We start from the raw sequence: 144179 nt of genomic DNA on the forward strand, positions 1-144179 counted from the left end.
ATATTGTTGTTGTTTACAATTTATACAAAATGAATCACCGTTGAATGTTTTATCTATTAGATTTGACCCTAATTATTTTGTTTGTTTCGGTAACAGTCATTTATTTACCAAAATACACAATGGTGATTGATTCTACATCTGTTGTTTACTATTATATGAGTACATAATGGACGTTTTGATTGACATGTTTTGAAATTGCTTCGAACATTTTAAAATACTTGTAAACATGTTATTGCGTTGTAGTGCGTAAAAAAGGTATAAATACTCAGAGAATTAAGAGAAGATAGGAGAATGGGGAGAGGAGGACTGAGTCAAGAAAAGAGAGGACTGAGTTAAGAATCAGGAAGTTAGAAATGTTTTACAAAAATGGGATCGGATAATTGGCAGTTCGGATCGGTTCAGATCAGCTCGGTTAAGTTCGATTTTTGGGCTCGGGTTTAAGAGCGGGTTAAAATTAACTGTGGAAGTTTTAGAACTGACTATTATGTTATAGAACTTTTGGACTTAAGAATAAAAATTAATTAAAAGTTTGACGCGGGAAAATACTATTCAAAAAGCTGATGTACTTATACCTGAATTGACTGTTAGTATAGTTGACGTCTGTATAACCTTGTAAATAAAACCGAGTGTGAAAAAAACTGCTGACTTTCTCAATCTATGCAACCAGTGGTGGTGTTACACTTAAGTGTGACTAGGGCTTTACACTTTATAAAAGTCTAACAATTTAATACCGTGCCCGTTATGTGTCCCTAGCAGGGATGTTAAATGGATTGCAAACTCAACTATTAAGGTCCCCCAGGAGATAAACAATACATATATGCAAACGTTATCCTTTTCTAAGGTTTCAAAACGTTTAAGAAAAAAAAACCATAAAGAAACAAATCTTAATTTGATATGCACTGCGCATCTTCTAGTAATAAAAACCTATGTAAAACCTTTCATTTATAAAACGGGACAAAACAATGGCAATATGTAGGCTAAGGATACATTGAAATACCTATCTCTTGATAACTGACAGCGTGACTGGAGCTTTGAAAATGTCTAACAATTTAATACCGTGACTGTTATGTATACAATCAGATGTGTCTCTCACATGGTTAAGAAAAGGATTGCATACTCAACTATTAAGGTCCCCTAAAAGATACACAATACCCCAATTATCATATTATGCAAAGGTTATCACTTTCTAAGGTTTAGAAACCTTTCAGAAAAATTCATAGTGAAAAAGATATCGCCTAATAATATAAGAATGCGTCAAATAATTTTTTTCTATCTAATGTTGCTTAACCTGCCTTGATAGCGTTTTACTGACATGTGGATGTAGTTTCAGTATCAAAAATCATTCACTGGCAATGTAAGCCTCATTCATTTTACCAGCTAAAACCGCTGAAGCCTCGTTTTCAGATTTTGATTTTTCCTCAATACCGCTATCGAGCGAGAAATCTTTCAGTGATATTTTAACTTTGTCGCCAATATCAGATTCTTTGGTGTTACTGGATTTTTGAGTTCCAGACGTCTTCCTGTGCACGCGCATGAAGTGCAGGCAGCAACAGAACAGGTTGACGTATGTTTCGAAGAAGTTACGATTCAGAACCATGTAAGTAATGAAGTTAACTGAGGAGTTGATCATCTCAAAGAGCAGGCAAATATCGCTGAGGACCAGAAAAAGGTTGTGGTAAGTGCCGAAGAACTCGAACCCATCAATAGCCGTAGAACACAGAAGGAGCAGATCCCCCGGCAGCAGACAGATAAGAAAGATAATCGCCACAGACAAAAGCATGCGAGTTATCTTCCTTTGCTCTTCTTTGCGTTTAGGATCCAGCGAGGTGACGCTTTTCTGAAACCTTTGGCTTTGGCTGATGATAGCGATGATAATGATGTTCACAATGAGGACAACCAAAACTGGGATATAGCGAAATACGATCGGCAAGAAGTACTCGTTGTAGACTTCTAGAGGCGCTTTGTTGTCTAAAGCGAATTTGGTCTGGGAGATGTAGGGTTTCCCACGAATGTATATGTAGGTGTACTGTGGAGGCAAGGCAGCTAGTGATCCGAACACTAGCACATACAGGAAGAGGACAGCGGCTTTCATCCTCAGTCTAGTAACAATCTGTTTCACTTTCAACGGAAAGGCCACGGCAATCAGACGTTCCACTGATATCAGGACAACTATGAGAGTTGAAACACGACTGAAAGCTGTCTTGAGGTAGAATATGTAGTAAAATGTAGTTGCGTTGATTTTGTCGGCTAGTGCTTCGTCGTAATCTCGTATGATGCATGTGGATTTTCGTACAAAGTTTGTTACTAAAAATAGCATATCCGAAAAAGCCAATCCGATAAGTACAACAGTTGTTGTAGAGCTCCGAAGTTTCTTCTGGCATAGTACAATCAAGCTGAGGATACTTCCAATTATACCAACTATTGTAACTACCGGAAATACGTAGCATTGAAGAATGGATGTAATGTCGTCTGACATCTTCTTTGTCATAATATTCTGCGGGTTGTCCCAAGGAAAATATCTTACGGCAGGTCCACCTCCTGCACCACTTGGTATTGACGTTGTTGTGCCATTTATGTCGCCGAAAGATGCGTTTGGAAAATGGTTTTCCGACGCATTCAAAAAGATCGAAAACGCTGTGAAATTCTCTTGTCCAAACAAGTAATCATCAAGATCACGTTCTGCTGTCATCATGGATAATATCTGAAATAAGGCGTTTACTGTTAAACAGGGTACGTATCTACTTATCTAAGGTAGTGGATCAGTAATGATACGATAACTGTGTATTATCGTATATGTTATTTCGGCTTCCATCGGTCATAACAGAAAACGTTCCCATATCCTAGTATCCTATTTTCCTACTCCACTATCACCATCTCTCCCCACAAGATCTTCAATTTAATTATTCTAACGATACAGGTATAAAACAGCTTTACTACAAGATGACAGTTGAACCTGTCTTAGAGGCCACCTGTATTAAGCAACCACTTGTCTTAACATGTCCTTAACATTTATTATCATAAATGTCATCTTTATATTGACTGGCACACGTTGGTTCGATTCCCCAATGTTTCATTTTCTATGTTGAGCAATACAGATAAACGGAATCAAAGTTGGAAAATTGAAGCTGACAACGAAACTTGCCGAAAACTATCGGATGTTAAACAAAGACAGAAGAGAGGAGGAGAGGTGTGAGAGTGGGGGTGTATGTAGAGCTATTTTAATGTGAAATATGTTATTGATTGGGCTGGTTGAATAGGAAACAATACTGAAAAACACAATAAACTTAAAATTTGAATTTGAATATCTCATGTGAAGTAAAGAAAAGAAAGAGAGATAGAAATGGTGTACACAAGAAACTGAAAGGGTTTTACGGTTTGTGTAAGTATGGAGGCGGTTGGGGTTGGTAATGTTGGCGAGAGGAGTGTTGACGGGACGCTAATTACAATATTTAGTAGGGGCGGGTAATGCAGGGTGGGTTGACGGAATACTAAAATACAGTAAAAATCTAATGAGGAGCGTTGGTGCGGAAAGGTAATGTGGGCATGGGAATGACCGGATGCTAACATTAAAAAACAAAATAAACTAAAGTTTAAACAGGAGCTGTCACTAATGGTGACAAATGCTCCCGCAGCGCCTTGACCTTTGACCTGGTGACCTTGACCTTTGACCTGGTGACCCCAAAGTCAGTAGGGGTCGCGTACTCAATAAGTACTATCAGCATGTGAAGATTGAAGGTCCTGGGTGCAGTGGTCCGCGAGTAAAGTGCCTTCATGCAAAAAGTTAACGTTGTGACGAAAGAACGAACACACTAACGAACGGACGGAGAGTTGAAAACTAATATGCCTCCCTTCGGGGGCATAAAAATAACCTCGGTGGTGGAACGGTAATTTAGGCGGAGATGTTAATATGGACAGGATTGCAGAATACTGAGAGAAAATTTCAAGAAACACAAGAAAGTTTAATTTTATTTGTGTGTGTATGAGGGGTGAGGGCGGGCTTAAAGTGAGATAATTCATAACGTTAGCAAAGATGAATTATGGGTTCGCTGCACTTAATGCACTCTGTCATTGCGTGAAGATATAATAGAATCCCTTTCATAGAGTCCAGTTGCAAATTAAATTGTTATCAGTTCTTGTACACTGCATTCCCTCAGTATCATCCACCTTCAGAAACAGCTCGAGTTATATCCCTCAAATCTTTTCATGATCTATGCTTGAGACATGTATTTTGAATAAAGAGAGATAATTAAAAAGAATAAGCAAAGAAAGTGTAACGATTCTTCTATTTTGCACTGATTAGTTTCTGCTTTTGTGTGAAGCTTTAACAAAATTCCCCCAGTAGCTTATGAGTTATGCTCCGAAAAAAAAGTTTAATAAATAAGAAAAATATAATATGAAAAAGGAGATAATTTAGAAAGAACAAAAAGCGATACTGATGCACAGACGGACGAACAAACAGACGGACGGACGGACATAGATCATTACCATATCTCGTTTGCTGCGGGACAGATAAAAGTAAAAAACCCACACATTTGTTTGCTTATTGGATGATGGGTTTGTGAAGGGTTTGCAGAATGATGAACAGACAGACAGATGTATGAACAGAAACATTTTAATAGCTCTCATCGGCTAGTATGATTTGTGTCTTGCTTCTTATTTAAACCGGGGTAGGGGGAGGAATGCGGATTTAGAAAGAAAAACATTATTCGCTCCGTATACAGCTCTTCTCCCTTTGAGAGTGATTAGGAGAGCCTTTTGTGGTTTCGCACAGTTGGCGACTTAGCATTTCAATTCCGCCGCAACTACCAACATTTAGATAATATTATTTGTGCTAGAATTCATTTTATACATGTACAATATTCAGGTTGTACGATAGTCTTTTTATATAGTTTCTTTTAAATTAGAGTGACATGGTGACTTCTTTTGAGCCTTGCCACAAGAAAACCAACATAGTGGCTTTGCGACCAGCATAGATCCAGACCAGCCTGCGCATCCGCCCTGTCTGGTCAGGATCCATGCTGTTCGCTTTCAAAGCGTATTGCAATTATAGAAACTGTTAGCGAACAGCATGGATCCTGACCAGACTGAGTGGATGCGCAGGCTGGTCTGGATCCATGCTGGTCGCAAAGCCACTATGTTAGTTTTCTCATGGCGCGGTTCTTTTTTTTTTCTTACTCTTCGAAGTGTTCTACAGGGATAAGCTGACATTTAGCTAAATAACTGTTAAAGGTCACAGGTCAGATTGGAAAATAAATGATATTTTGCTAGAATCGTGGCCCTGCTTACAGGTGTTGTTTTGATATTAAAATCTATTCTAGTCAGAACCACTTGGGAGTAATGTAGTTCAAGTTCATCATTTTGAGTACATTCGTTTTAACTATTCAGCTATTCTTAGAATATAAGTCGAACATAAATAACATGGATTTGTCCAAATATTGAATCAACGGCAACTTTTGTTTTAAAAGGATCTAGTTATAACCTATGTCAACGTTCATATATACTTAGGTAAGAACTTAGGACTGGACTTCAAAACTTTTGTGAAACGGGCTCCAGTTTCTAAAGCATGTATGAAATATTGAGACAATGTGACTGGGGCTTGATGGAAGATGAATTACCACTAATATGCATAGTACCCATTTGCCCAACTGCACGTTTTAGCTGAGAAATGCGCAATTGAAATGGGTTAGTATATTTTCACGTTCATGACCATGGTTCTTATAGTATATCTAGGGGTGGGGTATAACATGTACAATATCCTTTTCTTTCTGGTCTGGTGCCAGTGTCTCATACTCTCGTGGTGGCAGATTCCATTAGGAATGAGGAATCGAAAGTAGTTAATATCAGTTGTAGAACTTGCTTCACAATCGACCAAAAATATAAATTAGTATAAACCAATAAAATATTGTACTTTTGTATAGTGCTATCGTTCTATAGTATATTTGCACTTGCACCGTATTATCGAGGATTCGCATCTTGATTTCGAGCCATTGCACCGTGTTCTCGCATCAACACATTATATATCGAACTGACGAAACAGCGATGGTCCGATTGGAACACCATAGTTATAATCAGTAATAAAATGTTCATGAGGAAATAGGATATTCCGTATATTAACCTTTACCCTGCTAAGTTTCTAAAATGGACTGGTCCATCATTCATCTTGGGCAGTGCCACTTATCATTCAAGTGGGTGTTCACTGAATATTAACCGACTTAATAGCGAACGGTGCAGACCATTATAAGCCTACACGGATTTGCAGCCTAAAATGATTTTGAATAGCTCTGCTTGAGGCGTAGGCGTATAATGATTCTAACAGTGTGTAATCAGGACTCTCAACAGAAATGTCTAGTATTAGTGGCTGACTATTAATTATTTGCTAGTAAGATATTTCTTTAATTTGACTAAACTGTATGAAAGTCATTCTGACGAGGATAGAAACTCATTATTCTTGACTGAAAGACATCTTTTACTAAAAAAGTACAATATGCAATGTAATACACGAAAATCAATCTATGTGCACGGCGGTATATAAACACTGATTCAAGTAGTTGGCGATACAGTAAGTATACTAATAACATTACTGTAGTGGAACGGGCAAAATTTGAGTACAACTAATCAAAGAAGTGTATATTTAAAGCTTTATATGAAATTTTTGCATTATCCCAGTTCAAGTATTTGGAAATGGTTTCGTATTGCCCCTGTGTTTCGAACAGTATATTTGATTTAAGAAAAAAAAAACAGCAGAGAAACTCTCCTACAGGCCAAACTGAAATAGGCTTTAGGTATAAAAAGCAAGACATTATTACAAAAAAACTTTACGCCCAAAATTAAATCGACTTCTGTAGTTAGAGCACGGAAAGAAAACAAATAAACAAATAAAATATACAAATGCACATTTTTTTCTAATAATTTTTCGCTTTCCGCTACAAATGTATAGCTCTCTAAAATAACATTCGGCTAACTGCTTTAAAATCTTTTATCATTTGAATACAATATTACGCGAATGAGTCATTATTTTTGAAAACGGATCCCTTCTTTTTAACACAAATCACTTCTTTTTGGTATGCATATATAAATTCCTGTCTAAATGAATATAAAGTTTGAGTCACACTGGTACCATTTTATTATACTGCTTGTTAAATGTCCAATTTTTATTTCAATGCTCACGTTTCAAGATAGTAGCTTTTAAATACAGGTCTATGCATTTGTCTGGGATTATATTAGATGCATATTAAAGTAATGAACAACATTAAAATTTGTCTTACCTGCAAAACAAGCACGCGTCACGAGAAGACTTTCTGCCAAGAAGATCAAAGCCTGTGCGCGCATTTTAAGTTTTATACTTATTGGAAAGTTTCCCAATTAGCAGAATTTGTAATAAAATTGTTCTGAAAAAGCAAATGAACAAAAATGTGCAACCTAATTAGCACTGATCTGTCTACGTTCGTATTCAGCATCAACTGACTGTGTGAAACAATTATTTGATTTGACATCACTAAACATTCATAAAAAATTGACAGTTATATCACTATGTGTTTAATTAGTCATGTTCGCTAATGATTTGTTCACAGTAAGGTTTATAATTAGATGAAGCTGTGGATACATTTTGCGTAGGTTTTGCATTAGTGCGATATTTTTTATTCTAAAGGTTAATGTACCGGCACATTAAAAAATTCAGGGTGTCTTCAAGTTCAAGTTCAAATGCTTCAGTAGATACCAGACCATCTTTATAAAGTATTAGTACTATGTAACCTCAATTCTTAACACTAAATTTAAAAGGCGGGTCATATACTTGACGCATTAATATCTAGTTCTTAAAACAAAAGGACAGCAAGATCAGCTCAGAATATAAGGCCGCAAGTTATAGTGGCCACGGATGTACGACTCCAAAGAACACTTTTACAGTTCATTTATTTTCTTGATGAACATGCCACAGATATATCAAGCAGAGACCTGTAATCTTGATTACATGAAGTAATAATTATACTGACATGAAAATGCGTTAAAATCCAAGAAAAACTGAGATTTTAAAAGGCACTTACCTCTAGATTTTGGCTAAAATGATCTGTCTTAAAATTGAAGTTTGATCATAATACAAATACTAGAACACGCGTTTTTGTGTCTAAACTATCTTTAAAAAATGCAAAATTAGGAATAACATTATGCCCAAATCGGAAATCGAACCCGGGCTGCCGCGACAATAAAACATTTCCTTCGTACTTGACCAATATACCACAGAAAAATCGTACTTAACGGCCATTAAATATAATAAGCTTGATCTGGGATGCTAAATTAGGAAATTATGGAAAAAAAGAGAAAATTAAAATTTCGTATCTTTCCAAAATATATAATCTGTCTATCACCCGTTTGAAGCCGCGAGGGTGAAATAAAGCCATTACATATATATATGATGATACACTGGTGTAATAAAGCTTTGACGTTGACGTCGTTTTAAGTAAAGAAGACGTTGGTCAAGCTTTACTTAACAAATAATCAAGGCCTTCGAGTGGTTTATCGTCTGATTTACCACGGTTCAGAGTTCAGATGCGTGGTTAAATACTGAAGCATCTGGACGATGAACCGTGGTAAATTAGACGATAAATCACAAGAAGGCATTGATTGTTTTCATTCTGACATGCTCATTGACATATTTGAATAAAAATTATGCTGGACTTCTTTTACCCGAGGAGTAATGTATCGGACGTCATGCGGCAATTTGACGTCATAATGCTCTCTTACCAGTCCGCGCGTCAACCGTTGTTTATCGCAGAATATACAGAGCTTGAATTCCTTCTTTGTTTAACTGGACATCAAACCGAGTCATGTTAGAATTGTTTATAACAGTTGAAAAATTAAAAAAAAAAAAAAAACCCAAAAAACAATATGTTTCAGCAGGAAAAACTAACATTGATAAAATGAATATTAGGCCTACATTTGTAACTTTCCATATTAAATTTATTAAACTCGTTGAGTAAAATTGATAAAATGCTCGACAGAGGCTCGCATTTTATTACTTCATTAAACTCGTGTAATAAATTCAGTATGAAAAGACACTCATGTAATACCCTCTATGTAACTAAGTTTAAACCCCTTCTTAAGAAATAAAGCAATTATTTTCTGAAAATCCTTTTTCTCTGTTGTTGTTGTCGCATGATCTGAAGGTCAGTGCCTTTAATATCTGTAACGCTATGGAATATGGAGGGTAATTGGCGACGAAAAGGTCACTGGCTGTGTGATTTTGTCCAAGTTTGAGCATGAATAACCTCTCCCAATTGACAAGCTTGTACAATGGTAAAGTACTTTAATTTGTTTGCAGAAATCAAGATAATTGAAAAGCAGTATTAAAAGAAGACCAAAGTCCAACCAGTGATCGCAACGATAAAACATCGGAAGGAAATTAATTGATTAATCTTGTTTTGTAAGGATTTGAAGAGATCGTCATCATTGTTCATGATTTTAAAAAGAAAACATTCAAAACAAAATAATCTGAATATATTTTACAGCGGAGACTGAACTTTATTCATTACAGTCATGCGGCCAACTGCCACGTGCATTTTACATGGTCTTTCACTGTTCTGTCATGCGAGTAATTCAAAGACGCAAAATCAGTATTTGATGCTCTATTTAACTTAAATGCCGTTTGATGAAACACATAAATGGTTATGCTTATAAGATATAAGGACCTGTAATTACAATCGGCAAATTGCGTATTTTCCGTTTGCCATTTCGGCATTCTCCGCCTTTTATAGAGTGTGTATTTCGTCCGAAGAATGCCGAACTGCCTAACGAGAAAACGTAATCTCACGGAACTTGCCGAGTGTCATTATGGAGACACTACCTTTAAGTTATTGAATTGATTCAAAAGATTTTGCAATCATCATAGACAGTATGTGTGTTGTTGTGTGTGCCTTTATGATTTTTGTTTTAACATATACATGTGGAAAGAAATTCTTTTGAAATTTCAAGGAAAACTTTCAAGCAAGATCTAATGAAATATTGAATCGGTCGCTTAGTGTTAAGTATAAAAAATACACTGAAGAGATCGTCGGAAAATCAAGAAACACCACATTTCAGAAATCTCAAGTATTTATAAACATATAATTTAGAAATTTACAAGTCCAAGTAAAAATCGTACAACAGTGAGATATGATAATAAGACTCTGACCGAAGAAAAGTAACTATTAGATTTGAATTCTATAACTCATTTACAGACAGATTTTCGTTCAGACAGGGTGAATTATAACCCAGTAAATACCCAGAGTATAAACCTTTAAAATTTTGCTAGCATGCATCGATATAGGTCTACAGGCAAGGAACTAACCTCTGATATTGTGCAGCAGCACAAGAAGTTAACTACAGGTCAATCAGAATTTATCAATTACTATAGGGTGGATATCTGTATGTTTTCTTTATTCTCAAACATTTTGTTTTGAAAACTGAGAAGGTCCCGTTGAAAGGCTTTTTCATTTTTAACCCTCTGACGGTGGTTAAGCCGAACCATTTGAACCGTGAATCTTTCCAGAATCGGATGTTGCAGAGCAAATTTAAAGAAAATCAAAACAGCGATTCATTGATTCCTTTCAAGAAGTCGTTTAAAAGTATTCGTTTTCTACTTTCAGCACCGGTAACTCCTGAACCATTTATTATATAATAATAATCAAACTTGAGAGAGGACCATACATGGATACTTCACACCAAGTTTGGCGTAGATTCATCCTGTGATTCATGAGGAGAAGTCCTTGAAAAGTTGTTTCTACATCTAGCTTGAGCAGCCCCTAAAAGGATAAAGTGGAATCATTTGAAAAACGCTTGACAGGAAACCATGTCAGGTTGCTACAGACCATGTTTGGTTTTATTCTTGATAGTAGTTTCAAACGAAAAGATGTGTTAGATTAAACTGTTGAAAACTGAGGCCGTATCATTAACTTTAACTTACCACTTGCCCTGAACGACTGAAAATTACGGCTCTGACAAGAACTTATATATGAGCTTTTGCCCCCACTCTTTGATGCGACTTCGACCTTTGATACAGGGACCGGGGATATTTTTTGTGTGATACATAACGTCTCACTTCGGCGAACATTTCGACATAATTAATGTAGTGTGGCCATCTTGTACTAAGTAAACCAGCCACTAACTGCAAGTGCGGAAAATGTCAAGCTTGCGGGCAACTGTTTAGACTGGACAAAGCTCTTTTAAGTCGCCATCTAAGTTGCCCAGAGTTGGAAATTCCCAAAAGATACCACTACCAATGATAGATTAAATATTCTTGAACACTGTATTACACAGATGATAGCAAAATAAGAAACAATTTCTTTTGAGCATGTTTTCTTCGTAGCAGCGTATGAATTTGCGCATCAATTCGTAAATGTACACAGACTGTAAAAACAACTCCATACATATATACAGCGAGACGTGTGTTGCCAATGACGGGTATAACCAGCGGAAACGTACAAAATGTTATTTGATAATTGGACAAACCCCTAAATCAAATTCAGTTGCTTTCTCGAAACAAATCACATGCATTCCCTAGTAAATAACTGTAAAAACGATTAAAATGATTTTAATGAAGAAGCCAAATACAAGAAAAAGTAAAAGAAAATTAAAAACATTTCTCTGAAGCCATTCAGCTGTACTTTTATCTTTTTTCCATAGTCTTGAAAAGTAGTCCTATAATTATGATCATTGATATTTCATCCATGTACTTGGCTAACTTGAAATCAATGTACATTAGAAGGCGTGTCCTTAAAAACTTAAATCTCAACAATTTGAAAACAACGAATAAAACAAAACCATTTCAACATATAACATTGCACTGAACATGTATTTCAACATATATACATTTTAAATACAACTCATGTTAAACCAATGAATAAGCGTGCATCTTAACAGAAAGCAACAAGAGAAAAATAAAGCATGAAACTTGAAGACAATCTAAAATTTCTTATTTTATGCTTCATTGAACGAAAGAACGAAAGCATAAAGTTAACAACACAACCTCTAAACACTTGAACCAATACGCATGTATGGAAGGCCAACGTGTCATGTAAGGAAGGCCAATGCGCCATGTTAACTGCTAAATATTGGCAAATAGTTAGTGCGAAATACTATTTGCCAAATGCTTGATATTAAATATTGACAGTCAAACGGCAATTGTCAAATAGTAAATGCTAACTGATATTTGAGGAATCCGAAACAATAATCGCCAATTGCTTATTGTAACGTGCTTTGTAAATTGCTTATTCAAACAAAGATTAAATATATCAGTAGATGAATGTATTCCTTGGAAAAAGTCATTGGCTTTCTTTACATAACTTTGCTTCTGTTAAAAATATTTTTTTTCTAAAGATTTTAGAGTAACTAGTTTCGGTCCCATGTTACCATCACCGTGACGGCCTTCCATAATGATATGCACTATTCTTATTAAATCAGTTTATATGTAGACTCCATGGACTAGCATACAGTAAATAAATCATATTAATATATAAACTCCCAAATAGCAATAAAGCAAACTTTTATATTGAATAAACGACGACCGCTTTAATGCACCAAAGTTGTTCTGCCAATGGAACTGCTCCATTTCGTTCACATCTGGCCATTCTATTTTACATACAGTTGTCACATTAACTGTATGTAATAAATTTCGTTCACATCTGGCCATTCTATGTAACATACAGTTGTCACATTTACTGTATGTATTAAAATTAATGGCTAACTGTAAGACGGTTATAAATTGAATAAAGCAGTTTTAAGATATTAATTTCTCGCTTCGCTATAGCTCGCTCGAAATTAATATCTTCAAGCTGCTGTATTCAACTTATAACCTACACAAACAGACTATATTGCAGCACATGGCTTTGTGAAAATATTGGATATAACTGAATCCATCTCTTTAATTAACATTTCAGTGTAAAATATTCCTCCATCGGTAACTTCCGAAATATTTTAACGTTTTCATTACAATGACTTTCGTGGCATTTATATTTTAATAACTTAAGTACCTATTTCTGAAAAGCGCTGGTTTTATATAAGACCTTTATGTCACGGAAAACAAGACATACAAATCTGCTTAATAGTATTATAAACTCGGTGATGTAGGCTCTATTTTAGTTTCCGTGGGACCCGCGGTTATTTTATATGATAATACGTATAACCTAATCAAAACAAGTATTCCAACAAATAACATTTTCAACAGAAGCTACGAAAATAAATACATGACTATGTAATTGTTTTCCGCATGCTTCACAACGCACAGGTTAGGGCTACTTAAATATACTGAAGTATCAACACAGGTGTATCATTAGAAATAGCAACTTTTAACACCACCGACTTCACCAATTGACTCAAAGAAATTATGAACATTTCTAATGCCCACTTGATTCATATTTGGTGACTTTGTATATGATTACATGTATACAGCTTTCACCATGGCACAGTGCTACAATATACATTGCCTATATCTATACTTGTAACAAAGCACTTTCACGCAACGTATATTCTATTAATTATAAGAAGAGTTCCTCCCCCTTTTCCTCATCCGCGTCTTCGTTATCAGATACATCAGCATCTTTTGTGACGTCATTTCCGGGTACCATGCTCCATTCACTATCTGTTAGACTAGTTTTGTTGATAGACACTTTAAAATTGTCTCCACTGTCTTTCCTGCGGAATGAAATTTCATGGACATGTAAAACAACGGCAAATTTCAAACTTCTGAGTTCTTAACGGCCAAATCATCCCGGACAAAAAGTCACTTAATCACCCGGCTACACAGGCCTCTTTAATACAGTATGAAGATTTTCGTATATAATACGGGACATTAGTCAACTGTGGTTCTTCACTTAGGATGCGACTATCCTTGCATTTGAGTAAATATTCATATTAAGGAAATATCAACAAAATATTTTATTCTGTTTTTTTTTATTTCGATTTCAAACTATTTTGATAGAGAGATCAAACCGTGTTTATCTGTGATTCGTTAAAAAAGTCATCACAATACATTATATACCACATGATTAGGCAAATTAACTAAAACAGTACAAAAACTTGGGACTGATAGACAGACAGTACTTTGTATGCAACTTAGCAGTTAGATTAAGCGGTGAAGCTTGTACTAACATCAAAGATTTAAAGGAAACATTTTACATACCGTGCAGCTTGCGACTCCCTAACTTCGTCTCTACCCTCATCATCGTCTTGATCTTCGTCAACGTCTTCGTTTCTTTTATCATCTTCTTCCGTATCATGTGACTTCACAACCGGCTGTAAATCTTCATTCTTTTCATTTTCATGCTTGTGTTCCTCCTCATACACTTTATTACCATCTACATTTTCAACGTCACTTTTACTTTCATTATCACTTTCATCTTTATCTACATGTTCTAAGTCCAGATTTTCAGTAAATGAAGACTTAAGACTACTCTTTCCGGGCTCTCCTTCTGCTATTTTTGCACTTACGTAAGGATTAAAGTCCTTTTCCTTATCTTTAACCACATGTTCCATATGGTCATCACTATTGTCATCATCTTTGTCAATATTTTTCAATTCCAATTTTTCCGAAAATGACGTCCCTTTTGCAACCTGTCCAGGTTTTCCCATTGCAATGCTTGCATTTACGTACGGAATAACTATTTCCTTCTTTTCACTGTCCGAGTCACTTAAATCATCAGACCTTTCCACCTTTTCCTTATGCTTCATACTTTCTTCTTTCTCTTTTTCTCTAGTTTTCTCGCCATCAGCACCAGTTACGTCACCCTTTATGTCATCATCCTCTTTGTCTGACTCGTCGGTATCAGCCTTTTGCTCATTTCGCTTTCCAAAGTTCTCCGCTTGAAAATTGTATTTAGACGACCGCATCCAGTATCTAAGAAATATGCATCAAATCCAAATGCTGTGAAATCTGATTACTGCTTGAACTGTCTTGAAATATATTAACATTTACATGTGTGAAGGATTTTGTCTAGTGTTATATATTTATTATTTTTTCTGATTTTTGTAAACTATCTCAGACTCTGTTAAGATACCTATAATATTGACCCTCAAAATGGCTGCAATTTTATTCAAGGGAGATAATTATTGCAATTTACGGGAACTATCTGTGAAACATACCTATCAGTAGCAGCTACAGCCGACTGGGCGTTATCACAATCGAGTAAAGACTTCACAATCATGATGGTAGCCATGGCGGAATCCTGGTCAAAACACACGAGGTGTATTTCCTTCAGATGGCGCTTTGTCGTAGTACGGGTACAGAACAGTAACAGAGCATCGTAGAAAGCTCCTATACACACGTCCAGCGGGAATCCAAATGCCCCTGTAAATTTTAAAATACACCTGATTTAGAAATGGAAAACCTTGACATTTGCAACGTTCCTAGTTAAGGGTTACACACTCTTACTAATGCTAGATACAGCAGCTGGCTTTAAAAACCTCTACTTCAAATTTTAGTCCAAGTACAATATATCAGTGTCTTATGTACATCTTTCAGTTTCGATTTCCCAAACTTGCTATTTTACACACAGGATTTAATGTATAATTTCAAGCGTTATTCTATATCCCAAATCAAAGTATTATTCCAACATTAGAAATGGTGTCTCGTTGTCGCAAGCGACATACGCGTCACTACGTAAAATCAAATTTAAATAGATGGCATTGGTTTGCCTTCAACAGTACAAAGTTATACGAATTTGACCAAAATATTAAACACTTAATACAAAGCCCCGACAAGTCCCTGCTAACGAGAAAAATGCCGAAATTAATTCCATGTTCATGTACAAAAAAATATGCGTAAAGGGTATTTTGAAAAAAAAAAAGTTGGCTTTACTTTTACACGTTTTTTTTTCATGTACAAACACAGCAAGAAAAACATGTGACAGAAAATTCTATAAATAATCAAGAGAATGAAAGTTAAAGTGAGGATGATATCCAAGACTTAAAAGATTTAAAGCGAAACATAATCCGCCGTGCCATTTCATCTTCGAAGGTGCAATTTAAGGTCGGTCTGCACGTTTGAATCAAAATGTTTTCTACAAACTGCCAATGTATATTCTAGTTTAATATTAAATTTTCAATGATGCTTCATTAAGGCAATTACACAGACAGAGCTATTTTCTTAAATGTTTGTCTGGACTGATTTGAAGAAAATATAACTAAAACTAAAACTACGTTTTCATATATAGGAAGTATGTATGGGGATATGCAACTGTGATGACATGTCCGTACATAAACTCCTTCAAAGGTATGTAGATTCGAATATAACCTCTAACAGTTGTAAAGTTACTTTCTATAAAGTTCCATAAAACATAGAAGCCCATCTGCTCAATTACAAGACATCTGACCACGATCAAAGATTATTAAATTTATCAAGCTTTTTTGTGTCATTTGGGAATATTTCACGCGCATTTTTTTTCTTTTTATTACTCCTCTTAGTTCGTGGCATGTTATCTTTTCCGTATGCTGAATTACCTTAAAACTAGCTGAAAAAAAACCCAACCATTTCAGAAGTGACTTTTTCAGTTTATGCGAAATGAACGATTTGAAACTACGAATTAAAATAGAACAGGAAATAGCCATAATACATAACAAAATAGAACAACACAGGCAAAAATGGTCAGTTTTTGATAGTATTGGAGAAATAATATGAGCTGTCTTAATAACATCTTGTAGGAGCTAAAAATGCATTTTTCCATCAATAACAGTATATAAATTCTATCGAGAACATCCAAATCTTCATTTTCTTTATTTTTATTTTTTTCATTCTTTTCCTTTCTCTCCTTTAATTATTTGTTGTTTTTTTTACCCTCCTCCTTTTTTATCACATTTTTCCAATAATATAGACATATATAATAAAAATAAAATGAATACTGAAGATTAATTAAGAAAGCACTTTGTTTAGCAATACTGAAAAGAAATAAACTATCACTGATGTATTTGTTGTAAATGTGCTGTATTTATTGGAAATAAAAATATATTACAAAAAAAGAAAGAAATGAACGACAGAATCAAATCCATGAATTGCGCTAGCGGTTCATGTTTAATTTGCCAATAATATGCATGTGTCATTTCTCAAGAACTGTGAAAAAAATCTTATTTCTTAATATTCACATATTTCCTCTTCATTCTCTCCGACCTCATGTTGTTGTTGTTGTTTCGTCATTGGCATTTTACTGCTGCCTATAACATTCTGTGCTGTATGAACTAATGCCCATCATTGTGCCGTACCCTTCTGCACTAAAACACTTTATTTAACAGCAGTCATTGTCCAAACAGCGGTACGATATTACTAAGCGACGTTATCGTGACTTTCGCTCTCTGGACGTCTTAATTTTTAGTGCTAAGAAAAAGGACTATTTAAATGAGAAGTAAACAAATATTGCCACATCCTTACCGGCACTGATCAGAGGAGTGGCCAAAGACTGAACCCACAATTTCTCGTCTGCATACTGGAAACAGTTGATATAGGTACACACAAGCATATGTGTACAGTTCTCGCTTTCCTCTTCCCGCCAATGCGGTCCAGCTGTGTGTAACACGAATCCGACTTTCTGACTCAACCCTCCTGCAAATATATAGCATCTGATATACATGTAGACTTATCTTTAACTCTTTAACTGGGGGAAAATCGTGGTCGGAAATTTTTTAAAGCAGTAATACATTAATATCCTTCTTTCATTTTTTCAAGTGTACAACTCTCAAATCAAGGAAAATATTTCAAAATGTAATCCACTTGTACATTATTTGCGTAATTAGTGAAAAACTTGTCTTTTATCTTCCGCTTGCTCTGAAAGTGTGCGATGGATAAAGGCATTTGACACAGATTGTGATACCCTTTTTAAATTCAACTGAAAGTGAGTTCCCTTAAACCATAGTGACAATTGTGAAACTGTATGCTTATAAGTCCGACATTAAAACTGTTGGCTTAACATAGAACTTTTAGGATAAAATCAAATATTTTCAGCTAAGCATCAAAACATTTCGGCTCAACATCAAATTGTTTCGGCTTAACATCAAAACTTTTCGGCTTAACATCATTTTTTCAGATGAGTAGCAAAACTTCTCGCCTCAACATGAAAACGTTACGGCTAACTTCAAAACTTTTCGACTCAACATCAAATCTCTTCAGCTAAGAATCAAAACTTCTAGGCTTAACATCACAACGTTTCGGCTAATCATTCTTTTTACTACTAGTATTCGAAGACACTAAAGTTTACATCGGAAGGCCTCACAGTTTTTCTGGCGAAAAATGTTCTAAACTTTTGCGCAGAATATGACTGGCCACTAAATTAATAATTGAAAAATATTTCTTTTCACAGAGTTAAATTACCTTTTTCAGATTTCGTGTACTAGGTTTATAGTAAGAAAAAACATGACATCTTAAGTAAACTTACAGTATGATACACATTATCTTTAAAAAGAGGGTATTTTACGTAATATTCATACACTACTTTCTTATTACTGCGGCACAAAATGAAAGGGGATGCATAACTCAGACCCGGGCTTTTTGATATACACCGACCTCATCTGACATATCAACATAAAAATAATTAGGGTTTACATAAAAACAGTTAGGGTTTAAATAAGAACAATTAGGGTTTAAATAAAAACAATTAGGGTTTACAGTGGTATTAACTTGGTATGGGAAAAAAAACTATTGTGTGAACGACAGCAATACTCGTTATCATTAGTTTGATCTTGACTCTATGCCATCTAAATAACTCTTTTTAGTACAAAAAAGTAAGGCCCAGACCAGGATTTTAACCGTAACTCCTTCATTCCACATTATTAAAGTACACTAGACCAACGCTTTAACCAACCGGACCACCTACATACCTCCTGCTGCGGTGTGCGTAACACCTGCAAAATTCATTGGTCCGTTTTCTTCAACATAACGTCGACATTCCATCTGCATTTCAAATCCGGCTGCGGCCGTTATGGCTCGGGAAACTCCGTAAACATTCGACATTTCCGGAGTTGTTGGATTTATGATCGTGTCTGTCGTCTGCTTCGTGATGTCATCCATAGCAACGTGCACTTTCATGTTACCAGGAAGTTCGAACGTGAACGTAAGTGGTGCTTCGCCAAAATCCGTCCTAGCAACATCTATGCCTTTGGTCATCCTGGGGACGGCTCGTTGAGGCCTTTAAAATGAGAAGTTATAATTAATCAATCAGAACAATTCATCGATATGCTTCCAGTTTATTAAGATAGGCTTATAGTTTAAACAACAATTATATTCTCATTGTTAAAAGTTATCTAAACCGCTCATAGCTTTTAAGACTCAATGACACAAAAAATGAAATCGAAAACAACATGTTTTTTTTATAACTCCTGTAGTTAAAATTGTTTTTGTTTGTTTTAATTGCAAGAAAACAACGACTGCAGCAAAAAGAGAAACAAGGTGTTATAAATACAACCTTCCTATGTTTTCATCAAAGTTCGTGTCACTTGAAAAACCAACTCGTCTGTCGTATGCCGCAGCCAAAGTTGCTTCGTTTTCACTGTCAGAGTCAGCTTCTCTGTCAAAGGCATTCTTGTACGCCGGATAAGCATCACGACTACGTCTTCCTGTGTTCCAATCCTCCTCCTCATCAGTATATTTCTGAGCCCCGCGAGCCTGGTACCGTTCTTGTTTCTCGTCATTAAGATTTGAACGTAAAGTTACTCCGTACAGTTTGCTCTCCACAGAACTCGGTGCCGTGATTCCTCCCGCCGCACCTCCAGCCGGCATGACGTTTTTGTTCTTAGTTGGCCTCTGAATTAAATCTTCTGTTTCTCTAGACTGTTTACCAGTCAACCTACGGAAATTAGACAAGGGAGTACCAGTCGAAACCGGGAGAGATTTGGGCGGCTCATTTTCCTGTGGACGCTTTACAACCGGTATATTCGGACGCTTGATCTCATGACTGCGAGGCGGGCTTTCGTCTCGGAACGCGTCCTGACTTCTTGGCTCTCTTGCTCTTGACTGCCCTTGTGTATTTGAAACAGGCCCTGGTAGCTCAAAATCTGAATTTGGATCAAACTGGAATGCGTCTAGCATCGTGTCTAGATAATGTAGTGCCCATTCGATCTAAAAATTTAATATAAATGTAGGGATAATACACGTTTTTTTTGTGTATTAACACCTGCAGAAGCCCGCGGGGTTGTTTGTGACCGAGACCGAAGGTCGAGGTCACAAACCTATCCCAAGGGCTTCTGCAGGCGTTAATACACAAAACAAACGTGTATTGTCGCTATTCTTGCATAAAAAACATTTCACGACGACTAAATGGATTGTTTTCATGTGTGATGACTTGACGATTCCGGTACATTTTTTATTTACCATTCTTGTTGTTCTTGGAAACGGTAAACATGTTTTAAATATCCATAACCGGGGCACACATAACAACAACACTACTAAAAGCGTGATTTGAAGGTTTTTGAGCATCTTATTTTTATTTTTAGTTATTACAAACGTTACATTACATATAATTTTGCATATAACTTAAAAATTTGATACACAGGAACTTAATTATTTTAAGAATAACAACTTTACATTTGAATTATTTTGAGTACGTACAAACAGAGTACGGATGAGTACGAAGCTTGTGACTAGCATTCGAGGTTTTTTATATGAATTCTGCGAAAAATCAGGTAAAAACAAACCGACTGATACTAACAAAAATCATTAATATAATACCTAAAAAAAGGCAATAGCACAAGTTACACGCGATACTTATTTATTCACAGTTATTTACAATAACTGAACAGACGCTTTGAAAAGGGAGTAAACTCTAAGAGAAGCTAGTGCGTACATTGATGGGGGCAGTACGTTTGGGGTTGGAAACTGATACAGCTAAACATACTATGGATTACATTGTATCTATAATGCTACAAGAAGAGGTTATTATGGGAGAAACAAATGCTGATGCCAAATATCAGTCTGCGCAGAAATACATACATACGTCCCTGGCAAAGCATTTCAAAAATAAAAATCATGTATTAACAGCACGTGAATTGCCTTGTTTGCACACGTTTTTTCTCTCGTTTATACATTGGCGGATCCAGTGAAAAAAGTAGTTTTTATGCAAGAATATATATAAACAACAGCCGCTTACTGGCTCGTTCCTATACAGGTCTTAACATTAAAATGAAGCTCTACCTGTGAGTAGTACATTTTTCAAAGTAAGAAAAATGTTCACAAAATCAGTGGTCCGATGTCCCTGTCTACCTATGAATTCGATATTATTCTTATAGGCAAGTAAGCTGAGAAAATCGTACTAGAAATTCCAATAATGTAATTGTATCGAACACCACAGATTTCAGCTTTCAGACAGCTAAATATTACAGACGAGAATACCAGATGTTCGAACAATACAAGGGGATACACATATTTAACATTTTTTTTCAAATTCTAATTGACAATAATTAATCTTTTTAAAGAATTTACTCATTTATACTCTCTGACAAATAAAATTAATATTGACAATAAATTTTGAAATAAGAATACCTGATACCACGACCCGTCAAGAAGATATCTTTCCTTCTCATACTGAAAGTTTACGTTGACTTCCCCAATGAACTGTAGCTCGTCCACAAGTTGGGGGTTGATACTAAGAAAGTTAGAGACGGTTTTTTCTATCTCAGCAACAGCTCGCCGGAACACCTGAATAATTATAAGAAATAATAACAGCTTTTCCGGGCACTTTTGGAGTGCTGGTACGGTGGAGGTGAGGGGGAGGGGTGAGGGGGAGGGAGAGGGGGGGTCTCCGAGGTCGCTGATTTTGAATCACTTGCCCCTTGACGATATTGATTCAAGCCTACGGGAGTATACTGATTCGTGTAAGGAAGTGATCCAGCTAATGTACGGAAGCTCAGTGATTCTACCCAGGTGCCCACTCGTGTTGAAATAATGCCCAGAGAGGTGCTTGGGGGTCTTCCTCCACCCACCAGGAGAGCTGTAATGTCACTGTATGACCTGTAACTGTGTCGATGTGGCCCACAGATTGAAACGAAACTATCTGATCCATAACTGCGTGAACATTTCGCGTGATACAACTTTTACAACTTTCTTTAACTGTCTGACTGATTCCGTAGATCATTTTTCTAAATGGTTCTTGCATAGATGCGATAATAGAGACTGACCTCTGTCGATTCAAACTGGTCAGGCAGTAAATATTGCTTTTTCCATCTGATTTGATGTTAAAGTGACTTTCAAGTTTTTGAATGAAGAGGAAGGACTCGGGTGCTCCTAATGACTTTATTTCAGGCATTGATGGGCATCCATGTTGAATCACCAGACTTTCCATAAGCCGACTAGATGGATTCCTCAAATGAAAGAATGTAAGTAAACCTAGAGGAGAAAACAATCGAACAACGTCGCTAAAGGGTTAAAGACCCACCACGACCTAGTGGCCTACTATTTCCTCTCATATGAACATCGGGAAATTCATTCTTATAGTACTGTCATAATAAAGAGCTCTATACTACAGGGTGACAGGTGAAAATTTAGACCCCTCCTAAATTAATGTATCGTCTCAACTTCATCAGTATACTAACTCAGGTCATCTCTTTTCAATTTAGATTAAAAACCATTAAGAGGTTAATATACGGCTTGGTTGTGCCTTCTTGCCATAATGGCCAGTTTTTCAACTCTAGCACTAAGAAAGGCTCAAACCAGTATTAGTTAAGCCATCGCTCAACCTTGTTTTCTAACGGATTTTTACTAATACTCGTCGGGTATATTTGCGATGTATTAGTTAAGCCGTGGTCACACACTATGAACACGTAGATACAGTCATCGGACCGTTTCGCTTATTTTTTTCATATATAAAACGTTTTACTTTGGTGATTTACTACTTTCGAAAAAGAAATTCTTATAGAAATCATAGAAAAATACAAAGACACATTAAAACACACAAGCACTAGCGCCCGTATAATGAATGAAAAAAAAATTGCTGGGAAAAAAGGTGAATTTATTTCAAGGTAAGACTACAAGCATTCCTATGTTTGCTCATTGCCTTATTGTTTTCATTATTCCTAAATGTTCCACCTTCCATGTACATAACACGTGCAATATGCATTTGTAATTAAGAATGCATTTGTAAATTTGAATTTATAGTATAGGTACCCAAATTGCACTTGCAAACGCATGAATTTCAAAATCCACACGTCATTGAAAGGAGAGGTATATACACAGACGTGCGTATCTATATATATATGTTCAACTACATATTTGTTCGTTACATGTACTTATTATTAAATACATGCACCTATATATTTATCTTGCACGTATATTTTGAAACGTGTACAAACGTAGCGAATTTAGTAAAGTTAAAACTGAAGAGTTGAATCTGTTACATTTTTAGCTCGACTTTTCGAATAAAAAATGAGCTTTTGCACTCGCCCCAGCGTCGGCGTCGCTGTTGGTTTCAGTCTTTTTTTTTATAAAGCAAAACATCTGTAATACTAGCTTTACTGAGACGAAATCTATCCAAAAGTCCAAATCGTCGTACATAACGATAGGGTTTGCTCAGTCCCGTATCATTCCCTCCCTCCTCAACATTTCTGCTTTAACTTCATACTGGAAATTTAAATCCATGTCTAAATATTCCGCCTCCATCTTTTCTTAAACCACCTATGCCCCAGGTTTAAAATAAGAATAGAAAGATAACCGCTCAAAGTAGAAAAATCCAATCGAAGGTTCAACTTTTGTCGAGCCCCGTTATTCACGTGCTGACTAAATCGTTGTAAATATATCCGACACGGCTTAAGTCAGAGCTTAAGTCATTACTTAATAGTTGAAAAACTGGCCATTAGTGTCATTATTGCCCGAGGGCTTAAGCCCGAGGGCCATTATGAAACTAGGTGTGTCATTATGGCTAGAAGGCACAACCAGCCGTTTATTGACCTTTTTATTATATACCTTCACTTAATATTCATCTTGTAATTTTATTTTACATATTTTTTCTACAAACTTATGGGGCCTAAGCATCATTTGGTTTTTATTTTTTTCATCAACAGTGCCATCACTATTTGACAATCGATTTGAAAAGAATTCAGCATCCTTTCACCCGCCATAATAACGTTGCTACATGACATCATCGTCAGAACGCGCTGACGTTCCGGTTACCCGGGGCCATTATGATTATGGCGCGTGAGGCGCACTGCGCCATTATGGATTCGCCAACAGAGGCCGTAATGACCGTTTTTAACGTTTTTTTTTGTTGCTATTTATAGTAAGGTATAGTGGACGCAACTTGACCCCGATGGTTGACCTTTGCATTATAATACATAAGGAGGCACAACCTATTATTGAAAAGGAGTGTACATAAAACTCGAGCTGCACGGGAAAAAGGAAATATAAATCTATGTAAATATAAATTAGTGTATTGGAAAGTTTTAACTGATCAAATGTAAGTATATATACTTTCATACTGCAATGTATACAAACTAATTCAATATAAATATACACGGCTATCCTAAGCACCCTAGAATACTATAAGGAAATAATCGATATGAATAATCAGCCTAAGGTCAACCATCGCGGTCAAGTTGCGACTACTATATATAATAATTATTATGATAAATAACACATTTTCTCACAACATCACAAAAAGGAACCGAAAAAGTGGCTTTTTTAATGCAAGTTTTCTATTAATAAATGTGGTCTGTCGAGCAAGTTTTCCTGTACAAAAGAAGACAGTGGCGCAACATGTATGAGAAGTCATGGACTTAACAAGGAAGCCGTTTGATGCGCTCTCGAATCAGTCCTGCATGGTAGTATATATGTGAATTCTAGTATGTTAATATACCTGAATATAACGCTGGACTAATTAAAACTATATAATACTGATTCATATCTTTCATTACCAAATGAAAACAAATTTGACACAGTGCTATAACCACCATACCTGTTTAGGCGTTGCTGATATGTCAACAGGCTTTCCTGAAAACTGATGATCTCTTTTCAGAATTTCTTGCACAACTGAAAAAGAAAACAAAAGTTTACTCCATATCCCTTCTCCACATGTAACGTAGGTCTAAGCGTACAACAGACTGATGTCCCTTTCATGCTTCCTTAGAATTAACATTTTTTAATCCAAAGTCAATCAGCAACTTTCAAATACAGAAATATCTGACATCTGAAGGATAAACTAACAATTCTAGGCAACATGATAATGGCTTAACGAAAAATCTGACTAGGTTTCAAAAACGCCATACCCTAGTTCCGTTCACAGAGTGAGACAATGGTTTATCTTTTTCATAATCTTCAGCATATAAGATTTAAAATATTCATTTGATTTTCCACTGAACATTGTTTTTATATGTAATAAAAACTAGTCAACATACAGTACCAAGGGGATCGTAGGGTAATGTTGAATATTATAGACTTTCAGATCTAAGTTAGTTCTGCAGTGGAAATACTGGTTGATAATGAATGATGGTGACTTTTATTACATTTTTTTCAGTGAATTATTGATTTATTTGAGTGCAATATATTTGGTATTTTCACAATGAAAAATGTCAAATATATATTTCGCATGTAAGAAATTATAAAAAGAGTAAATCTGGTCAAAACATGAAGTCGAAAGAAATGTGTTTGTTTTACATTTAAGTCTCTCCTAGACACCATAATTATCTAACATTTTCACGAGTGGCTACGTTGAAAATAATGCATCTGGTGTTCACTCGTAAAACATACTTAAATCTTACAATCACAGACACAAACAAATATCCTCAGTAATAATAATGATAATACTAATGATTATAATGGCGAGTGATATTAATTATGATGATGGTTACTGACGATATAGCAGATGATCATGAATAAATGATGATGATAAATAACTGATGATGACAAAAGAGTTATAATAATGATGAGGAATACTAATGAAGAATGATTATGATAACGTTGAATTAATGACGTTATGATGATGTATGAATGGCGACGACGATGATGAATCAAACATGATGAGAAATTGATAAATTATGATGATGAAGATGAAGATTTTTCATGAGGAAGATCAAACACACCTCTTTTATCGTCGAACAGCACCACAGCAGACGCATGGGGTAGGGGATGGTATATTTTCAGGATACGCCCTCCGCCATTTCTTGGGTTGCTGAAGTATACTTTGAGGTGTTTGTCTGAGACGTTTGCTGGTAACCCGGACACTCGTATCCCAGACATGACTGTATTTTAAACTGCAAATGTAAGAGTGGTGTAAATTTTATAGTTTAATACAAACGTGGCAACTTTCTTAGCTCGAAAAGTAAATAACTTTTGATTTATATTTCGAACGTAAAGTGATGTTGTGGGAGTCTTATGTGAGGAGCTGTTGTTGTGAGAGTCAAAATGGCGGAAAATGACGTATTTTTGTCGGAAATTTTCTAAAAACTTGGTAAGTGTAACTTTGTTTGTAGTTTTCTTTTAATTTCAATATGGCCAGTCCAGAGAGCTATGTTTTAGCTTTAATCGGCATCAATCTCTGGCTAAATAGATTTAAGAACAAAAAAGTTATTGAATGCACCAGTTGGCTGACTGGATTTTTTTTTTGAAATACCTTCATTTTTTCTCAATTTTAACGTATCTAAACACTACCCAGGTATTTATGTTGTTAAATACAATTAAAGGTCCATTACTAAAACCCGAACGAGTATTATATGAAAACCAGAGTTTGTAGCTCAGACTTCCTATTTACTAAAAATATGGCCCACTGCATCGGTTCTGACCAAATAGTCATGAATATGTTCAAGAATAACTAACAAATAATCAAAAAATGTTGCCTATGTCAAACCGAAAGTATGCTTTCCGACTGCTTACGAACCCGTCGAGCATCTTCGAACTTTTTCGGAAGAATCCTCCGAAACGAGGCTATAATTTATAAATAGATGCAAAATATATCATATGCCCAAACATAACGTGATTTTTACAAACTTAGCACATGGAATTCAACAATTTTGTAACTCACAAAAACTTCATGAAAATCATTTTTATAATACAGGTAATATACAGCTATACTACAACATTTCATAAGGACAATTCAGGCCCTTCCCGAATAAAAGTGTTTTTACAACTTCGTCTGTAAACTTTTTCAGTTAATCTCTTTTCAGTATAATTTTAAGAATATAAATGAGTAACTGTCTTACACTGCAGAAACAAAGAATGATTGAAATTTACCTAAATACACTTATTTATGTACACATGGCTACATTAATTTAATAAGATTTTAGACATTAAACACATTGTCTTGGCCTAATATATGTCACTGTCAATTTTAAATTTAAATTTTGTACATCTCATATTTTTCGTGCAAGTCGTGCATAATTACCATCATGTAAATACTGGTTCGAGTGGTAAATTCGGTCATTTTTTGCGTTTTTTCATAAATATTTCTTTCCTTATACGATTGATTTGTACAAAATTTCTACCATATATGCTTTAATACAAGCAACATTGATTGTTATCATTAACGGCCGTTTACAGTATGGTAAACAATAAAACCGCGCCTAAAATAACGGACAGGTTTAGCCTCCACATTTTACCTTCTAGAGGTTGTAAATATTCGGCCACTTTTTAAATATAAAGTTGGTTATATTTTCAACATTGTCTTGGAAATAAATCGATGCTACAGCCAAATTGTTCATTTTTCAACAAACTGCAATCATTTTTCAATAGCATACCTCGAGGGAAATATTTGCCAACAGAGATTTCAAAAGCGCCTGTCATCCTTCTCACTCCAGCATGACGTAGTTTAATTTTTACGTCACTGTTTATCACACATTCTAGCATAAAACTGCTGTTTTTGTCACTTTTCGGGGGTGTTTTAACAGGAGATTAAAGAGATTCTCGCGCTCACGTGGTGTTATAACACCTTTTTATATATGCGCGTTCCGTGGCAAAGCATAAACGTTTTACGGCCCCGAAAAGGATAATTCAAAAGGATATGACGTCAACATGAAAAAACAACGAAGACATGGAAATTCAATGACGTCGAGGGACAATATATTCGTTTTCTTGGTAATAACGCGTTTTATGCTAGTTAGCGTATGTTCTTTTCGTGTTATAAAAGTTTAGATCTGAATCAACCCTTGCCGGGCCTCAGCAGAAACGAGCGCGTGCGATGACGTCACGCAAACCGCCAGACTAAATAATTGCTACTTAGAGTACACAACTTTATGGAATGAAACTTTTTCTCTAGTCACCTCAACGTGTTGTTTTTTGCCGACTTTGTTGCTAACGCAAGTGCTTGTGATGACACATATGCGTTCTCAAGCATCTGGCTCGAAAAAATGCTTTAAAGTGGGTGGCCGAATATTTACGACCTGGCCGAATTTACGACTCGAACCAGTACAGTTATTTTGTTGCGCGTCTTAAAGGTTATTCGTTTAAAACAATTTTAAAATCACGTGATCCCGAAGAATTTCCGACCGATTACGGAAAAGCGATAAACACGAAAGTAGAACAAAATGACCCCCCATGTCAGTCTAAGAAAATACAGAAACAATCATTTGTTTCTCTGTACATGTGTTGATTTCAAGGGAATATTGCACGGCTATCGTAATGTTTAGTACTATATTTCAAAATGTGTAGTCTTTTTTTAAGATTTATGTCTATTCATTTGTCTTTATTTTGCGCCTTTAACCACTCGCCTATTAAGAAATTCATCCAATTTTCACGTTCATAAACACATTTATCGCCGATGTTTTCACTTTATGCATGTTTTGTTGTTGTGGGTATGACTTTATGACAATTTTTTGTTGTGGGTAAACATGGATGGGAAAGTCCTGGGTTCAGGTCCGGCGAGAATGAGTCTGGGTTTAATTGAAAAGTGTAAGCTGATTTAAAATTAAGCAGGGTTAGGCACATATTTGTTAAAGTAAATATGTCTATGAATAAAAGTATTTCTACTTTACCACCGAACCCATTTTATGGCCCCCATTTGAAACAAGAGCTGTCACAGGAGACAGCGCGCTCTACTATTTCGATGCTGGATAGTGAAACTGGGCACATCTGAGAAAATTAGAGCTGTCACTGGAGTGTTTAATGACTCACATTATGGATGAAGATATTGCACAATAGCCTGAACAACTATTTTAAGTTTGAATCAAATCCATTCAGTAATAACAGAGACAGAGTGAAAGTGCATCAAACCTTTAACCTAAAATTCTAAGTAAAAAAGGGGGAATAATTAATGAAAAATTGGTGCCAGAGTTATGCACTTTGCATCATATGGTGTGGGTGATGATGTTGAACAACTATTTTAAGCTTGAATCAAATCCATTCATTAATAACAGAGACAGAGTGAAAGTGCATAACAATTTTAATCTAAAATTCTAAGTAACAAGAGGTTCCGAGATGGCCCTAGGTCGCTCACCTAAGAAACACACCATAACAGTGTAAAACATGTTTGACCTAGTGATTTCATGGAAACAAATACAAAAAATTGGTCTCTTGCGATAAAACAAGCATTTTCTTAGATAAGACCTAGTTTTTGACCCAAGATGACCCATGTTCAAACTCGACCTAGATTTTATCAAGGCAATCATTCTGACCAAAATTCATGAAGATCAATTGAAAAATACAGCCTCTATCACATACACAAGTTTTTTCTTTGATTTGACCAAGTGACCTAGTTTTTGGCCTCAGATGACCCATATTCAAATTCGACCTAGATTTCATTAAGGCAATCATCCTGACCAAATTTCATAAAAATCAATTGAAAAAAACAGTCTCTATCGCATACACAAGATGTTTCTTTAATTTGACCTAGTGACCTAGTTTTTGACCTCATATAACCCATATTCAAACTCGACCTAGATTTCATCAAGGCAATCACTCTGACCAAATTTCATGAAGATCAATTGAAAAATACATCCTCTATTGCATACACAATGTTTTTCTTTGATTTGACCTAGTGACCTAGGTTTTGACCCCAGATGACACATTTTCAAACAAGGCCTAGATTTTATCGAGGTAATCATTCTGGCTAAATTTCATGAAAATCAGTTGAAAAATACAGCCTCTACTGCATACACAAGGTTTTTCTTTGATTTGACCTAGTGACCTAGTTTTTGACCCCAGATGACCCATTTTCAAACCAACCTGGTCTAAATTTCATCAAGGTCATCATTCTGACCAAAATTCATGAAGATCAATTGAAATACAGCCTCTATCGCATACACAAGGTTTTTCTTGGATTTGACCTAGTGACCTAGTTTTTGACCCCAGATGATCCATTTTCGAACTCAGCCTAGATTTCATCAAGGTAATCATTCTGACAAAAATTCATGAAGATCAATTGAAAAATACCGCCTCTATCGCATACACAAGGTTTTTCTTTGATTTGACTTAGTGACCTAGTTTTTGACCAGAGATGACCCATTTTCGAACTCGGCCTAGATTTCATCAAGGTTATCATTCTGACCAATATTCATGAAGAATAATTGAAAAATACAGCCTCTATCGCATACACAAGGTTTTTCTTTGATTTGACCTAGTGACCTAGTTTTTGACCCGAGATGAAACATTTTCGAACTCTGTTTAGATTTCATCAGGACAATCATTCTGACCAATATTCATGAAGATCAATTGAAAAATACAGCCTCTATCGCATACACAAGGTTTTTCTTTGATTTGACCTAGTGACCTAGTTTTTGATCCGAGATGACCCATTTTCGAACTCGGCCTAGATTTCATCAAGGTTATCATTCTGACCAACATTCATGAAGATTAATTGAAAAATACAGCCTCTATCGCATACACAAGCTAAATGTTGACAGACGACAGACGACGGACGCCGGACATCGAGCGATCAGAAAAACTCACCTGAGCATTGCTCAGGTGAGCTAAAAAGGGGAAATTATTCATGAAAAATTGGACCCAGAGTTATGCACCTTGTGTCATATGATAAGGGTTATGATGTTGAACAATTTTTAAGTTTGAATCTGATCCATTCAGTAATAACAAAGAAAGAGTGAAAGTGCATAAAACTTTAACCTGAAATTCTAAGTAAAAAGTGGAATAATTCACGAAAAATTGTGCCAGAGTTATGCATCTTGTGTTATATGATGTGGGTGATGATGCTGAACAACTATTTTAAGTTTGAATCAAATCCATTCAGTAATAATAGGGGTAGAGTGAAAGTGCACTAAAACTTTAACCTGAAATTCTAAGTAAAAAGGGGGAATAATTCATGAAAAAATGGTGCCAGATCAGGCCTCGATCTTGACGGTAGCCCGGTAGCCCGAGGTTACCAGTTTTTCAGACGGACTACCGAATTTCCCAAGCTGGGTAGTCTGTCGGGCTACTAAGTTTTCAAACATGTTAATAATAAAAGCGTGAAATTTCACCGATTTATCTGATGTTTCCTTTTAAATGACAACGATATTTTTGGTCCGCATAACACCGGTCGGCCATTTTTCCGAAATTTAAATCCCTTAATTTTCACAATAATTACAAAAAGAACTTCATGAATCTGAAATGTACATCCTAAATACTAGCTTTCGTATATTTATGCATGAATTGATGACTTCAGATTTGCAATATATAAAGTAACTTTACAAAATTCAGAAATTACATCCCTAAAAATAACCTGGATTGACTAAAATTTACCCGCGAATCGTAAAGATATCAAAACGTCATGCCAGTAATTTTCCATTCCACGAGCACGTGCGACCTATCGTATCGCCGTTACTTAAATGTTTATCGACACGTACACAAAAAACGCTTGTAGTGCATTCATTTTTTAATATAATCGCTTCTCATTTTCAGCACCGCTTTAGAAATAATACAGTTTGAATTCTATAACGATTTTAATAAGATGTCGACAGAAATGTAGGCAAAATTCTAAAAAAACGATCGACGTTTCATACATTTATTTGTAAAATTCAAACAGCGCGATCTTAATTATTTATTTATTTCTAAAAGTAAATAAATAATACATACTATGGTCATAAAATTCAGACTTTTGACAAGAAAGTACAAAAAACAGAATTAAAAAATCTTAAATAATGAAAAAGCGGCAGCAATTTAAATACATCGAGTAAAACGATTTTTGGCAAACAGATTTCTGCAAGTGCGGATGAATAGGTTACGGGACCTCGTGAACGTAAATAAAAACAATGATTGTTTTAAAATAAAGCGGTATGATGTCGCTGTGGTTTTTAATAAGTAAATGAATCTTTGTACATGTCTTTTTGGACTCGACACTATGTCAGATATTCTTTTCAAACAATAATGTAAATTCCTTGAGGGCAAATAGGTCACAGAGGTAGGATATCTACTATTATCGTTTGACACATTTACCTGTCAGTTTATACGGGATATTGCGCATTCGCTTTTAAAAACAAGAGGACCATGATGGTCCTGAATCGCTCACCTATCCCCACATGACCCAGTGTTGAACTGAGTATGACGTCATTATTTCTATTATTTGACATAGTGACCTAGTTTTTGAGCACATGTGACCCAGATATCATCAAGATAAAAAATTCTGACCAATTTTCATGAAGATCCATTGAAAAATATGGCCTCTAGAGAGGTCACAAGGTTTTTCTATTATTTGACCTAACGGCCTAGTTTTTGAAGGCACGTGACCCACTTTTAAACTTGACCTAGATATCATCAAGGTGAACATTCTCACCAATTTTCATGAAGATCTCATGAAAAATATGGCCTCAAGAGAGGTCACAAGGTTTTTCTATTTTTCGACCTACTGACCTAGTTTTTGACCGCACATGACCCAGTTACAAACCTGACCTAGATATCATCAAGCTGAACATTCTCACCAATTTTCATGAAGATCCGTTGAGAAATATGGCCTCTAGAGAGGTCACAAGGTTTTTTCTATTTTTAGACCTACTGACCTAGTTTCTAATCCCACGTGACCCAGTTTCGAACTTGACCTAGATATCATCAAGGTGAACATTCTGACCAATAATCATGAAGATCTCATGAAAAATATGGCCTCTAGAGAGGTCACAAGGTTTTTCTATTTTTAGATCTACTGACCTAGTTTTTAACCCCACGTGACCCAGTTTCGAACTTGACCTAGATATCATCAAGGTAAACACTCTGACCAATTTTCATGAAGATCCATTGAAAAATGTCGCCTCTAGAGAGGTCACAAGGTTTTTCTATTTTTAGACCTACTGACCTAGTTTCTAACCCCACGTGACCCAGTTTCGAACTTGACCTAGATATCATCAAGGTGAACATTCTGACCAATAATCATGAAGATCTCATGAAAAATATGGCCTCTAGAGAGGTCACAAGGTTTTTCTATTTTTAGATCTACTGACCTAGTTTTTAACCCCACGTGACCCAGTTTCGAACTTGACCTAGATATCATCAACGTAAATATTCTGACCAATTTTCATGAAGATCCATTGAAAAATGTCGCCTCTAGAGAGGTCACAAGGTTTTCCTATTTTTAGACCTACTGACCTAGTTTTTGACCCCACATGACCCGGTTTCAAACTTGACCTAGATATCATCAAGGTGAACATTCTGACCAATATTCATGAAGATCTCAGGAAAAATATGGCCTCTAGAGGGGTCACAAGGTTTTTCTATTTTTAGATCTACTGACCTAGTTTTTAACCCCACGTGACCCAGTTTCAAACTTGACCTAGATATCATCAAGCTGAACATTCTCACCAATTTTCATGAAGATCCATTGAGAAATATGGCCTCTAGAGAGGTCACAAGGTTTTTCTATTTTTAGACCTAATGACCTAGTTTTTGACCCTACGTGACCCCGTTTCGAACTTGACCTAGATATCATCAAGGTAAATATTCTGACCAATATTCATGAATATCTCATGAAAAATATGGCCTCTAGAGAGGTCACAAGGTTTTTCTATTTTTAGACCAACTGACCTAGTTTTTGAACCCACATGATTCAGTTTCGAACTTGACCTAGATATCTTCAAGGTAAACACTCTGACCAATTTTCATGAAGATCCATTGAAAAATGTCGCCTCTAGAGAGGTCACAAGGTTTTCCTATTTTTAGACCTACTGACCTAGTTTTTGACCCCACATGACCCGGTTTCAAACTTATCCTAGATATCATCAAGATGAACGTTCTGACCAATATTCATGAAGATCTCAGGAAAAATATGGCCTCTAGAGGGGTCACAAGGTTTTTCTATTTTTAGATCTACTGACCTAGTTTTTAACCCCACGTGACCCAGTTTCAAACTTGACCTAGATATCATCAAGCTGAACATTCTCACCAATTTTCATGAAGATCCATTGAGAAATATGGCCTCTAGAGAGGTCACAAGGTTTTTCTATTTTTAGACCTAATGACCTAGTTTTTGACCCTACGTGACCCCGTTTCGAACTTGACCTAGATATCATCAAGGTAAATATTCTGACCAATATTCATGAATATCTCATGAAAAATATGGCCTCTAGAGAGGTCACAAGGTTTTTCTATTTTTAGACCAACTGACCTAGTTTTTGAACCCACGTGACCCAGTTTCGAACTTGACCTATATCATCAAGATGAACATTCTGACCAAATTTCATAAAGATCCCATGAAAAATATGACCTCTAGAGTGGTCACAAGCAAAAGTTTACGGAGGCACGGACGGACGACGGACGACGGACACCGCGCGATCACAAAAGCTCACCTTGTCACTTTGTGACAGGTGAGCTAAAAATTAAAGAAGATACTATTTTACTGATTTCTTCTCAGCAATTTAAAGAACCGAGGCCGTACGATCAGACAGTGATGTGTCACATGGCGCGAAAAGATGACGTAATGCCATGACAATCTCGGGCAACTAAACCCCTTTGATCTCCACTTTAGATGCCATGATACCGACACACTTCTTTTAGCTCTTTGAGGGGGTTTTAGTTGATGATGAAAACAAGGCCAATTACTTTTTTATCAACAGAAAAATTACCGATAATTGTTAATGTTTTTTTTTCGCTTTAAACACGGGTGGGTTGATGATGATTATTGTGTCCACGTCGCCCCGGACTGTGATAATAGGCTACATTTACCTGATCATAATGCAAAAAAAAATAAAAAAATACCGACCTACCGACCCTACTTTTTTTGGCCATGCCACCAGAAACACAACATTTTTTGGGGGTTGGGGGCAGGGCTAACCAAACTGATCCATTATTGCAGTTAAATTTGAACAGCTACACTATATTTTAAAGGCCCTGGCTAAAAAAGTAAGTTTTAGAAGAGTAGTGCAAATTTGAACCCCACGCCTGGCATATAACTAGATACTGGTAAAGGTCTTACTTTTTTCTACAGTTTTCTCCCATAATTTCTGTCTGCTAGTTACTTGAATATTGTAACATGGTTATCCACTTACATTGGCTTAGCCTGCCCATGGATAGTGTGGGTAGGTTAGTTGACTACCATTTAAATAACTGAATGTTGAATCAAGCATAAACTAAAATACATCATATTTATAAACAAAATGATTTCGGGCAATTAAAAATGTTTTCTGGCAAATGGTTTTCTTAACTTACTTGCCCGAAAGGACAATTGCTGAAAAGAAATAAGGTGAAGACTGTAATATATTTTTCTCTTTTCCAAAACCGGACTACCAGAAACCTGGTCGGGCTACTTGATTTCACAAGTTGGTAGCCCTGCTGGCTACCAGCAAAAGTAGGTTAAGATCGAGGCCTGCAGATTTATGCACTCATATGATGTGGGTGATGATGTTGAGAGAGGTTTATAAAATAATGCATTATGTGTGACGTTTGTACAATAAAGCTACACTCTTTATTCTAAATTCCTTGTTTAACAGAAAAGAAATACTGGACACGTGATAGGTTCTGTAAGTTGCCTGCAAGGACTGCAATAAAATTGCGCGAATGCCGATAATAGGGTAAAGTATGCGGCCTGTACTTTCACGTGCGTCTATGATCAACTGGTAGAGGGAATAATCAACGAAATTCACGTGACCGTATCATATAACTGCGCCAATCGTTAGTTCCATGAAATTCACGAGGAACTGATGATTTCATTGGCCAAGTAACATTATACTATGCCCCAACGATAACTTGATATTTACAAACATGACTATAAATAGATTAAAATGGAACATAGGGAATTCAACATTTTTTTTACATGTTACAATCTATATACTTCTAGATCTTGTACCAATTGCAAATCAGCTCAGTGGTAAAGCATACAGTCCATGATAAACAGATCTTTTTGCCGTGTGGGTTCGAAACTCAGCATCGACATTAAATTTTTATTTCATTTTCTCATAAACATTTAGATTCCTTCATGAACTATGTGACAACACGACAGAGAAGTATCTTAAGCCGATATGGCAGATCTGAAAAGTTTAGCATTATATCAAAGATGATATTGACTAAATGCATGCATTTAAGCCATGCAAATCATAAACATACTGTTGTGTTATATAAAGGCATACATACAAATACAAACCACCAAAGAAAGAAACAAAAATACGGGAACAAAAATGAAACCGAAAAGAAAAAAAAACACAAAAAGACAAAACATGAAAAAACCCTCACGAGGATTCGAACCCACAAAATGATTTGCTGATATCCAATTGTTATCTGCGTTTTACCCAACTGAGCTATGCTGCTATATAATCATAGGATATTTAAGATGAAAGAAATACTAATATTTACTTAGCAGGTAATGTGTAAGCATTATGGATTGATATTTCATCGGTTATCATGAAATAGAATCGTCCTCGCGTTTCGGCGGGAATCTCGTTATCGTTGGGGATTAGTATACGTATTATTTGCCTAAGCCTGGTTAATTTTGAAACAGCTTACACTTTTCAATGATATCCAGACTCATTCTCGCCGGACCTGAACCCAGGACCTTCCCATCCATGTTTACCCACAACAAAAAATTGTCATAAAGTCATCCCCACAACAACAAAACATGCATAAAGTGAAAAAATCGGCAATAAATGTGTTATTGAGAGTGAAAATTTGATGAATTTCTTAATAGGCGAGTGGTTAATTGTATTTAACAACATAAAGACCTGGGTAGTGTTTAGATATGTTAAAATTGAGAAAATAATGAAGGTATTTCAAAAAATAATTCCAGTCAGCCAACTGGTGCATTCAATAACTTTTTTGTTCTTAAATCTATTTAGCCAGCGATTGATGCCGATTAAAGCTAAAACATAGCTCTCTGGACTGGCCATATTGAAATTAAAAGAAATCTACAAAAAAAAAAAAAAAAGTTACACTTACCAAGTTTTTAGAAAATTTCCGACAAAAATACGTCATTTTCCGCCATTTTGACTCCCACAACAACAGCTCCTCACATAAAGACTCCCACAACATCACTTTACGTTCGACCCTCTGCTATATTTCAAATGTTACAATTCTTAAAAATCGCTCACCCTCGCTACACCCCTGGCTTTTTAACATCGGTTCAACTGTTTTGTCAATGTTAGCCTATATGCTAAAATATACTGTTTGCCAGTTCTAATACCATTCGGCTCATTAAAATTGGTAGAACTATACAATTGCACAGTTGAACTCAGCATTCTTTCGTAACACTGGTTTTTATACCGACACCTGTTCATGCAAGGACAGGTAAATTTTGAAAAATGAAAACATTCAACTTTCGGTTTCTAAATTATATTCACTTTACCATCATGTTTAACTTACATCTGCATAATTTGAAACTGTTTTACATCCATAATAATAGTTTCCTGATATATAACACATGAAGAGAATTAGTTATCATTTGCATATATACATTCTGATTATCTTTCTGACTAAATGCTAACCTACTTTCATTTTACAATTTTTATTTTAAAACGGAAATTAATCGGTTTTCTTAGCTCCGTTCTACTTGAACCCTCACAAGATTAGAGCAAAAAAATATGTGAATGTTGTGAAAAGACAGAAGTAGAACAAAACATAGTTCTTCTACTCACCTTCTGATCCAATTTTATAAAAATATCAAGTTCGTCAGCAATAAACTAACAAGCTACTAAAACCGAAAGCGGGATTTCCAATATACTATTTTTAGAATTTATTTGCGTACCGCTTGAGTTATTGATAAAGTTTAAAACAAACTCCAAACTCAAACACAGAGTTACTTCTCCTTTATCGGTACATTTAATTTGGGTCTGGGTAGTGATCTGGTTAAACATTTTTAAGTCACAGGACGACTTGTTTATTCCGTGCATGACTCATACAAAAATAGTAGCTATAGATATGGAAAGCCGGAGCTGTCTATAATATTACACTTTATGTGCTCTCTAATTATATACGTTATTATCCTTTATGATCGAAAGTGACTGCCAACTTTTCCACATAAATCAGAGGTGAAGTGAACTCACGACCTCGCGATCCATTGATCTGTTGAACTTAGCGGGCGGTAAGATAAGGTAAGATAAGATAATATTTATTTAGCGTCGGTTATAACAAACATGTATACATTAGCTAATACAAGCCAGTTTCCGACATAACATGATTATCCTATAACAATACAAACAAGCAGTCTAAAACATACATGCTACGAAAGAGGGATAAAACCATCATATTCAGTGGTTAAGACAAAATAAAATAATTGGGAAGCTAAACATAAACACAAGTGAGTGCTTTCTAACAGAGATATAATTGTTACACCCTATTATATCTAAGTTTTTAGAGTTTAGAGTTTATTTTATTTATTCCATAAGGCTATTAGCCCATCATGGCATAACAAGCATACATACAGACAGATATGACGAACAGTGAATATATAATTACATACACTTCAATGTGGAGAAGGTCTGACAAATATTTTTTACAACCTTTTCATTTAACATAAATGATATAGATTATGTTAATAAAATATTTCTTTTAATGTATCAACTACACTTGTATATAAAATATTGATATAGTAGACACATTCATTCTAATAAAATTTAATGAATTATACATCTATAAATTCTGCATTTCTTAGTGAAAATTGACAGTTATACAGTTGCATAACATTTATATTGTCAAACGATAAACACATTAATATTCATATGGACACACAAAAACAATTAACTGTGACTAAGCGACCGATCTTACCGAAACGAAACGTAAGAAAGGCTACTTATCTTAACATCAATATACTATATCCACAAATATATCAATCTTACAAAAACATACATGCAAGACAGATAACATGGATAAATTTCTTCAAAAAAACACATAAAGTAAAGATAATGAAATAGCCTCAGAATGATTGACTTAAAGATAGTTATTTTCTTTTATACAAACACGTGAATGTAGTGAAATCTTATTTATGTCTAAAAATTTTATTCACGTGTACCATATAACATGTCGTTTCTTCTTTGAAATGCTTTATATACATAAATTCCTAGTTTTCTTATATATGTGGTATTCTCTAGCGTTAACAACTCAATAAATTTGAACATATTTGGATGTTTCCAATACATTTTATGTATGTAATTTTTCTTAAATCAGAGTATATTGAACATTCAAGTATGAAATAATATTCATCTTCTAGCTTATTACATATTACACATTTTCTATCATTCACTGGGATTCTTACTGGTCTTGCCCATCGACCTGCTTCTATTTGTAACCAATGAGATGACAACACTCTTAATCTTACAAAAGACTGACAAAGTTTATTACCCGTGAAATAATCTAAATAATCTTGAAATTTAAAATTTGCAATAGTTCTATAAAATAATGCTCGAGTCGATTCTTGTAACCTTTCATGCCAATTCTGTACAAAATTATCTTTTAGACTTTGCTTAACTATTTCTAAAAACATATCTGCATTACCTACGCTTTGTTGCAGCCAAAACTTCGTAAAAGCCAAGCGAACATAAAAATTCTTTTAATTGAGAACACCAGTTATGTCTTCCTGGGTTAGTTTCAAAGTCATTTTTCAATAGCTGATAGATTCTACTTATACACTTGTTCTCTTTACTACCTAAGATTTTTATCCAGTATTTAATAACATTAAATAAGTGTCTACAGTGAAAGGATATTCTACCTAGTTCCCCATATATGAAATCATTCTGTGTTGTTTTTTTTTTTTTACACCTAAGACCTTTTTACAATATTCCACATGTACACGTTCCATGGATTGACTAGAACTAAAACCCATAACTTCACTTCCATAATTCAGTATTGGGGCAATTAAAGTATCAAATAAATCCATCTTATGTCTAGGTTTAACGTACGTAAATTTATATAGGTATTTCTCTAAACTAAAAATTGCTTTCTGCGCTTGTCCTGCTAATGTTGTTTGCGCAGTGCTAAAAGAGCCTCCACATGTAAAAACAATACCTAGATATGTAAATTTCGTAACAATTTCAATTAAGTTTCCGTTATAATAAAACGCCAGATCCCTGGTCAATCTTCCACCCCTTTTGAATATCATCACTTTAGTTTTCGATACATTTACCTTTAATTTCCAGGTATTACAATGATCATTTAACAAATGTATACATTGTTGCAATTCTTCAGCAGAATTGGCGAAAATGACAATGTCATCGGCGTACAAAAGCAGAAAAAGTTTAAACATATGAATATCAAGACCCTCAATACCACTATATATAAAATGTTTCTTCCAGATCATTCAACAGCATAGAAAAAAGAAAGGGAGATAAGCACTCCCCCTGTTTGACACCGAGTGAACATGTAAACTCTTCGCTCGAGTTGTTCAAGTATTTTACCTTTGATTTCATACAATCATACATCGATTGAATTATATCCACGTTTCCACGTAATCCTAATCTAATAAGTGTGTACCAGAGATTTTCTCTAACCACATAATCAAATGCTTTACTATAATCAACAAATAGACAGAAATGTTGCTTCCCTTGATTTAAAAAATTGGAAATTAAACCATTTAATACAAACACATTATCTATAGTACTCATGTTTGACCTAAAGCCAGCTTGAGCCTCAACATATACATTATAGGACTCAGCCCAGTTTTTCAATCTAGTATTTATGACACTTATGAATAATTTACCTAGACTACTCAATAGTGTAATTCCTCTGTAGTTTTCAACATTATTAATACTTCCTTTCTTATTTAAAGGAATGACGTAACCTTCTGACCATCTGTCAGGGAAGTATCCTATTTCAAAAAATTTTGTTAAACATAATATACAATAACGGTACAAAAATGTCCTTTCCTGCAATGAAAAATTCATAAAGTAACAAATCCGGACCTGCAGAACGATTGTGTTTTAATTGGTTTATGACTATTCTAATTTCATTTTCAGATATAACAGTATTCAACTCTTCAAACATAACTTTAAAATCTTCTGGGTTATTCACTGCTCTAAAATATTGCTCAAACGTTGATAGAGGAATACTTGCTGGTTTAACGCCAGCAGCTTCTTTTAACATTTTCCAGTATCTACGTGCATTTTTAAACCTACAGTATTCAAGTTGAGAAGTTTTCTGCTTATCGTATTCATATCTACACTTTCTCAATAAACTCTTATATTCTGATCTAGCCTTTACCATATTTACTCTATTTTCATCACTTGGATTATTGCGATATCTATTTAACAGTCGAAAAAATACTTTCCTTTTCTCATAACACTCGTCATTATACCAGGGATTTTCATTTTTTACAAAATATTCACCAGTTGTATTAATACCTGACTTGATAGACTTCTTAAAAAATGGTGACGCCACACTATCTATTGTATCTTCGAAACTTTTCAAACATTCATTAATACTATCACTATCTGTACACAATGAAATGTTGTTTCCTTTACTGTTAAAATTTTCCGTAATATCATCACATTTCAGGCGGTCTACAAACTCTGAGCATAAGTCATTTTTCCATACATATTTAGTGTTGACAAAATTTGTTTCATCATTACTTGCAGTTGTTTGATTAACTGTATCAAATGCCAGAGAAAATTCAATCAGACAATGGTCAGACAATATGTTCGGCTCATTAACATGAAAATTATTATACATGTTCAAATAATTCTGGCCTACCTAGAACGTAATCAATAACGCTAGCCCCACGATTATTTACAATAGTAACTAAAAGTAAGGTATATGTCTGCATCATCAGTAGCTATTCTGATGCAAGCACATACACATAGTGAATTCACAAAAAGAACTATTAACATCTTTCTAGCAAATAGGATGTATGCATAAGAAAACAAAAAAGAAAAATGCAGCAGCAACAAAAAGGAAATCAACTGAAAAATTAAAGCGCTTAGATATGCAAAACATATGCACAAAGTAAAACAACAGTCTGGATTGATATTTCAGTAAAAAGCGGTTAATTAATATGCGGCTGTGGCGTGCCTTCGGTCATAATTGCGTATCTCGTGCCACTGTAATTTTAAAAACTAAGTAGGTCATTATAATGGTTTTGTTATATAAAACCTTCGGCCCAAAATATATTCAACATGGCTTCCAAATAGTGTACTTGTATGTAAAGTAGAGTTGTTTCGATTTCAATTAGGTAAACCTATTTGATATATATATTTGTAATGAACTGATTGTTTTGCTTCACAATCAAGATCAAATTTTAATGCAAAACAATCAAGGTATTTTTCATAGTCGAAACCATTACTGTCGTCCCATAATTTCCAGGCGAAACACCCTTCCAAAACTTGAAAAGAATCAGTCAGCATTTCGGGATAAATTATCTTAATGTTGCTATCTATTTTAAACATTTTTCTTTTTATTCTTTTTTATTCTATCTTTCGTTCTCATGCATAGACTTGAAAAAATATTTTAACACAATTTTAAAAGGATAAATAAACTAGCGTGTGTCATTATCAGCCAATATTTCACTGTGATTGACCATTCCAAAAGTTTCCTGCATTTTTAATCGAATGATTCATGAATTTGATGAAATGGTGAGGTATATCTATTTTATCTATATTTTACTATATATTAGGTGCTTTTATGCAACTTTAATGCAACTTGCCATGACGTAGGGTATGTAACCCAGGGAAGTGCCTACGTCTCTATATAGATTAGATATGTCCTAAACAAAGGAATGGGTCCAGTCGCTATATATTGTGACTAGCCGGAATGTTTTTTGTTAAGAGAAAGAGATTATATGACCTTATTATCCCCTATACAATTTTCCTCTGCATACCTAGCCGCAAATATTCGTATACCAGTGATATTCAAATGACTTTAACTGTAAGCTTAATAATTTCAGGAGCCAGGAAAATCATTTATCTAATATTTTAAACTAATAACATACAAGTAATTTCTGGTTTTCATCTTAACCTCATGTAGGCCAGAACTTATACTTGACTTGTCTTTTTGTTGAAGTATCTTTGAAACTACAACATAAGATACCTATTGTAGCCCCCCCCCCCCCCCCCCCCACCCACGACCCCCTATGGCTGTTTAGCCACAGCACAAAGCTGAAAATCATGTATTTGTCCTGATTTCTTGATGCCCAGTCAACACAATTATACTTTTATTAAAGCAATCAAAACTATGAATGTATGTCAACGATGCCTTGGCTGTACTTCGCTAATAATATTTAACCTACATCTATTATTGTTAATCTACCAGTGCGTTAATGTTGTCGTTCCGGCGTGTTGACTTGTTAACGCACTGTAGACGCGCCAATCCACCAGAACGAAATGCTTCAAATCAGTCACCATAGTTATTTGTTTGAGAAACGGGCATGAACTGTGTAAAAGTCTAAAGTAAAACGGCTCTCAAGTAATGTCCCTTCGTTAAAGCTGTGTATGCAGCGAACGTGTATTGAAAATATGATTCACTGGAGTGAAAAAGAGCAACAATACAACAAAAATATATTAGTATAATTATTTAAGCAATATTTCTCAATACCAGTATTTCACGAATAAATATATAATGAATAATATATTTATATCGACCTACTAATCTGACAATCATCTAAAATGATAACTACCATGACAGTATTGTTCGAAACGTATTGAGAATTTAACAAAAAAATCTGGCTAATATTGATTCAACCAGATCGCTTATTATACATGTTTAAAATCTGTATTGCGTGCTTATTTCTCATTATAATACGAATTAATGTGCAAGTACAAACTTTTGCTTCTCAATGGAACACGTGTTATATTACATTTTCATAAATTACAGCTATTACACATTTTTTACTAGTATAGCTGTTCAACAAGTGTAAAATCAATAGATATAAATCCTTTCTCTGTTTACTGATACAGAAATCTTTCTACGACGTTAAATCATTTTATTTCAAATCGACCTTCCCTGTAATTTAGTCCAAAAATGTGTGCATTGATCACAGAAAATTATGCAGCTAAATGCTTGCATTCAGTACAAGGTGTTTTGTCGTTTCTGTTTGAAAGCCAAAATAAAGTGTATATGGGTTCAATAACATTTAAAAATGTTACTGTTAGTAGGTTAAACTCTTTCAAAACATATTGTATGTATTCCGATAAAATATTTTTGTCTTCTCTCGGGATATTCATCTTTACAGGTACAGATTTAGATAAACGAGAGCTTTAAATGGATCACAGAATTAGATGGATCATAATTATAATCAAATAGGTCATATATTTAGATAGACCATGGAATTATATGAACCATTTCTGACCACTTTTCAGAACTAAGATCACGTATAATTTCCACTGTATTCGTGAAAACATTGCAAAAAGTACTGTACACTATATATCAATTTCAGGGGCTGGCATTAACATTTCTATCAAAGTCGCATTTCTCTCGGCGGCTGCTTTGAATTCATTATAAGTTATTTCACCATCTCCATTAACATCTATTTCATCAAACAATCTGTCAGCAAATTTATTCGGTGATTCTTTATTTTCTAACGCATCTTCTGGTAAAACTGACACATCTGCAACTGCCTGAAAAAAAATAACAATATTCAATGTATGTATGTTTGATTAATTATAAACTGACAAATTCAGTTCTTGAGTAGATGTATATGTTAGATAGATTTCTTTCATTTGATGCAGGTCCTTTTTCCATACTGTTTTTAAAAGAAACTAACAAAAAAAATATATCAGGAGGTAGCCTATTGAAGTTTTGCTCGACCGTTACATGATTTCAGACACAGGAGTCTATGGAAACATCTCATTTTCTCAACATGCATTTTCATAAAAAAATCGGTGTATTTTGCGTATTTTGCTAACTTGTACATGTTTGTATCAAGTGATCGGTATATTTGATCAAAAATAAATCTATTCTTACTTACGATCGATTTATTTCAATTTTTCTCAGGTAAACACAAGTTCATAAGGCTTAACATAAAACGTTGAAGAAATGAAAATAAAATCATTTTCTTACCTTCACTGTTTGTCTCATCTCTCTTTTATCAATGGTACCACTGCCGTCTTTATCATACACGTTAAAAGCCCATCTTATTCTTTTCATTTTCCCTTCTCTGTCTGTGTTTGCTGACATTTCAGCTATGCTAAGTCCGACAAGAAATTCCTCAAAATCAACGGTTCCATTCCCATCTTCATCGAAAGCGTCAAAAATGCTGTTTGCCAAAGATCCAACTTTCTCTCCAAACGCGTTTTTATAAACACGTATAAAGTCATCCCGCTTGAGTGCATCCTTTCCTTTTGTTTCTCGTCTGAAGTCTAAATAAATTTCTTGAATTTCTTCTATCTTCATTCCCGGGACTTTCTTTTGCAATTTCTTCAGAAGGGGTCCTTTCAGTTTCTGCTGTCGGTCCTTGCCCTGCTGTTGTCCCATTTTCAGATGTCTTTAGCGTTATATCTCGTTTCTTTTTTTTGTTAACCGAAAATGTTAGATCGTATCAATGATTTCAAAAATAGCCTCGACTAATATAATTATACCCATTTATTTCGATTAAACTTGTAAAAAACGGAAATAATTGCATTTATCTATATTTACGTTATATAAAGAGAACAAAAAAAGGTATTCAAAAATTACCTTTATATTGCGTGTGAAGTTTAGACCTGGGTTTTAAATGAATACATAATGTTAAAAAGTCGCTATGATATTTAATTAAAAAAGCAAAATCTTAGTTAGAACAGTTCAAGAACTTCGTATAACCAGCTATTTTTTTCCATGTTAAAACAGTTTCTCGAAAGATCACTCACTTCTTTTTATATTACATATGAAGTTACATAGTTAGAACAATGAATTCAATATTATTTTCCTTGCTATGTTAACATTTAGTAATTTTATGAGAAAACAATTATCGAAATTCATAACAAAAAATGTAGCTGCCACATTATGTACAAAGGCATTACCATTTTTGTGTGAAGATTTTATTTTATTTTGTAAACGGCCTGGATAAAATAGTTCATCAGCATAATATGTTAAAGTGGTCGATGAAGTACAGGAATTTTAGCATCAATTATTATGTCCTACAAGAATAGTAAATGTTATTTTTCTATATGGAAAACAGTTCAATAGCGTTCAACAAATTATGTACATGTTTTCTACGTACAAAATTTCGGCATACTCCGTATCTTTCATCGTTGAAATACACTTACGCCCGAAGATTGCCGATTTGCCTATTAAACTAACTAAATACGTAATCACACGGAAATTGCCGAGTGTCATCACGGGTCCACTGCCTTACGGTAAAGTAGTACTAAATAAGTAATCAAGCAGCACTTCCGGGCTATTCGGATAACGGTGGAAAGAAAAAAATCCTCATTTTTTTCTCCGTTAAAGTTTCATTTTCATTATTTAAGTAAGCCAGTTTCTGTTTTTTATTTCATTGTGGACCTACATTTAACATTCTGGTTGCATTTTCAAGGAGTTTTTTTTTTTTTTGCATTTATAGAAATGTAAACAAATCTCATTACACACGTGTTCATACCCGCATTTTAGCTGTCTGTTTTGAAGATATTCCATTGTGTTGACCTGTCAGTCTCTTATACGATTCATGATTCCTACTTTTCTTGGTGTTTTATGGTTTATAGGTCATTTAAGAACATAAGGCTAGTAATTTGTTTTTAAATGGGCCTGGCTATGTGTTACAGCTCTCAGAGGATTGTTAATTTTGTTTTTATAAAACATATAATTTAATAAAATCAAATGGTAATATCATTTTTTTTGCGTCCAAAAATGCGTCGCTTCTGTCTCTTAACTATCTGTGTGTGTGTGTATGTGTGTTTAACGTCTTTTTCAACATTTTTTCAGTCATATAAACGACGGTGTCTACTTGTAGCAGTGAGCACAATGCCCAACTTTAGTTTACTTTTAGTGCTGCCTCACTGGAATATCACGCCGTAGACATGTGACATGATACCCCACCCAGTCTCATTATACTGACACCGGGCTGACCAGTGTTAGCACTACCCTCTTAATGCTTAGCGCCAAGCGAGGAAGCTACTAGTACCATTTTTTACGTCTTTGGTATGACGCGGCCGAGGATCGAATCCACGCACTCGAAGCGGACGCTCTACCACTAGGCTACCGTGGCGGTCTTAACTATCTAACATACTTATAATTATATCACTGTATAAAACAATTTAAAAAGTGAAGAATGCGTACGACCTTTTCTGCCCTCTCTTCTTTCCTATATAAATCAATGTAAGTTTAGGAACAGGATTTATCAGTTGCGCTGTCTGGTGGCTTATCAGAATATGTGCCGTAGATATACTGATAAGATCGCCAAAGAGGAGAATTGTTCAACATGCTTAAAACAATAGACAATTTATTAGTAAAATTGTGAAACAAATAATTTGGAATTTTGCATATCTTTCAATGTAATCATTGATAAAGATATAAAGTTTTATTGAAATTAAAGTTTCTTAAATTACAAACAGATCAATTCATGGTAAGAAAAAATCATTGGTCTTTATTTATTGTATGACAAGGAAGTAATAGGTTGATTGAATGGTTTACAATGACACGTCGAACAATTTTATCAATTTAAATATCAAGTGCTTAAAAACCAGTCTTTGTGCTAAACGTAAAACATGACTTAAATTGTGCCGGTGTAACTCTTAACTCAAGTAATAATCCGCAATGTCGTAAAGCTGGGGGAGCAGTCATTTTGTTAATATATATTATCCTAAGGTACGCCAGGTTTACGTAACAAAAGCTCCTTGTTCTCTGTTGGAAACTGATAACTTCCTCGGTTGAATCAGCTGGGAAGAACCTGTTATCGTCTATTATTACGTAACGGAGACGACTGTCTCGCTCGGGGCTTACTGCCAGCTGAGCCGACCGGGCGTTCTGTCTAATATACTTTGTTTCTAATAAGCCAACGACATTTTTCCTTTATTCTTAAAGGCTACGAACATTGCAGTACAGGCCTTTAACTCGATTGAAACAACTTTTATTTTTTTTTTTGTGTGTGCTTTTAGTTCATTGATATTTGTTTTCAGGTCAATGTACCCGTTCACTGTAGTGGTAGTTATGAATTCAGTTTGGCACCATGATTTTTTGTAATAGTATATCACAATCATCAGTGGCACGGGAGTGTTTTCAAAATTTAATTTGGGCTCTCGGGCAGAATTATATTTCTACATAAACATTTTAGTGAGTTTCATGTCTATCGAAAGGTCACTGGTTCTAATCAGGGGCCCTCCCACGATTGCAGTTATGCACACATAGTGCCCTGTACGGTCTTCCTCCACTATCAAAACCTGGAAAGTCGCCATATAGCCTGTATCGGTGGTACGTTAACCCACTTCCAACAAAGAAGCATAGTTTGGAAATAAATACAATGGCAATCTTATTACCATAAATCAATTATGTTTGAATACTATACGAAAAACATACTAAAACAAAATGCGGGAATATAACATGTCAGTACGTACTCTGCATTTTTAATTAGAGCATTTTTATTTGTTTACAAAAAGAAGTTTTATACACACGCCGGCTGTCTTTATTGAATAAAATCTATAGACGTAATCACCTTTACCATATCTTTCTTTTACATTAGAAATGCAATACAGAAACGCTATATTCAACTGACAAATTATTTTGAATGATAGCTACCATTGCATTATTGTTCCAAACTTACTGAGAAATAAACAAACAAACAAATCTGGCTATTATAAATTTAGCTATAGATCGCTAATTTTACTATTTGAGGTCTGCGCATGCCTGTATCTCATTATGGTACGAAATAACGTTCAAGTACAAACGTTTGCTTATCAATTGAACATGCTTTTATATTTCATAAATTACGGCTATTTAATTATAGCTAGTTATTCAGCAAGAGACAAATCAATATATCAACTGATATTGAAATTTTTCTACGAAGCTAAATAATTTTATTTCAAAAGCGACCTTCCCTGAAAAATATAAATGTGTGCATTGATTACAGAAAATTATGCAGCTAAAAGCTTGCATTCAGTACAAGGTGTTTTGTCATACTAAAAAGGTGTATTAGATATATATGGGTTCAAGGTCAACATGTTTAATTATAGAATATGTAAGTTTAAAAAAATGATATTCAATATAATGTTATCTATAAGTACGTGTAGTAAGACATTTCAATGTAACCCTTGCATTGATGTTTTGCTGATATCAATCTAACTAATATCATAATTTGAAATGACACAAGTGTGTGTGCATATATATTATGATAATATGAACCGGATTCTTTTATATTAAGTACTAATATGATGTATTGCTAATATGAATTTATAACTGGAAGTAATGTAATCTAGCATTATCATACTATTACAAAAACCGTCATATTTTGTATGTCATGTTATGTTAACTATTGCTGAAAATAAAATTTAAAAAATGATATTGTTTGTAGATTAATGTCTTTCAAAACATATTTGAGCCTCACCATGAGAAAACCAACATAGTGCGTTTGCGACCAGCATGGATCCAGACCATCCGCGCAGTCTGGTCAGGAACCATGCTGGTCGCAAAGCCACTATGTTGGTTTTCTCATGGCGCGGCTCATTTTATGTACTCTGATATACTATTTTTGTCTTCTCTCGTGATACATGTATTCGTCTTTACAGCTACAGATTTAGATAGACGATAGCTTTAGATTGATCACGGAATAAGGTGGATCACATCTTCAGATAGGTCATATATTTAGATGGAATTATATGGGTCATTTCTGACCACTCTTCAGAACTAATGTTATTGTTATTATTATTATAATTATTATTATTATATCAGATTTATATAACATGTAATTTCCAATGTATTCGTGAAAACAGTGCAGAAAGTACTATAAACTATAGATCACTTTCAGGGGCTGGCATTAACATTTCTATCAAAGTCGCATTTCTCTCAGCTGCTGCTGCAAATTCTTGATAAGTTATTTCACCATCTCCATTAACATCTATTTCATCAAACAATCTGTCAGCAAACTTGTTCGGTGATTCCTTATTTTCTAAATCCTTTGCTGGTAAAACTGACACATCTGCAACTGCCTGAAAAATGACAATATTCAAAGTATGTCTGTTTGATTAAACTGACAAATACAGTTTTAACTTGTTTTATCTAAACTATTCTTGAGTAGATGAATATGTTAGATAAATTCCTTTTATTAGATGCTTTTTTTCCCCATACTGTTTTGAAAAGATACTAAGAAAATTTCGGAAATATTATTATCTGGAGATAGCGTATTGAAGTTTTGCTCGACCGGTACGTCATGATTTAGAACATCCGATTTTCAAAACAGGAGTATATGGGGAAAATCAACTTCTTTTTCATAAAATAATCGGTGTATTTTGCGTAATTTTGCCAATTTGCACATGTTTGCATAAAGTTATCGGTATATTTGATCAAGAATAAATCTATTCTTACTTACGATCGATTTATTTCATTTTTTTCTCAGGTTAACACACTTTCATAAGGCTTAACATAAAACGTTGCAGATGTTATAGAAAAGTGAAAATTAAACCCTTTACTTACCTTCACTATTTGTCTCATCTCTCTTTTGTCAATGGTACCACTGCCGTCTTTATCATACACGTTAAAAGCCCATCTTATTCTTTTCATTTTCCCTTCTCTGTCTGTGTTTGCTGACATTTCAGCTATGCTAAGTCCAATAAGAAATTCCTCAAAATCAACGGTTCCATTCCCATCTTCGTCAAAAGCGTCAAAAATACTGTTTGCCAAAGATCCAACTTTCTCTCCAAACGCGTTTTTATAAACACGTATAAAGTCATCCCGCTTGAGTGCATCCTTTCCTTTTGTTTCTCGTCTGAAATCTAAATAAATTTCTTGAATTTCTTCTATCTTCATTCCCGGGACTTTTTTTTGCAATTTCTTCAGAAGGGGTCCTTTCAGTTTCTGCTGTCGGTCCTTGCCCTGCTGTTGTCCCATTTCCAGATGTCTTTAGTGTTATATCTCCTTTCGTTCTTTTGTTAACCGAAAATGCTAGATCGTTTAAATGACTTCAAAAATAGCCTTGACTAAAATCTACCCATTTATTCCGATTAAACTTGTAACAAATGGAAATAATTGCATTTCACTATTAGGTTATATAAAGCATAAAGGTATTCAAAAATTACGTTTATTATTGCGTGTGAAGTTTAGAACTGACTTTTAAATAAATACATAAGTATAGGATATTGACCGAGTACGAGGCCTTTCTTTGTAGGAAAAACCTGCGCACGGCGCTCGAGGTGTTTTCGAGAAGCCCGTGCGCAGGTCTTTCCTACAGAGAAAGGCCGATGTACGAGGTCGATATCCGACTTACATACCGTAATCCTTCTTAAATGTCCAGCGGCGATTACGCTTCTGTTGAAATTTTTTAGATTTATGTAATAAACATGAATTGACACAGAATATATACAGGTAAGGAATAAATGCTATTTTTAGACAATTACGTTAAAAATGAGCAATGGGGCTCAGGAAAGTCATCGTCATCATAATCATCATCATCATCATCATCATCATCATCATAATTTCTTTATTCATCCTTCATCATCATTTATTATCACTATTATTTTCATCATTATCATCACCGTTATCATCATCATTATCATTATCATCATCAACAACACCGTCATACTAGTGTACCGTTTATTCGTAGAAGTTATGACGTGATAATTGTTCTCCTACTTTAGTTTATATAGATGTAGGAAGTGGTAATAGTGTATATGTAAGGCCGGGAAGGTATGCCATAACCCATCAAATACCTGAAAGGTACATGTACGATAATAATGGTCTTCCTACCATATTTTTAGGCAATTTGAAACCTCAGAAAAGTAAACATTAGTTTCATTTTTGTAGTATTTTCATGTCCTTGCTAGAAGTTGGTCATTTATGGCTGGATTGAACTAACGTGCCGAGCGTAAGACCTAGGCCCGTTCTTCGAAGATCAATATCACACGTGTATGTCAAAGGTCCTGAGGTCCTGACATGTATGCACATATATGTTGATGGTCTAAGTGAAAGAACAACGTTTTATTCTCTCTTCGTATAACGCCTTTTCTACATGTCCGGGCAAGAAGGTTGTAGAAAAGCTTGTCCGGTACCTATACTTTGAAAGAAGTGAAGTTTTAAAGAACATGACTCTAAGTTTTGAAATATATCCCCTTAGTGTAAAAGACCGTCGTGGTCATAACTAGAAAACTATATAAATGGTTGATACTACACACATTTAAAGAAGTAAATGAGAGGGTGTGCAGTGACAACGTATCATAAATGCAGCTGACATTTTTTAAAGATATATCCCTAGATGATTAAAAATTTTATGGAGCATTATGTATGCAGTATAAGAGATGCTCATAATTGTAAACACACCGAGGACAAGTGAAAAGGCACAAACCGCAACCATCCCTTGCCTATATCATTAAAATCTGTGTTGCTTAATATTCAATTTTTCAAATATATTCAGCTTAAAATATTGTTATGGGTAGAATATGCTGAAAAATGGTGAATTGTAAAACCTTTTGTCTGCTTCAGTGATAGGGCGGTTATTCTATATTTTCACTTATTATTTTGATTGCACATTCATATGTTTTTCCTCTCACCTTTTACGGCTTTATCTGGAAATTAGGATTTCTTTCTAATTTTAATTATGCATACATGTAAGGTGCATTTAATAACAAGAAATGCTACACAATTATGCAGGTTTTTTCTTGAAAATCCGTTTATTTACTACTGACGATTTTATTAGGTAATCATGATCAGTCATGATAAAATCACCATAAAATGCATGTTATTGAAACACATTTAAGCGTTTAACAGATGTTTTCCCATCACTTTTTCACTTTTCACGTGCTCAGGGCTTGGTCAGAACAGCTAGACCACTGCACGAGAATTCTTTTGTTCAAGGAGGTCTTTCAGAAAAATATAGACCTCTGTCTAACAAAGGAATAGGTATGTAATGTTAAAAAGTCGCTATGATATTTAATTAAAAAAGCAAAATCTTACTAGTTAGAACAGTTCTTGAAGTTCATATAACCAGCTATTTGATTTCATGTTAAAACAGTTTCTCGAAAGATGTTAGGCACAATAATATGGTTAGGAACTCACTTCTTTTGATATTACATATGAAGTTATATAGTTAGAAATGGGTATTCATAAACAATGAATTCAATATTATTTTCCTTGCTATGTTAACATTTAGTAATTTTATGAGAAAACAATTATCGAAATTCATAACAAAAAAAAATGTAGCTGGCACATTCTGTACTAAGGCATTAACATTTTTGTGTGAATATTTTATTTTATTTTGTAAACGGCCTGGATAAAATAGTTCATCAGCATAATATTATAAAGTGGTCGATGAAGTACAGGAATTTTAGCATCAATTTTTATGTCCTACAAGAATAGTAAATGTTATTTTTCTATATGGAAAACAGTTCAATGGCGTTCAACAAATTATGTACATGTTTTCTACGTACAGAATTTCGGCATTCTCCATATCTTTGATCGTTGAAATACACTTACGCCCGAAGATTGCCGATTTGCCTATCTAACAAAATACGTAATCACACGGAAATTGCCGAGTGTCATTACGGGTCCACTGCCTTACGGTAAAATAGTACTAAATGGGTAACCAAGCAGCACTTCCGGGTTATTCGGATAATGGTGGAAAGAAAAAAAAATCCTCATTTTTTTCTCCGTTAAAGTTTCATTTTCATGATTAAAGTAAGCCAGTTTCAGTTTTTTATTTCATTGTGGACCTACATTTAACATTCTGGTTGCATTTTTAAGGAGTTTTTTTTTTGCATTTATAGAAATGTAAACAAATCTCATTACACACGTGTTCATACCCGCATTTTAGCTGTCAGTTTGGAAGATATTCCATTGTGTTGACCTGTCAGTCTCTTAGAAGATTCATGATTCCTACTTTTCTTGGTGTTTTATGGTTTATAGGTCATTTAAGAACATAATGCTAGTAATTTGTTTTTAAATGGGCCCGGCTATGTGTTACAGCTCTCAGAGGATTGTTAATTCTGTTTTTATAAAACATATAGTTTAATAAAATTAAATGGTAATATCATATTTTTGCGTCCAAAAATACGTCGCTTCTGTCTCTTCACTATCTGTGTGTGTATGTGTGTGTGTGTGTGTGTGTGTGTGTTCGGGTTTAACGTCTTTTTCCACATTTTTTTCAGTCATATAAACGACGTTGTCTACATGTAGGAGTGAGCACAATGCCCAACTTTATAGTGCTGCCTCACTGGAATATCACGCCGTAGATACGTGACATGATACCCCACCCAGTCACATTATACTGACACCGGGCTGATCAATCCTAGCACTACCCTCTTAATGCTGAGCGCCAAGCGAGGAAGCTACTAGTACCATTTTTGTTCGTTTTTGGTATGACGCGGCCGGGGATCGAACCCACGCACTCGAAGCGGACGCTCTACCACTAGGCTACCGAGGCGGTCTTAACTATCTGACATACTTATAATTATATCACTGTATAAAACAATTTAAAAGTGAAGAATGCGTACGGCCTTCTCTCCCTTAAAACAATAGATAATTCATTAGTAAAATTGTGAAACAAATAATTTGGAATTTTGCATATCTTTCAATGTAATCATTGATAAAGATATGAAGTTTTATTGAAATTAAAGTTTCTTAAATTACAAAACAGATCAATTCATGGTACAATGCGTGAGAAAAAAAGATTGGTCTTTATTTATTGTATGACAAGGAAGTATAATAGATTGATTGAATGGTTTACAATGACACGTGGAACAATTTTATCAATTTAAATATCAAGTACTTAAAAACCAGTCTTTGTGCTAAACGTAAAACATGACTTAAATTGTGCCGGTGTAACTCTTAACTCAAGTAATAATCCGCAATGTCGTAAAGCTGGGGGAGCAGTCATTTTGTTAATATATATTATCCTAAGGTATACCAGGTTTACGTAAAAAAAGCTCCTTGTTCTCTGTCGGTAACTGATAACTTCCTCGGTTGAATCAGCTGGGAAGAACCTGTTATCGTCTATTATTACGTAAGGGAGACGACTGTCTCGCCTGGGGCTCACTGCCAGCTGAGCCGACCGGGCGTTCTGTCTAATATACTTTGTTTCTAATTTCTCCTTTATTATTAAAGGCTACGAACATTACAGTAAAGGCTTTTAACTCGACTGAAACAACTTTTGTGTTGTTTTTTTGTGTGTGCTTTTAGTTCATTGATATTTGTTTTCAGGCCAATGTACCCGTTCACTCTAGTGGTATTGATGAATTCAGTTTGGCACCATAATTTATTGCTACAGTAATACACAATCATCAGTGGCACGGGAGTGTTTTTAAAATTTAATTTGTGTTCTCGGGCAGAATTATATTTTTACGTTAACATTTTAGTGAGTTTCATGTCTATCGAAAGGTCATTGGTTCTAATCAGGGGCCCTCCCACGATTGCAGTTATGCACACATAGTGCCCTGTAGGGTCTTCCTCCACTATCAAAACCTGGAAAGTCGCCATATAGCCTGTATCGGTGGGACGTTAACCCACTCCCAACAAAGAAGCATATTTTGGAAATAAATACAATGACAATCTTATTACCATAAATCAACTATGTTTGAATACAATACGAAAAACATACGAAAACAAAATGCGGGAATATAACATGTCAGTACATACTCTGCATTTTTAATTAGAGCATTTTTATTTGTTTACAAAAAGAAGTTTTAAAGACATGCCGGCTGTCTTTATTGAATAAAATCTATAGACGTAATCACCTTTACCATATCTTCCTTTTTCATTAGAAATGCAATACATAAACGCTATATTCAACTGACAAATTATTTTGAATGATAACTACCATGGCAGTAGTGTTCCAGACTTACTGAGAAATAAAAAAACAAAAAATCTGGCTATTATAAATTTAGCTATAGATCGCTAATTATACTATTTGAGGTCTGCGCATGCCTGTATCTCATTATGATACGAAATAACGTTCAAGTACAAAAACGTTTGCTTATCAATTGAACATGCTTTTATATTTCATAAATTACGGCTATTATAGCTAGTTATTCAACAAGAGACAAATCAATATATCAACTGATATTGAAATCTTTCTACGAAGCTTAATAATTTTATTTCAAAAGCGACCTTCCCGGAAAAATATAAATGTGTGCATTGATTACAGAAAATTATGCAGCTAAAAGCTTGCATTCAGTACAAGGTGTTTTGTCATACTAAAATGGTGTATTAGATATATATGTGTTCAAGGTCAACATGTTTAATTATAGAATATGTAAGTTTAAAAAAATGATATTCAATATAATGTTATCTATAAGTACGTGTAGTAAGACATTTCAATGTAACCCTTGCATTGATGTTTTGCTGATATCAATCCAATTGATATCATAATTTTAAATGACACATGTGTGCGTGCATATATATATGATAATATGAACCGGGTTCTTTTATATTAAGTACTAATATGATGTATTGCTGATATGAATTTATAACTGGATGTAATCTAGCATTATCATACTATTACAAAAACCTTCATATTTTGTATGTCATGTTATGTTAACTATTGCTGAAAATGAAATTTAAAAAATGATATTGTTTGTAGATTAATTTTTTTCAAAACAGATTTGAGCCTCACCATGAGAAAACCAACATAGTCCGTTTGCGACCAGCATGGATCCAGACCATCCGCGCAGTCTGGTCAGGAACCATGCTGGTCGCAAAGCCACTATGTTGGTTTTCTCATGGCGCGGCTCATTTTATGTACTCTGATATGATATTTTTGTCTTCTCTCGTGATACATGTATTCGTCTTTACAAGTACAGATTTAGATAGACGATAGCTTTAGATTGATCACGGAATTAGGTGGATCACATGTTCAGATAGGTCATATATTTAGATGGAATTATATGGGTCATTTCTGACCACTCTTCAGAACTAATGTTATTATTATTATTATTATTATTATTATTATTATTATTATATCAGATTTATATAACATATAATTTCCAATGTATTCGTGAAAACAGTGCAGAAAGTACTATAAACTATAGATCACTTTCAGGGGCTGGCATTAACATTTCTATCAAAGTCGCATTTCTCTCAGCTGCTGCTGCAAATTCTTCAAAAGTTATTTCACCATCTCCATTAACATCTATTTCATCAAACAATCTGTCAGCAAATTTGTTCGGTGATTCCTTATTTTCTAAATCCTTTGCTGGTAAAACTGAAACATCTGCAACTGCCTGAAAAATGACAATATTCAAAGTATGTCTGTTTGATTAAACTGACAAATACAGTTTTAACTTGTTTTAACTAAACTATTCTTGAGTAGATGAATAAGATAGATAAATTCCTTTTATTAGATGCTTTTTTCCCCATACTGTTTTGAAAAGATACTAAGAAAATTTCGGAAATATTATTGTCTGGAGATAGCGTATTGAAGTTTTGCTCGACCGGTACGTCATGATTTAGAACATCCGATTTTCAAAACAGGAGTATATGGGGAAAATCAACTTCTTTTTCATAAAATAATCGGTGTATTTTGCGTAATTTTGCCAATTTGCACATGTTTGCATAAAGTTATCGGTATATTTGATCTTACTTACGATCGATTTATTTCATTTTTTCTCAGGTTAACACACTTTCATAAGGCTTAACATAAAACGTTGCAGATGTTATAGAAAAGTGAAAATTAAACCGTTTACTTACCTTCACTATTTGCCTCATCTCTCTTTTATCAATGGTACCACTGCGGTCCTTGTCATACACGTTAAAAGCCCATCTTATTCTTTTCATTTTGCTCACTTTGTCTGTGTTTGCTGACATTTCAGCTATGCTAAGTCCAACAAGAAATTCCTCAAAATCAACGGTTCCATTCCCATCTTCATCAAAAGCGTCAAAAATGCTGTTTGCCAAAGACCCAACTTTCTCTCCGAACGAGTTTTTATAAACACGTATAAAGTCATCCCGCTTGAGTGCATCCTTTCCTTTTGTTTCTCGTCTGAAGTCTAAATAAATTTCTTGAATTTCTTCTATCTTCATTCCCGGGACTTTCTTTTGTAATTTCTTCAGAAGGGGTCCTTTCAGTTTCTGCTGACGGTCCTTGCCCTGCTGTTGTCCCATATTCAGATGTCTTTAGCGTTATATCTCCTTTCGTTTTTTTTTTTTGTAACCCGAAAATGCTAGATCGTTCAAATGACTTCAAAAATAGCCTTGACTCATATCTACCCATTTATTCCGATTAAACTTGTAAAAAATGGAAATAATTGCATTTCACTATTAGGTTACATTGTATATAAAGAGAACAAATAAAGGTATTCAAAAATTACGTTTACATTGCGTGTGAAGTTTAGACATGACTTTTAAATGAATACATACTGTTAAAAAGTTGCTATGATACTAGAATTAAATTAGCAGGATCTTAGTTGAACACATCTTGACGTTCATATAACCAGCTTTTTGATTTAAAAACAGTTTCTCAAAAGATGTAATATATGCATAATAACATGATTAGGAAATTACTTCTTTTCATATTACATATGAGCCGTGCCATGAGAAAACCAACATAGTGGGTTTGCGACCAGCATGGATCCAGACCAGCCTGCGCATCCGCGCAGTCTGGTCAGGCTCCATGCTGTTCGCTTTTAAAGCCTATTGGAATTGGAGAAACTGTTAGCGAACAGCATGGATCCTGACCAGACTGCGCGGATGCGCAGGCTGGTCTGGATCCATGCTGGTCGCAAACCCACTATGTTGGTTTTCCCATGGCACGGCTCATATGAAGTTACATAGTTAGAAATGGGTATTCATAAACAATGAATTCAATATTATTTTCCTTGCTATGTTAACATTTAGTAATTTTATGAGAAAATAATTATCGAAATTCATAACATAAAAAATGTAGCTGCCACATTATATACTAAGGCATTAACATTTTTGTGTGAATATTTTATTTTATTTTGTAAACGGCCTGGATAAAATAGTTCATCAGCATAATATGTTAAAGTGGTCGATGAAGTACAGGAATTTTAGCATCAAATTTTATGTCCTACAAGAATAGTAAATGTTATTTTCTATATGGAAAACAGTTCAATGGCGTTCAATAAATTATGTACATGTTTTCTACGTACATAATTTCGGCATTCTCCGTATCTTTGATCGTTGAAATACATTTACGCCCGACGATTGCCGATTTGCCTATAACAACAAAATACGTAATCACACGGAAATTGCCGAGTGTCATTACGGGTCCACTGCCTTACGGTACAATAGTACTAAATGGGTAACCAAGCAGCACTTCCGGGTTATTTGGATAATGGTGGAAAGAAAAAAATCCTCATATTTTTTCTCTGTTAAAGTGTCATTTTCATGATTTAAGTAAGCCAGTTTCTGTTTTTTATTTCATTGTGGACCTACATGTAACATTCTGGTTGCATTTTCAAAGAGTTTTTTTCTGCATTTTTAGAAATGTAAACAAATCGCAATACACACGTGTTCATACCCGCATTTTAGCTGTCAGTTTGGAAGATATTCCATAGTGTTGACCTGTCAGTCTCTTAGAATATTCTTGATTCCTACTTTTCTTGGTGTTTTTGTAGTTTATAGGTCATTTAAGAACATAATGCTAGTAATTTGTTTTTAAATGGGCCCGGCTATGTGTTACAGCTCTCAGAGGATTGTTAATTTTGTTTTTATAAAACATATAGTTTAACAAAATTAAATGGTAATATCATATTTTTTTTGCGTCTAAAAATGCGTCGCTTCTGTCTCTTAACTATCTAACATACTTATAATTATATCACTGTATAAAACAATTTAAAAGTGAAGAATGCGTACGACCTTCTCTCCCCTCTCTTCTTTCCTATATAAATCAATGTAAGTTTAGGAACAGGATTTATCAGTTGCGCTGTCTGGTGGCTTATCAGAATATGTGCCGTAGGTATACTGATAAGATCGCCAAAGAGGTGAATTGTTCAACATGCTTTAAACAATAGACAATTTATTAGTAAAATTGTGAAACAAATAATTTGGAATTTTGCATATCTTTCAATGTAATCATTGATAAAGATATGAAGTTTTATTGAAATTAAAGTTTCTTAAATTACAAAACAGATCAATTCATGGCGAGAAAAAAGGATTGGTCTTTATTTATTGTATGACAAGGAAGTAATAGGTTGATTGAATGGTTTACAATGACACGTCGAACAATTTTATCAATTCAAATATCAAGTGCTTAAAAACCAGTCTTTGTGCTAAACGTAAAACAAGACTTAAATTGTGCCGGTGTAACTCTTAACTCAAGTAATAATCCGCAATGTCGTTAAGCTTAGGGAGCAGTCATTTTGTTAATATATATTTTCCTAAGGTACGCTAGGTTTACGTAATAAAAGCTCCTTGTTCTCTGTCGGTAACTGATAACTTTCTCAGTTGAATCAGCTGGGAAGAACCTGTTATCGTCTGCTATGACTTCCTCGCCCAAGTTTCACTGCTATGGCGTACCCTTTGGGTTAAGAGTAAAGAGCTACACCAAGTAGTTATAAAACTGTACCTGCAGGTACAAAAAAAAAAATGTACCCGCATGTATAAAATTCTACCTGCATATATAATATTGTACCTGCAGGTGTAAATTATACCCGCAGGTACAGTTTTATACCAACAGGTACAAATCAGAACTGTATGTGGAGGTATAATTTATACATGCAGGTATAAATATTTTGTACGTGCAGGTAAAAATTGTACGTGCAGGAACAATTTTATACCTGCACGTATTTTTGAAAATTCATACCTATAAATATAACGTTGTCCCTACTTGCAGGTATAAAATTTTACGTTTGGTCTAATATACTTTGTTTCTAATAAGCCAACGATGTTTTCCTTTATTCTCATAATGCTACCAACATTGCAGTGCAGGCTTTTAACTCGATCGAAACAGCTTTTGTTGGGCCTTTGTGGTTTAAGTTCCTTGATATTTGCTTTCAGGTCAATGTACCAGTTCGCTCTTGTGGTATTGATGAATTCAGTTTGGCATCATGTTTTATTGTAACGGTATATCACATTCATCAGTGACAGGCACGGGAGTGTTTTCAACATTTTAATTGGGCTCTCAGGCAGAATTATATTTCTATGTAAACATTTTAGTGAGTTTCATGTGTATCGAAAGGTCGATAGTTCTAATCAGGTGCCCTCCCACGATTGCGGTAATGCACACATAGTGCCCTGTAGGGTCTTCCTCCACTTTCAAAACCTTGAAAGTCGCCATATAGCCTGTATCGGTGGGACGTTAACACACTCCCAAAAAAGAAGCATATTTTGGAAATAAATACAATAACAATCTTATCACCATAATTCAACTATGTTTGAATACTATACGAAAAACATACAAAAACAAAATGCGGGAATATAACATGTCAGTACATACTCTGCATTTTTAATCAGAGCATTTTTTTTTTTTTATAAAAAGAAGTTTTAAAGACATGTTGGCTGTCTTTATTGAATAAAATCAATAGCCGTAATCACCTTTTCCATACCTTTCTTTTTCATTAGAAATGCAATACAGACACCATTCTACGACGCCTAGTGCATTGTATTACTTTCACATGCAGATTGATTTCCCTATGAACAGGAATAAACAAAATCAATCAAAAACAAAGCAGTTTACACCGACTCGAGTTCAGTGAATTCAATATTCAATATAATGATAGGACTCTATCACAAGTGCTGCCCATATATTCAAAAGGCTTAGATACTACATGAAAGCTCAACAAAATCTATCCATATTCAATAATACACAATGATATTGTTTAAAGACTGAACTCTTTCAAAACATATCCCGATAAAGTATTTTACAACCTCGGGGGGGGGGGGGGGGGGGGGGGCAGTCGTCACTACTATCAAATATTTGTATAGAATATACATTAAGGTTAACCATAGACTTGGATGAACCATGGAATATCCCGTACAAATGGACCATTTTAAACAGCTTTTCAGAATTAAGACCATACTTTCTTCTGTACTCATGTTTTAATGAGTGTGAGCTATCCCTAGAATTCGTAAACTATGCTGGTATCGGTATCAAGGGGATTCAAAGTATAAAAGCATTACACAAAGTACTGTAAACTATAAATCATTTTCAGGGACTGGTAGTAACATTTCTATCAAAGCCGTATTTCTCTCAGCTGCTGCTTCAAATTCTTCAAAAGTTATTTCACCATCTCCATTAACGTCTATTTCTTTAAACAATCTGTCAGCAAATTTTTTTGGTGATTCATTATTTTCTAAAGCCTCCTCTGGTAAAACTGACACGTCTGCAACTGCCTGAAAAAAATTGCAGTAAGCATGTCAAACCGATATATGTGAGCAAGTGGTCACAATATAGGCAACCATGTCAGACAAATAAATTATTTATTTTTTCACGAATTAAAAAACAGCAATGAGCTGGTATAGGTAATAACCTGACCTTTTACTCATCGGCAGCCGAACCGATAGACAAATTCTAGCGGTCAAAAAAGGCTTGATATGAGTCTGCGGGTAAGCAAGTTACTATTCGAAATATTGAAGAAAAAATACGAAACTGTTCTAAAGCAGATATAACTTGTGGGATAATTTTGTTTCTCCAAGGCAGAAACTGATTTATCCTATACTTCAAGATATAATTGAAATATAAAGATTAAGAGTTTTGCTCGACTGATTTTGTAATTAGGATATGTAACAAATATTCTACAAATTGGATTCTTTGAAAGAAAATACATTTGTTAACCAGAGATATCCATTATCGTACGCTAACGTTGTAAACTTCCAAATGTTTTATCTAATCAAGTTTATTTTGTATTTTTGGCTTGGGTTGTTTTCGTTTATTTTGCATCCCCGAATTACAGAAGAAAGTAACAAATCAAAGCCTTAAAAGGACTGATAGCCAGTGCTTATTAAGTGATAGTTCGACCGATACACCTGAAGAATCAACATTTCATTGTGCATAGACCGGTCATGATTTGGACAATGTTGGTTGAGGTCCTCTATACAATGCTACATGCCAAATATTTAAGCTCTGTGCATTGTGGTTCAAGACAAGAATATTTTTAAAGGTTTTCCCTATACAACTCTATGAAAAACTAAATTTGCCCAAGGGTGGGGCCAATTTCAACCCTAACCCTAAATCCTATCTCTAACTCTAACCCTAGAGCGGGGTGATACCGAACATTTCGATTCATAATTATTCTGGAATCCGTTGCTGCTTGTTTTTGTTTTTGTTGTTTAAAACAGTAGTCCTCGGTTGCTCACACACTCGCACAACCCCAAGATTATAAAAAATAAATGTGGGACTATTATTACACGTCTAGAATATTTGTGTGACACGGTCACATAGCTCAAATGACGCGAGGTTGAAACTTGCAGTTGATTTAGAGCTACAAGCGGTTGCTAAAGCACTGGCTAAAATAAGATTTGTCTCTGAGAAAAGTAAAACAGAGACTTCCGATACGAAGAAAGCAACTAAATCTACATATGACTGTTTCCTGATACTTATTAAATATGTTATGTTTATAGATTAAAAATTAAAAGTATTTTGTCTATCAAATATTGGTTACTACTACAATATAGCCTACAAAGGAACTTTGATATAATAAAACACTTGTTGACATTCGAGTCATTGAATATGATGTGAGATTCACCAGAACCGAAGTGATGATTCAGAAGTAATGTAATCTGCCAAATTGGCGGAGGACATGTTGCCGCAAGTTTCTGTGCTTATGTTGTGTCCGATCCAATTAGTCTGTAAAGGTACAGTGTTAATTGACAAACACAAATCTTTATACAGCTTTAGCAAATAGGTACAAAAAATTGTATTTTCAGGATAACGTGTAAATATGCTACATTATTAAGCACCGGACACTAACTGGCTTGGAACTAATGTCTTCTCTGGACTTTTATTTCCTCCCCTAGCCAAGCCATTTCTTTTTAGAAGGAATTTTCACTTCTAAGGCATACCAAAGTCAGGTTAGAAACAATTGTATAACAAATGAGTTAGAATTTAATTTTAGTTCACTCCTATCATCATAGGTGAAAATAAGCGTAAAACGATGTGGACTAACCTTCACTATTTGCCTCATTTCTCTTTTATCAATTGTACCACTGCGGTCCTTGTCATACACATTAAAAGCCCATCTTATTCTTTTCATTTTGCTCACTTTATCTGTGTTTGCTGACATTTCGGTTATGCTAAGTCCAATAAGAAATTCCTCAAAGTCAACAGTTCCATTCCCATCTTCATCGAAAGCGTCGAAAATACTGTTTGCCAAAGATCCAACGTTATCTCCGAACGCGTTTTTGTAAACACGTATAAAGTCAGATCTCTTTAGGGCATCTTTTCCTTTTGTTTCTCGTCTGAAGTCTAAATAGCTTTGTTGTATCTCGTCTATTTTCATTCCCGGGACTTTCTTTTGCAGTTCCTTTAGAAGGGGTCCTTTCAGTTTTTTCTGTCGAAACTTTCCCTGCTGTTGTCCCATTTTGAATGTTCTTCTTTTGTTTAGTTTTAGCATATGACTTTATATCATAATGAAAGAAAGCCAGCCACCTTCATGCAATATATCCCCTTCGTTTCTTTGCATTAGTTTTAAGTAAATCTGTTATAAAATAGAAAATAGCTTCATTTAATCAGTGTGTCATACATGACGACTCAAAATGGTATTTTGAAATGAATTTCAATATATTATCATTTCATTTTATGAGTCCGAGGTCTGAAGCTGCCTTAAAATGAAGACATACAACAATTAAAAATAATGGTTGACAACTAGTAAGAGATATGTATCAATGAATTACGCTAAAACGTGTTTCATTTATACATTTTGTTTAAATTATGTATAAATCTTAATAAACAATCAAACAGTTTGGACAAAATAATATTCATATAAAATGATATGTCTATGGACATACTGAACTATGACAATAGTTACCTAATTTTAATTAAGTCTTGCAGACAAAGTTCTTGTAGATATTTTATACAAAAATTACTAAACGATTCAGTCATGTCACCTCGATACTTTATGAACTTAATTAAACCATACTATCCCACAGTTTACAAAGTGCAGCTGACAATCTAGAAACGTTTATTCTGTGAAGGCATGGAAATAAAAACCAATACTTACGTCAGTATATATTCTTATCCTTCAAACTATTACTTAAACGAAAACATTAAAGTCGGCAAACTAAACTTTAAATAAAAACTATTTCAACGGAAGTGTTTGATAGAAGTTTTGCATATCTTTCTGTGTAATCGCTGACAAAGATCTGTAGTTCTATTGAACAGGAATCTTTGTTTAAATATACCCCATGCTTTGGTTCGCTTCATTTTTGCTATTGTTTTGTTTAAGTTCTCAAATGACAAAACAGACCGATAGTACCCTGCGTGAGATAAAAACGATCGTTTCTTTTTTTTTATTGAATGAGCAGGAAGTAGTTGATCGATTGAATACCCATTGGTTTATAATTGACAATAAGAAAACAATTCTATCGATTAAAATATCAGGCACACTTTTTGGACTACAAAGAGCGTAGTATAATCAAGCTGTGTACTATGTAACAAAATATAAATCCCGCACGATAACTCAAACGATAACATGTTTGATAATTATGATTTTTCTTCATTAAAACGTTTCAATACAGAAAATAGTTTTGTATAACATTACAGTATGCACTTAACTTCTATCATTGACAACCTTTTTGAGTTCAACGATGCGTGAGAACCATAACAATTAAACAATAATATAAACCTCCTGTCGTTTAAATTATCGTGCGGGAGTAGTACTTGTCTGAATGAAACAGAGGTTCACGGTGGGGAAACGGACACCGGATATAGCACAGAAAGTGATAAGTAAACAAACAGATGTCCCGTCCTTTTTCTTTACCAAATGAAACTTGAATTTATAGCTTAGAGCTAAATTTAGACTATGGTGTATTGTATATTGCTTATGAGTAAGCAAAGTATGAACAATGTTACTTCATGGAATTTCGACAAATATTGAACGTATTAGTTTGAATAAAGGAAAATTCTGAATCGTACGATTTCACAAGCAGTGGCCAAACTATTTTATGTTGTAAGAACTGGCTATGTAACTTTTAATCTGTTAAAGATATACAATGTATCCTTAGAGTTGTTTATTCTGTACTGGGGATAACCATATTATGTACTGAGGATAGTTTTCAAGTTGACAAATATTTACCGAGGACAGCATGTGAGAATAAGACAAAAATCCAGTATTCTAATTGATAGTTACGCTGTTAAATACTTTTTCGAGCGTTTTCATTTGAAATATTCCTCATACGCACGTCTATCACTAGTGTCCGAATGGCATGAAAGTTTATACTTTGCTACCCTATTGTTTTTGTTTGGGTTGTAGCACGACATCTTTGTTACAGCTGACAGTGATAAAACAAATGATTTTTATTGCAGATAAAATACGTACTGTAGAGATAGACCCTAAAATTTTCAATGATAGAAATACATTAAATAAAGTATAGAAATTGATTTCCAAGTCCTTGAAATAACCAAAAATTATTTCACAAATGTGAAATTTATTATAGTTTTGTTAATATCAAGAACAGAAGTTTTAATATTTAAATTAAAGTTGTGATACAAGTGTTTATAAGAGAAACTAAAGTAATGAAGATAAAACACTTTTTTTTTTTCACAATGAAAAAGAAACACACACACACACACAAAAAAAAAACACAAAAGAAATATACAAAGAAAAAAACTTTCGGTGTGATGGCATGGGTCTCTCTGTCTGTCTGCGTGGCACGAGATGTTAAACGTTTATATAATTTTGAACAATGGTGGATAAATTTAGTCAGATATTAGTAACATATTGTTTGATCTGTTGTTAATACTATGCATTAACCTGTCTGTATGTTTGATAAACTTTTGCACTTCGTTGAATATCAGTGAATTTACCTCCATTGTTAAATATTCTTTACCAAATAATAATGCTTAGTACTTAGGAGATGATAGGGGCGTGTGGATGTAAATAATTGGTGTCTTTGATCTCGGAAACGATTGATTTAAAGAAATGCTCAGCATCTTCAATGCCATAGCCACATTCACACTGAGCTGAATCATTTACAGCTTACAAAACAATGGCAAAAAAGTAAGCGAACCAAAACATGGAGAATATATTTGAACAAAGATTCCGGTTCAATAGAATTATATATCTTTGTCAGCGATTACATCCATGCATTATAACTATTTTTATTATTTTTTGCAGTTTTTTTTAGTTATACAAAATTCATTTGAACTGAATGATGGCTTAATCTATGTTATGTTTTCTGCTTATTTATAAACGATAGATACTTAATTTTGATTAAGAAAGTATATTGTCATTTGAGCCGTGCCATGAGAAAACCAACATAATGGGTTTGCGACCAGCATGGATCCAGACCAGCCTGCGCATCCGCGCAGTCTGGTCAGGCTCCATGCTGTTCGCTTTTAAAGCCTATTGGAATTGGAGAAACTGTTAGCGAACAGCATGGATCCTGACCAGACTGCGCGGATGCGCAGGCTGGTCTGGATCCATGCTGTTCGCAAACCCACTATGTTGTTTTTTTCATGGCACGGCTCATTTATGAATTAATGCTCTACATGAATATGGATTTTGTGTAATATTGTTACAGATGAAATAAAAATTGAAATGAAAAACAACTTGTTTTAGTGTCTTTATTGCTTGTGCATGGATTAATCTATGTCACACTTTCTAAATATAGTGACGGTTTTAATCAGTTTCAAAAGAGTCCTACGTTTTTTGGTAAAAATAAGTACCCTCTAAATGGCGTATACTATACCAAAGACGTAAAAAATGGTACTAGTAGCTTCCTTGCTTGGCGCTAAGCATTAAGAGGATAGTGCTAGGACTGGTCAGCCCGGTGTCAGTATAATGTGACTGGGTGGGTTATCATGTCACGTGTCTACGGCGTGATATTCCAGTGAGGCAGCACTTTAAAGTTGGGCATTGTGCTCACTGCTACAAGTAGACACCGTCGTTTATATGACTGAAAAACTGTTGAAAAAGACGTTAAACCCGAACACACACACACACGCGCGCGCACGCACGCAGACACACAGAGGGAAATTTTTTGTCAAATCCCATTTTATAAAATCATCAGTTTTGTTTTCTATGACTTGAGTAGAACTTTTTAGGATTCATACTTGTATGTGATATATGTTGCCTGCAACCAACATTACAAACCTACTTCTTAGTTTGCTGAGCGCCTATAACATTATGAACTGTTATATAAATCTAGTTGGAAGGTTTATCTGCTCTTACCCTTATCAAATGCGTCCACCGGTGTACGTTCAGAACCTTTCAGAAACTCCAGTCCACCGGTGTACGTTCAGACCTTTCAGTAATTCCAGTCCACCGGTGTACGTTCAGAACCTTTCAGTAATTCCAGTCCACCGGTGTACGTGCAGAACCTTTCAGTAATTCCAGTCCACCGGTGTACGTTCAGAACCTTTCAGTAATTCCAGTCCACCGGTGTTCGTGCAGAACCTTTTAGTAATTCCAATATTTTGACTGTTAGTTAACGTCAATAAGTAAAAATAAGGAAATACGAGTGGTGCAATGTAAACGAAATGTATTTTTAGACCTATTTTTTGTTGCTGTAATCTCACATTAAACCATTTATCAGAAACAAGGGTATCTGTGATAGTTTAACCAATCAATATTTAAAGTTGGAGGTTTTCACTTGTATATATATTTTGCACTGTTTACGACTAAAATGCTGTTACTTTTGTTGTTTATAGTATGTGATTTGCTCATACAAACAAATCAGGATTATACTCTTTCATGTATAAAAATTATGCCACATGTCTGTTTACTATTTTTCACATGAACTTTTACGTCTATCATGGGATTAAAGGTCCTCTTATATAAAGTTCTGTATGAAAGTTGATTAGTAAAACAATCTTTTATGATCATTTTTCTTCCATCATGACTCTGGTATTTTCAAATTCTTATTTATGAAACCAGAGTCAAGAGAGTTAAGGTAGTTCTGCACGTTTGATAAACCGAAAGTGATTGCGTAACGTCATTTATCCGGAAAACGTAGAATAAAGCCTCGATTCTGCGTACGGAAACGAAAATCATTTTATGTATTAATCGCAACCTGTGAGTAAATTTATTACAATGGCACTATTGCTATATTTCTAAAGTCAAATATGATATTTAAACAAATGACACGTTAAATAATTCAAAATAATGTCTTAAAATTAGCGTGAAATGTACGGTGCCCTTTAATCACGGGCAAATATCTTAAAAATAAGCACACGGACCTATACGTTTTATTTCATCAAATAATAGGTCATGTTTTTATTTACAGGTGTGAGATGTTTCATCAAAATCTACATTGTAGAAAAATTTCTATTCGCGAAAATGTTATGAAAGTTATGATTTTCCCATAGACACCCATTATGAAATATTGCATGAGGTCCATATTTTTCAAATCAGTCTAGCAAAAAAAAGAGCAAGCACACGACCCTATCTTTTTTATTTGCTGAATTTTCTAGGTATATTCTGAAGTTTTGAAAAATCAGAGTTTAACCAAATTCTACATTGTAGAAAAAATTTCGACCCAAACGTGCAGAACTACCTTAAGCCACTGATCTGTGGTGTTTGTATACAAAGTTTTGGTTTGAGATGGTGTTTCACAATCTGTTGCGTACTTGTGGGACAAAACCTTTTATCATTTTCCATGTTAAGAGTAACTATAAAATCATATTACCAAGTAGTCATAAGTATATCAGTTTATGTACAGTTTTGTTTATATTGTTATATTGCATTTACAAAATTGTTGTTTAAAATTTTTTCGTTATTCAAAATAAAATGATCTATTCAATTTTCAGATTGCGTGTGTGGTCTCATCAAATTATAAAACTAAGAAAGCTTCGATCAAATATTACCATTTGAAAAGTAGGTATTAAAGAATTTTTTTACAAATGAGCCGTGCCATGACAAAACCAACAAAGTGGGTTTGCGACCAGCATGGATCCAGACCAGCCTGCGCATCCGCGCAGTCTGGTCAGGATCCATGCTTTTCGCTTTTAAAGCCTATTGGAATTGGAGAAACTGTTAGCGAACAGCATGGATCCTGACCAGACTGCGCGGATGCGCAGGCTGGTCTGGATCCATGGTGATCTGAAACCCACTATGTTGGTTTTGTCATGGCATGGCTCTAATATGTTTACGCGACAAGTATGTAGTTTCATCCTATATTTAATTCATGGTCCGACTTGTCTTAAGCTGTAACCTAGTAAAAAAGGTTTCCTAATATACAGCGTTAGGTACACTTTACTCCTTAGTTATCATAATTGAGCCGCACCATGAGAAAACAAACATAGCGCGCTTGTGACCAGCATGGATCCAGACCAGCGTGGGCATCCGCGCAGTCGGGTCAGGATCCACGCTGTTCACTAACAGTTTCTCTAATTGCAATAGGCTTTGAAAGCGAACAGTATGGATCCTGACCAGACTACGCGGATGCGCAGGCTGTTCTGGATCCATGCTGGTCGCAAACGCACTATGTTGGTTTTCTCATGGTGCAGCATATATAAATTCAAGCTTTGTCATATGTATGCTTCGTGAAAAGGACTCCAGGTGTAAAGTGTAATTCATCAGTTCCGTAAATAATAATATCTACATATACCTATTTAGGAAGGTGCGATCTGAATTTATGACAGCAATTTCTAAAATGTTTTAATTAAACCGACAAAAACGAACACTTCCTCATAATTTATTCTCTCTAAATAACTGCATTAACTTTTCTAGCTTAATTTTCCCGATGATAAAATTTATCCTAGTTAATAAATTGTGTAGTTTTTGTTAATAACGATATTTTCATTAAGTTTAAGTGATACATTTTTATGCTTTTTATGATGTTTTTAATAAAATCAATTGTATTACATGCTTAAAACATTTTAATTTCAAATTGCACTTCAATAAATAAAATGAATTTATCTCAATTATTTATTATTGCCATTTTGAGTAACATTGTATTAGATTTTTTAGGCTGTGCTAATCATTTCATTTTAATACAAATTCGGTAGTAAAAATACAGTAATATAACGTTGGCAAAACCTCCTCGGATAAAATAAAAAAAAACATATTTTATTACCAAAATATATTTTATTCTTTGAAAGTAATTAATTAACATGTTGATTTTGCATTGCACAAACTGATATATAAATGACGAATGAATAGGAAAATCCTCAGAAAAAGCCAACGAACAGTAAGCTTCAGGTAATTTGTTTTTGTCTATCTACATCATTAGATTTGTTCAATGAATTTCCAAAACGTTTGTAAACATCAGTAACGCTTTAAATTTTATACTGAAAGCAGATGAAACAGATGCTTGTATAGATGTTATGTATCATAACATGATGTGGAAAAATCAAACACTACTTTCAATACTACACATGAACTAAAACAGTTAAAGTTATAAAGGGGGGTAATGGATATTATGATATTTTCTTCTAGGCAATCAGTGTTCAAACCCTTGAGAAATAAAAGAGAAAATATTATCAGGAATAGGATTTAGCAAAAAATTATAATAATAATGAAGTTCATGTTCATAACAAAACACGTGGCAGCCACATTATAAACACATTATAAATTAGCATTTCCCGCTCATGGTCATTTATTTGCATTTTCTTAATTGTTTCATAGTATTTTGCAGTATCTATCTGCATTAATAAATTCCTATCATTTTGTATGCATTTAGATATTAACAAGACTTCATAGTATATAAGTGATCGTTAAAACATTTATGATATGACTGTATTCTTGTTTCACTTGTTTCAGGAGCTACATACATTCTAAGATATATATAAAAAAACTCCTAAATATATCGGTACTTTGGTACTTAAAAATAAAAACTTTTTCCTGCATACTTAAGAGACCTTGAAATATTAAAATTCGAAACGGATTTTCAATATCTTTTGATAACATTTTGGGTAACTTTGACAGTTGTGTCATCTAGTTTCGACATACCAGAGATTATTTATAAAGCATGTCCATATTCGGATATCTGCAATGGAACTGCATCGAAATCTCTAAACGCTAAGGGTTTAGTACCATGCTGTTCATCATGCAAGTGCGATGAAAAATGCGGATTACGACTCGATTGTTGCTTTGATGACTTGGACAAATGTCGTCTTAAAGATAATGGTATTGTTGCATGCATTACTCCCTATGTTACTAATAAAACTGACCGTTTTTATAATGTAGAATATTTAATGATCAAAGCATGTAAATTCAAAACGGGAGATGGTTTTACAACCGATGGAATTATTCCATGCGATCTGTATGATAAAAAAGGCAAAAGCCTTGTTGAACCAGTGTCTTCAATAGAAACAGGTAATATCTACGTTAACGAAAAATGCGCCATATGTAACAATGTGTGTAACTTTACAAAATGGAACTACTTTATCCTGACACCACACCGGCAAGTGGGACCTTCCGTTTGGGAAAATAAAATTAATGGAAATCATAGTGATCCAAGTGTGTACATTCCTCCCGAGGAAGAGAATTGGTTTGTTAAGCGCTGTTCCAAATCGGAAAAATTGAATAAATGTGATTCAAATTCAACGTTCGAGATATTGTGTCGTACCTTCAATTTGCCATATATTACAGATTGGAATGCTTACCACAGGAATCCGTTTTGTTCAATCTGTGAGCAGAAAGATCGTATTGCGAAGGTATGCAAAGATGGTTCAGGACGGACAAATAATGGACGGTATACTGTTCTCATTGATTATTCTGTCAAAGCATCTTCAAAGTTACGCAAAAATGAAATGATTAACACAAATTTGAAACCAGACTGTCCTAAGGAATTTTCAGAACTGTCAAAACTGGTATGTATAATTTATCCTACATTAAAGAATATGTATAGTGCTTATGTTTTAATGAAACTATGTTTTAATAAAAGTTCGTGCTAAATTTATGTCAAAAAGCATGTAGCTCTTAATTCGTTTAATATGCCATTGTCGACACTAGTATAAACTTTAAATTGAACGTATTTTTAATTTATTATGGAATCCGTCATATACATTAAAGGAGTTTGTGGCAACGTTAAATGTCGCAACGCCGCTAAATGTCGCAACCACCGTTAAATGTCGCAAGGTTGACGTTAAATGTCGCAACCACCGCTAAATGTCGCAAAATCGTCTGCCGCTAAACGTCGCACCTTTAACGTTAAATGTCGCAAAAATTTGCCCACCGTTATACGTCGCAACACCAACGCTAAATGTCGCACTTCCTATTTGACACTATGACTATCAATTCCTTGTGTATATTTATTTATTTATTTTTTTTTTGAGGGAAGAAAAATTAACAGGTTTATGTAATACAAATAATTATCTTAATGATAAATGTTGTTACGTATAGCAACAAGCGGGCCTTGTTGGCCCTAGATCGCTCACCTGAGTTCCACACCTTGCTTGAACAGTCACGCAAGAAAAAAAGAAAAAAATTTATTATTTTGTAATAGGGCCAGTGTTTTAGGACAGAATTATTCTGAGGTTTCTTCTAACTAAATACGATTTGGTAATGATGTTGTATGTTTGTGGGGATTGGGTATGGGTGGGGAACGGGGTGAATAACGACACAGAAATCTAAGACACAAACACACAGCACCATGACAATTAATAGAAAATATAAATATTTACATTTCTGAAGGGTGGTGTGGAGAGAGGGAGAGAGAGAGAGAGAGTGGGGGGGAGAGAAAGAGAGAGAGAGAGAGAGAGAGAGAGAGGGGGGGGGGGGGGGGGGGGGGGGAGAGGGGTTATGTGTGGGTAGGCGGAAAAGTAGGATAATTAGGGAAATGAGACTAAACCAAACAATTTTAAGAGACTAAAAGTAAAATAATATCAAAATTCCCGCTTTACCTAAAAAATGTACAGAGGGCCACATAGGATCTTTCCCCGCTTTCTTCAAGCTTGATAGTCACCTTATGATTTAAATGTAAATCTCCAAACAAAGAAATAGAATCCATGGCTAATTAATAGAAAATCTTCGTTTTCTACAGCTGGTACAAAACACAGTTACAGTCTTCATGTCACGTAGTTAAACATCCTGTTGTGTAACAGGCCCAGATCGCGGCCCGAGCCGATCCCCCACCCCCAACCCCACTCTTGTTGGCTTAGTAGTGGCTTATACTCATCTAAGTTGCACCCGACTATTTTGGAAATAATATTTTCTCAAAATGTAGACCCAAAACGCCCCAGAGGTGAACATTTTATACTTATATTTCAAAATTCCCCAGGGGGAAGAACCCTTTACCCCTTAAAATGAGGGGAGTACCTCTCCAGCACCTTAAAATTTAGACAAAAAATGCACCAGAGGCAACAATTTTATACCTGTTTTTCAAACTTTCCCGGGGAGAGCCCCTGAGCCCTCGAAAATGGCAGGGATAACCCCTCCCATACACCGAAATTTTGAACACAAAATGCAATAAAAGTCCAGCATTCTATACCTGTATTTCAAAATTGTCAAGGGGAAAAGACCCTAACCACCTAAAATAAGGGGAGTTCCCCTCTAGTACGTACCTCAAAAAAAAAATAAGATAAAAATGCACCACAGGCCAGCATTTCATACCTGTACATAAAAAACTTTCCCACAAATACGGATAGAGGAACCCCGTACCTACCGCACGTCGCCGGTGACGCTTTTGTTTTAAACTGGTGCCCCCCTTCTCCATCAACAATTTCTGGTCCCCGGGCTGTTGTGTAACGAAATTCAGGTCGATTCAAGATATGCGATACAACGCGCGACAATACGGAGCGCGAGCTTAATATCTCATGAGCTAAACAGGACTCCACAGAATTACATAGTTCAGACCTGAAATAAATTTAGTACTGTGGCGAGTACTACGTTAGTGCTCAAACCTTTAGATATAGAATATATAACGTATGTATGGTGCGGGACCACTGAAAAGCAAACGTGTAGATTAGAGTGAAAGGTCATTTCAGCCCTTCCCAAATCAACACATTGCATACTGATGCATGCATGCATGCATTACCCAATCTTATCATTAAGTTGTAAAAACTGTTTAACTCTTATTTTGCTGTGCGACATTTAGCGTTGGAGTTGCGACATATAACGGTGGGCAAATATTTGCGACATTTAACGTTAAAGGTGCGACATTTAGCGGCAGACGATTTTGCGACATTTAGCGGTGGTTGCGACATTTAACGTCAACCTTGCGACATATGACGGTGGTTGCGACATTTAGCGGCGTTGCGACATTTAACGTTGCCACAGCGTTCACTTACATTAAAACAACATTTTATGAAATTTTTCATTTTTTGGTGTATTCTATTGGGTTTTTATATAATGAACAAAAAGACGCCTTACATAGGGTTAGATCCAAATTAGTAATGTATGTTAAATTATTATTATGAAGTCTTGAAATAACTAAAAGACACAGTTGAAAATTATTTATACATTCGGAAGGTTATACGTCGTTCAAATAATTTCACTCGGGTTACGTCCGATTTATAACCGCGAATCGTGTATAATTCAGTGTTAAAACACGGTTTTATTATAAAAGTTTCTTAAATATTAACGTTTCTTGTTCCATTGAAACTAACTGGACTTTTAAAATGAATATGTGTGACATTTAAAGAAAGCTTTATCTAAGTTACACACGACTTTGTTTTAACACCTGCAGACAAAGCTTCAAATAATTTTATTATTACAGTCGAAACTCGGTATCTCAAACTCGCTTACCTCGAAATTCCGCTTAAGTCGAAGAAATTTTCAAGTCCCGTCGAATTTCCTTCTTCATAATTATATGTAATTCAACTCCGGTTACGTCAAAATTTGACTTACCGAGACTCCGGCTGTGTCGAAAGGGATTTTCAGTCCCGTCAATAAAATTCAAGTGCACTGTAAACTCGGTAAGTCGAAGTTAGGAAAATATGCGATAAAATTTCACACATGTCATTGTGAATGTGGTTGGTACATGTCCATGTATGTTGCCTAACCAGTAACACGTGATGCCGACATATCAAAGGCGCGGTGATTATCAAAGTGAGATGATGTCATACTTGTTTGCACGTGCCATAATGATAATTGTATGCTGTAAACATTAGATTTCTATAATCAGCGGTCATTTGTTTTTGAGACGTTCTGAAAATTGCTTTTGATTTAAACTGATGAATTAATTAGTTTGAACAGTTGTAATCTTTAATAAGGATTAATTAGAGGTAATCGCGATGAGACTGTTTAAAAAATTAACTTCTTGGGGGAAAGCATCATTCGTTCAAAATGTCAGATCGAAATGCTGTCAATCCTCCGGGAGAGGAACGTGGTACAGAAAGGAAACTTGACTCAAAAACAATTTTATTCTTCGAAAAAAAGAAAACTTTGATAAACACAAACTGTACGGAATCGTGTACGTGTAAAGTGCCGACAGTGCAGGGTATACACGGCATCAAGGCGACAATTTTAAATTTTTATTAAATCTTTTCGTATTGTATCGAAACCAGAGATTAATCTAATTACGCTCTTTTATTAGGTACGTGAGACCATGTCAGAAACGCTGTTGTTGTAATAAATGCACACACTTATTACCGTTAATTCATAAAATGATTTTTATACACCGAATCCATGCTTTATTCTACATTCTAACATGGCTCGATTTGATTGCCAGTTAAACAAAGAAGAAAATTAAGCTCACGCCTTAACTTTCACTTGGTCAAACATGCAAAAATACCTCCAGTTTGATGAAGTTCAATCAATGTGTAATTTTGTTTTACGAGTTTTAAAACAAGTTAAGAGCAATAACTCTGCAGTTACTGAAGATATCCTGATGACATTTGTACTCGATACCCATTGGGATATCGATTTTATCCTACCTTTATGCAAAATAAAGGCAAAAATAAAGGGGTATGATAAATTTTGCATTACCAGGTCAGTGTCTTGATAAACCTTGACGGACTATTTTTTTTCTTAAACGACGCTATCTTGTTTTTGAGAATAACTGCTAAAAGATATAATTATTTATGCAATTATTTTTATATACGCTCTTTTATTAGGTACTTGAGACCGTGTCACTAATGTATAGCATAATGTATGCATACCGTATTTGCAATTACCACAAAAAATATAACGGAAACGCTCGGGTAAGCATGTATAGCGTTTGTTTAGGATTTGAGATGTCTGCATTTAAATCAAATAATTCATTGCATCTGGAATGGGATGTCATTGAATATAATCAATGAGGAATCGGTTTGCCTACTTTTTCTGTCAAGCGGCGTTATGGCGTGTGTATGAATCACGTCTAACTTTTGCGTGGTGAGAATGGGTATCCGGATAAAACTGCACTTGGCAGCAAATTAAAATCATTCATTCATGTTCAGCAGAACAGAGAGGTCGGGTATAAAACAAAACAAGGTTAGCCTTTGTATTTCAGTTTTTATTTTATAATATTTGGGATTTTAAAGACCTAATTGTGTAATTTTGGGGCGTATTAATTTTAAATTGTCTATGCAAGGCAGACTAGTAAATTTGGAATTTTAATAAAAGAATGATTTTAGATAAACAAGGCAGTCTGAAAGACAGCTAAATCCCCCGCCACTGTTATGGATAGCGAAAGGGTAAACTTTTGACCTTTAGCTGTTACCTTGACCTTTAACTGATATGGCTGACTCATGAATTCTGCACAACGTCTTGATGAGGTGATCATTTGACCCAAGTTTCATGAAAATCCTTCAAGGGGTTTAGGAGACACAGAGCTAAAACCTTTGACCTTGAGTTGTGACCTTGACCTTGAGTTGACATGGCTGACTCATGAGCTCTTGATGAGGTGATCATTTGATTGATGAAAATCCTCCAAGGGGTTTAGGAGATACAGAGTGGACACAAAATGGAAGGCTCAAACCTTTGACCCTCAGTTGTGACCTTGACCTTGAGCCTGCATGGTTGACTCATGGGTTCTGCACATCCTCTTGATGAGGTGATCATTTGACCCAAGTTTGATGAAAATCCTTCAAGGGGTTTAGGAGATATAGAGCGGACACGAAATGGAAGGCTCAAACATTTGACCTTAAGTTGTGACATTGACCTTGAGCCGACATGGCTGACTTGTAGGTTCTGCACATCATCTTGATGAGGTGATCATTTGATTCAAGTTTCAGGATTATCCTTCAAGGGGTTTAGGAGATACAGAGCGGACACGAAATGGAAGGCTCAAACATTTGACCTTGAGTTGTGACCTTGACCTTGAACCGACAACACTGACTCATGGGTTCTGCACATCGTCTTGATGAGGTGATCATTTGACCCAAGTTTCATGAAGATCCTTCAAGGGGTTTAGGAGATACAGAGCGGACACAAAATGTTACGGAAGGACGGACGGAGACCATTCCTACAACCCCCACCACTTGTGGCAGGGGATTAAAAAAGTAGGATAATAGAACAGAAAATAAGCAGAGCCTCGACTTATTTTCTTCGACTCACTTAATAATTTTAAATTTATAAGACAGTAACCTAATATTCTCTATTTATACAGTGAAAATTAGCCAATATATCCATATTTGAATTATGCATACTGACTCATCGTCAACAGAGAAGTTTTTGAATTACTAATAACCTTATATGACATCAAATGGATCGCTGATTGAAAAACGTGATGTAAAAATTTAGTTATTAGTTCGTTTGCATGCATGAAAGGTTTGCAAATAAAAATACAAAAGTTTCAAGCTTATTTTAATTAAAATTATTTCTTCACATATTCATGATAATATTTGGCAGAGCATCAGTCCTTCGTTTTAACAGTCTTATAGTAAAATACCCTTCGCTTACGTATAAAATTACAAAAATAATCTTATAGATCATCGAAATATTTTCTGCTCATGTCTTGTTAAATCTTCAGTAAAAGCTCTAGATTGGTATGATGACTATACCATTGAAACTCAGCAGAAAGGTTATAATATTGCCCTTTGAAATACTAGACATCAAAACTACCAGAAAGTCGGATGATTGTGACACAATTATCATATCAGACATTTTGGTACTGTCAAAACATGTGTGATTAATACATTGAAAAATATTTATTACTTAATATTTGTTTCAGGAGTCATGTCTCCCAATATACTGCCCTGATGGTATGTTGATGACACCTACCGGTTGCAAATATTCTATACGCCGCTGGGACATACCATCTTTCAAAATACAGTTCAAGTTGTGGAAGACAACAGGAAATGAATTGCCTATTTCAGCTTTGAATGCGCTGACTCTCGAGGAACGCAATAATCCATTACTATGGATGAAAATACCTTGTTATCAAGTAAAGGCAGATGTTGTTGAAGTGGCTTATGAAATAGTAAAAGACGGTCAAGAGATTGTGGATTCATTCGTAGTTGGTTTAAGTAAACGTACTCCAAACGGAATAGATCCATCTGTCATCATTGATACCCTGAGTAAATGTCTAAATTACCATTGGTACATTAAAATTTTAGGGAAAACGTATTCGTTCCGCCCTACCTTAGACAAGTACAAGAGTTATGTCCAAGACGGCCAGACTGCCCGTATCAACAGATTTACACACGAGAGGGAGAATGCCGTAAGACCCAAATTATACGAGCGCATTTCAAATCCAAATAGATTACGACTACCTATAGTTTCACTTTAAAAACGTTTTTCTGTGACCAGGTGTGTACTTTTCAAATTGTACAAAATATATGTAATAAAAATGTAAATATAGCATATCAGGATGCATAATTTGTTAGCTGAAATTGGGAGTTCTTTTTCTTGGATATTTCATATAAAGATAGTAAATAATTCTGTGACGAGTTTTAAGATATTTTACTACCTTTGTGGATTTAACATCGCAATGTCCGCTAGTCACAGCTGTTTCAGTGGAAATATTTTGCAGATCTATGCATAAAATATTCATTACCAGAATAGATATTTGTCTTACTGAAACGAAATAAAGAAGCCTGTTGTGTTGGCGTAGTTAACCACAATACAAGGCTGCATTAACAATATATTCATATTGAACAGTATTAACTCAAAGAATTATGTGAAAATAGCTGCAGTTGTGAATGACACATAGACAAGCGCAATAGATACATGTGTCTTGGCACACACCGATATTTTTTTTTTTTCGTAAAGCATTCTCAAAAATGCTATATCTTTTTTAGAAACCCGGCATAATCATTTACGTATACACCATTGTTGACTTTCAGTATTTAATTTGATAATGATTACTCTTTCAGATAATTCTACCAATGAATGCAGTTGAAGTGTTATTCGGGGAAATTCTGATACTATTGAAGAATGTCACCTTGGGAGATAACGAGTTCGCAGTTAACCTCATTACGACACAGAATGAAAACGGGAGTTATAAGCGAGACCCTAATAAAACGAATTTCTCTGTTTGTCTAGCAGATTATGATGCTTCTTACAACCGACTGCGCTCTGGGAGTACAAAATCTTCGAGGACGTTCATACTCGAACAACTGGTTATTTTATTTATTGTATCATGAACGTATCTCCATATGCAAATTTATTCATTAGTTATTCTTATTTGCAATTGCTTTTAAACTATCGTATTGTGGAATGTGTTTTACCTGTAGGAATGATAAATTAATTAGTTTTCTGAAAAGATCGCTATTTGTTATCTATTTAAAACAGGCAAAGTAGTATGAATCATGAATTTGGCCAATATTCATCTATAAATTTATGTCAAATAACCACTGGCCTTTCTTTCTTAAGTGCACGATGTGTTAAGCTTAAAAAAAAACAAGTTATTTGCCAGTATCTCCATACAGAGGGGTATTACTCCCCCAGAATTTGAGCCGGCCATTTGCCGTTGGCCGGAGTTAAGAGTCTTGGATGTTAAGGTACTCTATAGTACACTTTGAGGTGGTGCATACTTATTTACATTTGTGCATCCTCTTGTTGACCATGGTACTTATGTCTATAAGATGGCCTCAGATATGTTGATGTTTTCGCAGGTCGTACTGGCCCGGTACGATCAATCGGCTGGTCATGCCAAGCCCTATGGGAAATCAAACTATTACGCTTACATAGTTAGGTTGTCATGTCATGTGAGCCGCACCATAAGAAAACCAAGATAGTGCGTTTGCGCCCAGCATGGATCCAGGTCAGTCTGCCCATCCACGCAGTCTCGTAAGGATCCATGCTGTTCGCATTAAAAGCTATTGCAATTAGAGAAACCATTAGCGAACAGCATGAATCAGGACCAGACTGCGCGGATGTGGAGGCTGCGCAGTCTGGTCTGGATCCATGCTGGTCGCAAACGCACTATGTTGGTTTTCTCATGATGCGTGTTTACATAGCAGCTATCTGTATTTTCAAGCAAATTGATATTGCACAAAGGTGTCAATTAATGATCATATTTGATTGCGTTCAGCAAACTTCATATTACATTCACTCACTATTAGCCTAGTCATTGTATTATGATTTTCTATTTCCTAGAAGGTGATGTCTAAAGGCCATTCAAACGGAAAAAGTTGCCTTGTCTTAAATCCCTTTATTGCATTTGTGCAATTACAGTCAGTGATACATTGTATAAACAGCTTTGTCTAATACTTGTCTGAGTATTCCACTACGGTATCAATAATATGTGTCCGCTCTGTAAATATTTACGTTCTCTTGTTGGGCTCCGCGGCGAGTTAGAGCTGCTTGTGACAAATCTCAATCATTTATTTCTGAAAACCAAAATAAGGGGTCAAAGAGTGCATACCAAAACAGACTCTGACGTAGTCCAGCTCATGGGGTAATTATTACTTTAGTTCTATTTCAGTCTGATACAACGTCGAGCTCTGTCACGTCTGAAAACAAGCATAATCGTAAATGATTCACAATCTATCACACATTTTAACATTAATGGTAGAAGAAATGAAATAAAAAATGCTGTAGGTATATATATTTATTTCATGATAAAATAGTTATTTAACATGTTCTGCATAAAACATATACACAAAAACAGATGAAACATGTATAAGTTGGATAATACATACAAGTGTGTTACCGGCTGGTATCATCATGCGTGGGGGTATCTCGGGGAACGTAACTTAGGAGCCTCGAGAGGCGAGTTTGCTGCCAGATTACGTTCCCTGAGATTCTCCCAAGCATGATGGCACTCGCCTGTAACACACGCGTGTGTATTGTCTTACTGGTATATCGCACGATTAAAAACGGTAAACTAAATACATTTTTTAGATATCCTAAATTTAAAATATTTTCCCTCTATTGTAGTAAGTAGGTTATCGAAAAAGATGTTTTCTTTTGTGAAGAAAGCACACAACTTTGTATGTAACTCTTTTGAAGTAGGCTGAATCCAAAAAAAAGGAGGAGACACGCTGTTCGCTAACCTCAGTTAGCTAAAATGAGGCCCAAAAAAGGGACCTATATTTTATTTATTTTAATCATATATTTTTGTAAGCAACGTCCAAAAGGTTAATTTATAACCTAGATAAGTAACTATTATTGACATAATATTTATATAGTTACATTTTATAAACATTTAATATATAGGACACTGACAAATGACATAGATGAGGCCCTAGAAGGGGGAAAATTGTTTAAAAATTTCATTAACAGGATGACCTTATTTTTAAGTGTGAATTTTATATCACTCAGGCAAACAAAACTAATTTTAGTATTTAATTATATCAAAATTAAAGATTCTTTACATTTTGAGGTTCATTTTGTTTTTTTATAAAACAAGTTCACGTATAGATACATACTGTAATTAATATAATCGACTTTACAGTACTTATACTTTTCATGGAGTACCAATAGTTCGATTTCCCTATGAATATTATTATTAAGCATTTAAAAGAGTAGCTAAAGAAGGGGTTATTTTGTGTGTTTCTTGTAAATTCAATAACTAATGTAAATTCATGTAAAACATATTAATATACAAAACATAATTTTCTATGTTTTTCAAGAAAATTAATGACTTCAAGCTAAACCATACGATCATCCTAATGCTTTCTTTACAACAAAAGAAAATGTAATGTGAGCTAAATGTATTGTTGTATTTATTATTGCTAATTTATACTATATTCAATGATACTAATTTATTTGAATTTGATTAAGATTTCAAATTTAAGAATCAGTCTAAATTCCGCTTTCTTAAAAATAGCACTGGTATGGTATGATAGATTAACCTTTGTACGGTTTGTTCCAACGACCTTCCTATTGATCTGACAACACCTTTACCACTAGACGGTCTCTCTCACTGAACCACTCCACAGAGCAGTGATTTCCTGCAGACACCCCAAGAACGCAAATACTTACATATAAAAATATGTTTAAGATGAAAATATGATACAGAAATAAAGAAAGTCATACCAAATAGAGTTAGATGTAAATTTTTAAAGGTAAAGATTAATCGATTAGTTTATAAACAATGCCTCCTTAAATATATTGAGCTACAGTTATCTTGCATATTAAGGCTTCTGATAAATAACGAAATAGTGTATTTTCTGTCTTAGGTTTCAAATCGGCCCATATAATAATATCATGTATCTGATAAACTTAAAAATGTTGAAAGAAAAGTTACGATCAGGTCACCCTAAACAAACAACTTTTAATTTTATGCGTAACAACCCTTTCAATATTTAACTAAAACTGTAATTTGCCAGTATTTCACTTTCTAGCACACATGTCTTCAAAATGTCTATAAGTACACTGGACTGGCTTGATGCATTTATATCTGACTTTGTATGTATTCTTGTAGTTACACTGACGAGTTTCCTCCAACTTATAGCAGCTAATTATGAAGCATATTGCATAATTAAAGCCAAGTACCAGTTCTCTTGACCATTTCCAATTGATAGGATTAGCAATGTCAATGTATGCTATAAATGCCTGTCTACAACCTGCTTGATATAATGTTATTTGCTACATACGTGAACATCTCTCAGGGGGTTGCTTTCATTATGTGTAATTGCTTAAGAAAATATATTCTTCGGCTTCATTTTGATATTTCTTTGCATGATAGAACAACCTACCCCAGTTGTCATGTGCGCTTCTTGAATCTTTTAAAACGGCATAACCATAAGTAAAGATATCCTTTGCCTTGCAAACGTATTGAGACAGTATCACAACAAGATAATGCATTATAAAGAATGTTAGCTTTAAGTCTACGTTCTTGGATGTGTCTTTTCCTGTTTGATTTTTGTCCTTGTTTTTATGCCAAAAAGACGGCTTGCTACGGAATTAGTCAGCATGTACCAGAACTGTTTAGAACGGCCAAATGAAGCTACAGCTAACAACTAGCAAACTGTTTTACTATAGAAAATACCAGTGTGTATCAGTGTTGGTTGCTCGTAAGATCCCCTTGTGGTTTTGTTTTTATGCATCTGCGGCAAACAAATGTGTACCATGTCGCACGCATACCAGTTAGTGCACCATATGTTGTGACTTCAAATTTTTGGAACAATAAATGGTCATGTTATAAACAAAGGTATCAAGCTGTAAGTCAGTAAATGGTGCCAGATACCATTCTAGTTCCAAAAGGAAAAAGACAGCATGAAAACATCTAAATTACCTGATGTTCACATTTCTAATATTTATATAGATCTACGAAGCCATGTTTGGGGAGAGACATTAAGGTATGAACATACTAAATAGCTGGCCTTCTTTATTCTAGATAAAACTGACAAATTTTAAATGGCTACAGCACAGAGCAGGACCCGTTTTAAATATCTGTACCTTACATTTTTACATTTTCTTAAAGAATATTGTCAGTGCTGAAAAAAAAACATCAAAAGAAAATTGGGGCTCATGTACTTCAGTCAAACAAACCAACTACAATATCAACTAAAAATGATACCCCAAATTGTATGACCTATATTGCCATAATAAATCTGTCACGCTATCATATTATTGCGAAAATGCTTCCTATATGTCAAGGATAGATCTATTATGTAATTTCAGCAAAAATAAAATGTAACAAGAGCTGTCAGTGGACAGCGTGATCGACTATTCTCAGTGCTTGATAGTATAATATAAGATATGAGTAAAACTTTAACATTGCAATAAGCATATTCTTAGTCGAAAAGGGGCCATAATTCAGTCAAAATGCTTGATAGAGGAGCCTCCTCCTTTTTACAGACTGGGGTCATGAAAATATTTGGGGTGGTACGCAAACTTTAACATTTGTATGACGTTCACGCTCACGCTCACGCCGACGCTTGGGTGAGTAGGATAGCTCCCCTATTCTTCGAATAGTCGAGCAAAAAACGGAAGGAAAAAAAGCTCTGCAGAGCAATGTAGGAGGACTTTTTAAATGTGCCATTTTGCGACTACCATGATTTTTTCCGCGCCAGTTTTCTATCTAGTTTCTGTATACCTTAATTGTGACCCTTGCATTGCTTAGTTCTGTTGAATCTGGATTGACCAGTAATGACACTTGACTTTCACTACTATGTACACTTCATAGAACCAATCAAATGCCAGTGCAATAACACATTCATGTAAATATAAATTTGTCAAACAAATTTATTAGAGAAGTACTGGAAAATCTATTACAATTCTTAGATATCTATTGAATGGGTGTAAATGTAAGTTTCGTTTATTTTATGGGTTTTTGGATGAGTCATTTGATTTTAAAACATGATTATCTTATAAACTGTTATGTAACATAAAAAATGGTCCATTGAAAGGCCTTTCTTTTTTTTCATATATAAAATCTATTGCCCTAATAAATCCAGATATTTAGGTTACCTCAGGGACCTAAACATGTGAATATTTTTACTTTTTTGATATTTTATATATAAGATCCATGAATTATGTTAAGTTCAGTAATATGATATTTTAATGAATGAAATAATAATTTGCCTTAAAATGTGATTTTTAACAATTTTCCCTTAAAAGACCTCATATTATTTTACCTTAGTCATGTATATTGAATGCGTTTAAAATCTAATTGAATAAATTTTGTTTAAAAGGTTATATTTGGATAAGGTAATGAATAAACATTTTTGAAATTGTTCTAGACATATTTAATTGAAATAAATAAAAGGTAGTTCCCCTTTGGGGCCTCATGTTTTGGTCTATTCAAGCCAACAAATCGTAGTGTAGTCCATTTCTGATCCAGTATACTTTATAATACTGAAATCACACGCAGTTTTGAAATTAAACATACAGTAAAATTACTTCCCTTTCTAGTATGTATCTTGAAAAATAAGATTATTTTGTAGTTAACTTTGAATATTTTTCAATACCAAATGGCTGTTTGTCTATGCTAGCGATGTGTTATCCATGTTTAGATCATATGAAACATTACTTTATAGATAAATTTCAATTTAAAGGAAAAAAATATTTTTTTCAAGACATTTTACCTCCGTTTTTAAACTGATTTAAAAGGAGGTTCCAGGGCAGATATAGCGTGTCTCCTCCTCTTGTAGGATTTGGGATACCTTAAAGTAATTTCATGCAAAATTTGGTGCTTTCTTCACAAACGGGAATATCTTTGCCATTTTTGTTCCATATCTTACTCGCTATTGAGCCTCCCTTAGAAACATTTCACATTAATTTGCATTATCACGAGCTGAACAGTAGGGAAGCATATGTACTTTAAGAAAGTTTGACTGATATGTATGATTGTTTTACAAGCAACTTTTTTTGTATTTTATTATTGTGTTAAATGTTAAGACTGGTAGCTATTTCTATTTTTTGTGAAAAAAGTATATTTCTCAACTCTAGTCGTTTCTTGATATCGTTTTTGTTTTTGTTTGTTTTGTTTTGAATATGTATTTATGAAATGTTGTGAGTAGATCTAAATAAATGTTCTTAAAATATATTTATTTGTTTGGATTATGCATACATAGATCGTTTGGAGAATACATACATATAATGAAATCCTATAATGTTTTTTAGTAAAAACACATGTGTCTTAAAAACTGTGAGCGATACCTGTGTGCAACGGAATTTAGAGCCCGGCTAATCGTGGCGATACCAGAATTTAGTAAACGCAAAACTTCAAAGAAATATGCCACAGCCATGCGATAAACTGCATTTAAAGCACAGCAATTTATCCTGGGTGTCCATGAAAGAACAAGCATCTGAAAATGAATATCTGTAGAGCTCTCCCCAACATAATATTTGTTTCGAAATGTTGTCTGATAGTTTTGGATCCTTGTTAAATACAACTAATTTTGCGCAAATACATGTACAATTAGAGTTAGCTCCAAATAAACTGCTATCCGGTGTCAGTACATGGCGCTAAAAATGCGCCAACACTGACAAAATAAAGCTGTGACGTCACCAATGGCGAAAAAACCCAAGATCAATAATGATCTATTGGGTACTTTCTTCAGATACTGGGAAGTGATCATGGTACGTCCTATTGTGTTTTATACATAACCAAGAACAATTAAAGCAAATTTGCTATTAAGAAATAGTTGTCCTTTCGCTATTAAATCACCACTGTGTTTGCGATCATGTCTCAAAGACTGAAGTACCTCGATTACGCTGATATTAAATAGTCTTTCCTTATGACTCTGTGGAAGTTTTCTTGAGTCACGGATTGGAACTAAGTTGGATGGTACAGTGTGAGAATTCTTCTTGCATTTCCTAAATGTTGTTGAATTACATCTACTGACGAGTCTTTGTCAGTAATAAGAATCCTTTCTTTTGCGATTAAAACACTCGAAATCATAGATGGTGTACTGAAATATGTCAAGAAATTACGTTCATGGGATCTTTTTATTGAAGTTGAAAGGGCAGCACACAAAAACAGCACACAAAAGCAATCTATTTGGCATAAAATCATTCTTCAACCGGCCGTGTAATTGCATTATACGCAGTTCTCTAAATTTCTCAAGCGGGTTAAATATTCGTTGTCATTATCATGCAGGAGTAAGGGAGGCGGAAATTGTGCAGGGTTTATCTGAACAACTACTTTCTGAATTTGCTGTAACCAGTAATTATTAACAGTCATACGTCGAAAGAGACGGATAAGGCAGATTCCAATATTAACTAAGGCAGATTGCAAAATTAACTTCTTTTTTTTCTGTTCAAATAAGACAAAAGTAGCCTTCTTGTCTAAGTCTTAAGAAAATATGACATCTTTAAAACCCGTCAAACATTAAACATAATATTAGGATATATGGTACGTCGTAGTTTTCGTGGTCGGTTTTATATAAATCAAATCAGAAAGAAAAGGATTTGGGATTGAAAAAATCCAAAACGCAATCACTGCATTTGCTGTTTACATAAGTGTATTTCATAATTGACTTTTTCAGATATGTCGATATTTCCACATCATGCTATTATATATTGAAAACAATTTGAAAAAAAAAAAACAACACTTTAACATCTCAAGAGATAAAGTGCAGTTAGTAATTTCAAGATTGTTCGCGCCTACAAACAATCCAGATTTATGTTTGTGAGGTCATGACGTTTGAACTAAATTTATGCTGGCACGCGCTTGAATGCAGATAACATATAAGCCATTTAAAGTTTTTGTTTCAAATATTCATTTAATAACGCGCGTCACACCGTTCGGGAGAAATCGTACTAAACCCTTAGGGACTGATATTTCGACAGCCTGGATTACTAAGTATTACGCAAGTTTTGTGCAATCGAACTAAAATAAAGATACAAATTTAACCACAGTTATTATTGGGTCAGGCATGCCACGGCTACATCACTGCTGAATGTCTTAGAGAGCTCCCTTGGAAAAAAAAGAACAAAACTAAAAAACGCTGATCTTTATGAACAGGTTGCTCCTAAAGACAGGTAAAGTAATAAAAGGGGAGAGAAAATAATGACTTTTGTAAGCAAGCCGGTTCGTTGCCTACAGCTTAGGTTTGACTGTAATTGCTAATGACAAGGAGCTAAATATGCTCCATTTATACCCGATGACTCAGCAATGTAAATACGAGTTGGAAATGGTTGACGGGAGTGCACCACTTCTCAAGACGCAACTAATTACCAAATAATATAACAAATAATTGAGACTATGTGGGATAAAGTCATGAATTTACTATAAATATTATGACATATTAAATAAAAAAGAGAAAATATTTTATATGTCATTGCTCAAAGGAAAGTGAATAGAAGCTACGTAACAACGCGGTGGAGAAGCAAAAACTGTGATAATAAGCGCATAATGCTCTAAAAAAGAAAACATACATTATATTTGTACGAATGTAATGCCTACTTGGTTTCAAATACTAGGAAGTTTACTGCAGTACGACACCGAAATGCACGTTACGTTTTACTGAGGTCCACAAAACATTTTATGAAATGAAGATCGCTTAACAAAATATGCATAATTTGTATGCAGGGGACTTCATATTGTCAATAAATTCAAGTGCACTGTCAGGTTATGTAACATCAAAATCTGTAATATTGGGCTGCTTAGTTTAAACACGTACTGTATATTTTTAAAAGTTGCTATGTGATTCGGGTACATGTACTTTCTCAGTTACCAAATTGTTCGCTAACTATAAGCCAGGGTTAATCAACGATTCTTTTGCACTTCTAAAGTTGTTATAGAACTGCAGGCGGTAGGATAGATACAGATTTACGGACAAACAGGCGAATGACTGAAACAATGGAATAAGGTTCATATTCTCTTTTAAATCCTGTAGATATGTGCAAGATAAAAATGAGTCGCACCATGAGAAAACCAACATAGTATATTTGCGACCAGCATGGATCCAAACAGCCTGCGCATCAGCGCAGTCTGGTCATGATCTATGCTGTTTGCTAACAGTTTCTCTTATTGCAATAGGCTTTGAAATGGAACAGCATGGAACCTGACCAGACGGCGCGGATGAGCATGCTGATCTATATTCATGCTGTTCGCACCAGTATGTTGGTTTTCACATAGTGCGGCTCAAATGAAAATTATTTGATACTTGAGAACTTTAATACCAAGCCAGTGTGTTGTGACTGACTGATAGACACACTGACAGACGGACGGGCAAAGAGACTACAACTAGATAAATTGAAATAACGTAAATCTTCTCAAACTCCATCGATGAATACGGTATCGTGAACATGTTAAACGGATAGCTGAGCATACATTGTATTACTGTAACCAAACTGCATTTAGTGATGCAAGCATGAAATTTGTGATGTGCACTCATCTAAGCCTACGTTTTTCAAAAAGTACGTTAGCCATTTGGAAATTTTTTTTTCAAGATGGCCGCCACAGGATGTCAATTTTGAGGAAAAGATATCTTTTAATATGTCTTGAGTGTGCAAAACCTATTTTGATACACATAAGACTGATTTAAAATCCAATATAGAATAAGATGGTCGCGATTTCATGTAAAAAGTACTACTTAGCCATTAACACTGACTTTCCTAGTTAATTAATTTTAATGTTATGGTCAAACAACAAGTTTAGAGTGCTTAAGGACAGTTTTTGTCTCGCTTGTGACTTTAGGAAATGACGGCGGACTAAGGCTTAGCCTTTCCGGCGGCGACAGCGATGACGACGGCAGTGTCAACATTAAGTTTTCATGTTAAGACGTTTTCTCTGAAACTTCACACATGGCTTTGTGATCAAAAGATTCATAACTCTAACTAACATTTTAACAAAATTATCCCCCTTTTAACTTAGAAATTTCGACGTTATGTTTTCGTATTGAATCTTTCTCTCAGAAACTACTAAGTTTAATGGGCTGAACCTTCACACATGCCTTTGTGGTTTTTAGGCATCGTAAATGATATGAATTTTAACAAAATTATCCCCCTTTTTAAATTAGAAATTTAAACGTTAAGTTTTCATGTCTTTACATGGAATATTCTTTTATTATGTCCCTTTATGGCCGTCACTCTTTGACTGAACTTGTGGTCAAACTTTATATAACGAGGACATTTCTAATATAAAAAGTGTATGTAGCAATTCACAGAGACATATCAATTTTGATAAACAAAAGACCTTTGTGTTGTAGGTATAACAATGCAGATCTACCGCACTTGTTTCCTTTGGAAGGCATGTCTCAAGACTTTATATTTTGGCCAGAGAGTTGACACATTTGCATCTGTACACGGGATTCCAAAACAACAGCATTTACACCTTATACGGCATTATGTTTTACAGGCACATTTAGTCAGTTCTATACAGCTATCTGCGACTGTTCGAAGCGTTGTCCAGTGTATCTGCCAAAGGTCACCTTGTTTCTCCCATCCTCATTCAGCAGGATTCAGGACTTCTATTTTGCAAAACACTGTCTGTCCCAGTATGCAACCAGCTCGGTATACAGCACGCTTTGTATGTTCGGCAAGGGCTGCTTCAGTTGGAGGAAGAACATCATATGGCCTCTGTTTTCGGGCAAACATGTCCAGTCTGTTGTCATCAATATTCGCTTTTAATCGATTTTGATTTGTTTGCTACGATTTGACGCGAAACGACGCTGATTGGCTAAAACGTTTTACCTGTAAAATAAGCAAACCTCAAATGACGGCGAAATATGCCAGTTTATTGTTATTTGCATGAAGTTTTTCGTAGGTGTAGCCGTGAGGCCCATTCGAGAGCTGGCACACTTGTTCATATTTTGAGTTTAGTTATAAAAATCCCTATTATGTAGTAAACATGAAAGCGTGGGCCCCACTTAATCTTAGTCCACAGAGTTATAAAAGGATTTTATAGCTATTCTAGCAGTTCTCTTCTTAGTGGTTTTGCAATTTAACTATCCTCGCAATCTAGATGTCAAAACCGAAAATGTTTTATATAGAACAACAGAACAAAAAATGGATCTTTTAATAACTCTATCAAAAATTCTGAAAATTACTGTCCGAACTGGTACTTAACACACCTCTCTAATGTTGTCATCCGCCACATCCCCCGATGCCTTGAAACACCTTAGATTAAAGAAGTGGCATTAAAACTGGTTTGAGAGTTCCTACCACTAATTGCGATGAAAGTTAAATGCTGTACTGGAGTTATTTTATTAGACTCATCTTATCTTGGTCGAACATATGTATTACTTGTGTAATATGTTGCTTATTTTGAAAATTCATGTTCTTACTGTTTAAATTAGTCGGGTCTGACCATATTTAGACCGATTTCTTTCCCTTTGGCCAAATAGTTCTGTTCTAACTAAACAGAGTTACCTGATTTGGAATAATTCCCGCTTTAGTTGGCGTTTTCAATCATGTGATCAGGAGACATTTTGAAACCATGCAGAGTGGTCACGTTATTTTCAATTTAATTTTAAGGTTTTCTTGGAAAAGTATGATTAGTATCATTTGCATTTGTTTGGCAATTACTTTTTCTATGTTTGCAGTAAGCAATTATGTATTTGGCTTCGTAAAACATGCATTTTCTTTGCTTTAGAAATTTAGTGGGTTTTTTTTAGCAGAATTGCTAAAATGCAAGATTGCAGCCTTGTTCTTTTATCAATGTAACATTTATGACTGTCACAATGCGTTCATATCGTTTACAGTATTTCACCAATATTATAACCAGGGTATTATGTCGGAACCGCTTTGGGCTGTTCTAAGTAACCAGAAACATCAGAGAGAAGTAGGGAAAAAGTTATATTCATTCCATAAATGCTAAGTTTCATGTATAATGTATTTTGCTATGTATTGTATAAAGTATTGTATTGTTTCATTTCCTGTTTATAGATTTTATCTATAGTGCAATGTTTTAATGTCCACTATACCTATAGATTGAAATATTATGTAAGGTATTTGCGCCGCACCATGAGAAAACCAACATAGTAGGTTTGCGACCAGCATGGATCCAGACCAGCCTGCGCATCCGCGCAGTCTGGTCAGGATCCATGCTATTCGCTAACAGTTTCTCTAATGGCAATATACTTTGAAAGCGAACATCATGGATCCTGACCAGACTGTGCGGATGCGCAGGCTGGTCTGGATCCATGCTGGTCGCAAACCCACTATGTTGATTTTCTCATGGCGCGGCTCATTTAATGAATATGCTATATATAATTACATTAAATTGTACGTATTAGCATGCATGTCATTTATGAGGCTAAAGTATGTGTATTTCAGAACGTGATTCTTCTTCGCAATTTACGTTTGGTTGTGTACGTAATAGATTCCCGACGTTCTACACATAGCCAGTATCAACAACTTTGAAAAAAGCCTCGTTTTAGTCGTCTGTATAGAAAATTATGGATGAACAGTTAATTTTAGAAGTTATAAAATATTACGCCAAAACTTCCCAAACTGTACATGTCCGCATGGTAAAAGAACAAAAAGATCTAACGATACAAGATGCGTGAAAAAGAAAACATAAAAATGTGTGGAAAACAAATTTGATTTGATAACAATAATAGCAATTTAGCAGTATAAGTATAGGACCTTGAGCGTTGGAGCCATCAAAATAGTACCAAGTGTAAGTGTTTTGTATTTTATCATGATATAAATTAATGCATAGACTCTTGTATGAATAAAATGCATTCTACAAAATATTGCTATTCTTGTAACATAAGATATAATTGCTCTATTTTGTTATAGATGTTTGCATTTGTAAGGATCGTGCTGACTCAGTTTTAGAGGTTATAAAACACTAAATAGTTTTTGTTCTTTATTCTATATAACATTGACCTATTTCCAATTGCCGCAGCACACTTCCTACAAATATGTTATTCAATGGATTGATGGGTGTTTAAAATTTCAGATTAATGTAAATACAATGTACATGTAGTCATGGGTTGGAGTTTCTAGCTATTTATTGTTGTTTGGTCTATTTAATTTGTACATAGTTTCATGTTTTTATATGCGACCTCTTTTTATTTGATATCCATTAACTTGTGGGCGTTTTTACAAAATTACTTTAAACATAGTCAAATGAATTAATCTACACTATTTTTAAAATCGAAGTACTGGCCAGCGGTTGGTGGAAAGCGGTAGTGCGTGATCTAAATAAAAGAAGACGTTGAAATCAATTGTTTAAGCATACAGTGCAACATCTGTAGAGCAACACCATTTGGGAGATACAATTCTTGATTGTTATGTAGAGGTTGTTGCTCTGGAGAAGTAAATTTGATAATATATTTCAGCTTAGGGAAATTTTGATGATGTTGTTATGGAGAGGTTTTTGCTTAAGAGAGGGCCGCTCTGGAGAGGTTGTACTGTATATTGTTTGCATGACTTAACAACGCAGTGCCAGTTACACTCTTTCCTGTAGAAAATTATGAGCTATTAGTTTCTTATCCGTCTGTCTGATGTTCATTCAAAAACTGTACATACTGCGTTTGATTGAAAAATTTGTTGGTATATTAATGACACTTGATACGTTGAAAAACATCATAAAGAGGTTATACACATTATTTTATTGCTATATCAAACCAATATGGTTGCCAGATGTTCTTTTATAAAACGTTTTACATTATATTAAGGTAGAAGGAATAAATGAAATCATGAACGTAATTTAATGCCGTTCGTCCGTTTAAAATTTTAAAGATACTATATTCATCGATGGAGTTTCGAGAATATTTACGTTATTTTAATTTTTTCTAGTTGTAGGCGAATTCTCTTCGCCCGTCCGTCTGTCAGTGTAACTATCAGTCAGTCACGACAGATGGGCTTGGTAATAAAGCTTCCATGACATTGTACAAAATAATTTTCATTTGATGGGCTTGGTAATAAAGTTTCCATGACATTGTACAAAATAATTTTCATTTGAGCCGCACCATGAGAAAACCAACAAAGTGATGCGATCAGCATGGATCCAGACCAGCCTGCGCATCCGCACAGTCTGGTCAGGATTGATGATGTTCGCTTATATAAAGCACAATGCAATTAGAGAAACCGTCAGCAATCAGCATGGATCCTGACCAGACTGCGCGGATGCGCAAGATGGTCTGCATCAATGCTGGTCGCAAATGCACTATGTTAGTTTTCTCATGGTGCGACTCATTTTTATCTTGCATATATCTAGAAGATTCTACAGATAATTCCATATGAATCTTATTCCATTCCATTGTATCAGTTATCCACCTGTTTGTCCGTACATCTGTATCTATCCTACCGCAAAGAGTTCTGTAACAACTTTAGAAGTGCAAACGATTCATTGATTAACCCTGACTTACAGTTAGCGAACAATTTGGTAACTGAGAAAGTACATGTACCTGAATCACAGTGATACTGTTAAAAATATACAGTGCGTTTTTAAAGTATGCAGCCTAAGATTACCCCAATATGACAGATTTTGGTATCTGTTATTATCTAACATGTCTTGGCATTGCACTTGAAAAAGCTTGGAAGAATTTAAAGCTTGTGCTAAATGTGCATATTTTGTTAAGGCGAACTTCGTTGTCAGTTTGAGTGGACCTCAGTAAATGCAACGTGCATTTCGTTGTGGCATATTTAAAGCAGTAAACTTACTTGAATTTGAAATCTAGAATGCATTACATTTGTACAAATGCAGTGTATGTTTAGAGCATTGTGCGCTTATTATCACAGTTGTTTGCTTTTCTGCCGCGTTGTTACGTAGCTTCTATTCACCTTCCTTTGAGCAATGACATATAAAATATTCTCTTTTTTTTAAATGCCATGACAGTTATAGTAAATTCATGGCTTTATCCCACATAGTCTCAATTATTTGTTAAGTTATTTGGTAGTTTAGTTGTGTGTTGAGAAGTGGTGCACTCCCGCCAACCATTTCCAACTCGTATTTACATTGCTGAGTCATCGGGTATAAATGGAGCATATTTAGCTCCTTGTCATTAGCAATTACAGTCAAACCTAAGCTGTAGAGAACGATCCAGCTTGGTTACAAATGTCACTATTTTCTCTCCCCTTTTATTACTATACCTGTCTTTAGGGGCAACCTGTTCATAAAGATCAGCGTTTTTTCCCCCAATTTTCCAAGGGAGCTCTCTAACACATTCAGTAGTGATGTAGCTGTGGCATGCCTGAACCAGTAGTAACTGTGTAAAAAATGCATCTTTATTTTAGTTCGATTGCACAAAATTTGCGTAATACTTGCGTAATACCTAATAAGCCGGGCTGTCGAAATATCAATCCCTGAGGGTTTAGTGCGATTTCTCCCGGACGTTGTGACGCGGGTAATTGAATGAAAATTTGGGGAAAAACCTTTAGATAGCTTATATGTTATCTGCATTCAAGCACGTGCCAGCATAAATTTAGTTAAAACGTCATAAACTCACAAACATAAATCTGGATTGTTTTTAGGCTCGAAATATCTTGAAATTATTCAATGTACTATATCTCTCGAGCTGTAAAGGCGTATTTTTTTAAAAACTGTTTTTCATTATATAATAGCATGATGTGGAAATATCGACGTATCTGAAAATGTCAATTATGAAAGACACTTCACAGGTTCATGGAATTAGAGGGATATGTTAACAGCAAATGCAGGGATTGAGTTTTGGATTTTTGCCATCCCAAATCCTTTTCTCTCTTGATTGATTTAAAAACTGTCCACAAAAATACGACGTATCATTTATCCTTTATGTTTAATGTTTGATGGGTTTTAAAGGTGACATATTTTCTTAAGACAGACAAGAATGCTATTTCTGTCTTTTTGAACAAAAGTAGTTAAGATTGCAATCTCGAATCTGCCTTATTCGTCCCTTTTAACGTGTGACTGGTCAAGTTGTAACTGGTGACAGCAAATTCAGACGGTAGTACTAGTTGTTCGTCAAGGCCTTGCACAATTTCCGCCTCCCTTACTCCAGCATGATCATGACAACGAATAACCCGCTTGGTGAATTCAGAGTACTGCGTGTAAAGCAATTACACGCCGGTTGAAGATTGATTTATGTCAAGTACATGGTTTGTGTGTGCTGCAATTCCAGCGTTAATGAAAAGATTCAAATGAACGTAATTTTTTGACATATTTCAGTATAACATCTATAATATCGAGTATTTTAATCGTAAAAGGAAGGATTCTTGTTACTGACAAAGACTCGCCAGTAGATTAAATGTAACAAAATCTAGGAAATGCAAGAATAATTCTCAATCTGTAACATCCGATTTAGTCCCAATCCGTGACTCTTGTAACCTCCAACAGAGTCATAAGGAAAGATTATTCAAAATCAGCGTAATCGATGTACTTCAGTCTTTGAGACATGATTGCAAACACAAAGGTGATTTAATAGCAAAAAATATAGCAAATTTGCTTAAAGTGTGCTTGGCTATGTATAAAACACATTACGACGTGCCGTGATCACTTCCTAGTATTTGAAGAAAGTACCCCATTGACCATTTAATTGATCGTTCTTTTTCGCCATTGATGAAGTCACTGCTTTATGACGTCAGTGTTGGCGCATTGTAGCGCCATGTTCTGACACTGGGGAAAGCAGTTAATTTGGAGCTAATTCTAACTGTACATGTATGAGCCTAAATATGTTGTATTTTACAAGGATTCAACATTGTTAGACAACATTCGGAAACAAATTGTGTTGGGGAGAGCTCTACAGACATTCATTTTCAGGAGCTTGTTCTTTCATGGATATGTTTTGCGTTAACTAATCAAGGTTAGCCGTGCTCTAAATTCCGTTGCACACAGGTATCGCTCACAGTCTTTAAGACACAGCTGTTTTACTAAAACACATTATAGGATTTCCTTATAAATATGTATGTATATTCCAAAAGATCTATGTATGCATAATCCAAACAAACAAATATATTTTAAGAACATCTATTTAGATCTACTCACAACATTTCATAAGTACCTATTCAAAACAAAACAAACAAACAAAGTCGACAATTAACAACAACAAAAAACAACTAGAGTTCAAGCATAAAAGTTAGAAATGGCTACAAGTCTTAATATTAAAGTAAAAATAATAAATGTAAAAAAGTTGATTGTAAAACAAACATACATATCAGTCAAACCTTCTGAAAGTTCACATGCTTCCCTACTGTTTAGCTCGTGCTTTTGCAAAGTGATATGAAATGTTTCTAAGGGAGGCTCAATAGAGGGAAAATATTTTTAAATATTTTAGATTTAGGAAATTGAAAAAAAGATGTATTTAGTTTACCGTTTTCAATCGTGCGATAAATCATTTAGACAATACACACGCGTGTGTTACAGGCGAATATCATCATGCTTGGGAGAATCTCAAGGAACGTAATCTGGCAGCAAACTCGCCTCTCAAGGCTCAGTTCTTACCCAAGTTACATTCCCCTGCGCATGATGATACCAGCTGGTAGTACATTTGTATGTATTATCTAAATTACGCATGTTCCAGCTGTTTTTGTGTATATGTTTTATGTAGAGCATGTTAAATAACGATTTTGTTCACGACATAAAATTAATACATCAACTACAGCAACACTTTTTTTTTTATTTCATTTCTTCTACTCTTAGGGTAAAAAGCGTGACATAGCTCGACGTTGTATCAAACTGAAATAGAATGAAAGTGACAATTACGTCACGAGCTGTACTACGTCAGCGTCTGTTTCGGTATGCACTCTTTGACCACTTATTTTGGTATTGATAATAAATGATTGAAATTTGCCACAAGCAGCTCTAACTCGCCACGGAGCCCAACAACAGAACGTAAATGTTTACTGAGCGGATACATATTATTGATACCGTAGTGGAATACTCAGACCAGTATTTGACAATCCTGTTTATATCACTGGCTGTAATTGTACAAGTACGAATGGCCTTTAGACATCACGTTCTAGGAAATAGAAACAATATACGATGACTAGTTAAAATAATGAGTGAATTTAATTTGAAGTTTGCTGAACGCAATCAAATTTGATCAGTAATTGACACCTTTGTGCAATGTCAATTTGCTTGAAAATACTGATAACTGCAATGTTAACACGAAAAAGACACAATTTTAAGCAATATGAGCCGCAACATGAGAAAGCCTGCGCAGTCTGCTCAGGATCCATGCTGTTCGCTCATGGCTTCTCTAATTGCAATAGGCGTTGAAAGCGAACAGCATAGTTCCTGACCTCACTGCTCTGATGCGCAGGCTGGTCTTGATCCATGCTGGTCGCAAACGCACTAAGTTGGTTTTCTCATGGTGCGGCTCACATGACATGACATGACAACCTAACTATGTAAACGTAATAGTGAGATTTCCTACAGGGTTTGGCATGACTAGCCGATTGAGCGTACCGGGCCAATACGACCTGCAAAAACGTCAACATATTTGTGGCCAAAAAAAAATCTTATAGGCATCCGTGCCATGGTCGACAAGGGGATGCACAAACGCAGACAAGCATGTACCATCTAAAAAGGTACTATAGAGTATCTCAACATCCAGGGCCATCAACCCCGGCCTAAGACAAACGGCTGGCTCAAATTTTGGGGGAGTGCTACCCCTCTGTATGGAGATATATGTAGATGTATTATCCACCCACTGGCAAATTTGTAATTGTTTTAAAGCTTACATACCTTGCATTTAAAAAAGAATTTTAAGTGGTTATTTGGCATAAACATGCAGATGATTATTCATTATTCATGATTGTCTGTTGTAAATAGATAACAAATAGCGATATTTTCAGTAAACTAATTAACTGATCTTTCCTTCAGGTAAAACACATTCCACAATACGATAGTTACAAAACCATTACAAATAAGGCTAATGAATGAATAAATTTGCGGATGGAGATACGTCTATGATACAACAAATAAAATAACCAGTTGTTCGAGTATGAACGTCCTCGAAGGTTTTGTACCCCCAGAGCGCAATCGGTTGTAAACAGTATCATAGTCTGCTAGACAAACTGAGAAAGTTGTTTTATTAGGGTCGTTTGTATAATGCCCGTTTTCATTCTGCGCCATAAAGAAGTTAACTGCGAATTCGTTATCTCCCAAGGTGACATTCTTCGATAGTATTAGAATTTCTCCGAACAACACTTCAACTGCATCCATTGGTAGAATTATCTGAAAGAGTAATCATGATCAATTTAATTTGATTTAATTTAAATACTGAATGTCAACAATGTTGTATACATAAATGATAAGGCCGGGTGTCTAAAAAAGATATAGCCTTATTGAGAATGTTTTACGGAAAAAAGAAGATTTTTTTTGCGGTGTGTGCCAAGACACATGCACCTAGTGCGTTTATCTATGTGTCATTCACTTATTATAAACAAAACAAATCGTTCCTGATCATTGTAAGGCGCTATTTTCACATAATTCTTTGAATTAATACTGTTCAATATCTAATTTATGTAGTCTTGTATGGTGCTAAACTACGCCACTACGCCCACCTAACACTTCTTTTAGATCATTTCAGTAAGACAAATATCTATTCTGGTAATGAATATTTTATGTACACAATCTGCGAAATATTTCCACAGAAACACTTGTGACCAGCGGGCTTTGAAATGTTAAAACTACTAAGCTAGTAAAAAATCTTAGATCACGACATTGAGAACTGTTTCCTACTTTAATATCAAACACCCAAAAAAAAGGAATTTCACATTTACAAATTATGTAACTATCCAGATATTTTATATTTACTTATTCAATGCATGCATTTTGTATAATTTGAAAAGTACAAACCTGGTCGCAGAAAAACGTTTTTAAGATTGTTATCACAGGTACCCCTAATTTAAGCTCTGAATTGGGATTTGGAATGCGTTCGTATAATTTGGGTCTGTTGGTATGCTCCCTCTCGTTTATAATTCTATTGATACGGGCAGTCTGTCCGTCTTGGATATATGTCGAGTACTTGTCTAATGTAGGGCGAAATGAATACGTTTTCCCTAAAATTTGAATGTACCAGTGGTACTTCAGACATTTTCTGAGGATATGAAAGATGACTGATGGATCTATTCCCCCTGGCGTACGTTTAATTAAAGCAACTATGAACGATTCAACAATCTCTTGACCGTCTTTCACTATTTCATAAGCCACTTCAATAATATCTGCCTTCACTTGACGACAAGGTATTTTCATCCATAGTAACGGATTATTGCGTTCATCAAGAGTAAGCGCATTCAAAGTTGAAATAGGCAATTCATTTCCTGCTGTCGTCCACAACTTGAACTGTATTCTAAAAGATGGTATATACCAGCGGCGTATAAAATATTTGCAACCGGTTGGTGTCATCAACATTCCATCAGGGCAGTATATTGGGAGACATGACTCCTGAAACAAATATCAAGTAAGAAATATTTTTAAATGTATAAATCACACGTGTTTTGACAGTACCAAAAGATCTGACATGATAATTGTGTCTTTCGCCTTGTTAAAGTCATCCGACTTTCTGGTAGTTTTGATATCTAGTCTTTCAAAGAGTAATATCTAATCTTTCTGCTGACTTTCAAGTTTGAGTTTGTTTTTAAGTACTTATTGCGTTTTTCATTTTACAAGACAACTAAAACATCTAAACTGGAGGTTGATTCTTACTTATTCTATTTTTGCAGGTCGTTTTTCTATCGTCTTTTGTATTTTTTTCTTTCATTCTTTTTTTATTTATTTGTTTATTTAATTTATTTTCCGTGGCATGACATACATGTATAAAAATGTTCATTAAAAATGTCGGTATCTGAGTAGTCATTCTGCTCGCTAGCAGTGTCTGTAGCCTCCTCATCACTGACATCAATGATGAAACGCTCACAAGCTTGTTCTACTGTAACGTCAGTCTTCCGAAACCGCTCCTCTGCCTCTCTTGCATGCCTGCAGCAGCTCTTCCATTCTGACGGCGTAATGATGTCAGTTGCCTCTTGTGTTAATGTCATGACGTCCCTCATCTTGAATGTCAAATTTCCAGACGCTACTCGTCTCTTCACAATTCCCCAGATCAGTTCGATTGCATTCAATTCCGCATGATAATGTGGAAGACGAAAACATGTGTGCCCAAATGTTTCCAGTGTGGCATCAAGAGGATACGTTGGAGCTGGTTTGTTCCTCTTGCATAATTCTACCAGTTCTGGTTTCAACATCGCATCTGTATACTTAATGTTGTGTCTAGGAAGCCATGCTTGTATCTCAGCTTTCCTGGAACTCTGGGTCGGGCATTTATCATCCTGAATGCGTGCAACAACGATATCAGAACGTTCCATCAACATACTACGGTTGGACATATTTCTTCCAAACAAATCCTAAATCTTATAAGACTCCTCGCAGATACGTTAAACCTTCACGGACGTCAATACGTTCCTGAAGCTCCCTCTGTATGGACTTGGCAGTTGGAATACTCTTTCCCGTACACAACATGTCATGAACTGTTCGTCTAACCAAGTCTGTATCGAAACTGTCCAAGCTATACCTATCTCGTCCCGGCTTTCTTGTCTTTGAAACTGATGACGAGATCTTACTAAACTTCCTGCACGTGCTAACAGACAAGCCAGTGATGTTAGAAGCCCTCTTGACGACCTGATGTAGTGGAATCTGCTAGCTGCCAGATGCCTTCTCCTCCTTACACACCTGAAGAACCATGTTGACTGTCAGTCACACACCTGCAAGCAGAGAAAATATATTTGTATGAGTCGTTATAAATATGTTACTGATATGTTTTAAACAAAACATTTTATTAACCTTCATAATCTTTTAACGCTTGCAACTTCGGTTTCATTTTCCTTGCAAGAGTTTCTTTTTATTCATTTTGCAATGTTAATAGATTCAATGTCTATTCTAATATGAGATCCTCTGAAAAATGTTAATAAGTACTCAATATAAGTGCACGAGGAAATTATGATACAAATAGTTTTACCTGTATTCCTTCTCCAGGTAAAAACATGCTGGAAAAATGAAAAAAAGTAGTTCGTCCTGTATTCGAACCAGCACCGTAAGCTTACAAATCATACGTATTAACCACTAGACCACGCCGCTACTTACATCGGTTTTGCGATATAAGATATTTGTCATATAATGTGTCCACCTGATTCCCTATTTCATTGTTATGTGTTGATCCAGTATTAGTAAATAAAGGCCACAGTTATCGCGTTTTGTTAATACCTGACTTTTATACATGAATTGATTAAAAAACAAGTATGTAAATTCTTCTCCATTTAATTTTCTGAAAAAGAGAAGAAAGGATACGTGTTTATAATAATGTCATGATAAACCAGCCATTTCACACAGTTATGAAAAGGCCTCAATATTCCCATTCAGGCATACCCCTGAGAAAGGAAAACAAACTATCTGCAAGTTCACTTAAATTGAAAATGACAAAAATGGAGAGACACCTGTAACAGGCTTTCGGATTCTAGACTTCAAATGTTACAAGAATATATTCTATCAGTTATTGTCATACGAGTCAGTGTTTTGCTTGCTGCATGTGACTAAATGTGTCATATCTTTAAATCTGAAAAGGGTAATTTAGTGTAATAATGGTTCAGTGCAAGGTTTGTCAAAAGGAATTTCGTGTACCAGCAAGCCAGAAAAAACAACAAAACACACACATAAGGAATTGGGTTTTACGAAATAAATGTCCCCCTTGTTTTGGGAATCGTGGCAAATGATGGTGGGGCTTCGGATCTAAGTGAGTGATTGAGTAACAATACCACCAATGCGCGATGAAACATCTTAAATGAAGATAAGACAGGCAACTGTTCGGATGAGGGAGATGGAAAGACTTGCTATGGAAACGGTAGATATAAGTGATAGGTTTCCTGCCGTCATGTGTGATGGTTATTGGTTCAAACGTTCCAACAATCACACTTGATGCACAGGGTTGTGTGGGTGGGTGTTATTTTCCGTTTCCTAACTTAGATTTACGAAAAAACATTGTTCTTCAGGTATCAAAGCAAAAAAAGGGACTTAAGCTAACCCGCAAGCATGATTCAAAAACTGTTCTGTGAGTTCAAAGTCAATGGAATGGAACATAATTCTTACCGGAGTTTTGGACTGAGTCTGTGCATGGTGTTAGGTATATAAATGTCTGCAGATGGTGACTGTTCTGCAAATGCTTTTCTTCACAAAATAGCTATAATAAATATGTTTGGGGAAGAAGTATTCTTAAACTGTAATATGATTATTACACCTTCAACTACATTATGTTAATTCCAGGAAAAGGAGACACATCAAAAGGGGAAATGAAAGCTTACACAATCGAAAGGGGCACGATTAACAACAGCAGTAGGATGTGCCATAATATAAGAACGTTTGAAAACAATCAAAGCAGCCTGGAAAAGACAATATTAACTCTTCTAATATGTTTTAGGATTTGCTGAATGTTATGAAAAGAAAACCAAACCAGAATGGAAAATGTGGTTGATGATGATAATGATAATGCTAAAACCTGGCAATTGCTATCAAAAAAGTGAAATTAAAGCAATTATACGTGCTATAAGGAAATATTTAATCAAAGAAAAGTTGAAGGAATTGATAAATGACGTTCAAATATCATCGAACAAAATTGTGGACGGTCGCTTTTTATGTTCCTACATTGTTAGCTATGGGAAACAATATATCGAACATCTTCTCCACCACACACCTCAACTCGTTTCGTTGTTGTTGCAGCAACAGGCCTGCCTGTGCGATTACTGTCTTGAAGACTATTTTGACATCCTTGAAATTATCAACCCAACTAAAATCTGTACTCAACGTCACTTCAGAACTACCATGTAAACGACACAAATCCGTAAATATTTCTTTTGGAGATACCTGCGGAAACACCTGGACTTCAATATTAAACCTGATTTTTATTATTTCTTCACCTTTGAAACATAGCCGCTGTGTATGAGTAGGCATAATTCAAAAATGGGTATCTTGGCTAATTTTCACTGGATATAATCGATATCCGGGTATGGAGCCAAAATGTCAACAGTATCTCTTCAGTAACTGCAGAGTTTTTGCCCTTTGCTTGATTTAAAATTCATAAAACAAAGTAACACACTGATGGATCTTCATGAAACTTAAGGTAGTTCTGCATGTTTGATAAACCGGAAGTTATGGCGTGACGTCAAATATCTGGAAAACGTAGAAAAAAGCCTGGTTGACCTTTCCAAAGGTCATCTTTTTGGTCTGGTCTAAGTGAAACTACGTCTGAATGCTTGCCCAAATAAAATCTCGGACAAGTTAGATACTGTATTATTTTTGGGTGAAAAAATAGTCACCAGATCTGCTCTAGAAAAACATTGTTTCAACTCTTCAGGCAATAGCTTCATGAAAGCATGTCTGTATGATTGTCTCTATAAAATTTGGATTACTAAAGTCTGTCTCACCTCCGATAATTTGTTTATACTGTATGTAAAGTTGTCAAAAAATGACATCGTTGATACCAGCAGGTTAATATCTCTAGGCATGTTTTTCATTTTTTGAACAAATTTAAAATAAGTTAAAAATCAAGATTTTATGAATTTTCCCCACTTACTTACATTGTAATTAAGAAGTGATTTTTTTTCGGTGTTCATACGAAATGAACGACAGAATAGGATCGGCAAACCCATCTTCAATTTGCCGATCCTATTCTGTCGTTCAATTCGCTTGAACTCCGAAAAAACTTAATTCATTTCTTATATTTACATTATATTATCTTTTCATTTTTAAATCAGGTTTTATTACAAATTGCACACATTTTGTTGCAGAAGGTTTTCGTCGATGTCGGCAGTCTGTATATAAGGCGCATTCTAAGAGGTAATGAGCATTTGTCTCCATTTGATCGCATTGACAAAGAAGTGTGGGTGAAACATTTCTAAGAAATAGATGATGACTGAGTGCACTGCATTTAGTCCGTAATTTTATGTGAAGAACTTGGAGCTTTAATAATAGTATGTAGGTATGCGAAGAATATCTTTATTCAAGTAATCTTTAAAAGAAGATAATGTCGTAAACGTACGGACATTATTTGGTTTGAGGTTCCAGTAACGTACCACAGAAGGCAGGAAAGAACAAAGTGGTCCTGAATGGTATACCACGTACGTTGTTGGGATTCCTTAAATCATAGCGATGTTCAGCCGGATGAGGTACTAGAGTTTAAAGATATTCAGGTGTCTTTTGTGTGTACATTGTAAAGAAAAGAATGAGTCTATGTTTGTATCTGCGTTTCGACAGGCTTTCCCGTGGAGATTCTTCATGGAGTGTTTCAATGGAAACCTGTTTTGTTGCACCAATAGCTATACGAGCACATTCGCGTTTGATTTTGTCAAGTTGATCTATTTCATATTTTGTACAATTACTCCAAACAACATTTTCAGTTTCAAGAGATCTGCGATCGATGGAAAATTTGATTTTACCCATGATGTTAACTCTTCCATGCTTTGTCCAAAATATAGTCAATATGTGAGTGCCACCTGCATTCGCTGGAAAGAAAGACACCAAGATGTTTGTGTTCAGTAACATCGGGTATCTGTTGCCCAAACATAGAGAGTGCGGGATGAGGACATGCATTTCGTTTCCTGGAGACAGGGTGTGATTCCGATTTAGTAGAATTAAATGTAACAATCTGTCAGCCGAGGCAGAAATTTTAAGTATATCTCTCTGAAGAAGTTCAGATGCCTCAGAGGCTGTTCAGCAATACTGTAAAAGCACATATTTTCGCTGGTTAAACATTTCGCGAATTTGAAATTTTAAGTATGTTCGCGAGGTTTAATATTCGCGAAATTGTGAAAATGGTATCCTACTAATTTGAATTATACTAATGGTGAATACACATGCGAGGATTAATTTTCGCGAGATGTAGAGCTTCGCGAATATATCGAAAATTAAACCCCCGCGAAAACGTAACGTAAAAACTAGTGTCATCGGCAAATGGGTTTATGAAGCCTGGATGTCCATAAATATGTCATTTATAAAAACAAGAAAGAGCAGAGGCCCGAGAATCGAGCCCTGAGGGACCCTTGCTTTTATTGTAGTCCATGAGGACTTAGTGCCGGAAAGAAAAACACATTGACGTTGGTCACAAAGATAGTCAGAGATCCAAGCTAGAAGGGAACCTGAGTTTTGCTAATAGGCCTTTGTGCCAGATTTTGTCAAAGGCTTTACTGCTCGAACTTCTAGGCCTTCGTCTTGTGATTTGCACACGATATCATATATATATATGTAAGCTGATTCACTGTCAAATCTCCTGGAATAAAGCCAGATTAGACTCGGGTCAAAAAATCAATGTCTCTCAAGTGGTTGAGGATGTATTTAAAGATCAGGCGTTCTAAAACCTTTTCAAGTGTATTTAGTAGAAAGATAGGGCGATAGTTGTTTGGAAGTGAATCATCACCCTTTTTGAATATCGCGCAAACATTAGCTTCTTTCCAAATACGTGGTGCTTTACTACTTTGAAAGGATTCGTTAAAAATGTCACAGAGAGGTACTGATAGCTCACGAGAAGTTTCTCAAAGGATTCTATTACTTATACCGTCTGGGCCAGCGGCCTAATTAACATCTAGTGACTTGGCGTCTTCTACTTCACTTGGGGTCAGAATGATTTCGCTAAGAAATGGCGTAGAAAACGGTAAGCCAAGGTCAGGTGCTTGTCTATTGCCGTCATCAAAAAGTGTTTGTTCCTGGAAACAGTCGCTGAGTATATTAGCCTTTTCAAAGTCAGAGAATGAGATCTGATGTGTAATGCGGTGTTTTAATGGCAAGATTTTTTTCCTGTTTAGAAATAAAGGACTTCAGACTTTTCCACCTATCTCTGGATGACAGAGGACCAGATTACCTGAAAACTTCGGAAAGTGTTGAGATTTTGCCCCACGAATTAGTAGAACTGTGTCATTTCAAAGTTTTCTAAACTTCTGCAGGTGGTAAATAGACTTAGATGACTGTTTTTAGGTATGCCATTTTTACGTTTACGGGTAAATATTCTAATATCGCTGGTCATCCATGGAACGTTACGTGGCAGAACCTTTACAGTCTTGGTTGGGACGTTTCCTTTTGCAAAAGATACGACAGTAGAAGTTACATTCTCTGCATATATGCTGATATCGTTATCTTTACATTGGTTCCAGTAATGATTGCTCAAATCGTCACGCAATTTGTCATAGTTCCCGCAGTCACAGCTCCAGATAAACCTGGTAAAAAATTTCATCTTAGCTTTTCTGAAATTCAGAATACCGTAAACAGGACAGTGATATCGTTGATCTTGTTGAAGGAAGTGTTCTCCTACTCCTGATTGGATAACGTTATCTTTGGTGGATACAAAAATGTGATTAATAAGGGATCCAGATTTGCTGGAGATTGTATTGCTGAGTTATAGTAATAATTGTACGAGAACTATTTGCATTGAAAGTGTTATAGTTAATGTCGCCTGTGATGAAAGTATCAGACATGTTTGACTTTACTGCTAGACCAATAGAATCTTCGGTAAGGTTGTTTGTAATGCTGTCTGCATTTCGAGGGCGATAGAAAAGACCAAAGAGAATATGTCTGTTCTTACAGAGTACTAACTCGAGCCATATACTTTCCAGACGATTCAGTTCGAGATCAGGTCTGCGCTTATAGTGAAAGTTGTCCATTACATAAACCAACACACCACTATAAGTATCACTAATACGATCCTTTCGTTCAGAGTTTTGAAAAGTAGGAAGCAAGATCTCATCCGTTCGATTTGCATTACTCAACCACATCTCAGAAAAGGCTAGGATATCAAAACTGCTGAGTTCCGTATAAAGATCACCAAGGTTGTGTTGTATACTTTGAACATTTAGATGCACAAAGGAAAGATGGTTAGAAAAGTCATTCAAAACTGGTAAAACTCTAGTAGCAGAAGACAATACTGATGAGTGAACTGAATGCGGTCAAGGATTTGGGTGAACGTCACCGGCAATGAGTTAGCAGTTGACACATTTGAACTTAGTGATATGCGAAGAGCGGATTTGCGGATACCGACTCTTTTCTCCTAGGATATCTGATTAAATATTTAGTATTGGTGGATGATATTACAGAAAAATACAAAGATGAAGCAACTATTGGATACCAATGGATGTAAAAAAGAAGAAATATGTGTGTCGACAAAGACAACAGTCCTTTCACTTTATATACCGGCTATGTGACTGTGCTTTATCTTTTTATGAAACAGAAGACATATGGATTAGGTACAAACACAAAGCCGTCAAAATTGAGGTTTCAATACACGGAATGGTTTTGATGAGCTGTGTAAACTTACACGGGATGGTTTTGATGAGCTGCGTGAACTGAGAGAATTCCGGTACCAGATTTGTTCCTGAGACACATAGAAGTAGAAATAGAATGTGGAAAAAGTTCATGATGCACAATGAAATAAAAAATATGAATGTGTGTATCAATTCAAAGAAAAGAGGAATGAATATATGTGGACCTGCTTTGAGTGATAGGAAAGAGAATTTTCGTGTGTAAGATGAACATTAAAGTTTCTGAAAATTCAAAATGCAACTATGATTGTAATTATGATGCAAATATCTATCAAATGGAAATATGAAACTAGAAATTATATTAAAATCAAATGAAATAGTCACTTTTTGAATACTTTCATATTAAAGGGAAGTTATTACAAGACTCCTTTCAAACCGAGCCTGCTACATTTTCGTTTTTGTCATGTTGAGCGACCTGTGGAGCTTCCACTTTTCCTATTTCATAAAAAATAATAAAACATATATTTCTAAACGGGATCTAACTCTATGGGTCTTTTTGCTAATTATATAAAACTCTAATAGAATACACTAAAAATGAAAAATATCGTAAAATGTTGTTTTAATGTGATTGACCTCCTTTAATGTATAGGACGGATTCCATAATAACTTAAAAATACATTCAATTTAAAGTTTATACTAATGCCGACAGGGCATGATATTAAACAAATTAAGAGCTCTGTGGTCTTTGACACATATTTAGCACGAAATTGTATTAAAACATGGTTTCATTAAAACATAAGCACTATACATATTCTGTAATGTAGGATAAGGTATACATACCTGTTTTGACAGTACTGAAAATTCCTTTGGACAATCTGGTTTCAAATTTTTGTTGATCATTTCATTTTTGCGCAATTTTGAAGATGCTTTGACAGAATAATCTATGAGAACAGTAAACCGTCCTTTATTTATACGTTCTGGTTCATCTTTGCATTCCTTTGAAATACGATCTTTTGGTTCACACATTAAACAAAACGGATTCCTGAGGCGAGTTTTCATATTTGTAATATATGGCAAATTGAAGGTACGACATAATATCTCGAACGTTGAATTTGTAATGCATTTTCCCAAAGATTTAGAACAACGCTTAATAGACCAATCTTCTTCCTCAGGAGGACTGTACACACTCGGATCACTATGATTTTCATTATTAATTTTAGTTTCCCAAACGTAAGGTCCCACTTGCAGGTGTTCTGTCAGGATCAAGTAGTTCCATTTTGTAAAGTTATATACATTGTTACATATGGCACATTTTTCGTTAACGTAGATATTGCCTGTTTCTTTTGAAGACACTGGTTCAACAATGTATTTTCCTTTTTGATCATACAGTTCACATGGAATAATTTCATTGGTTTTAAAACCATCTCCCGTTTCGAATTTACATGCTTTGATCATCCAATATGCTCTATTATGAAAACGGTGAGTTTTATTTGTAGTATAGGGAGTAATGCATGCAACAATACCATTATCTTTAAGATGATATTTGTCCATGTCGTCAAAGCAACAATCCAGTCGTAATCCGCATTTTTCATCGCATTTGCAGGAGGAACAACATGGTTCCCATCCCTCAACGTTTAAAGACTTCGTTGCAGTTCTATTGCATATATCCGAATATGGACATACTTCATAAATTATCTCGGGCAAGTCGAAATGAGATTGCACAACTGTCAATGTCACCCAAAATGTTATCAAAAGATATTGATACTCCATCTCGAATATTTTAAGGTATCTTTAAGTATGCAGGAAAAAAGTTTATTTTTCAAGTACCAAAGTTTATTCAGCTATATTTGCACTGTTAGCATCTTTACACAGTTAAAAGTATCAATATATTTAGGAGTTTTTTTATCTTAGAAACTATATAAGTTCCTGAAACAAGTGAAACAAGAATACAATCATATCATAATTGTTTTAACAATCACTTAAATACTATGAAGACTTGTTAATATCTAAATACAAACAATTTGAAAGTGAAACGATATTTGACCAAATTTTCAACGTAATTAATTAATGCAAATAGATATTGCTGAGTACTATAATCGCTATATTTTGAAACAATTTGATGAATGCAAATAAATGACTGTGAGCGTTAAAGGCTCATAAAGCCTTTGTTTATAATGTGGCTGCCACATGTTTTGTTATGAACACGAACTATTTTTTATTTTGCTAGATCCTATTCCCGATAATGTTCTCTCTTTTATTTCCCAAAGGTTTGACTACTGATTAACATAAAAGAAAATATTATAATATCCATTACTTTGGATTATCTCCCTTTATGACTTTAACTTTATTAGTTCATGTGCAGTATTGAAAGTAGTGTTTGATTTCTCACATCATGTAATGATACATAACATCTGTTTAGGCATCTGTTTCATCTGTTTTCAACTTAAAATTTAAAGCGTTATTAAAGATTACAAAATTTCGGAAATTCATCAAACAAATCTAGTCATGTAGATAGACAAAAAAATCACTAGAAGCTCACTTTTCCTTGTTTTTTTTTCTGAGGGTTTTCCTATTCATTCGTCATTTATATATCAGTTTGTGCAATGCAAAATCAACGTGCTAACCAATTACTTTCAAAGAATTTAATATATTTTGGTCATAAAATACTTTTTTATGTTATCCGAAGAGATTTTGTCAATGTTATACATTTTGTATTACTATATTTTTACTAATGAATTTGTATGAAAATTGAATGATCTTTACAGCCCTAAAAATGTCAATACAATGTTACTAAAATGGCAATAATAAATAATTGATAATAGTTCATGTTATTTATTGAAGAAAGATTTGAAATGAACACGTTTTTAACATTTAATATAATTAACCTTAACAAAAACAACATCATAAAAAAAAACATTGTAGTGTATAAATTTACTTAATACAAATATGGTTATTAACAGAAACTACACGATTTATTTTATTTTACACCTGGGGCTCTTTTCACGAAGCATGCATATGACAAAGCTTGAACTTATATGATAACTGAGGAGTAAAGTGTGCAAAACGCTGTATTAAGAAATAAAGAAGGATAAATATCCAACAGGAAAAGCCACGTGGCAAAAACGCAGCCTCCCCAAACGTTAACCCAGCACAAACACGCACACAAAGCAAACACAACACACACTCTCACACAAAGCAAACACACTAGGACAAAACGAACAAATAAAGGAACATAGTGAAGCACAGCCTTGGAACGGTCAATGGCAAAACCACCACTGGGGAGCTTAAACCGGTTTATGGTGCACTTTACATCACTCTTACTCCCGCCATGTTCCAAAGTCACAGGGCAGTGTAAATAAAAGTAAGCAAAGACAACAGAAAGCATGTTATGTTAAGGGCCCGACGAAACAGGCCAGAAGACAGAAATCTAAATAGCCCAGTCCCGGTCGGGTTTAAGAACCACCTGTCATAGAGTCCTCTACCTGTTCCGTCAGACACAATCAAAGAGGTAAGCGTAGCGTAGCGTCCAACCTGTTTTGCTAGGTTACAACTTAAGACAAGTCCTACCATGAATTAATGTCGGATGAAACTTGTACATGTACGCGTATTCGTATTTGTAGAAAAAAACTTATGTCCTCTTTTCTAATGTAATTGTATGATCGAAGCTTTCTTAGTTTGGTAATTTGAAGAAACAACAAATGCAGTCTGAAAATTGAATAGACCATTTTATATTGAATGACAAAAGCATATAAACAACAAATGCAATATAACAATATAAACAAAACTGATAAAAACATACTTATACTTATGACTATTTATTTATATTTATTATACCAGATTTATATAGCGCCCTTTTCATGATCAATTTCACGTTCAAAGGCGCTTTACATAGTTCAAATGCAGCCACACAGGGCGCATAATTCATCCTCTACTAGTACAGACACAGAGCGATCTGACCAGAGGGACAGAGTGAGACAAAGCCCCCACGACAGAGAGATCAGAAATCAGATACAGGCTTGTCGGCTAACTTAGCCTAGCTCGTTGCGAATAGACAGCCTGGTTCTTTAACGTGCCCAGTGTACAGCACTGATACACGCAAGGATTGCCTGGGTTCCTGACCAGTACACCTCTAGTTGGGTGGGAAACACTGAAAGGCGTTTCTGAAAATTCCCGAGTAACTGCCGGGGATCGAACCCCCGACCTCAGGATTGGAAGGCCAGTGTGCAAACCACTGAGCTATCCGTCCACCACACAACAGGGTAATTTGATATTATAGTAACATGAAAAATGATCAAAGATTTTGCCCCACAAGTACGCAACAGATTGTGGAAAACCATCCCCAACCAAAACTTCGTATACAAACATCACAAATCAGTGGCTTAACTCCCTTGACTCCGGTTTCATACACAAGACTAAACTGTATAAACAGTAAATGAATTTGAAAATACCAGTGTCATGTTGGTTGAAAAATGATAAAAAAATTGTTTTACTTATCAACCTTCATACAGAACTTTATATAGGAAGACCTTTAACCCCATGAAAATGTGAAAAATAGTAAACAGACGTATGGCATAAACATTTTATACATGAAAGAATATAATCCTGATTTGACCATATGAACAAATCACATCGAAGACCCTCGATATTATTATGAACAACAGAAGTATTAGTATTTAGGTTGTGAACAGTGCAAAATATATACAAGTGAAATACTCCAACTTTAAATATTCATTGGAAAAACTGTCTGAGAGGCCCTTTTTTCCGTGAAATATTGATAAATTGCTTAATGTAAGATTGCAGCAACAAAACAAAGGTCTGAGAAATACATTTCATCTACATTGCACCACTCGTATTTCATTTTTTCTCTACTTCTCACTTGACTTTAACTAACGATCAAAATACTGGAAGTACTGATAAGTTCTGCACGTACGCAGGTGTATTCTTGCACATGGACACATTTGACTGGAGTAAGAGTACACCAGTTCCAATTAACGGATAAACCTTCCAGCTAGATAAATATAATGTATCATGCATGTCATTCTAAAATGTTATAGACGCTAAGCAAACTAAGGAGTAGGTGTGTAATGTCGGTTCAAGATTACTTATATAACTTACGTGTATGTTAATATCATAGTTGAGCCCGCCCGCTTAGCTCAGTAGGTAAGAGCGTTGGTCTACGGATCTCGGGGTCGCGAGTTCGATCCTCGGGCGGGGCGTATGTTCTCCGTGACTATTTGATAAACGACATTGTGTCTGAAATCATTAGTCCTCCACCTCTGATTCATGTGGGGAAGTTGGCAGTTACTTGCGGAGAACAAGTTTGTACTGGTACAGAATCCAGGAACACTGGTTAGGTTAACTGCCCGCCGTTACATGACTGAAATACTGTTGAAAAACGGCGTTAAACCCAAAACAAAACAAATAATATCATAGTTGCCAACAATGGCGACCCCTAAAAAGTTCTACTCAAGTCACAACTTTTCCTGTAATTTAATGGAATGGAGTGAGATCACACATAAAGACTATCACATTATGTCACATCCGAAATACTTCATGACATCTCGACTAACTTCTAAGCCACGATATTTCGCTTGCAAATCCAGTTGGCTATGTAGATGCAGTCATTAGTCAAAAATATATTCATCCTGTATTTCTTACGATAGTCGTAATAAGCAAGTGCAAATTGAACAACAACATTTTATTTAACCCATTCACTGAGGAAATGTTTAAACTACTTCCGGTTCATTTCCTTACATATTGTCCAATTTATGGTTGTTGACGGTATTATAAAATTATCAGCAAGATTCAACTTTGGACTCGTTTGAAACCAGAATGTACTCGTCTAAACACTAATTTTATATTTTATAACTGATTTAAGGGATTTTATGAGATTATTTAGTGTTACTCTCCTATAAGGCTAGTTGAGTTATCCTGCAGTAGGCATACATGCAGTAGATTATGTAAAGTTTAACTATGGGCATTTTGTTATTATTCAAAAAGGTAGAAAGTAGTAAAATCCATTTTGTAACTTAAAAGGTAGCGAATTCTGTAACTTGAGGGGTCATTCATTATACTAAGATTAGATACAACAATTTCATTAATGTCTTCGTAGGGTTAACATTGTATATATGAATATCAAATAACTATTGCCTGTAACTGGAGTGCGTGAACAAGTAATATTTCTAGACTTTTTCATATGCTTGTCTGTCATCCGGAGATGTATCCATTCTTATTATGCAGAGAAACAACGCATAACGCTGAATGTATTGCAGAAAAGATTGAAGGGTAAGCTTGGCATTTCTGTTTCCAGGTCATCTTTATAATACAGAAATGTCTTGAAAATGGATTCAGGTAAGCATCTCATGTTAACTCTATACATTTGACGCAAATTTTCGATCGTGAATTCTTTTCTCCTTTTTTATATTGGCTGTTACAATGAATGGTCTTTCTAACGTTGGTATGATGAAAGATTACTATGAAGAGACTACGAACTACAAACAAACAAATACTTTAATCAACAAATGATAGGGATCTTTTCATCATAGATATCTATCCACTCTATTCAAATTATACCCTTACTAAGTATCCATGTTTTTCTTACGATGCTAGATTGACATGGGATAAAACAATTCCACAATTTTGGTGCCCTGCGTTACAATAATTACATACAACGTATTTTGTGTTAATGTGTTCTTTTAAAGGAGGGTCCTGCAAAACGTTCTTCTGACACTAATGGGCTTCCGTAGTTTTATCCCAGGTATTTATAAAAACGCGTTATTGCACTTGAATGGTGTGTCCAATAGCTAAAGATATCCGTTGATTTCGTGCGAATTGCTTTTCAAATGACCGAGTTATTTTAAATTGAAGTACACGCAGTCATATACACTGTCCAATTTACTTGTCACATTGTAAAATGGACAAAAAGACTGAAATTCGTAGCTATATTAAATGCCGCATTAGGCTTGATATAGATTCAAAGCAGATATTTGATGAATTGCGTGGTATATATGGACCTCAGGCCATTTCAATGCGCACAGTTTGTAGGTGGGTTAAAGCTTTTAAAGCTGGGAAATTATCTGTCGAAGATGATACCCGTTTTGGTAGGCCTAACACCTCTGTTACCAAGGCAAACATCGCTGCTGTAAAAGCTGTGGTCGAACAGGATGCGCGATTGTCGGTGAAAGATACAGACAGCTGTACTGACATATCAGAAGGCAAGGTGCAAACAATTCTGAAAAAGCGTTTGGACCTGAGAAAGGTTTGCGCTAGGTGGGTACCTCATTTTCTCACTGAAGAGCAAAAGAAACAACGCCTTTAATATGCCCGGGAACTTTTGAAAACATACAAAGGCTGTCATAGTTGGGTTATTTCTAACTTGCTAACAGGTGACGAAACCTGTTTGAGCCACAGAGAAGGGCTGATAAAAAGCAATGGAAACGAAAAGATCAAAAACGCTCCTGTATTGCCAAGAGAAACCATAATTACATAATGTTCTTCAATACTAGTGGGCCAGTCGTTTAAGTGCCTTGTCCATCTGGTCATACAGTCACTGGACGATTCTACAAGAACTCTGTACTGAAGAAAGTGAAAAAGTTTTACAATAAGAAACGTCCAAGCAAAGGATGGTCAGGGGTCCATCCTATACACGACAACGCCTCCTCTCACAAGTGCTAGGTTGTCTTTTTTGGCTTCTGAAAAGGTGGAAATTGTAAACCATCCGCCTTATTCACCTGACCAGAGTCCCTGTGATTTTTTTATTTCCAAGGTTTAAGAAAATGCTTTCTGGAAAGTAATATAAGTCCAGAAGTTCTCTTGGCAGCGCCGTTTATCAGTGTCTCAAACAGATACCAAACGAAGACTATTTACCTGCTTTTTGCGATTGGTTAAAAAGGTTACAAAAATGTGTTTCGATAAAGGGGGGAATACTTTTAAGCTTTGTTATAAAAATAATTTTGATGAAACATAGCACTTAAAAATTCTGGACCCAGTGACAGAACTTTTTTTGCAGGACCCTCGTATGAAAACAGTGATGGACACGATAGTGCACAGTTATCAAAGTTGTTTATAATCATATCAGTTCGGTTGTATATCAATCTTAAGTTGATGATCAAAACAAATTCTTCTAACTGTTACAGTAAAGTTTACAGCCAGCACATCTTCTCCACGTTTTAATATTCAAGTCCTGACATATTTCCCACCATCTGGAAATTCGTCCTCAAATTTAAGCGGCTACAAACAATTACAGGCTTCGGAGACTAATCAGTGTAATGCTACCACGGCTCCACGTTGGGTGTCAAATGCCACATGTTGGGGAAACGTGCAGCAAGACTGGGAACCGAACCTGAGGCTTCGGAATACTCTACCGACTGAGCAACTCAGCCGCCTACACATTTTCTTCCCGTTTTAATATTCAAGTCATATACTGTGACATATTTTCCCACCATTTTGAAATTCCTTCTCGAATTTCAGCGGCTACTTTTCAGTTATTATAAACGTCGGAGAAGACTAACCAATACAATGCCGTCACGGCACCATGTTGGGCGCAAAATGTGAGAAGGTTAGGCCGGGACTCGTACCCAAGGTCTCGGAATATCGTTCCGATGCTCTACCAGCTGAGCTACCCGGCCGCCTACACATCTTATCCCCGTTTTAATATTCAAGTCCTATATCGTGACATAACGTACACATACTTTTGTCGACACACATTTATCTCTTTGCGGGCATCAAAGCCTGATGTGTCCTGTTTCAGATACATTTAGAAACTGTGTAGGTGAATCGCCATGCTTTGCTTTTCCAGCTTTATAACAGAATTACTGAAGCGTGAAAAATAGGTGTCTTAAAGGTTTCCGGTCTACAAACAGGTAACATTTAGATGCCATAATTTTTGGTATCAATTGAAAGAGTTGTGTCTGCTGAACAACAAAATTAGTAAATAAGATGACCATCAATAATATGCACGAATTACGAGTTACTAGAGTCATGTTTTTGACAGCGAAATGATAAATTTTACACTGTAATAACTGGACTTCTGTTGAAGTATCACTGAAGACTATAAAGTATAAAATAATTCTATAACGTATTTTTGTCATATAAGCCGTGCCATGAAAAAACCAACATAGTGGGTATGCGACCAGCATGGATCCAGACCAGCCTGCGCATCCACGCAGTCTGGTCAGGCTCCATGCTGTTCGCTTTTAAAGCCTATTGGAATTGGAGAAACTGTTAGCGAACAGCATGGAGCCTGACCAGACTGCGCGGATGCGCAGGCTGGTCTGGATCCATGCTGGTCGCATACCCACTATGTTGGTTTTCCCATGGCATGGCTCATATTATTATAATTGATATTTTTGTTTTCAGTAGACATTACACTTTCAAATGATACCAAAATTATATCAGCTTACTAGGCATCAATTAAGAAATAATGTATAGAAAAACTGTGTTGTAACGTTATTAATACACGAAAAGAGGTTATACGTCCGTGGAATAATTTCACGAGGGCGTAGCCCGAGTGAATTATTCTGCCAACGTATAACCGCTTTTGCATGTATTAATTTGAGTAAAACACGATTTTTCTATACATTATTTCGATTCTTATATGCCCTTTATCTAAAACAGTAGTAAAAATATAGTAGCGCTCTTTCTTGGTCGCAGGAAAGACATTTACGTCATCGCACGTTAACGTGACGTCATTCAAGTGTAAGTGTGTTTTAACAGAAACATGCATATTAGAATATTTGATATATTTTGATAGCACTGTTATATAGAACTTGCTTATTTGCGGATCGGATACCTTAAATCACGATGTAAGAGATATTTGTAGGACGAAAGAGGACATTCAAGAAAATCACGCATGCTTTTATGCAATAAAATTATGGCTGCTATGGCAAGTGTATGGTAGTGTTAATATTGTTCAAAATATAGAAAAATAGAAAATATTATATTCATCATGAAACAATTAAGTGGATATCAAACACGGATTAATAAAAGTGATAACGATCACTGATGACTGTAATTGCAATTTGTGTGGTGTTGTTTCGTTATATACGCTTTACGCAGGGTAAAACAACGCACCTTTTATTTGAGTTCTACAAAGGTGGATTCCGGTCCCGTTTTGTTAAAAGAAGGACAAGACATAGTGCCATTAAGACATTACTACTTGCGGAGAATTAAAAAGGCCGAACTCTTGTTTATGTGGATGAAACTTGGGTAAATACGAACCACTGTATGAAAGGAAAGTGGAGTGATTGCAGAGAGAGAGAGTGATGTTAGGAAATTGGTAGTGTGTGAGAGAGGCGGATGTAGATTCTCTCCATTTGGTGAAGAAAAATGTTTGATTGTTTTGGATGCATGTTGCAGGAACTTGGTTCTGAATCCCAGGGTTGGAAAAGTGTTTGTGGCTCAGAGTTAAAGCAGTGACTATCACTCGGAAATGAACCAATTTCTTTTTTCATTAACACACACTGCTTCCTGTACTGTACAATGGCGCTTGAGATAAATATCCGTGCAATCTCGATTGTAAACGGTTTTGAAACATTTCCCGTTTCCCTAACGGTATCTTAGTGATCGTCCAAATGATATCTAAACGGGAAGCGTAAATTGAGAGTTGTTCAGCCAGTCAAAAGCTTGGTGGGCGTTTCCAATAATTGGATTGATACCAAAAACAAAAACCGCCCATGCCGCCGTCTATTCCTTAAATTTTCAATACATTCTACTTTAAATGATTAAATTTCAATGTGCAAAAAGAGTGCTCATGTTTCGATCACCTTTTACGGCATCGGAAATACATCCGGTGTGACGAGATACTGGAAAGGGCTTAACATTATAGAAAAGGGCCTGCCATATGTAGCAATTAAAAACATAAAATAAAGTATGAAAAAAAAAAAAAAATGATTTTTAAGAATAATAGGCAAGATATGAGTTGGTGCATAAAATGAACTAAAACCGCCTGCCATATGTTTGTTGTTTTTTTTTTGTGATTTATTTGATTATTTCCTCATCATTTCATTAAACAATTGAAACAGAAAATAAATGATGAACAAATGTTTCTATTTTCGATTTTAAATGAATTACATGCAAGATATAAATCAGCGTATAAAACGCGCTGATTGTAAAGGGTTGAACATCGGAATGGACCTGTAATATATTTATTATTGGTTATTGTTTAAATATTTCTTCATATTTCATTTATCAATAGAAAAAATGAAAATATAATTTTCTGTTTTTAAATGAATTAAAGACAAAATATGAGTCAGTGCATAAAACGCGCTGGTCAGAAAGGGATGGACATGATTGGAAATGACCTAATATACATTTATTATTTATACATTTGTTATTGCAAACTATTTGATTATTCTTATACGAGTCACATATAAAAAAAAACAAAAAGAAAACAAATGCAATTTTAGCTAAATCACTCACATATTAGTCTAACCCGCCCGCTTAGCTCAGTAGGTAGAGCGTCGGTCTACGGATCGCGGGGTCGCGAGTTCGATCCTCGGGCGGGGCGTGTGTTCTCCGTGACTATTTGATAAACGACATTGTGTCTGAAATCATTAGTCCTCCACCTCTGATTCATGTGGGGAAGTTGGCAGTTACTTGCGGAGAACAGGTTTGTACTGGTACAGAATCCAGGAACACTGAATAGGTTAACTGCCCGCCGTTACAAAACTGAAATACTGTTGAAAAACGGCGCTAAACCCAAAACAAACAAAAACAAACAAACACATATAAGTCTAATATATGCGTCGTAAAAACACATGCATCCGATTAGTCATGACTGAGTTTAATTGGAATATAGCCATTAATTTGTATATCTTATAAGTACACAAAAGTGTCATGCGACAAATTTTGTCGCACATTTTTGTCTTAAACAGCTGACCGCCTTGATTTACTTTAGTTGCTTTCTTCAAAGAATCTCGCTTGATACTATGTTTTTTTTAGAATGTTAACATGCATGTATTTCAATAAAAAAATCACGAAGGGTTATGTTTGCACGGAAAAGTGTGACACGAACTACATATTCTGTAAGGTAAGCGCATTTAAAATATGTTTGTGCAATATATATGACATGCATTTTCTGACATAATTATCCATATCATTTGAAATTGAAGAACAACAGGTAAATTTGGTATAATATTATATTTTCACACAAACAGTTGAAAATTAATATACAACCGTATTCCTGTATATTTTAAACGTATGTTATACCAGTGCAAGGTTTTATTCCTCCTCTTTTCTCTCAGATGTACATATTGACAATATATTACCAGTCATTTTCCAAATCACCCAGGTCTCTATTTCTTAAATAATTCACCGAAAAAGAAAATCGCTTTAAAATCTTCAATTTTATTATTTTCATTTAAATAACGCTTTTTATAAAGTCTTTTCGAGACTTGACAGTTCTGTGCGTTTCGCAGTATAGCGCAGAACGAATGTCTTAACATTAAGTAGCGCAAATATTTGTGGGAAAGAATATTTGGCGCGAATCAGTCAAGCAGTTTAGTCATGTGATATTTGGCGGTTATTTGAGGGAATAACGGGTGTTCTTTAGTTCTAGACTAGACTTCACGCTTACAGGTTGTAAATCTACTGTGTTATTCAAATTCGTTTTGATGTAGCTATTATGTATAAATTGATTATTAACATATACATGCTTGGGTTTGATCCGTTATCCAATTTTCGGAGGAATATTCTAAGAAATCATTTTGATTTCGTGTCATACAATATTTGTGCGCCCATGAGTGGTGGGGACATATAGATTTGGTCTTGTCCGTGCGTGCGTCCGTCCTTCCGTGCGTGCGTGCGTGCGTCCGAATATTGTGACACGCCTAGCTCAAAACGTATTTCATATAAATTGGTTAAACCTTGCATGAGTCTTTATCATGATATAAACTTGCGCACCTCCTATCTTTCGTCTGCCACCGCCCCCTATTTCCAGTGTTATGGCCCCTGAAATAGTCAAAATTGCACATTTTCACCCTGTGACGCGCCCAGCTCAAACGTATTTGATACAAATTGATGAAAACTTGCATGAGTCTGTATCATAATAAAAACTTACGCACCTCATATTTTTCGTCTGGCTCCACCCCCTACTTTTAAAGTTATGGCCCATGAAATAGTCAACAATGCACTTTTTCATTTAATGACGTGCCTAGTTCAAAAAGTATTTGATGTAATTTCATGAAACCTTGCATGAGTCTTTATCATTATGTGACCTTGCACACTTGGCATTTTGAAAATTTATGGCCATTGAAATAGCCAAAATAATGGGTTTTTTGTTTGTGATGCTCATAGCTCAAAAAGTATATGGCCTAGAATAATGAATCCTATATATATAATGTTTGTTGAGGCTATACCCCCTTAAGACTGCAAACATTTGTATTATTGCCCCTTATTTATGACAAATGTACCAGTGGGGGCAAACCCTGTGTCCTACAGACACATTCTAGTTATTGTAGCCTCGGTGACACGTTTCTTCCTAAGGTAAAGTCTGGTATAATATATCATTTTTATATAATGTGTGGGCTCTTCTAAAGGGAGCTTTTCGTGTGCGGTCAGTATTCCATTGATGAAAATACTATCAAATTTTTCAAGTGGTATAGTATTCTGCTTATAACATAGAAGTATCATTACTGTTTACAGCAGCCGCTAACAAATGTGTAACAAATGTTTATCTGGAATGCATACATGTAAATGAAACCTGTCTTCTAAATAAACCTGTCGCAAGTCTTGCCCACTGCAAACTGGTGTTTGTTTTTGTGCGGAGTGATGAACAGTTTCAATGTAGATTCGTGATAACTGCGTGATTGTGACCGCAGGTAAAATGTGTGCATTTCGTCGACGTAAGTTACGAGTCGTGGTGTCAGCATTTAAAAAACGACGTCAAAATGTGTGTTGAAAGTAACATGCCGTGTGTCAAGTTGTTATTATGTAAACGGAAAATGTCGGAACATCCCGATCCTAGTGTCTGATTCCTTTGGCTGCTCACTTGGTAAACTACGTATTGAGCACACGATATTTGATAAACTTAATTTTTACTACTTGACAGGTACTTTGTAGAGGATAACAAAACCGCATTCCATCTTTATACTACCTCCATGGGAGATGTCCCTGGAAACTGGATCAGCCCCGGACCATGACCGCACACCCTTTCCATCTTAAACTGTGTCTACTCTTTTCATGCAGAAAAGTTTTGTGAAAATCTTTTTAACAGAGTGATGTTTTGGTTAGTAGTTTAGTTCTTTTAAATATAGCAAGTTTGAAATATATTCAGAAAGAAAAAACAATGACATATTGGTGTCGCTTTATTACTATGTATATAGATAAGTGATCAACATGTTTAAGAAATAAGATTAATTGCAGATTTGCGCACTATTAAGGCGATATCAAGATGCCAAGGTGGTTTATCTTTCAATAAAGTGACAAAGTTTCAATTTTTAAACTATTATTTCGGCCGCAGGGTCTAGCATCCCAAGTGGCACACTTTCTGTACGCATCTGCATTTCAGTGGTGATTAGTTGACATACCTAATCATGTTAAATATGTGACGTACGACTTAAACGTCTATTCGGACCAACTCTATCCTACTAAATTCTATATCGGCAGACAAAAATGTCCTCTTAAACGCGCATTTGAGTTTGGATTTAATTTTCCATGTCGCTAAATTGATATTTTTCATAAACAATGAAGCCCTCTAGTCGAATCATTTCTTTAAATGACACATCGCGAAATTGATGAACTGAAATTGATTTGATGTTAGTATGTTTAGTAAAGATGAAAAGAGTGGTCAGATTAGGGAGGGGTGGAGGTAGTCCTGGAGAATTTGCACCCCGCCCCTACCCCTACTCCCCGCAAAAATCCTTATTTTAAGTAATATCGTTTATTAAAATATTGTTTGTAAATATGAACTTGCACCAAGTTTCGAAGTCGAACGCTGAAAAAAAAACAACAGTATTATCATTTAAACATTTACGCAAAAACGTTGTCAACTGAAATCGGATTTTGATATATATAAAGTTTCCTTTTAAAAGGAAAGGCTTGCCTAGTTTTGTAATCTAGAAACTATATCAAAGACTGCAAGTATAGCAGCTTATGATCAAAACAAAAACAGTTCGCATAAAAACGAAAACATTGTGTCAAAGCATCCGTATCGTCCACTTGTTCTATTTATAGTTCTAATGAAGGTTTTCCTTTGTTACTATTTAAATCCGACGAAACCGAAAGTAGTCGACTTCTCTGTCTTTTTTTGCAAACATGACTAAGCGGTGAAAACATGCACAGAAGCAGTCTAAAACCAGATACACCTTTAAACACTAATGCACGTACACTCCGGTTGATTTTTGCAAGGTCACGTTTTCAAAGTATTTACGGAAAAATTGAAAATACTGCATTTGTTAGGCGAAGAAAGCGTCTTTGTTGTGTTCATATGTTGCATTTATGGACAGTTTACGATAAGACTAGGAAAGCTTGGAAAGATCTTGATCGATTTTTGACTTTATTGATGTAAATGTTGTGTCATGCCGCGTGATGGTGGAAAAAAACAAGGCCGCTGGCCTTTGTAGGGAAGAAATGTCTTTGATTGCAGAGGCTGTGAAGGACCTATTACAGGAGAACTTCGTCTCACTTGAAACGCTAATTGATGGATGTGTCAAGAAATCTGATTTTATGAAAGTAAAGTCTAATGTTATGCGACTGGTTTACGAGAACGATAATCTGAAGCAGTATCAGAAAAGGGAGAATCTTAGAATAAGTAACTTTGAACCAGACTTATCAAATGGCAGTGATCTTTGTAGTGCAGTTGTGAACTTAGTGAATCATATGGCCTCTTTGAAGCCTGTGGATCCTGCTAATCCAGAAGCCAATTATGTTGTTGATAAAGATGCTTCTCCAATTCTGGATCGCAATGACATTAGTGCTTGTCATTTCACATCACCAAAGAATGCAGCGAAGAAACAGGTGATTGTGCGTTTTGTGTCGAGGCAGCCCATACGTCTTATCTACCAACATAAGAAGAAACTTAAGAAATCACCGATGGAGAGCTACAGGAAAGTATTTATACTGGACGATATCACACCTTTACGCTTAGCTTTGAAGAGAGTTGTCTCCTCCATTCCTGGTGTTGAGAAGAGTTTTTTGAAGGACGGTAATGTTCACTGCACCTTTGATGGTAGGCATTGTATTCTGTCATCTCCGGATGACATTTTTAGTGTCTTGAAGGTGGATGTGACCCCCAATATGCTGGAACAGCTCGGATTGAAGGAGTACATGTAGAGATGCGGGGAGGATGAGCCGGTTTTCTATGAGAACAATAATGTTACCTGTTGTGTTTATAGTTCGCGTTTATCGTGTTTCACAAGTTCGCGTTTACCGTGTTTCACAAGTTCTGAATTTACTTACATAAAAACTGTAGATAGTTCTTATCAGTTTAGTAGTATATCTCCGAGTCTGAAAGTTTCATCCAGATCTGCTCGCGATGTCGCGATTAATAATAAAAAAGAACGTTTGCTGTTCAACAGTGTCTAGTAAAAACTTTTCATTTGAAGAAGCAGTAACCAGTTCTACGTCAGATGATAAAATTTGTTCACGGAAAATCACTAATGATATAAACTTTCCAGGTGAAATAAATGTTGTGCAGTATAACAGCAAGACTTCTGGTGACAAAGACCTCCAAAGCTTAGTAAATGAAGAAGACGATAACTTTTTGAACAACATTTTTATTTCAGATGATCTCAGTACCTGTAACGGTTTGCATAATGTAAATACCTGTATTGATGCTGATTGTAATTCACCAAAAGAGTATTTTGTTTCAAATGATCTCAGTAACATTGATCATAATGTTGACTGTAATTTACCAAATGATTATTTTATTTCAAATGATCTCAGTACTTTTGATCATACTTTAGATCATACTTACTGTATACAAGATATAAATCATATTATTAACTTTGCATATATCAATGTAGGTGGCCTACGCTCTAAGTTAAACAATCCAGACTTCATAGAATTTTTGAATCAGTTTAGTATTATAGGGTTGGCTGAGACAAAACTTGATATTTTTGATAATATATCAGTCGATGGTTTTACCTTTAAAGGTGTGCACCGGGAAACTTTTAAAAATAGGTCTCGTGGTATTGGTCTATTTGTCAAAAACTATTTGATAATCACATTACTATTTTGAAATCCAGTCACGAGAATTGTCTCTGGTTTAAACTTTGTAATAACAATATTTACTTTGGTATTGTGTACATTCCTCCTGAAGGATCATCATATAGCTCACTTGAACTTTTTGATATGTTGGAAAATGATATATTAAACATCAAAACAAGCGATGATAATGCCTCGTTTGTATTAGCTGGCGACTTTAACGGCAGAAGTGGTTTGTTGTCTGACTTTGTTAATATCGACCAGTATATTTCTGACTTCTTATTAGATGACACTACAAGTGACAACTTATCCACAAATATTTTGTCCGATCTTGGCTTTCCTCTTGAACGTTGGTCAGAAGATAATACATTTATAAACAATTATGGGCGTCGCCTCATTCAGTTGTGCTATAGCATTGGACTGTTAATAGCAAATGGCCGATGCGGTAAGGATAGATACATTGGCCGAAGTACTTGTAGAAATGCAAGTCTGGTAGATAATGTAACAATGTCTGCTTGTAATTTCCCACGTGTTAAAGAATTTGAAGTACATGAATTTGATCCAGTATTTTCTGATGTACACTCTTGTATCTGTTTTTCTTCTGACATTCAGCAGAATATTCCTACTGTAATTGATTGTGCAATTGTTGATAGTGACAATGATGATGTACCTGAAACTGTAAATGTTAAACCAATATGGGACAGCTCTGCCAAGAAGGAATATATTGCTAGTTTTGATAATAATGTTATTAGTCAGTTGCTGACTGAGCTTGATACTACGCTCGTTGAAAAATCTTACTCAGATGTTAGTATTAATGGTATTACAGAAAAGGTTTCAAATATTATGTCACTGGCTGCTACCAATTGTAACCTTACTGTTAGAAGTAATCACAAGCGTAAGAAGAAGGGTGTTAATAAACCCTGGTTTGATGCAGACTGTAAAAATGCCAGAAATCAATATCATGTACATAAGAACAAATACAGAAAATCTAGATCTGTACATAGTTATAATAGTATGTTAAACAGTAGCAAAGCTTATAAAAGATTGTTGAACAATAAAATACGTCAATTTCAAGATGGTGTAAACAAGAAGTTGTACAATTTGCGTAGCACTGATCCTAAATCTTACTGGAGTCTTTTGAATAAGTATACAAGTGATAGAAAAGACACTATTACTAAAATATCAAGTCAGGTATTTTTTGAACATTTTGCTAAGTTACATCAATCAGATATCAAAGTAGAAATCTCTTTTGATGATATTGATTTAGATTCTATACCTAGCAACAATGATATGTTGAATTCTCCTTTTACTATTCATGAGATAAAAAAAACTATAAGTGCATTGAAAAATGGAAAGAGCCCGTCTTCTTTTGATAATATTCTTAATGAATATCTGAAATATTGCTGTAATGAACAGTATATTGAGGTTATTTGTAAATTGTTTAATGTTATACTCGACGCTGGTATTTTCCCAGAAGTATGGAGTAAAGGAATTATTCTTCCAATTTATAAAAATAAGGGTAATAAGGATGACCCTGCCAATTATAGGGGAACACTATACTAAGTTGTTTTGGTAAGCTTTTTACTGCAGTCTTAAATAACAGATTAAATTGTTACTTAGAGGACAATAATCTTTTGTGTGAAGAACAAGCTGGTTTCAGAAAAGGTTATAGTACAATAGATCATATATTTTCACTGAAACTTATTGTAGATTTCTATCTTGCCAAGAAAAAACATTGTTTTGTGCTTTTATTGATTACAAGAAAGCGTTCGATTCTGTGAATCGTACAGCACTCTGACATAAGTTGCTGTCCTGTAATATAGACGGTAAATGTTTGAAAATCATACATAATATGTATTCGCTTGCTAAATCTTGTGTTAAAGTTAACAGCACTCTGTCAAATTTTTTCTCTAGTCAAACTGGTGTACGACAGGGTGAAAATTTGTCTTCTGTCCTTTTTTCTCTATTTTTAAATGATCTTACTCAATATATGTCTGTAAATTTTGAAGGTCTGTCATCCCTGTGTAAAACTACTTTTGATTGTTTAAGTGATGATGAAGTGGAAGTTTACCTCAGATTGTTTTTACTGTTATATGCAGACGACACTGTTATACTTGCTGAAAATCACTTAGAACTACAGAATGCTTTGTATGCTATGCACCAATATTGTAAATTGTGGGGTCTACAAGTTAATACTGGTAAAAGTTGTTGTGTTCAGCAGGTCAAAACGCAAGAGGAATCAGTATAAGTTCTATTACGATAATAGGGAAATTGATATTGTAGATGAATTTTCTTACCTTGGTGTGACATTCAGTTATAATGGTAACTTTTTGAAAACTAAAAAACTTTTAGTTGATCAGGCCAGAAAAGCAATGTTTGCTCTGATTGCCAAAGTCCGTAAACTGAACTTGCCGTTCTCTTTACAAATGCATTTGTTTGATGCAACAGTAACGCCAATATTACTATATGCATCGGAAGTATGGGGTTTTGAAAATATTAAGATAATTGAACAGTTTCAACTTCAGTATTGTAAATGTTTGTTTAGACTTAAATCTTCTACACCAAACGTTATGTTATATGGTGAACTGGGTATTAAACCCATAACTTTGCTTATTAAAGCAAGATTATTATGTTACTGAGTAAGATATTGAATGCAAAGAATGACAAGATTTGTGGAATCCTGTATAGAACAATGTTAACTTTACATAATGCAGGTACCTTTAGCTCTCCATGGATTGTATATGTTAGAAATTGTTTGAACGAACTAGGATTGTCTGAATATTTCATAAATCAAAAAGTTGACAATGTATTTCATTTCAAGGCTCTAGTAAAAACAAGGTTATATGATCAGTTCTTGCAGTCCTGGAATGGCACTGTTAATGACTCTTCAAAATGCTTGGTGTACCATATTTTTAAGCAGTAACATTGCTTTGAAGAATATCTTGATATATTACCTACAAATTTAGCCTTATCACTTTGTAAGTTTCGTACTACAAATCATAGACTACCTATTGAAAAAGGCAGGTTCTTAGGTATTGAAAGAGAACAGCGACTGTGTGGTTTTTGTTCGAATAACTGTCTCGGTGACGAATATCATTACGTTATGAAATGTCAGTTATTTGTAAATGTCAGAACTAAATATTTGGAACAGTATTATTTAAATAATCCAAATACCTACAAATTCGAGAAGCTTATGAATAGCAATGACAAACCTTCACTTATTAAACTTGCTCTGTTTTGTAAATCCATTATGTCGTGTTTTAGCTAGCTAGATGTTACACTTTGTTAAACCTTATTTCATATAACTCATTCTCCGTGTAAAACATATTTTGGCATATCCTCATAAATTTAGACTTGTTAACGCTTATTATGACTAAATCCCTGTCAGTTGCTTGTACAACTATATATAGTCTTTTTCTCTAGTCATTCAGAGTATTGTAAGTAGTATCCATATGTATATTCTACTTACTGTCAAATGTTACCTTTCTAGTCTTTAAAGTAAATATAAGTATTTGCAGCTATTGTAAAACTTACCTATTCCGATTATGAACTTTATAACAACCAACTATATGCATTCCACACTGATGTTTTATTTGTTATGTTATACTGTTACAGTCTCATGCATGTAATATGCCATGACTAAATGAATAAACTTGAAACTTGAAACTTGATTGATTCGGCCACAACGTTTCAGATACCCATTTGGCAGATTACATTATTTCAGGGGTGTGCTTACTATGACAGGTATACATGTCCATAAATTCTTTACAATAGTAACTAAAATAACTGAAATATGTAAAATCAGAAATGAAACGATCTTCATTTTCAATACAATCTTCATATATGTAATTGATTTACATTTTGTTATCATATCATTGTTCATGAAACACCCTCGAATTATAGCGAGTAAGATATGGAACAAAAAATGGCAAAGATGTTCCCCTTTGTGAAGAAAGCACCAAATTTTGCATGAAATTACTTTAATGTATCCCAAATCCTACAAGAGGAGGAGACACGCTATATCTGCCCTGGAACCTCCTTTTAAATCAGTTTAAAAAAGGGAGGTAAAAATGTCTTGAAAAAAAAAAAATTTCCCTTTAATTTGAACTTTATCTATAAAGAAATGTTTCATATGATCTAAACATGGATAACATATCACTAGCATAGACTAACAACCATTTGGTAATGACAAATATACAAAGTTTAATACAAAATACTCTTATTTCTCAAGATACATACTAAAAAGGGAGGTAATCAGATTTTACTTATGTTTAATTTCAAAACTGCGTGTGAAAAGATGTTTCTTATGAAGAAAGCATGAAAGTTTGTGTTTAACTATCATAAAGAATGCTGGATCAGAAACGGACTACATATATGATTTGTTGGCTTGAATAGACCAAAACATGAGGCCCAAAAGGGGAACTACCTTTTATTTATTTCAATTAAATATATCTAGAACAATTTCAAAAATGTTGATTCATTACCTTAACCAATTATAACCCTTGACACAAAATGTATTCAATTACATTTTATACACATTCAATATAGATGACTCAGGAAAAATAATATGAGGTCCTTAAGGGGGAAATTGTTAAAATCACATTTTTAAGGGCAAATTAATTTATTTCAATCATTAAATTAACATACTACTGAACTTAATAGTGCGATCAATTCGTAACAGAAAATGCCAAAATACTTCAGAAAATGGGAAAAGCACCAAAATTGGCACAGCTATTTATTAAAGCATTAAAAACATTTTTTTCATGGGACCCATTTGATATCTGTCAAGATGGCCGATATAGCGGCCATTTTCCAAAATGGCCGCCAAAACTCAATATTTACCTTAGAAGACTCTAATGAAAGGTCATTATATATACATTCACCTCCAAAATGTATTAAATATAAATGTATATAATAAAATAAATCCTAAATTTGCATCAAATGCAAAATATCAATTCAAATGATGTTAGTTTCTTTCTGTTTCCATGGTAACGGCAAAAATCTAACCTTTAAAACTTAGTTTAATATTATCATTGTGTAGTTTTTATATTTTTAAGAATATTTTGTTTTAATGTATGTAATTTATATTATTTCACTTGAATTCCCTCCACAGCAGCATATTGAAACATTGTTGTTATTCCCTTACCAGTATTTAGCCAGATGGGGCTTATGGGTTGCCCCTGTATGCATGTCAATATGTCAGCCATGCAGAGTGGGATACTGAAATAACTTTGAAACTACAGCAGAATTTTTCATGATACGTGGTACATGGATAGATGGCAATGCAGAGAATGCCAATGTCATTTAATTTTGTTCCTATGGCAACAAATGTTGTTGCTATGGCAACAAATAGTGCACGAATATGACACAAAGTGTCATCCTGCATTTCTTCAAAACAAGTAGAGATTGTTTCTTGAGAAATTTTACATAGACAGAGGGACAAATTGAGAACATGCTTGTTATCTTATTTTCTCCTCTTGTACATCATTTTGTCCGTCTGTATGTCGGTCCATCATTTGCAAATGGCGGATTCTTCAATAACTTCAAAATTGCAAATTCTAAAGACTTCTTTATGAAGCCTTGTTTATAGATGGTAAGTAATATGGAGAATGTGAAGGTCAATTAACTTAGTTGCTATATAAAATTGTAGTTTCTTTGACACCAAGTATGACAACTACCCCTTTCAGTTTGGGACTTCGAAATGCAAGAATAGATTATAGCGACGGGCTAGTAGGATCAAATGAAACAGTGTTCCTTATTATGCACCCGCAGTCACAATGTCTGCGTAATAAATTGCTAACTGTGTAACAAAGAAGAGTAAGGCTGAAAATATAAAAGTTGTTGTCATGGACAACACTTAGTAACTATTCTGTGAAATATATTACTCTGAACAGTGAGCTGAAATCTGAAATAAGGTACATGTCAGTTACTCTTGTCAGTACACACAAGCACGAGATTGTCGACAACTTTAGTTAACTTGCATAAGGCAGTGCAGATCATTTCAGCACGTTTGACAAATTACGTCTTCCTCGACAGACTTTATCGAGGTTGCAAATGCACTTGAGGAGCTATTGGTACGAGACTCGGGTACTTGAGACAAAAACTATTGGAAAGGTTCCAGTATATCAAAGATCTCTCTGGTCAGCCTTATTTATCTTGCTTAGGAATTTTAGGAAAATGATAGAACACCCGACACCCACATGTGCCCGACCTAATGGGCAACCTTTTTTAGTATGTTCAAGAGGTGTGCAGACGATGCAGGAATGCACATTATAGCCCTAATCTATATGTGAACAGATGGTTGATCAAGCTACTTGACATGTTTTGCTGTAAAGAAGAGTATCGAGCATATGGTTAAAGCATGGTAAGCGAGAGGTGCAATCTGACTGATCGTACTAAGAATGTAGTAAGAACACACTGGACGTGAAGAAGCGCGTGGTAAGAAAATTAGTGTGAACGTGTTAGACGCCGTGAGAACCAGGCAAGGATGTTAAAAGCACGCAGTATGAACTTTAGAACTGCACATTTTTCGAGTTTGATCCCCGTCCCCACCGAGTCAAAATTTTCAGGAAGCAGTATGATCTTCATGGTCTTTGCCTGAGAGTGATCAGGACATTAGTGACTGTACATTATATGCTTATGACATTAAACTATAAAACCATTATTATGGCACAATGTGCTACAATTTGACAAAAACAGAATATTACAGGGACATGCAAATGTAAATTTGATTACGCTGATCAACCGATTTTTCCCAAAGAAATCATGATGATCTGAAAGGCCAGGGATGTTCACATGGTCTATCACACTAACATAATTAATGAATTATATAGTTTTATTAACTGTCATTAGTTCTCTTAGTGTAAATAAATTGAAATGAATACAGCAACACTTACAAATTCTGAGTCACGAAAACTAATGACAAAGTGAAACACATGTCATTTATTCACTAATACACATAACAGACTAAAACTTCGTTTGCTCAAACTCTGATAATTCGAACACCATTCTTCAATTAATCTATCGTCAGGTCCCAAACAAATTCCTTTATAATATATTTTTCGATCACTCATACTAGTACTACCGATAATTCGAATAAATTTAGTCGGTCCTGATGGGTTCCAGTTACCGAAGTTCGAATGTATTTATAATTAATTAATTTACAATTGTTGTAAAGTTCTGCACAAGACTGTTGCATTTTTAAACTTTCTTGATATGCCAGTTATATACTTAATTTTGATTCATATAAATGCATTATGACTTTTCTTTTGCTTAATAGCACATTTTATCCAAGGGAGACAACATTTTTCATTTTTGTTGGAAGAGCGGTATTTTTGTTAATATAATATGTTTGGATTTATTCAGGCAGGTGGTTTTAGCTTATTATACTGATAACTGTAAGTGTCAATAGAAATTTTATATATGATATTGTGTATTTTTGAAAATATATACATATATGGTGGCCATCTTGGATTTTTCGGCCATATTGGATTTTTCGGAGTGGGTCTCATGCTCATTTTTAGTATTTTGCCCTAAAGTAGTTATGTACCAAGTTTCATGCTTTTCCCATTTTCTGAAGTATTTTTACACCATTTTACTGTACTATAACATAAGTATAGAAACAGAATTCATGGATCTAATGTATAAAATATCAAAAAAGTAAAAAATATTCACATATTTAGGTCTACGAGTTAACCTATATATCTGTATATATTAGGGCAATAGATTTATATAAAAAAGAGAGGCCCTTCAATGGATCATTTTTGTATGTTGCATAACAATATAATGACATAATCATGTTTTCAAATCAAATGACTCATCCAAAGATTCATGAAATAAAAGAAACTGATATTTTTAGATTCGGCATACATCAAAATAGTTACATACAAGGTTTGGTGCTTTCTTCACAAAAGGAAACATCTTTTTCCTATAACCTACACACTATTAATAACAAACTGTCATAAAACACAAACACCCGTTGGACTGAAGGATGTAGGTGTGACCAATCGGTAGACTCCTTACATCCTGTCGCTTGGATATATTCTGCTTCCCGGCTTCTTGTAGTAGGTACGGCTATATTTGGGGAGACAAAATAACCGAAAACAATATATAGGCTTGAAGCCGTAGCTTCAAGCCTTTAGAGCAGACGCAGTGGTCCAGTGGTAACACTGTCTGACTACAAAACCAGGGGTCGTGAGTTCGAGGTCCCGCTTCTCCAACTAAAATTACTAACATAGGGATAAGAGTCCCGTGTATTGGTGCTTTACATCTGGCACGCTAAAGAACCAGGAAAGCTTCTGGAATTGGTCTTCTGTATCTTGCACTATCCTCTTACTAACATTACTAACAGTCTTCTGGAGGAGTCGCCCATATGGGTTACCGGTGGCGACTATAAATAAACTTAATATATACACACACATGCTCCAAGCCAAAAAGCCATATAGCATGTATAAAAACTTACTTAAAGGAGTTCATCACAATATTTTGTGCGCAGCTAAATCGCGCAGCAAGCGATATCCACTGTAAAGTTCAGAATTCGCCGCCGAAAGTGCATAATTGTCGGATATGTAGCGCACTCGCGCAAAATATATCGTATGTACTGACAATATAGGTCGTGCATCCATATTTTACCTTTAAAAATGATGGTGCTTTATTGGAGGAGTAGTTGTAGGAAGTGCTCGAATCGAATACATTGTGGACAGCCAATTTGAAAGTAAACTATTTCGTCCAGTAATGATGCAGCCGACTCCAAGTCAAATAAAATTCCAGAAAATCTTAACGTAGATATATCTCCTTCAAGTTTAAATGTGACTTCCTAAAAATGTTGTTATACTTTTTGTGCCCCATCCCGTTTTTCACCTAGTTAGACCAGAGTTATGGCCCTTGATAGTCAAATTGTGCATAAAGGGTCTAAACATTTGTGTCGCACGTACCTCAAAATTATATGCGCCAAGAGTCATGAAACCATACAAGAATTAAATTCAGCATGCGAAGTTGTGCACCAGTGCTTTTATTTGAGGTTTCACTCAATAAAAACAGATTTATGTCCCTTGACGTGGTCAAATATATACGTAAATGGGATGTGAAAGCTTGTGTAGCACGTATCTCAAAAAGTATTTGACCTAGAGGCATGCAACCTTAAAAGAGCATTATTCCGCATGTGAGTAAGAATATTGGTTAAGGAACTGATAATAACATTGTGCAATTTGTTTTGTAAGAAAAAAAATGTTCATAATTTTTAGGTGGGTGGGGTAATGAAAAAATACTTTTGTGGGTGGAGTGAATATTTTTTAATTTTTCTTGAAAACAAGCACGGGTTGGTATTATTTTTTTGGTTTAGATTTTTTTGTCTTAGTTCTAGCTTACATAATATAAAATATGGAAAAATTCTGTCCGCTAGATTTTTCATATCATTAAGAAATACTTCGTGTTTTTCTCAGTTTCAGATACTTTCAACATCTGTCAAGAGTAATTTTTCTGAGTTAATATATCTACATGTTGACATTTTATGCATAGTTATAGTGGTGTTATAAATTCGGATGCATAAACAGTAACATTAGAGTGAAACTTCGAATAAATAATTGTTTGCAGTAGTTTTATTATGACATGTATGTACTGTTTCTTCAGACAAAAATACCGATTTGATGTTCTTAATAAACTTTGAATATTGAAAAAAGAAGCACGGGTACCTACTATTTTTATTTTTTATTTTAACTTGTTATACATCAATCTATAAATATGCAAAGTTACAAAAAATTCTGTCCGCTAGAAATAATTGTGAAAAACATCTTTAACAACACCGATACCGGTATGGAAGGTAAGATCAAGCCTGTGCTAATTAGATGACTCTCATTTCTGATTATACGTAGATAAAAAGCACAGCAAAGGCGGTATTACACTTTGAACTTCTTTAGGACCGGATATTGGTCACGTGTCAACCAGTGTTATATATTGTTATGACGTCTGTTCGAAATTTAACAATTTTGCAAAATGCGAAAAAAGGCTATGTTCATTTATATGGATATTTATTTTTTGCTGTTTTTCACTTCTTTCCTTTTGACTTTTCTTTAGTGTATTACATATACCTTTTCATTCGCCATTTCTTTAAATTTGTTCTGTTTTCGTGCTTGTCTGTTCCATTTATTTACAATGGAATGCAATACAATTGTTTAAAATTCCGAGACCCTTCGCACACAGTTTAACATTTGATTTGACAAAGGCAGACAAAAGTCTGCTGCTTCAGCCCGCATTTAGTTATAAGAAAACTAAAGCCCTCTACAGACGGTAGGTTTTTGTTGTACAACACCAATTAAATTTAAGACGTACAGCCAAATATTATCGTGTGTACGATGCTAATCCTTGATTTCGTAAATCTTAAGTCTTGATTTACAGATTAGGACATGTTCTATTTCGTAAGTTTTGCCTTACGTACCACCCACGTTGACAAGCAACAAATTGGTAAATAATTAGCTGATAATGGGGCTAGTGAATGAAATTCCAGAGATAATTGCCCAAAATATAAACACAAAGCTGAAACAAAATGGCCTGGAAAAAGGATGATATCGAAAAGCTTAATGAATTATACCATTCCCAAACATATTTATGGGATATAGAAAACCCAAACTATTCAAAAAAGGATTACAGATTAAGGAGTTTGGCATTATTAAAAGAAAATTTGGATAATTAATACACAGATGAATATTTTTACTTTTTTTATTAATGGTTACATTTTCTCAGTACCTGATACACTATGTTCATTTAACAAAATTATTTAATTAAATCTATCACTAAAATAATACGTTTTTATAGATTTTTAGCTCATAGGAAATAAAATAATTTTAAACAAATTCATTTTTAAGAGAATGTTATAATTCTTGCAAATACATTTAACTCATATGATACACTGATTGTCAATTGATTCGTTTTTGTGCTGTCAATGTATAACCAAATTCAAAGGTTATTCTGTTAACTGTATGTTATATACATTTCAGTGGAAGAAATCAATACTAAAATCAAACATCTTCGATCCTACTATGCTAAAGAATTGTCAAAAGTTCGAAAATCTACAAAGAGTGGATCTGGTACGGATGATGTTTTCAAAAGCAAATGGCCATACTTTGCCAGCCTGGATGCCTTTCTGAATGCACAGATTACTCCACGACAGTCGACTAGCAATTTGGTATGGAATATATCTCTTTATGCCAACTCCCACTGCCATGGTACTTGTCCATTAGTATTAAACTACTCACAATATTCATCTCTGACATTACGTGCATTGTCTGCATTTCTGTTTCCTGCCTGCTGTTCAATGTCGAAGACTGAATCTCGTCGTTGCTCATTTCTCCACTCACCAGGCCTGTCACTATCATCAAAACCTCCAGCAGGAGTATATATATTTCTTGACCTTGCCCGTGAAAAATTGTGTAATGCACAAATTGCAAGCACGATAAGAGATGCCTTGTCCGGTCCAAGAGCTATAGGCCTTTGAAATACTCCAGATCTGCTTGTTAAAATTCCAAAGACATTTTCAGAGATTCTTCTGGCTCTGGATAGTCTGTAGTTAAAGATCCGTTTGTCCATGTCAAGTTGTCTGTTGGGATAGGGTTTTAAAAGATATGGTTTCAAAGGAAAAGCATCATCACCAACAATTACATATGGCACACAAGAATCTCTTCCAGGCAGGGGTCTAAGGGGCGGAACTCCAATCTTGTTTGTTTCAAGAAGTTCGTATAATTTTGATTTGTTAAATACTCCGCTGTCATTGGATCGGCCGTTGCATCCAACATCAACATAAACAAAATTATAATCTGCATCAACTATAGCCAATAAAATGATGCTGAAAAAGTGTTTGTAGTTATAGTATGTAGATCCACTCCGAGCTGGGCACTTTATAGCTACATGTTTACCATCCATAGCTCCAATACAATTAGGAAACTGCCATTTCTCTTCAAACTGGTTTGCAACATTCTGCCATTCTTGGTTGGAGTTTGGTACCTTTAAATATAAAGAAAAAAAAAACATTACATTTCAGGATTCACAGACTGAAGATGAGGAAGCTGAGGAGAGAGACACTGAAGACACCCAGATCCCAAAACCAAGGAAGCATAAGTCTGGACCTGCAGCCGCTATGGCAGAGGCTGTGAATGTTCTGTCTGAGATAAGAACAAGGTTTTCACAGGGAACATCAAGAACAGAGGATACTTACACAAACGATGAAGACACGGTTTTTTATAATATCTAAAATAGAATTCCTCATAAAGGTATCTTTCTTCTTGATCAATGGTGTCACTAATTCTAACAGCTCAGTAAAAGTATCTTTATCCATTCTCACAAAATTCTTGTACGACCTTGGGTCTTCCTGCCTCAGTTCCTGCATTAGTGCATGGTAAGCTCCATATTGTCCTCTACGTGCAATCCAAGGGCCAACCCATTGTCTACCGCGTACACGATCTCTATGTTGCAGGTTAATTGCCGGCATAATCATAATCACACACACAATTGCAATAATTCCATCTACATCCTGCATGGGATCCATTTTGGAGGGAATATTTTTGGAGGTAAACTCTGTGATTTATAGGGAGTGGAATACTGTCTGTATGTGAAAAGTGTACAATTTTAAAATTGTACATCTTTGAGATAATTGGTGTTGTACAACTAAAACCTATCGTCTGTAGAGGGCTTAACAGATTTAGAAAATATCAACAAAGTCGTAAAATAATAATTTTAAACAAACTGAATATAAAATTGACAAATCAGTAATAAATGGCGGGAGGATGGGGGAGGGGATATTTGTCGTTAAACAGGGGGGTAAAGAGTGGGGAGGGGGTGAGGTGCATCGGCGGGGACGGCATGTTCCGTTGAAATTTCTACGACTTCATGTAGTACGAAAAGTTTTATTACTTCTATTGAAAAATACGTTTTTACATTTCGGAAAAAAGTATTTAAAGCACGGTGACACAAATTCTATGGAAGTATTTTCTTGAATCCTGTAAAGAGAGAATCTAAAAAAAATCTAATTATCGTATTTATTTTATTTCTGTTGAGTTTAACGTCGCATCGACACTATTATAGGTCATATGGCGACTTTCAAGCTTTGATGGTGGAGGAAGATCCCAGTTGCCCCTCCGTGCATTATTTCATCACGTGCGGGCACCTGGATGAACCATCTACCTTCCATAAGCCAGCTGGATGGCTTCCTCACATGTAGAATTCAACGCCTCGAGTGAGGCTCGAACCCACATCGATGAGGGGCAAGTGATTTGAAGTCAGCGACCTTAACCACTCGGTAACAGGGGACCCCTAATTAGCATAGTTAGATAATAATATATGCATCGTAAATCCAGATCAGACTTAATACAAAATTATATTCAATCTCGCATTTGCGAGCTTTTTAAAATGATTTATTGCCTTAATTGGACACGTTAACAATTTTATGACTATAATTAAAGGATTTCATTTTCATACCTTTGACAGATAGCAAACTACCGTATGAATCAACACGAGAGGTACAACTTTCTTCAAATGCAGAATAATAAACTAATTTGTGTCCGGATGACTGGTAAAACATTATACTATTATTTTTTTTGATCTTGTTAAACACCGTAAATTCAACTCACACGCCACTGATTATTTATGATAGGAAATTTTACGCTAAAGGCAAAGAAAAATATCTTTTTAGTATGTGTAAAGCAGATCATTTAAATAAAATCTACTTCCCCTTAATTGTTAGCAAAATAAGCAGGTACTCCTAAGGAAATCGCGATTTTAATTTTAAACCTTAATTTTTTTATACGTTATATAATAAATTTGTGAAATTTTACGGTTTACGATAATTTCGTTATTGAATGAAACGATTAAGATGTTTCACGGTTATCGTTGTTTTCTCGCTGCGCAGGCGCAATAAACTCTAGTTTTACGGTTCTCATTTAACGGTGCGCATGCGTAATTGGATACGAATTTTCATTTACACGTTTCTCTTTTCTCACACGATTATCGTTTCATGAACGGTTACCGAACGAATACCGGCTCGTTTCCCGAAATCGCAGAAATTTATCGCGAGCTCCATTGTATTATCGGGACACAGTACAATCGTTATAGACAATATGTCTTATCATTCCATGCTAACTGAAGACTTTATGTCACCGTCAACTGCTCTTCGTATCGATGACACCAGGGATTTGTTACGAAACAGGCGTCTTTTAATGACGACATTGTCAAGGCTGCAATTTGGGAGATAGTCAGAAAGAAAAAGTCACGTCTAAAGTTGATGTGCTTGAAATAGAAGCTTGCAACAAGGTCCTTCATTTGCACACGCCCCCCCCCCCCCCCCCCCCACTATGTACAAAATGCTGTCTAATTTTTCATACATCTATGTACATGTAAGTTAAAAATATTACTGTATACGTATATTACATGTACAAGGTAAAGTTCATATTGAATTAACTAGATGGAGTAAAACACTTTTAGATAAGAGATCATAGGAGACTCCCAAGTTCTTTATATTGATATATGTCTAAGGTAAGTCGTCATCCATCTTTGATTCATGTGCACGGAATATATAAGCAAGCACCTGTAACTCATCTAGGCAAACAGTTTAGGTTATATAATGATACACTGCCTAAAGTTCTATTTCATAATTGCAGTGATTGCACAATGTAATTTACATCTACGTTTTTTCTTCAAAATATTGTCATACATTGAAATGTTGTGACGTATAAGTACATGTCAGTTTTGTATGGTATTGAGTTCCATGATTCTATAAATTTCAGCTGAGGTGTTTGATTGTATAATAATGGTTTTGCGACACTTAAATTTGAAATATATTCAAAGGTTTATTTAGCATATGTGTCGTTATTTATGATTTCTCCTGGTACTGATTCAACATAAATACTACAAAGTAGTGGTGCAAATATTTCAGACAAGATACCATGACTTAAGCCTATCTATATACACTTTGTGTTTTGCAATCAGTGTAATGTATGTCCATCGTCAGTGCTAAGACGTATTTACAGCCGCCACTGAAAGGCCATTATGGTTTACTCATTAAAAAATCTGTGAAGAAATTTTAGTGGGGGATAGCAAGATAACAAGACGCTTCGATTCATAAAGCTTCCCTGGTTTATCAGCCTACCGGATATGAAGCACCCAAACACTGGACTCTTATCCCATTGTTAGTAATTTTTAGTAATTTTAGTTGGGGAAGCGGTGGATCTTACTCTTGGTACCTTGTCTCGTAATCAGACAGTGTCATCACTGGACCGCTGCGCCCGCTTTTGTTACATATTACCTGTTCTTTTTGTTACATGGGTTCATTAAAATGTATGACTTATAACAAAATTCAGCACAAGCCGGTGTAATGAAGTATTTCGACCCCCATAGAATAATGACCCCCCGGTCATAGTATTATGACCTCCAGATCATAGTACTATGACTCCTCCACGTGAAGTAAACTGAACCTCACGAAGAATATTGACTCCCATAAAAAAACGACCCCCGGTCATTTGGTCAAATTTAGTGATAACTCATGTATCTAAGGCCTAATTGCTGCATTTTATGCCCCCACTCGGGGGAGGGGGGCATATAGATTTGCCCTTGTCCGTCCGTCCGTCCGTCCTTCCGTTTGACCATTAGCCCCGGATACAATCACTTGACACAGAAATCAGAGCATTCCGCAACGGGAAAAGGGATTCTATTTCTAGACGCTGTATCTTGGTGTATACATTTTTTTCAGGAAAATAACAATTCACAATACGTTCACAAAACACATCAGTGTCAATAATCCCTGCAAACTTCGGTATGAAGTAATTCTTCAGAAGAAAACTGCACAAGGAACTGCTAGCATAGAACTTAGTATTAATAGAAGTTGCAATACTTAGCAGTGGCAGTAAAGTACGGTAGCGGCAACAATAGAAAGTAGTAGTAGTAGTAGTAGTAGTAGTAGTAGTGGCAGTGGTAGTGGCAGTTGCAGTAGCAGCAGCAACAGCAGCAGCAGCAACAGAGGAATAAGTGACAGCAACAACAGCAGCAGGAGAAGAAGAGGTAGATGTACAAGACGTTTTAGTGGAAGCAGGTATAGTAGTATCAGTAGTAGCAGTTGTAGTAGTAGTAGAAGAAGTAGTAGTAGTAGTAGTAGAAGAAGAAGAAGTACATGTAGTAATAGCAATAGAAGTAGCGGCACCAGTAGTAGTAGTACAATCAAAATGTTAACTATTGGCAATAGAGGGTATTAGAGTTGTAGATCTAGTAAAATTGTCCGTTAGATTTGGTGGGGATCACTTTTTAATAGATATTATCCTCGAAAGTCTTTTTAGGAGCCGGTGTTTTATACGGAAAGAGTAACTTTTTTAAATAGAATAATGTCCGGGAATCGATATTGTATGAGAGTTCGAATGTTCACTTTTTCTATAGAATAATAACCGGGGTCGTTATTCTATGAGATTCGAAGGGAGTCATCTTTAGGGAGTCAGTATTTTACTTGGAGGGGTCAGTTTTTCTACAGAATAATGACCGGGGGTCGTTATTCTATAGAGTTTTCAAAGGGATTCAGTTTTTTATAAGGGGAGTCAATATTTTACAGGAAAGGAGTCACATTTTCTATAGAATAATGACCGGGGGTCGTTATTCTATGGGGGTCGAAATACCTCATTACACCGGCAATACGGGGTCAGATGAATGTTGCATATTTTGTGGCCTCTCTTGAACAGGATCGATAAAAATTAGCACGTTTGAGACTGGTTTTATTATAGAACCTTTGAGCAAGGGTCTCTTAGCATGAATATGTGATCAAAAACCATATCTTTCATAATTATTACGGCATTGTTTTGCAAAATACCCTTACATTTCAAGAGGGTGTAAAAATGTAACACGTTTAGTTTATAAAATAAGTAGAGGTCCAGAGATATTGATGTACGGAATATATATGCTTTTTGATAACTACATATAGTCAATGAGGTATACGTAACAGGCAGCGCAAACTTTAGTTGTTTCCTTGCTTGTTGTTCAGTGGTAAGGATATACTAAGGAGTGAATTGGCATCTTTTGGACATTTTTGTGTTTATTTTATATAATTTTGCCTTACTTTCCTCTATCTAATGCCAAACAAATGAATTTAAAAGTTCAAATATAAAACTTTTATTTGACGAAACTCCAGGATAAACAGTAACTATTTGACATGTGTTTTACAACAACACCTTTCTGAAAACAGTCAGGCTATAAATTCAGTCACGGTATTTCTGGACCATCAGCTTAGCATTTGATTTCCTTAATCTCAATAAATAAAATGTGGCGTTGTTAACCGTTGAACGTTGATATCTTACGTTCATTCTCCACATATTTTCTATTGTATACGTAATTATATTCAAGTGTAAAATACTAAATATAAAAGATTCAATATGTCATGTTTTTTGTCACGTTGATATTATATATGTAAAGAATATGTATTATAGATGATGTACAATGTACAAGTCTTAAGAAAGTATCTGTTCTGTTCTGTTAATGCGTTAATATGAGTTATCTTTGATGTAACAGAAAATATATGGGCAATTTTTCTCCAGGTAAATATAACAAATCTTGGCGGAGAAGCCTAATTATTTGTAAATAAGTGTAAATACTATATACCCTTCTCAAATGCGCTTTGTCAAATTTAGTTTAAACATATTTTATTGCTCATTCAATATTTACAAGCATATATAACAATTTTACAAGCACAAACAAATAAGCAAATCGGTCGGGCCACAAGTTCTCAACATCAGATGACGGCTGTCCCCATCAGATATAATACGAAACAAATCGGCGGGAAAAATTAAAGATTTTGTAAATTCGAAAATGAAATAAAGCAATACATATTTTTTAAGAGAGAGGGAGAGAGGGTGGGTGGCCAGTTC

The 144179-nt window shown here is 35.0% G+C and overlaps 8 protein-coding genes across 9 annotated transcripts; 1 reads left to right on the forward strand and 7 right to left on the reverse strand.

Moving 5' to 3' along the window:
* Window positions 1-1339: 1339 nt before the first annotated feature.
* On the reverse strand, window positions 1340-2689 carry LOC123525619 (galanin receptor 2a-like). Its single transcript, XM_045304766.2, has one exon. It carries the CDS (start codon window positions 2687-2689, stop codon window positions 1340-1342), a length of 1350 nt encoding a protein of 449 aa, XP_045160701.2.
* An 8858-nt stretch (window positions 2690-11547) lies between these two features.
* On the reverse strand, window positions 11548-38303 carry LOC123524133 (uncharacterized). Its single transcript, XM_045302096.2, has 10 exons — window positions 37894-38303; window positions 26011-26181; window positions 24888-24961; window positions 21485-21640; window positions 19413-20065; window positions 18829-19136; window positions 17387-17557; window positions 15109-15313; window positions 14150-14863; window positions 11548-13662 (listed from the first exon to the last, which is right to left on the reverse strand). The coding sequence occupies exons 2-10, from the start codon at window positions 26165-26167 to the stop codon at window positions 13506-13508; spliced, it is 2595 nt and encodes an 864-aa protein (XP_045158031.2). The 5' UTR covers window positions 26168-26181; window positions 37894-38303; the 3' UTR covers window positions 11548-13505.
* Window positions 38304-43731: 5428 nt separating this feature from the next.
* Window positions 43732-45720, reverse strand: LOC123524134 (neurocalcin-delta B-like). Its single transcript, XM_045302097.2, has 2 exons — window positions 45239-45720; window positions 43732-44796 (listed from the first exon to the last, which is right to left on the reverse strand). The coding sequence occupies exons 1-2, from the start codon at window positions 45650-45652 to the stop codon at window positions 44599-44601; spliced, it is 612 nt and encodes a 203-aa protein (XP_045158032.2). The 5' UTR covers window positions 45653-45720; the 3' UTR covers window positions 43732-44598.
* A 2978-nt stretch (window positions 45721-48698) lies between these two features.
* Window positions 48699-51341, reverse strand: LOC123524135 (neurocalcin-delta B-like). The gene is made up of 2 exons (XM_045302098.2): window positions 50777-51341; window positions 48699-50292 (listed from the first exon to the last, which is right to left on the reverse strand). The coding sequence occupies exons 1-2, from the start codon at window positions 51188-51190 to the stop codon at window positions 50095-50097; spliced, it is 612 nt and encodes a 203-aa protein (XP_045158033.1). The 5' UTR covers window positions 51191-51341; the 3' UTR covers window positions 48699-50094.
* Window positions 51342-55911: 4570 nt separating this feature from the next.
* Window positions 55912-58510, reverse strand: LOC123524138 (neurocalcin-delta B-like). Its single transcript, XM_045302100.2, has 2 exons — window positions 57974-58510; window positions 55912-57507 (listed from the first exon to the last, which is right to left on the reverse strand). Exons 1-2 carry the CDS (start codon window positions 58385-58387, stop codon window positions 57310-57312), a joined length of 612 nt encoding a protein of 203 aa, XP_045158035.2. The 5' UTR covers window positions 58388-58510; the 3' UTR covers window positions 55912-57309.
* Window positions 58511-61597: 3087 nt separating this feature from the next.
* LOC123524137 (neurocalcin-delta B-like) lies at window positions 61598-65584 on the reverse strand. Of its 2 annotated transcripts, none has more exons than XM_045302099.2 (3): window positions 65404-65584; window positions 64351-64881; window positions 61598-62578 (listed from the first exon to the last, which is right to left on the reverse strand). In XM_045302099.2, exons 2-3 carry the CDS (start codon window positions 64795-64797, stop codon window positions 62381-62383), a joined length of 645 nt encoding a protein of 214 aa, XP_045158034.2. In that variant the 5' UTR covers window positions 64798-64881; window positions 65404-65584; the 3' UTR covers window positions 61598-62380. The 2 variants fall into 2 exon arrangements, with proteins under 2 accessions (XP_045158034.2, XP_053395168.1); XM_053539193.1 differs by lacking the exon at window positions 65404-65584 and adding an exon at window positions 65212-65351.
* Window positions 65585-72377: 6793 nt separating this feature from the next.
* Window positions 72378-80908, forward strand: LOC123525620 (uncharacterized). The gene is made up of 3 exons (XM_053539979.1): window positions 72378-73157; window positions 79382-79959; window positions 80526-80908. Exons 1-2 carry the CDS (start codon window positions 72540-72542, stop codon window positions 79937-79939), a joined length of 1176 nt encoding a protein of 391 aa, XP_053395954.1. The 5' UTR covers window positions 72378-72539; the 3' UTR covers window positions 79940-79959; window positions 80526-80908.
* Window positions 80909-137538: 56630 nt separating this feature from the next.
* Window positions 137539-138832, reverse strand: LOC123528006 (uncharacterized). The gene is made up of 2 exons (XM_053539823.1): window positions 138503-138832; window positions 137539-138291 (listed from the first exon to the last, which is right to left on the reverse strand). The coding sequence occupies exons 1-2, from the start codon at window positions 138830-138832 to the stop codon at window positions 137539-137541; spliced, it is 1083 nt and encodes a 360-aa protein (XP_053395798.1).
* Window positions 138833-144179: the final 5347 nt, after the last annotated feature.

Source organism: Mercenaria mercenaria, chromosome 3 (assembly GCF_021730395.1).
Source record: "Mercenaria mercenaria strain notata chromosome 3, MADL_Memer_1, whole genome shotgun sequence".
NCBI lineage: Eukaryota > Metazoa > Mollusca > Bivalvia > Venerida > Veneridae > Mercenaria > Mercenaria mercenaria.

Coding starts and splice junctions, on each gene's coding strand:
- LOC123525619 (XM_045304766.2), bottom strand. CDS start 2,689: ATGACAGCAGAACGTGATCTTGATGATTACTTGTTTGGACAAGAGAAT.
- LOC123524133 (XM_045302096.2), bottom strand. CDS start 26,167: ATGTCTGGGATACGAGTGTCCGGGTTACCAGCAAACGTCTCAGACAAA. Junction 24,962..26,010: donor GCTGTTCGACGATAAAAGAG/GTGTGTTTGATC, acceptor TTTCTTTTTCAG/TTGTGCAAGAAATTCTGAAA. Junction 20,066..21,484: donor TTGACGGGTCGTGGTATCAG/GTATTCTTATTT, acceptor TTAAATTTTTAG/ATCGAATGGGCACTACATTA.
- LOC123524134 (XM_045302097.2), bottom strand. CDS start 45,652: ATGGGACAACAGCAGGGCAAGGACCGACAGCAGAAACTGAAAGGACCC. Junction 44,797..45,238: donor AGATGAGACAAACAGTGAAG/GTAAGAAAATGA, acceptor ATTTTTTTTCAG/GCAGTTGCAGATGTGTCAGT.
- LOC123524135 (XM_045302098.2), bottom strand. CDS start 51,190: ATGGGACAACAGCAGGGCAAGGACCGACAGCAGAAACTGAAAGGACCC. Junction 50,293..50,776: donor AGATGAGACAAATAGTGAAG/GTAAGTAAAGGG, acceptor GTCATTTTTCAG/GCAGTTGCAGATGTGTCAGT.
- LOC123524138 (XM_045302100.2), bottom strand. CDS start 58,387: ATGGGACAACAGCAGGGCAAGGACCGTCAGCAGAAACTGAAAGGACCC. Junction 57,508..57,973: donor AGATGAGGCAAATAGTGAAG/GTAAGTAAACGG, acceptor GTCATTTTTCAG/GCAGTTGCAGATGTTTCAGT.
- LOC123524137 (XM_045302099.2), bottom strand. CDS start 64,797: ATGCTAAAACTAAACAAAAGAAGAACATTCAAAATGGGACAACAGCAG. Junction 62,579..64,350: donor AAATGAGGCAAATAGTGAAG/GTTAGTCCACAT, acceptor AATTTTTTTCAG/GCAGTTGCAGACGTGTCAGT.
- LOC123525620 (XM_053539979.1), top strand. CDS start 72,540: ATGATCAAAGCATGTAAATTCAAAACGGGAGATGGTTTTACAACCGAT. Junction 73,158..79,381: donor TTTCAGAACTGTCAAAACTG/GTATGTATAATT, acceptor TATTTGTTTCAG/GAGTCATGTCTCCCAATATA.
- LOC123528006 (XM_053539823.1), bottom strand. CDS start 138,832: ATGGATCCCATGCAGGATGTAGATGGAATTATTGCAATTGTGTGTGTG. Junction 138,292..138,502: donor ACCGTGTCTTCATCGTTTGT/GTAAGTATCCTC, acceptor TTATATTTAAAG/GTACCAAACTCCAACCAAGA.